At 45.0% G+C, this 144,179-nt stretch overlaps 1 protein-coding gene across 1 annotated transcript; it reads right to left on the bottom strand.

Annotated features, from left to right (window-relative positions):
- Positions 1-52,424: 52,424 nt before the first annotated feature.
- LOC115310917 (venom metalloproteinase antarease-like TfasMP_A) lies at positions 52,425-117,631 on the bottom strand. Its single transcript, XM_029969403.2, has 9 exons — positions 117,586-117,631; positions 109,728-109,802; positions 107,322-107,443; positions 99,584-99,658; positions 99,373-99,518; positions 92,069-92,157; positions 91,847-91,958; positions 63,162-63,332; positions 52,425-52,494 (listed from the first exon to the last, which is right to left on the bottom strand). Exons 1-9 carry the CDS (start codon positions 117,629-117,631, stop codon positions 52,425-52,427), a joined length of 906 nt encoding a protein of 301 aa, XP_029825263.2.
- Positions 117,632-144,179: the final 26,548 nt, after the last annotated feature.

Raw genomic sequence — 144,179 nt, 5'->3', positions numbered from 1 at the left:
TAACTGCCGTTTGCCTAACCACAGTTAAAACGGCCCGTATAACCAGGAGATGAGACGAGACGCGACGTCGATGGCTGGTTGCTTCAGGCATATCAGGTCTCAGTGCAATGAGGCTTCTTCTTGCCGCTGTTGATTGGCCACCCAGACTGCACCGCAGCGCGCAGCCAGTCCACCAGCGGTGACCAGGAGGCTGGGTTCGGTTCCTGGCATAGCCGAATTGTGTCGATTCGACCCTTGTTTTTAATTAGCACGGTATGAGGGAGCAATCTCGAGCGAGCTTCAGCAGGTCGAGTACGTCGCGGGGTACGTAGGGGGGATGGTGCACACTGTCTAAACGCTTGCAGTATCCACGACTGGTACCAGGAAAACAACGTCAACAGAGAAAGAGCTCGCGATTCAACATAATGCAGGGCCACGGGCCTGTGAATCTTCAGACCTTTGGAGGGGGGGGGGGGGGGGGGAGGGGGGGGGGTGATGGGTGGCGTGGCGGTATGAAGAGAATTAAAAAAAACGCATCACCCCCACACCAGTGTTCAGGAATAACACTGGTCACAAACGCCCAAGCCCCGCCGCTCCACTCGACACCAACCCGACATACGACAAACAGCATGAAACGCCGAAAAGTGAAGGCGTCTGCTCTTGTACTAGCGGAAGTGAAGTGCAGGGCGGATGTCCTTCGCAAGAATATAAAAAAAAAGCTTTCCGCTAGAATCATTTGCATTTATTTTTGAATACATGATGATAAAATCCCAAAAATTTGTTTTTCTATCTGATTCGAGCTAGTCGGACTGCTCATAACACTGGTCAAGCAGGAAAATAAAAAAAATGAACTTTTTCATGACCGGTTTAAGATTTATTGTTAATACATGATCATTTTCCGCAACGGACATACATTATCGATCTTTCGTCCATACTTTTTAAATGCAAACAGTTCTTACACACGGGTTTCCTTTGCGCCGTGTTTTGCGTCTTCTATAAATCTGTACCGGTCAGCGGACAATTAATGAGCTCACCTGCACATGTCAAGCTTATGTACGCCGCGGGGTGAAGAGGATATCAGTGAGTATATCGATTAGAACTTGTCGGGCGCAGTGTCGTTGTAGTGCTTGTGTGTATATATATGTTGGTGGCCACCGATCTCTATGACAATTGCTGCATGGTGCTTTCCCGATTGTTCGCTGCAGCGCGTGTGAAGCTACCGGGCGGCCATCTTGCTCGTACACGGTTTACGGTTTTGCTAGCGCTGCAGACGCTGGCGGCAGCGTGCTATAGACACGCTTTCTAATCGTTTGTCGCAATTCGCCGAAGACGGTTTTTAAGACCCTGTAAAACCGTTGAGAAATGCCGTTGTACACACGTGGAAAAGTTTACGGAAGAGTAGTGCCGCAGGAAAAAGGCACACCTCGTCGGAAGCAAGTTTGGCCGGTCTCGCGGCATGATGAAAGCTTCCTTGGCATGCCGAAGTGCTGCGTCTCTGTGCCTTCGCACGCTTGGATAAAGGTTCGTTTTGGCGCCGTGTGGATGTGTTTTACGGGTGCAATGCGTGAAGCCGTATGTACCTTTGGAGCAGCGTTTTACTTTTACTCTGACTACTGTATTTGTAACTTGTGGCACTCGCGCTTTATCAACGAGCTTGAACCGGTGTCCAGTGGCGACGATGGAGGGGGGGGGGGGGGGGGGAAGGAAGAGAAAGGGAACGGCATCAGCGGCGCGTTTTTTGTTTTGTTCACTAGACGCTTATGGAAATCAAATAAGTTTACAAAATCAGCAGTACACAACCTTACAGAGATCCAGTCCTTCGGCGTACCAAGGAAGCTTTGATCGCGCCGCGAGACCGGCGAATCTTGCTTTCAAGGAGTTGTGGATTTTTCCTGCTGCATTCCGCTTTAGTAATCATTTCTAAGTATTCTTAACGGCAATTCTGAACCCTGACATACTGTCTCAAAAATCTTTTTCGAAGAATGTTGACGAATGAGTAGAAAACATGTCTGCAGCACGCTGCCGCCAGCGTCTGTAACGATAGCAAGACAGCAAATCGTCTACGAGCAAAATGGCCGTCTGGCGGCTTCACTCGCGGCAGCGGGAAGTGCGATCCAGCGATTGTCAGTGAGATCAGTGGTCGGTGCTGTGTAATATGTGGTAGAAGGGTTTGGATTTGGGCTATCGGGGGGGGGGGGGGGGGCTATCTAACCCCTAAACAAGTAATATGTGGTGCTCGTGTTGTCGGCGATGCATGAAGGGTTGCCATCTACTCGTGGTCGTTCGGAGCGTACCGACAAAATCTATTTTTTTTTTTATTAGCTGCTAGCAATCGTATGAAGAGGTGCAAGTTACCGTCCGACTCCGAGTATTCTGCTCGAGTTATTCATCCATCTAAGTTCGGCATTCGTTTGTCTGTCTAGCAGTCCCGTTGTAGCCAGTCGCAGCAAATGTTGGTCGTTGTACCGACGCCGCCGATGCACGTACGTACTATACCTATGCACGTAGCTACGTCGGCGGGTCTAGTGCAGCGACGCAGTTTGTGTAGGCCCGATGCTAGCGCTTGAAGACGGTATTTGATGTGTATACAAGATATCGAACGAGAGCAAGTGCGTCCTGTGTGCTTTCATTTCGGCGGAAAGGCGCGCGGCTCGCTGGGCTCGTCTCGCCTGTTCTCGGCTGCTGGCCGCCATGTTTTATGAGGAACACGCTCAGTCGTGTTTCGCGGAAAGCAGACACGGTCTATCGTGTTAAAGGTTACACGGCATCTCATGTATAGAGAAATAACAGATACGCTTGGAAGACGAGCGTGTTGGTTCAAGTGATGGATGAAGTAAGAATAAACAATTAACACTGGGACAACACAACCACATCTTCCTCATGAACCACATCTTGAAAGATGTGGTTGTGTTGTCCCAGTGTTATTTGTTTATTATTTCTTCATCAAACACACATGGCTGCGTGGAAAACGAACGCGCGTTTTGACGTGTCTTTCATGGGACAACGGCTTACACGCCTGGGCGCGTTATTTTTCCTAACAGTGTAGATGAACAATTTAGCCAGTGCAGTACAACTGCTAGCCTGGTGTACTTAACGTGCATCACGCAGTAGTGATACACGACCGCACGCCGGTACGATGTTCATCCCGATCGAAACGGGCAAAGTTGGGGATAGAAGCCAGGACCCCTGGGCTCTGCAGCGCGAGCTTTCACTCTACGTGCTCCGAGCTGGTGTGGGCTAGCCAACTCGTTCACCGATCCCCCTAACACAGTAAAAGTATTATGCAAAATTATTACTAGTGGCCAGTTTGAACCATCCGGCGTTGCTGATCGAGGCGATGGCGGCAGGGTTGTGATTCCAGTAGGTCGAAGTCTTCGGGGGAAAGGAACCAAAGTTAAAATATATGCGGCTGCACGTCACGCGAAAATTAAACTGGTGGTCGATGCGAAATGAAATATACGATGGTCGAACAAAGCAACAGGCGCTAAGGGTCCAGTTGGCTTGGGCAAATCTAACGGAATAGCTAAGGGAAAGATATTTTATGGCGCAATGAAGGGTCAGGTATGTTCAGGTTAGAGTTTATCGAGCTAACACTGACTGTTTGAAAGTGGTTCGAAAAATACTGGTTCAGCAGATGTGGTGTGTTCCACAAGAAATAGCCCATGTAATCACTTCTGTTTCTTGTCTTATTAGTCTTGTTTGGTGCCGCACTGTATACAATTGTTTTTCCGATCCGGTGTGCTAATGTGAAGAGGGTATTCTCAATGTTCATAATAACCAATCAATGCACTAAAAGAGGAAAATACTACCTGAAATTTACTGACTTTGTCCAGTTAACTGGGGGAATTAATGTGCTTTTTGTAGAACAAGTAACTCACATTTCTTTCTTCACGTGTTCTCTGGGGTTGGGGGGGGGGGGCGTCAAGTGATCTTCGGGGGGGGGGGGGGTTACGTGACCTTGGTGGGGTCACATGACCCCCTACCCAAGGTCACGGGGAGGGGGTCACGTGACCCCCCAGAGAAATTTTTACGCTAGATTTAGGGAAATTTTTTCCGCTAGATTTAGCGGGGAAATTTTTTCCGCCAGATTTAGCGCGAAAATTTTCCCTCTAGATTTATCGGGGAAATTTTTCCGCTAGATTTAGCGGGAAAATTGTTCCGCTAGATTTAGCGGGGAAATTTTTCCGCTAGATTTAGCGGGAATATTTCTCCGCTAGATTTAGCGGGGAAATTTTTCCGATAGATTTAGCGGGGAAGTTAACCCATAGTGCACCGCGCGGTTACGCCGACGGCGACGCCGACGCCGCTCAAGCCGGAAACGGGCGCCTAAGAGCTGCGCTCTAAAATACAAACTGCAAATTTCATCAACGTTAAAATCCTTGTACTACCCCTAGAAACATTTTATTCGCGATGTGGACCGTACAGGTTGGACTCCATGAAGCGAATATTCGCGGCAAAATGCAAGCGACAGAAATCCACAACGACGCGCTTTCGCTATTCTTTCACCACTGAACTCCATGAGACGGGCAAGCTGCGAACGCCGTCGACGCGGACAGCGCGACTGTCAGTGCTGCCAAGGGGGAAAATAAAGGTACACAGACAGCAACCGTTTATAAAGCTTCGTTTAAACACGTCACATTCGTAAAAGGCGCAAAACAGCTCCCCATTGGAAAGACCAGTTTAAAATCATTATGGTCAGACTGGTATTTGGACTGGTCAAACTGGTATTTGGACTGGTCAGACTGGTCTAACAGGAAATCAAACTGGCGCAACTGGTAGCCAGACCGATCTAACTGGTAACCTATTGATCTAACTAGTCACCAGAGTGCCTTCTGGTTGGTCACCAGATTGGCCTGATATGTCACCATATTGGCCTAACTGGTCACCAGATTGGCCGAGCTAGTCACCAGATTGGCCGGACTGATCACCAGATTGGGCGAACTGGTCAGCACACGCCGAACCGGTCACCAGACTGCCGAACTGGTCCAACTGGTAACCAGATTGACGAAACTGGTCACCAGATTGGCCTACCTGGTCCAACTAACTACCAGTTTGACCCCTCTTTCTCACTTTATTTATTGGCTTTCTAACCTTGATTTATTGGCTTTCAAATATTGACGGTATGATCGACCGTTTACTTTTTACTAAGAAATTCGTCTCCTGAGCCGTTCAAGATACTCACAGAGGTATGAGATTGCTGGAAAAAAATCAGCGTGCTGGAAATATTTTTATTGGATAGGCGGTCACCGAGAACTTCCGTACGTTCAAAACGACCAGTATAAAAGACGAAAACGCCTTGCTCGTAAGTAGTGATCGGGTTAGTATACCGTTGTATTGATGTTTGTATGTGCCGTGTATTTGCATGCGTTAAATGTATGTTCAGCTGATGCTTCTGGTAGGCGTACTGTGTCGACATTTGTGTATAATAAAGATTCCCGAAGCGCAGTGGTGGCGTAAACAAAGGAAAATATTTTTCTCGAACTAGCGTGACAAGTCAACCCGTTTGACCAGTTCAACCACCATGACCAGTTAACCAGTGTGACCAGTTCGAACCACCTTGAGCAGTTCAACCATTATGAAACTGGTCAAACTGAAGCAATAACCAAGTTTGAAACTGGTACCAGTTTGAACTGGTTTTTCTAATTAGCCCAGAGAGCGAACACAAGCGTCGTCGCTGCGGTCGCCGCGCCCTGACTGGGTGAGGTGTGCCGCGACGTCAGGGGAAGGGCTCTGCCTTGCGATCTCGCATCCGGCTCGCTTCCCTGCCATGGATTCCTGGCTTGGGCTTTGCGTGCCGCAAGTACTTCGAGGAGCGGGACCTTGTTTACTCGGTATACAAGACGCTGGGGTAGGCCGATACCGACGTCATTTCGTACCTTCTATAGGCGTGCTTGTCATTTTGACCTTTATAATTGGGTTAAAAATCCCGAAAGCTATCGGCGGAGGCAGTTTCACTGGTGAATCTCCCTGTCGGTCCCCACGGCACAAGGCAATCGTACTAGGGGTCGGTGATGCGGCGGCGTAAGTGTTTGAGACGCCTGAATTATATTCCTTGCATTTCCATGATTTAGGAGGATATTACATCCTGCTTTGCAGGCCCTGGAAAAGGCATTTATATCAAAGGTTCTTCTGCGTTTGGCAAATTAGCTCGCGACAGCGACTGTGCGCGCGCCACTCTGCGTGTAGTGGTTCGCAGATGTCTTAAAGGCCATCGGTCTGAAGAACCTTGAAGTGCTCGTAGAACAGGGTTGTTTTACTGCAATGTAGCTTCTTTGTGAATTATGATATAGTTCGTACACGTATGCAGGCGTCTTTGGTTTTTAGAACACGCACAATTACTGGAAATGAGTGTGTATGGTAGCAGGAAAAACGCCCGAATAGCCCCCAGTTGCCTGTAGGATATGTATTGAGCTGCCCAAAATATGCGCAGAATAGTACCGTACTTTGGAACGTTTATACCTTTTCTAACATTCTTCCTGTATTCCAGCCTCGTGTACTAGAAAAAAAAACACCGTTTAGTATGAATTCTCATTTCCAATTAAAAGAGATTGCTGCAGGTGCCCAAAAGCTTCTTCAGCCTCCAAACTCCCTGCAGCTGAACTCTCTGACAACAGAGGAAAACAGGAGGAGCATCGACCATTCGAACGGCTGTCCAGTGGTAGATGCTGCACTAATAGCAGAAAATGCGGAATCTGTGAAGAATGAAAGTTTCCGTGATTAAAGCTTCTGGTATTTTAGCTTCAGGACAATTCAGTTTAGCTTAAATGTGAATTTTAGAGCCTAAAAAACTAATGTCGGGCTAGACACCTTCACTTACGTTTGCTGTACACTACTTGACTGACATTATTCAGAAGTCCACAGATAGCGCTAGTCGAGTCCACTGAATTACTATCGGAATCCAGCAAAGGCCAAATTCGAGCAGTATAAACCGATATAAACAAATAACTGTATATGCCTGTCTTCGATCTTGTTTTACTTTGCCCCTGTACTTCGGCTGCTTCACTTGTGATTCTCTCTCCATGGCCCAGACTGCATTTAACATGTTGCGCGAGCAGCACACAACTTTTCTGCTTCAGCGTTTTAGAGCGCAGCTCTTAGGGGCCCGTTCCCGGCTTGAGCGGCGTCGGCGTCGCCGTCGGCGTAACCAAGGTCACCCCAAGGTCACGCGACCCCCACGGTCATCCCAAGGTCACCGCAAGGTCACGTGACCCCCAAGGTGTGACCCCCGAGGTCACGTGACCCCCCCTGAAGTCACGTGACACGCCCCCTCGAGGTCACGTGACCACCCCCAGGGTCACGTGACCCCCCGCCGAGGTCACGTGACCTCCCCGATGACGTCATCGTCACTGATGACGTCACCGGCATCCGCACTGTTATCGTCATCATCACTGATGACGTCATCAGTGACGTCACTGATTACCTCACCGGCATCCGCATCGTCATCGTCATCATCGCTGATGACGTCATCAGTGACGTCACTGATGACGTCACCGGCATCCGCATCGTCATCATCACGAATGACGTCATCGGTGACGTCACTGATGACGTCACCGGCATCCGCATCGTCATCATAACGAATGACGTCATCAGTGACGTCACTGATGACGTCACCGGCATCCGCATCGTCATCGTCGTTGATGACGTCATCGGAGTCCGCATCGCCATCGTCACTGATGATGTCATCAGTGACGTCACTGATGACATCATCGGCATCGGCACGTGACCCCCCCAGGTCACTTTACCCCCCCCCAGTACCCTTCCCTCCTCCTCCTCCTCAAGAGCTGCGCTCTAATTCGGTGTTACAGGGAGTTGTAAACGGCTTTCACATTTTTGTTTAAAAACCGAGAAAAAACACAAACTAGTAAACATAACCTACCAATTCATTCAGACAATCAGTAGCATTGAGTGTGTAAGATGCAAATCTATAGTGAACCTCCTGCGATTGTGTCCATATTTCCTCATTTTCATATACCAGCTGCAATTCATGCGTTGCCTGCCCTGTCAACCATACAGCTAGAGGCCATACCTGAATAAAGCCACGTATAAAAATTTACACTTCCTACACAAAATGCGCACAAAAAGCATTAAATAGAAGCGAGCGCACCGAAAGGTAACGTCGTCACAGCCTCCACGGGCGAGCGGAGCGAGTCAGGCAAAAATTCTGTCCTCGCCGTGACGTCACCCCGGTTCGCCGTAAGGGGATGCCACGCAAACTTCTCGGGGCTCATAAGGAGGTTCGACGAAACGAGCATAATCTATTACAATGTACGTTTGAGTCTTTATAGGCTTTGAAGTGCTTGTTGGGAAAGAGCTTGCCCAGACGCGGCGGAGAGCATGCTTGGTCTGTAACACTGTATTGTTGCCAAGAGGAAGCACAGTGCACTGTACGCCAAACCGCGTGCTACGTCCTGATTAGCCCGTGTCCTTCGCTACACGTCGGCCGCTTCCGGAAGCGGCGTTCACCGGGCAAACAATATCTATAATTCGTGTTACTAGTTGTGTGCGGTGTAGTCGAAGAAAACGCCGGGCGAGGAGAAAAAGAGTGAGCACAAGGAAGGCGGGATGGGGAAGGAGGGCAATGGAGGGCGAGGGAAGAACAGGAAAGCACTTGGAACGTAAGAGAGAGATTTCTCTCCTCCTGGCAAGCCTTCTTAGCGCTTTCCTTTTCTCACCTCACCTGGCGTTGGCTTCGCCTGTACTGCACACAACTGGAGACGCGTACTATAGAAATGCGGCGGACAGCCAGCATTTTAACGCCGCGGCAAGAGCGATTGCCACCGGGAGAAGTTCGTCGGTGATTCGCCGCATATTCGTTCCATGGAGTTAAGCCTTAACAACCGACTTTTCAATTTTGTATATTTTAATAAGCGTAGCACCATTCTCTATGAGTACGAAAAATAATAAAATCATCTCCTTGGCCAAATTAAATAAACGAAAACTGTGTAATTAAATAATGAAATTGAATGCTGAAAAGTGACCGCCGATTCCAAAATATAAATTCTGAAAACATCAACGAGGCAGCTGCAATGGGTACGTTATGCACCGGAAAGGAGTTCAGCTCAATAGACCCCTTTCGAAATACTGCCCTCTGTTGACAGCTGTGGAATCCCTGCAAAATGGCGGACTAAAGCCGCAACGTCACGGCACACTTTATGCGCTTGGTTGAAGCATAAGAAAAAACAGACCCCCATAAAAGGCGAAGAGCGCAGTGACGTTGCACTTTCGACGCTATTTGACTGGCTCGTCGACTCCTAGCATGTACTGCGCTCTGACGTTCGCTATCTTATGGAATGACTTGCACGTGTCACGATGTGTGTGGTTCCGCCATTGTGCAGGGGTTCCGACCTTCTTATAGTCGCCACGGGAATTTCGGAAGGGGTCTATAGAAGAAATATTCTCTCTCCTGAACATTCCTTGCATGTCGCCGACAGCATTGAGAAAATATGAAGAGAGCGTAAGGCTGAAGTGAGAAGACATTTCGCTTTCTGAAATGGTCATGGCTGGAAAAGAAGAGCACAGAATGGTGTGGGAATCTGGAGGCAACACTGAGGATGGATTGCCGTACATAACTCTCGTCGTCGATGCTGGATAGGCCCACCGCAGTTAGGGCCACCGATACACGTTAAGCTCAGGTGTTGCTGTCATCATTGGCTCACAAACAAATACTATCCTCTACCTTTTTGTTTGTAACAAGTATTGCAGTACTTGCAATTTTTACATGAGCAAGAACGAGACTCCACGCAATCATGCCTGCCTCAAAAGGGGCACGGGCCTTCAACCGCAGCAGAGTCTGATATCAGCGCCGAAGAATTTTCAGAAAGCAGCGAGGTGCATGGCCTAAATACAGAAGAGTTGTGGGGATGAATATTCCAATGTCGAAAAGGCCCTCAAAACCAGTGCTGATGATGAAAGGATGATAACAAAGGTGGCTTGCATTAACCACGTCATCAAGAACACAGCAAGTCACACTATGGCATTAGGAGCTTCGGAGGAAGTCACGCAAAGCATTTGACAAATATTAAAATATAAAGATTGACAGCCGCAGCAAAGGGAGCTATCTCTGCAACCCATACGCTCAAGCAGACAACTCCAGAGCTCGCAAGCAATCTGCGAAATGGACCAAGATATATATTTGGAATGCATGACAAAACTGGCTCCCCTTAATACTGTCAACAGCATCAGCAGCAAGCATCACCCACATTTGAAGATTTACCATACACGCTACAAAAGGCCTGATGAGGACTGCAAATCATCTCGCCGACAAAGCTTCTTCGCTTACTGAGATCTCTACAACTAATTTGACGGGAAACTACGCGTCTGTAGTCTCCAAATTTTCTGGCGGAAAAGTAGGTGCTGCGTTCTCGTAGTATCACATCAGGTGACACCCGTATAGAAGTTGTCCAGCGTGATGAGAAATTGTGGAATTAACACATGATTTTACGCCCGTTGCGGCTTCCATTTCTAATGGAAAAGCTACAGATGCACTGCGGAACGTACGGGCGTATGCGCCCGCCTCCACATGACACATAGAGTATACCTTTGCCGAGGACAAATTACCTAATACACTAATCAGACATCCAAAAATTCAAGAAGTTATTCCAAACTCTGGGTCCAATTACCATGTATAACTATTTATTCAAAAAGTACCTTCTACTATGCGCAACGAAATACATATTTAAACATATATGTGTAATAAGTTAAACCACTTTTTTGAATGCCTGTTATAATCCTATTGTTTATAAATGCCTTCACTTTCTCTTTGCCATATTCAACTACCTCAACGATGTTGTAACTACTGTATAAAGATTGTGTACTTCTTTCCTGTTCACTGTTTATTGTTGGTAATTTGTGTGCGTGTTTTTTTTTTTGTTTGTTATAGGCTGAGCTTATAACAAAAATGAGCATTGTCAACCGGCTACGGGGCCACGTTGGGCAGAGTAGAGCATATCTGCCTTTTGCCCGCCCTGTTATCGGAGACTGTAAAGTCTGAATAAATAAATACACAAACAAACATGCAGCGTCACGCTTTTTGTTCTGATATCGTTAGCCCCCGCTCCTCGCAAGCCTTCAGGCATCTGACACCCAGACCTTGGGGGTTATTTTGGTCCTACATGTAGCGCTCCAAACGGTGCACGTCGACAAACACGATTAAAACCATTCCTGATCAGCTTGCGCCATCTGTGTTTGTTATCACGAAACTGTGGCTTGTCGAAACTGAATGGGAAAAGTTATAATGAAGTAAGCGTGCAACCTATCGATATGTAAATTTCATCCAATGCAATTATCAGGCAACGCTTCGCACTTTAATGTCTCAAAATTTGCTTTTGTTCACACACATACGTTTTTATAACGCAGAAAAGTAATGCTATTTTAAACTTTATTTTTTTTTATTATGAAACCTGAAGTGTTTATTTAGTTGAATATATAATTTTTGTGATTATAATTTTCGATAGGCTAGACATATAACGTTTCATATGAATTGGATACCTGTAGCTCAAGAAAATAAATGTTACATTTTGAAAGTGAGGTCCACTAAAATATAAATGGAAAAAAAGGCTGCTAAAGATAACCCTTTTTTCGAGACATTGAATAGTTAATGAATGGGAGCTCTTTAATTTGGTATAAGGGATATAATTTGCGTAGCATACATGAAAGGTTTAAGGCCCTCAAACATAAGCATATTTCCTTGATCGGTATGGGGTTGCACCTTAACGCCTTGTCAATGTCTATTTGCAGCATATAGCGACTTGATCTATGCCGTTGTCGCATGCCTCCAAAACACTACGTGCAACGTGAACATTTGTTGCTCTTGACCGCCCTTAAATCCCACGAGTCTGGTGCTTGCCTATGATCTGGCAGGCGATACTCTGAAAACGGCGCGCCAAAAGTTTTGCGAAAACTTTATAATCGTCTTTGCACAGCGTTATCGGTCGATAACCTGTGACTTTTCTAAGCTTGTCAACATCGTCGCTTTTGGGGTTTAAAACAGTATACGTTCGGGCAAACGACGGTGGCAACCCCTTACGCTTGTACGCTTCGGAGATTACACACAGCAAAACACTAGCCACCAAGTTTTTAAACTTTTTGTAAGACTCTCCCCCCAGCCCGAGTGGCCCGGCGTTTTTGCGCTCGGCAAGTTGCCAATCGCCCTCTCCACCTCCTGCAGCGTAATAGGCTGTTCGAGCCTTTCCTGCTCCTCTGCTTCTAATTGAGGTAGGGCCTTAAGAAGGCCCGAAAACCCTAGGGTCTCTCCTCCTGTAGGCTTGGCTCTCAAAAAGATTCCTATAATGGTCCACATAAGCCTTCCGAATATGGTCTGGGCCCGTGCTACTTACTCCATCTCGCCGATTTCATTGCGGAGTGAATAGCGTTTTTCCTCCGCTAAGGCTATTTTTGTAGGTTGCTCTCCCATTGCGTATTTTTGTGACAGAGCACGAACTATGGCACCCCGGTACCGCTCGCTATGTAACTCGTCTATTTGTGCTCTAACGCTTTCTATGTCTTTAAGACCTACGCCCGGCCCTTCACACTCCGCACTCAAAAGCGTTAGAAAATTTCCGCGCATCTCACGCTCACTGCTGCGCGCCGCCAACGCCAAAACGGCAGCTCTCTCGATAGCGATCATCTTAATTTCCTGCCTGGCGAATTCCCACGCCTCAAAAATGTCGCTCTCCCTTCCTTAGAAAACGTTTCTGAAAGTTTTCCCTGCTGCTTTAATTAAAAAAATGCATTATCCTTTGAGGAGGTTTATATTCAACTTCCAAAGCCTCCAGTTGAACTTAGTCTTCGGTTGCGCTCTTTCACCGATTGTTGTCGAAATTAGACAATGATAAAAAAAAAAAAAAAAAAAAACACAGGGGTGACGTTGTACTTTGTTAACAACGTTGCCATAGAGGCTGAAACATACACTCTATCCAACGTTAATAGAACCACTCAGTTGGGAAACTGCCACAGACACTGCTTTCAAAAAGTGGCCCCGATTTGTCCACCAGAACCGAACTAATGGCGAACACAACTCCGCCATTTCTCCCGCAGCGGCAACTTGAGGAACTGCACTACTTCTATTTTGGCTTTAATCGGCCATTTCGGCGCCGAAACAGATACAGCGGAAGAGGTTACAGGGTTGCCTTCCCCGTCTCCCCGGCGTACGGACCGCGAATATCTACCGAAGTGAAAGTGCACCTAGGTCGGGACGCGCTACCTGAAAGGACCGCTGAGGCATGGTTGTATAAAAACTATATGAATTGTTTTCTGCAAAACCTTGCAAACTAAAGATTATAAAAACATCACGCGCCCTTCATTTTGTACTAAACTCCAAACAATTTCATACAAAAAGAGTCTTTTCCTTTTGTTTTTACGCAAAAACATGCTTTCTAAAAGCTCAAGGTGACCACAGTACAGACAAATGATAAAGAGTGGCGCTGTTGTCGCTTTTAGCTCGGTCTCGGTAGACGCCAGCGGCTCAGGTTTCGACGGCGAGTTTCCCAACTGAGTGTTCAAGTAACGTTTAATCATGTCATATTACTGCTGAGACTGTGGTGGAAGAAATCGGAAGAACTTTCAGTAGAAGGAGCTGAGTTTGAGACGTTTTCTGTGTCTGTTCCTTCTACTGAAAGTTCTTCCGATTTCTTCCACCACAGTCTCAGGTGTAATACGACATGATTAGCTACCACCAGCTCGCCTGCACTCTCACCGTCTTTTCACTAAAAGTAACGTTTACTCTGTCCAACGGAGCTTCAGATGAAGCTTGAAAGTGGGTGAAGCGCATCTCGCACGTGTCGTTTTTAACGGTACCAGCGTCTATCAGACCATAATCTTCGAGCGATTCCGCCAGAACTGCCGCACTTCTATGAGCGCGATGTCGAGACGGCGTTCTGTCTGCGGCTCTGACAACGCAGTTAAAATCACCTAACAGAACAACCGTCTTATCACAATCTACAAAACGGCATAAATCAGAAAAAAACGAAATCCGGTCTTTCACCGTACTGGGGGCATATATGGAAATAAGCCGGCCAGTGAACAGCTGAAGAAGAAACATCACAGACAATAAAATGTCCTTCCGTGTCGGTAGTGACGTCCAACTCCCCCCCCCCCCCCCCAAAAAAAAAAAAAAAAAAAAAAAAAAAAGAAGAAAAAAAAAGAAAAAGAAAAGATCACCGACAGTTATCATATTACTACACCGTACTTTAAGATGTCAATATCCCAACTGGCTTAACTCACCACATTACTACGGATGATTTACCCTGCTACTTTAATAACTTGCCACCTACTCTTGTTGACTTTGTTGAATTGTCCACAACAATATCTAGGGTAGTGCGGTAGTGAGCTGAGTATAGTTGGTAACTGGTCTGCATCATTAGGAGAAAGCAGCTCTTTAAGACAAGAACGAGGAAAAGAAACATACATGACGGGAGAGGCGCCGACTACAAGTATATGATTTACTAGAAGAAAACCAAGAAAAAATTACAGACGCTTACGCTTCTCTATAACGCGAAATTAGAGCGCAGCTTGTGAGGTACGTTGATTTTATGATATACAAATGTAGACCATTTGAGAGAAAGAGAAATATATATTGTGAGGGTGTTTAATGAGATTACTACAATGGTAATGAATGGCCAAAAGGGAACTGTTCCGCCGGTTGAGTGTAGTCCAAATTTCCCTCGGTCGACCAGGCGCGAGCCCCGCGCCCGTGCCCGACACTTCTCCTTTATCTTCCTCACAATACCCCCGGGGGGCTGGAGTGCCGGTCATCCGGCACGTTGGTGTTGGTTGTTGGGTTTAGGTTTGGCGGTGGTAGCGCTTCATACGGGCCACATGGACAATGTTCGTGAACCTGGAGCGATGGTCGCGGGGAGGCTGGACTGGGACGACCTCGTAGTTGGTTGCAGAAAGGCGGCGGACTACCCGATATGGTCCGACAAACTTACGCATTAGTTTCGCCGATCGGCCCAGTTGGCGGAGAGGGGTTGCCAGTAAAATCTCGTCACCGATGTTGTACGAGACGTTAGGATGGCTCTCTGCATGACGGAGTTGATGGTGGTGCTGTGATCTTAGAGTCTGGAAGTGGGCGATTCGACGGGCATCTTCAGCTCGACCACTGACATCTGAAGTGTAGGCATGCTGGGAAAGGTCGGGTGCAGACGGCAAAATTGTGTCCAAAGTTGTCAAGGGATCACGGGCGTACAAAAGGTAATATGGTGAGAATCCTGTGGTAGCCTGGCGTGCGGTATTGTACGCGTAAGTGACGAATGGTAAGACCGTGTCCCAGTTGGTGTGGCTCTCGGCAACGTACATTGAAAGCATGGTAGCTAATGTGTGGTTTAGACGCTCCGTCAGTCCGTTAGATTGAGGATGGTAGGCGCTCGTTATGTTGTGAATAGTGGTAGCCAGGTGAAGAACCTCCGCGAGAACCTTGGAAAGGAACGGGGTGCCCCGGTCACTGACGATAGTCTGTGGAGCGCCATGGCGTAGAACAATAAAGTGGAGAAAGAAGTCGGCCACTTCTTGTGCACTTGCGGTGGGCACAGCTTTCGTTTCTGCATAACGAGTGAGATGATCGATGGCCACAATTATCCAGCGGTTTTTCGTGGCGGAGGCAGGAAAAGGTCCCAAAAGGTCAATTCCGATCCGTTGAAAAGGGGTTTCGGGTGGCGGTATGGGTCGTAGAGGGCCGGGTGGTGCGGTGGTAGGGCTTTTGCTCATCTGGCAGAGGTGGCATGCACGTACGTATTTGCTGATGGATCGAAGCATCCCATTCCAAAAGAAACGGTCGCGAACTCTAAAGTAAGTCTTCGAAAAGCCAAGGTGGCCAGCAGTAGGGTCATCATGGTTGGCCCTCAGCACGTCTTGTTGTAGATTGCGAGGAACAACGAGAAGCCATGGGCGTCCATAAGGTTCGTAATTACGTCGATATAGGATTCCGTTAAGGAGAGTGAAAAGGCGTGCGCGCTGTTCCACCCGTCGAGCAGGGTGAGGGAGCGTACCTTTTAAGTAGCGGATGATGGGCTCTAATGTCGGATCGGACTCTTGAGCCTTGGCGATGTCGACCTGGTCGAGGGTGGCTGTGGTGTTTAGGTGGTGTATGGGATGCTCAAGGGCAGACACAGAGGGGAGGGGACATCGTGAGAGCCCATCTGCGTCTAGGTGTCGCTTGCCCGATTTATCCGCCTTTTCATTTCAGTAGTTGCCTGACCGGCGGGTAGAGGGCGCTGGCGCACTCGGCGCCATTAGGTTGCTTCAATTTGGTCGGTTTTGGTTTCAACGTACACGCGATTGTGATGCTGTTTCATGCCACTTTCGATTAATGTTTGCGATATTAATTTCTTTCTAGTAGCACAAAGCGCATGAAACAATAGTATTGAGCCACTTGGCAAACCACGAAGTGGTTTCGAGCCTAAATTGCGATCTTTTTTTACTAACACTATATGCGTTTGATTCCGTCCATCGTTAATTTCGGCCAGGTTCGGCGGGGAAACAAACTGCGCTGATGCACAGGAAGGATTACCATTGTCCACGGCCGTACCTGCGGACACTAATTTTCAGAAGAAAAAAAAATAAAGAGCAGGACAAGCTCCGCCTGCAGCGTGCGCTCGTTGCCTGCCGCCGTGCTTTGGCTGTCCGTGCACCGAGCGGTACGGAAGTAGATAGCTCGCACTCAAGTCAGGTATTGAACTGATCTTCTTATATTGCAACAGACTATATGGCATGAGTGCTTAGTGAAAATTTTAGGTCGACAACATGATTAACAATCTGCTGAATCACCAAGAACAGATGAACTGACAAGTTTACCGTTCGATGTTTGGGCGTTCACCAATCTTTTCTAACTCCGAGACTGGAAACGTCTTTTATAATGACTAGAAAAGTTTAATATAATCACGTAGATAATATAAAAAAGTGATATTGTCTCGGCCAATTTTATTTAAAGAAATTAAGCGCTCGACAAATATTTTGATAGACCAGCCTAGGCTGACTAGAAAATGTCGTTACCTTAAGTACTCATTTACAGCATTTCAAATATTGGCGTTATGAAATAAACCTTTTGTTATACGGACATTTTCTTACGACGTTCCCCGGGTAACAGAATGGTGAGATAACTGAATGCCAGACTTCAAATAAAGTCTGATATTCATCTCCCGTAAAATTTGCCGAATGAAATTGAAAAGCGCAAAAGAATTGATTTCCGATAAGTTTCCGATAAGATAAGACACAGGTCCATTGGGTGGCGCCAGGCGCCACCCAATGGACCTGTGTAGAAAGCTGTTCACTGATTTGAAACGATGCGCTTTGCACATTTTGACGTCGCCATCTACTGAAAGTAACTCCCTATTCGAAGTCGACAACCGGCTGCACTCGGGTGATTTTGATGCAGAGGGATTCTTTTCGGCGTCACATTTTGTGAATCATAGGCACTATCAAGTTGTCTGTGGCAGTTTCTTACGCGGGAGTTCAAATATCTGTGTTGAAATTAATTAATTGAAACTGCATAATTATATTTAAAAAAATGACTTAAGCAACTGAAAGACTATGGACATGGGACCAAGCACGATATACAATTTCGAGGAATTCATAAATAAACCGATAAAGCGAATGCTTATATCACACACGCGATTAAGAAAGTAAAACAGATATAGGCGGTGATATTGCGAACAAACAAGTTGCCTAATGTTAAGGTGCCATTATTTCTAGCATAAAAAAAATTCAAACTAAATGTTTGTTCCCGCGCCTTGTCCACTAGTTCCCTAGTGTAATCAAAAGAAACTGTTTTCGATCTGTTGGAATTTCAAAACACCATGTTCTCAGGAAAAACACGTGGCTAATAACGCTAAGTGATTTTGTTTCCTCCCTTGACACCAATGCGCACTCATATATATAATAACATTGGGCTTCCTAATGCAAATGTTCCGCCCTTATTACTAACCGAACCTCAGTTCTCGTAAGTTATTGGTATTTTAACCCTCGAGGCTCTCTTCAAGTAATATATGTATTCAATGTGCGCAAGTGCTAACGCTGATTCCTGTTCCTATAAAACCTTTTCACACGTATCCCGCACGCCGACGGTAAAACATATTCCAAACATGTTACAAAATTAACTACAGAAGTTGCGCGCATAATGATGTAATGCAATTGCATGGTAAGTATAAGTATCGCACGACACTTTGCGAAGTAAGGCAAGAGACACGGTGAAACGGGACGAAAAACACGAATTCAACGCATCCGCCAAGGCGCGGACGGGAGAGCGGAGCAACAAGTTGAAGCAACCTAATGGCGGCCGCATCACGTGATTCCAAGATGGCAGCGCCCATGCGGCGGAGGGTGAAAAGGTCTATAGATGACAGTAAAGTCGTGGTCCTGTAGCTTTAACGACCAACGTCCGAGACGGCCAGATGGATCTTTAAGCGTAGTAAGTAATGGTCAGTGACAATGCGGAAGTGGATACCATATAGGTAGGGGCGAAATTTGGCTATCGCCCACACGACCGCAAGGCATTCACGTTCTGTGATAGTATAGTTGCGTTCCGCTTTTGTAAGGGTACGGCTTGCGTAAGCGACGGCGTGTTCTTTACCGTGGACGTTTTGTGCAAGAACTGCGCCAAGGCCGTGCCCACTTGCATCTGTGCGTAACTCGGTGCTGGCACCCTGGACGAAGTTGCCAAGGACAGGAACAGACGTCAGCGCAGACTTAAGAGAGTGAAAGGCTCTGGCTTGGGAAGGGCTCCATTCAAACTCAGCATTGCTGCGAAGCAGCATGTTGAGAGGTTCGGCAATATGTGAAAATCCCGGAATGAATCGTCGAAAATAGGTACAAAGTCCGAGAAAAGCACGAACCTGTTTAAGTCCCTTCGGTTCGGGAAAGTCAGAAACAGCCTGGATCTTGCTAGGGTCTGGACGTATTCCATCGGAACTAACGAGGTGGCCAAGAATTTTGATTTGCTTCGCTCCAAATACGCACTTGCTTGAATTTAGTTGCAAAGTAGCTCTGGTGAAGCAGTCCAAAACCTGTCGTAGCCGATGCAAGTGTTCGTCGAATGTCGTCGAAAATACAACAACGTCGCCAAGATAGCATAAGCACACATTCCAAGTGAGACCACGAAGGAGGGTGTCCATCATTCTTTTGAACGTTGCTGGGGCATTGCAAAGTCCGAAGGGCATAACATTGAAGTGATAGAGGCCACTAGGGGTTATGAATGCGGTTTTAGGTTTGTCGGCGTTGGATACAGGTATTTGCCAGTAGCCACTTCTGAGGTCCATGGAAGAAAAGAAGGAGGATCCTTGAAGAGCATCAAGCATGTCGTCGATTCGGGGCAGGGGATATGCGTCCTTTCGTGTTACAGTGTTAAGGCGTCGATAGTTTACACAGAATCGCCGTGATCCGTCTTGTTTCTTGACCAGGACCACAGGGGAGGACCATGGGCTAGACGAATGTTCGATGACCTTCTTTTGAAGCATATCTGTGACGTGTTGTTGTATGACGGCACGCTCTGCAGGGGAATCCCTGTAGGGTCGACTTTTTACAGGAGGGGCGTCAGCTGTGTCAATAGTGTGATGTACGAAGGAGGTTGTCGGAAGGGTATGGTTCTCGAAGTCAAACAAAGTTTCGTATGTTCCTAGTAGGTGGGTCAGCGCTTTCAGTTGCTCGTCTGGGAGGTCCGGGTCGATCATGCTTCTAATGTCGTGAGAAGGATCTTGATTGGAAGGAAGGCAGGATGGGCTATGAGAAACACCGTCAGACAATGAAGCTATGTTGTCTTCCTGATACATCCTTAACGTAGCAATATGGCTTCCTAGTGGAATAATCTGTTGTTGGCGAGAAGCATTTGTAATGTAGAGATGAACTTTGTCTTGTTTTATGGTGACAATAGAGAAGGGCACAGCAATCCCCTTTTTGGTGAAGAGGGATAAGGATGGTTCGAGAAGGCCGGAGGTTCATGGAAATGGTTGGTCAGTCGTAAGTGCTGCGAAAATGACAGATAACGGAGGCAGGAACACATCCTGGACTGCGCGCAAGTTAACGGCGGGATGCTCTGCTAACTCGACAGAAGGGTCAAAAGAATTAAGGTGTAATTCACGGCTGACGCAATCGATTAGGGCGTCTGTTGACGCCAGGAAGTCCGATCCTAAAATGACATCGGCTGCGCAGTCCGGAAGTACGGTAAATAAAATAACATAGCGAGTTCCAGCGATGAGGACTGACAGGGTTGCACATCCCAGTGACTGGCAAATAGCTCCATTTCCTAGACGCAAGAAAGGCGCACGTGCTGGAGTTAAGACGGCATGTAAGCGTCGGCGGATGCCTTCGGAAATACAGGATGTAGCGGCCCCAGTGTCCACCAAAGCAGAGAATGTTTCGCCGGCAATTTCAACGTTGACGGTCGTAGGTCCAAGAGCTGGAGGATTTACTGCAAAATGCGACTGTGCAGCCTGACCTCCGGTTTGACCGCAGGCTGCCTCGTTTAGTTTGACGTCAGGGTGGGAGCGGTAGCTTTGTTGAACGGCGAAACTGAACGGCGGCGGGCGGGATAGGGGGAAGGCGATCTGCTGCGGCGGTTTCCAGCTGTTGGAAGCGGACTTCTATCGCGGCGGTCGTTGGAAGTGTGGGTGTCGTTGCAGTAGTAAGATGGCGTTCCACGCTGAAAAGTTTCTTGGCTAATCCTGCGGCGACAATAGCGGGTGACATGTCCGGGAGCACGGCAGTAGAAACATATTGGCCGGTTGTCATCTGTTCGCCAGAGGTCAGCTCGGCGCTGCGGTCCGTAGGAGCGTGAAGGGGGTCTCTCGTGCGTGTGGAAAGGGGCGGTGTAGCGATGCTGCATCGGCTGGATAGAGCAGAGAGGGGAGAACGCTGGAGTGGCAGGTGAAGCAGGTGCGTAGGCGCACGAAACCGAGGTGGGCGGCTGCAAAGCTGCACGGAGTTCTTTTTGCACCACTTTTTGAATGGTTTCTGGCTCGATGGCACATCCAGAGGCGTCGTCAGTCAAGCTTGATGGGTTAAAATATCTCCGCAGTTCGTCGCGGATGATGGTCCGGATGAGTTGCGGGAGGTTCAGGTTGGAAACGGGGCTAAGGGAAACTTCAGGAAGGCGTTCGAAAGGCGCCTTGTTGATCCGGGAGCTCTGCATTTCTTCATGCGTTTTACATTCTGATATGAGTCGCTGTACGGTCGCGGGTGTTTTCGGGGCTACAACAGAGAAGAGTTCCTGGGACAGACCTTTAAATAGGTGTCGGATCTTATCCTCCTCGGACATTTGCTCATCCACTCGTTGGCAGAGACGAAGGACGTCTTCGATGTAACTTGTGGAAGTCTCGGTTGCAGCTTGGAAGCGGTGTGATAGCTTTTCTTTTGCCTGTTGTTTGCGGCTCTCCGGCTTGCGGAACGCTTCTGAAAACGATATTTTGAAGCCATCCCACGAGTTGATGTCGTCTTCGTGGTTGTCAAACCACTGAAAAGCTGTGTCTTTTAGAAAGAACACTACGTTCGCCAGCTTATGGGAGTCATTCCAACGGTTATGAGCGCTTACGCGGTCGTAGTGTTTCAGCCAGTCATCGACGTCGCTTGGGGGGGAGCCGCTGAAGGTTGGAGGGTCCCGCTGGCGGTTTTTCACGTAGTTGGGAGGTGGCCGTGAGGGTTCACTTGGTGCAGTTTGTTGTTCGTCTGGCATGGCGACGGTAGTGGTGCGCCCGCTTCGAAGCTCCAGAGCACACCTTGGGGTGGCCGACCACGAAGAGGTAGGGAAACTTAAGCACCTCCACCACTTGTGAGGGTGTTTAATGAGATTACTACAATGGTAATGAATGGCCAAAAGGGAACTGTTCCGCCGGTTGAGTGTAGTCCAAATTTCCCTCGGTCGACCAGGCGCGAGCCCCGCTACTGTTAGGGTGATGCTGTCGGCAGCAGAAGGGACAGGACAGTACACGATGATAGAACACACATACGATTTATGGAGGCCGAGCCGGGCCGTGGGGCCTGGCGCGAGATAATCGTGCGCGCCACTGCCCCCCTTCGTCGTCTTCACCTTCCTAACAATATATATATATATATATATATATATATATATCAGGGTGTCGAACCGGAACCGAACCGAAAACCGGAACCGAACCGGTATTTTTTCCGGAACTGAACCCGAACCGTTATATTGTTATCGCGATGAGCCCGAACAGGAACTGAACCGGAAAAAAAATAACGGTTACCGGCTCATGTGAAAACGGTTCGGCCACGCGCTGTTGACAATGAATGTGCTATCAATGCCATTTGTTTTTTAAGTGCCGTCAACTGACACACACCTCGCTTACATATTTTTCTTCTCCACCCAGTCTTAGGAATATAAAAGCTGCATCCATGAAACTTGACATAGGAACCAGTATTGCGCTGGTCGCGGCTTGCACGGAAGAAAGAGAATTGGAAGGCTGTGCAAAAAAAAATCGCGTCACGGGATTTAATTTTTCTACAATCTCGTAAATCCTAAATGCTGCTGTGTGCTCATTTCATAACACGTCTCTAGAACGCGCGAGTTCTTGAAGCTTGCTTCCATCGGAATGAGAAAAGAAAAGTCTGTGGAGTTTGATAATAATGCATCCGGTTTCGTATAGGCACTTAGAAGCTAACATATTTGTGAAACAGCGAACTCTTCTATTTTAATATTTATCCTATTATGTCCTTCTGGCGTTGCGTTCGGTGAAGTGTTTTACATATTCCGTATCTTGTTTAATGAAAACTTCGTTGAGGGTCTCATTTGAGTTTCCGAAGGCTAGTTCAAATAAAGAAAGCTGTATTTTCTCCCCACTGTTCCTTCAATTGCTTACACGCCGAGGTGGCGGGATAGTTAGTGAGTTTTACTTGTAAGTGGGTTTCTAAGGAGGTCGCGGATTTTACAGCTACTGCGTCGGACCCAATTAGATGAAGTCCGAATGCGTAAACGTCGGTGAGGTAACCTTTGAGTGCACATAAAGAAACCATTCCTGGTAGAAATCCCTGAGCCTTACACTACGATGTATCCCGTTTCGTATGTGCTGATTTCAGATGTTTTATTTGTAATTTATTTTGATGTTGCAATTTGTCACTTATAAATTCCGAACCGGTTCGCGGATCGAATTAATCGAACCGGAACTGAACCGGAACAAAATAAATTTACCTGAACCTGAACCGTAACCGAACCCGTATTTTTTTCGGTTCGACACATTGATATATATATATAGTTTTTGTTTATTCTTTCAGATTTGTTTAAGAAAATCCGTGTAAGCTACACTTATGCGGTTTGGGCAGGTGAAGTTTACGGCCAGGGGAACATAGTATAGGGAGATGGTCGCAACCATCAGTCGGCTAATTCAGTCAAATTTATTCATTACCCTACTGAAAAAAAAAAAAAAAAAAAAAAAAACATTTGAAATTCAAGCGGGTGGCAAACTGGTAAATCAAACGGGCGCAAACGTGTCGACCCGTTTGGATCAAACGTGATTATGGGATACGGGTAGCCGTTTGAAACGGTACCCGCTCGAAACGGTTCCCATTTGATACGGGTGCCCGTTTGATACGGGTGCCCGTTCGACCTTGCACGTGACCACACGTTTGAACGTGCCATTCGAATCGGGAAATTACGCGCTAGCCCTAAACGGGGATCGTCTGGTAGGTTGGTTATCTTAAACTTATTTAAGACGTTCCGAAATTCATAAACCTATTTATAACATGGAGGAAACATGTACAAAAAATGTGCTCACGTAGGTGCTTGCTGATGGACAGGAAAACAGACACAAAAGATTGTTTTCAATTCTCCTGAAAGTTTATTACGCCTATTGTAGACAAGTACAAACGTGCAAGCGATCTGTGAAATGTGAGAGGCACTCTAAGCTTTTATACAACTCAGAAGATAGCAAACCAAACAAGAACCGAGGAAATTCTAGACTATGAAGGTAGACTTTCAGGAAATTATTCGCCCGGCTGCCGCGAGAATAGTGGCTGCATAATTATATAGATAATCTGGAAAACTACGAGTAGAAGAACGGTCAATCGTTGCCAAGAAGTAGGTTGCAGTGCACTTACCATAAGAATAGCGGACTTCAAAGATGTAATCCGTGATATTTGTCGACACGGTCAAAGCAGGACAACCACACAAACACAAATGAGAGGGAACGGCTTCTTGGAAGTTTCAACACGATGTGGCGCACAAGTTGTCAGTTGCCGAACCGAACCAAACCGCAAGAACTCCGGACTTCTTTGAAGAATCGCTTGTTGCCGATATAGACGTAGGACTTTTCGAACACTGATAGCTTTGGTGCACATCCAATACGTTGTCGAGAGACATCCTAATAAGACCGCAGGGTTAGGCAACAGATCGAAGCAGGTGGACGCGCGAAGTTCGAGCTGGAACTGACAACAAGCAGAAAAAGAAAAAAGCGGCTGCTAGGCGCACCCTTCCGGATCTCGATGCGTATCAGCGTGTAGCTCGCGCGTGGCTGCGAGTCACGTGACGGGTGACAAGAGAGGAGGGAGGGGGCGAGGACCAAAGGGACAGTCCCTCTCCTTCTCCCGAGGCATTCCAGTGAGATGTGTTTTTGTAGCCTCGAAAAAAAAAAAAAAAAGAACACGCGCGCGCGCATTTTAGCACCCGGGTGATTTCAGATGAGATCGAACAGGGGGTGGCTGGTCGGCCTTTTTAATTTGCTTCATACTTTTATATGTTGTTTCGTAATGTCCAAAATAAACAAAATCAGAATTATTTTCACCAAGAAAAAAAAATTGTCGGACGCAAAAAATCGTACATCACGAAGACGTGGAAAGTCGCATTTGCTTGACTAGCCGGAGGGGGCAACTTTGGTGATTAATAACTAAAGTTATACTTCTTAGGTGAGTTTAATAATGTTTTAGTACAATCTATATGTACTTATCAATACGAAAAAAAATATTGTTATTCTTTAGTATGTTTAAAAAAATAAAAAAAACATCAATTTCGGCTCCTTGACCGTTTTTTCCCCAAGTTTGCAGGCCTGTATCTTAAAAAATAATTTAGTCAGAAACGTCATATTTTAAGTAAATACACTGCTTATAAATTTAAGTAAATTCACTAAAATTCAAATTTGTTTAAGCGCGGGTTGGGGAGATATTGGCAAGCAAACACGAGACAAGCACCAAAATAAAAATATGTTAAGGGCGATTTAAAAAAAAATCTCGTTCTCGATTTTTTTTCAAACTCTGGCCAGTCATTCTATTCTATTTGGGGGTTACTATAGATTAAAAAAAAATGTTGCATTATTTTGATGGTGTAATAGATATAGCACCTCTACTGAGCCCCTTCTGCGAAGCTCGGCACGGTGTGCGCCCCCGTGGTGCGACGCAGTTATTGCGACTTCTTACTTTGAGAGAAAAGTTTTTTTGTTTTGTTTTTTTGTTATTTGAGTATAGCAAGTAATAGTTTTTCACATCTTTTGCACGTTATAATAAATTGCGCATTATATAGAATAAATTACACAACAGATACAGTGTGATTTCAGATACGATCGAAAAGAGGGTGGCTGGTCGACCTTTTTAATTTGCTTCATAATTGTATGTTATTTAACGATGTCCGAAATAAAAAAATAAAAAATATTGATTATTTTCATGCAGAAAAAAAAATCGTCAGGCGCAAAATGTCGCACATTACGTAGAAGTGGAAAGTCGCATTTGCTTGCATAGCCAGAGGGGTGAAATTTGGTGAATAATAACGGAAATTATACTTCTTAGGCTGAGTTTCACAGTTTTTAGGCACAATCTATGTGTACATGTCCCTACAAAAGAAATATTGTTATTGTTTATCATGTTTAAAAAAATTATAAAAAAAACATAAATTTCGGCTGCTTGACTGTTTTCCCCCAACTTTGCCGGCCTGCATCTTAGAAAATACTTTAGTCAGAAGAGTCATATTTTAATTCAATACGCTACTTATGAATGGAAGTAAATTAACTGAAGTTCAAATCTGTATATGCCTGGGTTGGGGAGATTTTGGCAAGCAAACATGAGACAAGCACCAAAATAAAAATATTTTAAGTGCGACATAAAAAAAAACCGTTCTTTATTTTTTTTAAACTCTGCCCAGTCATTCAATTCTATCTAGCGGTTAATATCCATTAAAAACATGTTCCATCATACCGATGGTGCAATGGATATAGCTCCTCTAGCAAGCCCCTTATCCGAGGCTCGGCACGGGGTGTCCCTGTGTTGCGACGGAATGATTGCAACTTGTTATTTTGCGAAAAGAGAAAAAAAAAAAATATATATATATATATGTATGAAAACGTGGCATCGGGGTCGTCGGAGCAAAAGTGCTCCACATGCACCGAGTGGGCGGACACAACATTCGCCGCGCCTTTGCGACCACAGCCTCTCCCCGAGAATGCTGTCAATTGCTGACCCTCTTGCCATCAACCTTGACAAGAAATGAAGTCTAGGAAATCATCCCAGAGGCATCGATCTACATCATTAATAGGTCCCGGAAGCTGAGGGAGGACCACAGCGTGCGGTATGTGCTCGATCCCTATACAAGGTGTAAGGTGAGCCTTGAAAACATATCTGCAGCGGTTGAGTACTACATGAAAGACGAGTTAGAGTGTTCTAGGCAGAGTCCCAATCAGAAGGACGTCATTTCCGTTGTGCTCGATGGCCAGAAAACGCTGAAGCCGAAACGTTTTATGACACAGTCAATCAAAGAAGCGTTTCGTGCATATAAAAGTGACCATCCCGCCTCCGGCATTGGATTGACGAAGTTTTACTCCCTGCGACCCCGATGGGTTAAATGCAATCCCCAGCAAGCAGCGTGCGTTTGTGTGTACTGCGCAAACTATAACCTCTCTGTCGCCTCTCTACAAAACGCTGCTGGCTCGTAACTTGACGCCGCCGAATTGAACTCGGCATTCATCTGAAACCCGCCATCGCGTCAGTGCCTTTTAGGCGAATGTGACCATTGTCCCAAAGGCCAGTCACTTACACTCGAAAAACTCATCATTTCCGAGGATGAAGAGATAGTTTTGGCAGCATGGGAGTCAGGCGAGCTCGTCAAAAAGACTTTAGATCCGGTCACTTTTCTGGAAGAGCTTCGTGTGTCGGTCTCAAGGTGGATCGTTCACAACCATATCAGACAGACGCAAGGCAAAGTCATCTATGATGAAAAGCAGTGCGAGCAGCGTGGTAGCATTGTCTTCCACTTCGACTTTGCTGAAAACTGGACTGTTATCCTTCCTGACGAGATTCAAGCGTACCACTGGGAAACAAAACAGGTCTCAATATTTACGTGTGGGGTGACGACTAGAAAGTCGACATACACTTTTGCCGTCATCAGTGACGACTTGCATCGTGACTCCGCTCACACCTGTCTGGCTGTACAAAAAGTGAGAGAGTGGGTCAATGAAAACCTTGCTGTGTACTCTCAATCGACTTATGTAAGTGACGGTGCCGCCAGTCACTTCAAGAATCGCTTCCAACTTCATGAATTCCAAAACAATGTTTTTCCCAAGGCCCAATGGCCACTGGGCACGGCAAAAACGCGTGTGACGGAGTTGGAGGACTCGTCAAACACCAAGCAATGCTTCACAACTTGAGACAGCTCCCAGGAAAGGCCATCCAGACTGCGAAATGCATAGTGAACAGTCTTTCCCAAAAACTAAAAATAGTGAATTTCACAATTTTGGACGAAGACGAGGTTGTTAAATTCCGTGAACGCAAAAATGAAGGGTGGGTGGGAGTGCGCGCCTTTCCTGGTATTCAGTCGTGGCATGTGTGGCTATGCAAAACATCAGAAGCTTCGACCTGTGACTTGGAAGTGGCACGGACTGTCGGGTCCCCTTGGAAGAAACTCTAAGTGCACACCGTCAGAAAATGTTTGCGTCAAAATCTGTCAATTTTGAAACCTACGAAGGCAGAACTGTGTTGTATATGATCTGTAATTTATTATATTTATTGCTCAATTTATTATAACGTGCCAAAGATGTGACAAATTATTACTTGCTATACTCGAATGAATAAAAAAAAATACTTTTCTCTCAAAATAAGAAGTCGCAATAACTGCGTCGCACCACAAACGAAGGCCGGAGTCCGGCCTTCGTCTTCCTGACGAAGGCCGGACTCCGGCCGAAACATCGAAGATTAAATCGTCCGTTGTTGCTGTTTTTCACTAAGGGTTTTTTTCTTCTCAGTTTTATATTTATATATATATATATATATATATATATATATATATATATATATATATATATAACAGAGAAAGCGATTGCGTCCGCGCTCCGTCTGTCTATCTATAGGCGTTTCTGGATGGCTGTCGTCGAGTATGCGATTGAGTGTGATGCGGATTTGGAAATAATGTGTGTATATTTAAGTGACAATTATGCGATTAAAAGAAAACTAATTGAGAGTAAATCACCTGTCCTGTAGTGTCGCTATCTTTAGTGTGTCCTTTTTGTTTGCGCTTTTAACCTTTAATTCACTTATTAGAGGGTGTTCCTGGGGAAATACAACCGTGTTATTGGCTCGGGTAGGTAAACTACGCGTCGCAGAACGCTCGAACTTCGTGAAATTGTGATACTAGCCGTTAAGATAGAACGCGGAAGTTTGAGAAGATGACGTTACATGGATTAAAAGGTAAATGCGAAAAACGAAATTCTTCTACGAGCCGACGTCCACCTATGCCTAACATAGTCAAAACAAGAAATGGGACTATGGCACCTGTAGCATCTATCATAGTGATAAATAAACTTTTCAGTAAGAAATAAAACATTTTCTTTCTTGCTGACATGCGCGGTTCACTGATATAAATTTCGCATGCGTTCAAAGTTTCAGTTTTATTTTTACATTGTTAGGCTTAGGTGGAAGCAGACTTGTGCTCGTTACTTGAAATATTTAATGGATTACAATTACAAATTGCCGAGCCTCAAATGTAATGGATTACCGTTAAAAATTACTTTCGCTGAAGAGTAACGGACTACTTTACTCGTTACTTTATCAATTGCTTTCACGTTACTTTTTCCGTACACTTATCCAGAAAACAATAGAAACCATTTTGATTGCTTCTTTCAGAAATGTTCTGCGGCACCATTTTTTTTTAATTTTTCATACGCCCGTAATAGTAGTCCATGCAACAATAAAACATTGTATTTAAAAGAAAGAGTCTAGGTGCACTCCGTTCACTGACAAGGCACCAAAAGCTGTAACCACACCCGCCATCCCGCTGGCTTTCCACATCCGGAAATGATACCTTGAATTGTGCAGACAAAGATAGCGGCGCTCACGCTCAGTAGCAGCGTCTGCCTGGGCTACGGGATTCGGAGCTAAAGAAGCGATCTACGAAATCTGCCTTTTCAATCGGCTGTTTCGCCTGTTATTCGCAAGGAAATGAAAAGTTAGTTCTAACGTTACAATGCAGGGGCCCGAAACTCGTCAAACACAAAGTTGGAGCCGAAAGTCCGCGGAGCGCGACAATTGGACGCCGGTGAAAAAAGCGCAAAGTCATCGTCGTGATAGTCCAATCGGTGCGCCTTGTGAAGTTCGGCCAAAACTTTGTGTTTGGCGAGTTTAGAGCTCCAGGGACCGTTTGCTCGAAGCTGGTTAACTCTAACCGTGGTTAAAAGTTAACCGCGTTTCCCCACCTAGGTACCTCCGAGTACCTAGCCGCGTTCGACAAAAACTAGATGCAGAATTTCTCCGTGTTTTATTATTATGCGGTAGCTCCCGCCGCCTACCGGTCGAAGCAAACAAATAGCCTTTTAAGCAACTCTTTCGCTAGTTTTGTCTTTATTAAAAAAAATGAAACCGACATATTATCGCAGTGATTCTTTTATGCATAATATATATATATATATATATATATATATATATATATATATATATATATATATATATACTTTAAAAAATAATAAATATTTTGATGCATCTCTTGTTTCGCCAAACACAGCATAAGTTTACAGCGTTGATTTCGGATCTGGCAACGGTCTTTATAGATTTGTTGTCTTGTTCTCGTATCTTGCAACGCACGTTTTCCGCGCTTTAGTTATCAGCTGATTTTCACTGTTTGTCTTTTCCTGCCGTTTGCCCAACCGACCCGCCGACTCGCCCGCCGACTGACTGACAACTGATTTGCGGACGGATTGGCGAAGATAAGGGACGCAATGTCGACTGTGACGCGACGCCGACATCGAAGAGAGCGCGTGTTCGCCCAATACGCTGTTGTGATGAGGGGACGGCAGCTTGTGTTCCGTGACCGCTTGAACCCTTTGGAGGGGTTCGACGAGGACGAACTGCAGGAGCGCTTTCGATTCGGTCGCGCGGGTATTGTGTTCCTCGCCGACCCACTGCGCCCGGACTTGGAGCGGCCGACGCCTCGCAGCCGCGCCCTCTCTGCAGCAGGTCGTTGTCGCCCTGTAGTTCTACGCCACGGAGAACTTCCTCATCACCGCAGGGGACTACATCCTCGTGCATGTCTCCACTGCTTCGCGGACTGTGAGGCGGTGACTCTGGCCTTGTCACGTCGTGCCCGAGACTTCATAGGGTAAGTGGTTTGGAGCATCTCCTGGCGTGTCCCCATACTAGGCGCATGTGCATGCCAGTTTTCCAAGAAGGAAGCCTGGGCCTAGATTGCTCGATGAGCAATCACCATTATTGCAGAAACCGTTTGTATAGAAATTATGGTGCGTGAATACCTGAGTTCGTTGAAAGTGGTATTCTCAGCACACCTATTCTGCAATTTATTTACGGCGCACCACCTGTGCAATGACCCTTCAGTTTTTGTTTCTTAAGCTGTACACTTGCTAGCTTGAATATCTGCCAGCGTATCGATCCCCACGTATACTGGTACCTCCCTAAAGGAACATTAATAGTGTTGCTTCAGCACTCGATATTTGTTTTTTGGTTATGAGCGTGACATGCAGACCAGTGAACTGAGCAGTAAAATTACACGAACCAACTGGAGTGTACAAAATGACTCCCTTAGTACCTATTATTGGTGCAGGTGCAAATGCAACGAAACTACAAATAAATTAGGAGTGCAGGTATAAACAGCCTGGTTTCTACACTCCCAACTATGCACTTGGTGCTGCTGAGCTAGTCTTGCGGCTACTGAGTACTGTCATTGTGCGGACAAGGGTTTTATTGCTCGCTATTGATGAAGATGAATGATAGCTGTGTTATTTTTAAGCATGTGATCGTAACAACAAAACCATCGCTGTTAATGTCATAGTGCTACAGACTGACTCAAATTCCTCTACAATGCAGGTGGCCAGGTGATGCTTAGGGTCATGCCTTGCAACAGGCCTTCTTTGAGGTCGGTGGGTTTCCTTCGCTCGCGGGTGCTGTTGATGCCTAGAAGCACCCACAACTCTAGGATATTCACAGAGGGCTCGGTGTCAGGCAAGCTGGCCGATGGCGTTTACGATGGTCTACTGCTTGGAGATAGCGGCTACACCTGGCAAGCCATGGCTGATGACGCACTTCTCTCCGTCATCAGCAGCGGAGATCGCCTACAATGCGTCGCATAGCACAACGAGGAGCATCGTGGAACGGTAAAGCCTGGCTATGCGTCCTTGTTCGACGCTTCAGAGTTTCGGCACTTTCAGGCACCTAAACTTTTTCATATGGTTGTGCCTGCGCTTTAAATTTGTTACCATTTTTTATGTTCTTGCATAGAAGGCTACGGCTGCTCAGAAGCAAGGAAAGGAAGGCGTATCTTGCCATAGCCTGTATTGTTTATTCTAAGGTTCAACCATTTGTCAGCTAACTCTATATGTCACATTAATTATTCTATTTCATTCGCTCTTTTCTGTTTGAACTCCAGAATAGAAGTTAGAACTTCTCTGAAACATATCCTTCCTGTTGGTGCTGTATGACTGGGTTTATTGACCTACAAGTTTTTACTAGGAGTTCATACTTTTCAAAAAATAGCAGTTGTTAGAAATGCCTAAATGGAAAGCAATTCTTAGAAGAAAAATCAATGCTTGCGATGGTGAAAAAAAATACACATTGGCTTATGCAGGTCTTGTTTTTGTACAGTTTGAGTACAGACATATTCAAACATATCCTCTTAAATACTCCTTATCTCAAACTGAATTTTCCTTGCGGGTTTTTGCGAAGAACATTTTCATTATATCAGTGATGCGATTGCTGCGCCATTTGCCCCAAACTGATTACCCTGCTACCTTCTGCTACATTTAACCAAAATGTGAGGAATTTGCTCCAACATACTGCCAAAACTTAATGTCACTTTAATAATACGGAAAATATAATAGCTCGGGCCTCGCTGCCCGGCCTGACCGTTATGATACGCTTACGCAAGTGTTCAGGTTTTCAAAACTTTTGATTATCGTCTCAAATACCATACTATTCAATCACAGTTTGTATGAATGACAGGCAGTATCTGGAAGTTTCGTAATAATTTTCATTTTAGTCGTCTGTTTATTCTGGAGGGTTAACTAGTGTCGTTGAGTGCGCTTTTCACCGCGCTCTGGTGTACTGCAGAGAAGCAAACACCACGGAGTAAAGCATCGCGATTTTGCATGTCCTGCTTCGCCGCAGCGCACCTCCGTGTTAAGCGGAAAGCACTCCCCCAAAGCGAGACGCAACACAATTCCTGAATACAACTTCAGCTCGTAAATATGATAGATTGTGAGATCCTAGCGGTACCTTTTTCGAATTCAAGATTTAGTAAGGGTACTTCAGTATTGCAAGAACATTTATATGTGCTCTTTTGTATGTTTATTTATTTATGCCAACTCATTTGTTTAGCTATCAATTTTTTATAGGTGTGAGTAGATTAGAACTAAATTGACAGGAGCAGTGGATGGAATCTCGGGAAGAACCTGAATGAGTTCGGCGGGATTGTTTTTAAGTTTCGTTCATGTGCCATTTTTGCTATGAAGTTCTACAGATAAAATGTAATTTATGTTGATAATCAAATGACAAGTGCTTTGCTTTTTATCTGAATTATAAATTGCAGTTTTATTACAACCTACATACCCTTGCAGCATGCCAAGGACTGTCCTCCCCGAAGAGGTTCCCATCGAGCCCATGGCAGCGGGTCGTGACGAAAGCAATGGGGCTTGGTACGCCATCATTAGCCAGTTCATCGGTTGAGCGTAAGTATACTAATATATTGCGCATGCTGCTTCGCATGGTCTTGCGTGCCAGCGCACTGTGCTGGCAAGGTACTCCCAATGATGTAAAGTCTTCAAACATACCTTTTAGAACTTATCCTCTGTGATACAATGTTGATATATAACATTTTTAATACACTGTACATGCTTTAGTTATATTTCATCTCACCCGACGAAGGACTAGGGCCCATAGCAAATATACCACATGGTTTCAAACAGGCTCGTGATTGGACCCGGCGGCCTGTAGCATTGGGCTTTTTAGTCCATCGTAGGACGAGACGGAGTATAGCAGATCTGAATCCAGAAATCTATTGACAGTTGCAAGTAAACTGAATTTCATTTCTCAGCAGCTGTGTTGGCTTTGTCATATGTAAACAAATATATTCAAATTGCAAATTAAAAACAGCATAATATGTCAACGTTTACTCTTCTCCTAATTGTTTTTTTTTTAACAATTTGATTTGCAATTCTGCACGCTGTGCTTCCAGTCCAATTAAAGATTTTTTAAGTGTTTTTGGTCCTCTAGTAATTTTTTTACTAATGGTAGAACTACTCTGCAGCAGTTGCTGCTGCGATCGTTGCCGTGGCAGCTTGCTATTGTGAAAGGCTACGACACACCTCTACCACGTTTACGAGAGCGGCGCGTGCCCTGGCTCACGTGGACCAAAGCACGCTCTCGCACCGACCGGCGGCTCGTGCGGGAGCTTTGGAGAACTCGGCTCTCGAGGCAACCTTTGTACAAGCTGGGCATCCGTGTCTGCGTGTGCCTGTGGATGACTCTTCAGCGAGCGAGCCACCACGCCGAGAGACCCGCCACGAACTTCTTTGGCATTGGCTGGCCGTTGGCACACAAACTTCTTCGGCATTGGCTGGCCGCTGGCACACGAACTTCTTCCGCATTGGCTGCCGAGGACCACGTAGGCCCCTGCGATTGGACAAGCCAGTGGACGGCGAGATGGCGAGGCGGATATATAAAGAAAGGACACCCGCGAACTTGTTGTGGTACGAACATTGAAACGTTGTTGTATTTAATGTAAATATAGAGTGTTCTATTTTGCTGAGCTCGTCGCCTCCCGGCTCCTCGATCCTGTCTCCTACCCGGCACAAGGTAGTGTCGCCGGGCTGGGAGCTTTCGTCGGAACCCTCAATCACGACATTGCTTAACCCTTTCTGTGCACTCCTCTCCAGCAGGAGATTCGCTCCATCCAGCTGCTGCTGGCTCTCTGTCTCCTGCAGGAACCGCTGTGAAACCTCCCGGCACCAACGCCAGCTGTACGGCACATTCGTTGGAGCCCGCTGCACCGCCTCCTGTGGCAGACTCTCGTGCAGCACTTCCGCTCTTAGAGGGACCAGGCTGTGGACCTATTCCCCTGGAGCTGCGACAAATGCATGTGTGAAAAGTGGTCAGGTTTTGTTCTTGTCAGTACGGGCAGTGTGCATAGTTTGTAACCCTGATCAAGATGTCGATGCTGTGCCAAAATTCATTCATACCTGTTGGTGCAGAGGACAAAGTTTGCTCGATAAGTTGGTTTATATACTGACATGCAGGCTTGAGGTCGGCGCACAGTGTCGTTACTTCTTGCACAATCGCCCAATGCATGGTGTGGAAAATGTGCATTTCTTTGTGAAGAGCATTTGCAGGCATGTGTTCATAGACTTTCGCTGCTAAAGGTTCGAATGCAGCTGTGTAGTTATGTGATTAACAGTTCATTAAATTAGTGGTCACATTTCCAGTCAAATCTCGTTGCACTGTGCACATTGATAGGACAACTTCAAACATTACAGCACATAGTTTCACTGGCATTGATTTTACTCGCACAGGTTACCATCATGGGAGTCGTTAACTTCCCAACTTGGATGAAGGTAGTATTTGAGCCAATTTTCTTAAGTTGGTAAAACTAGCAACAGGATGGTTGTGCTGTGTGTGATCTTTTAATTTACATATTGAAAACCTGTTACAGTTAGCATAAAAAAGAAATTGCCACTTTGTTGCATTTTTCCCCGCAGGGGGCACCTGTGAAAGCAGGTGTTTGGCGAGTGGCGTCACCACGGACCCCGAGCCATGCGGGTTCGCCCGCCCACGTTTGGCTGTGCGTGGCTTTCCCGTGTCCGAGGAAAAGGGCATCCTGGTGGTTGAGCCGAGCCCGGGGTAGGTTTGGACCCTTCGGGGCCCCCTGGGTGAGGCAATACACCACTTCGGCCCCCGCTTCTCGTAGACGGGAGTCCTGGTAAGGCGGGGCCAGGATGATTCAGTCAAGTCGCCTTTTCTTCTACTATCCCCTCCAATCTTTCACCTTTACCTTTCCTGTTTCTTTTACTTCTCTCTCATTTCTCTTACTCCTTTTTCATCCCTTTTTGGCGGCAAGGTCTAACCTTGGGTGGCAATAGACCTCTGTCTTGACCCACACTTGGGTATAGTTTCCCGGCAGCACTGTTAGTGTAACGTCTCCAGCCAAGCTCATCTTGTTATGGTGCGTTACCTAACCCCTTGTTGGGCTCGGTGGTGGGCGGTGCACCGCAGATTCCGAACCCTCTTTGCCCTTCTATGGCGCCCCACCCCTCTAAACCCCGTTCAGGGCACGCCCTTAAAAGGCGTTGCCTTGAACACAAAACCATTGACAAAGATCCCGAGGTAGAATCCTTCACAAAGTTTTTTGTTGTTCACTCTCTTGATGAACACAAGACAGTTGCAAAGATGTCACCCTTCATTGTAGCCAAAGTTCTAGAGCACCTTGTAGGGTTTTCCTACAAGGCAAAAAAACTGTACTCTGGAGACCTCCTTGTGGAGGTAAACACAAAAAAAAACAAAGCGAAGCACTCCTCAACCTGACCACCATTGTTGACGTAAAGGTGCCGGTGAGTCCTCACCGCATACTTAACACCATCCGTGGAGTCCTCTCTGAAGACGACTTTCTGACACACGCGAAGAAGAACTCCTTGAGGGACTGAAAATTTCTGGCGTTGTCGCTGTTAAACGCATAATGTTTTGGAAAAATGGTGAACAGGTTCCTTCTAAACATGTTATTCTTACTTTTGAAAAGCACACACTCCCAGAGACCGTCAAGGCAGGATACCTGAAGTGCCGCATTCGCCCTTACGTCCCCAACCCCCAGCGGTGCTTCCGTTGCCAACGTTTTGGTTACGGAGCACGCAGCTGCCGAGGGAAGGAGACATGTGCAAAGTGTGGCAGTCAGGGCCATGTTTCTGACATTTGTGAGGAGGCTGTGGCCCACTGTGTTAATTGCGGTGGACCACACCCCGCTTACTATCGTACCTATCCCTCGTGGAAACAAGAGAAAGACACCCTTACCATTAAAGTGAAGGAGAACATTTCGTATTCGGAAGCGAAAAAACGATTCTCGTTTGTGTCAAAGGGGAGTTTTGCCGACGTGGTGCGCAGGGGCCCTGCACCACGCTCGGAGTCGAAAGCCACGGAGGTCTCTCCCGAGACCTTGGCGGCCGACCTCAGAGCCCCAGCTCCCCGACAGGGGCAGCAGCAGCTTCCCCCAGTCCCTGTTGATAGCACGCGTGCTGCCCCTCCATCCAAGGACAGGCCGGCAGCAGAAGCTCGCTCCTAGAGAGGAGCGAGCTTCTCGCTCCAGCTCAGTGGAGAGGGTCCCCCTACTGAAGGAGCAGCATGGTACCCATGCAGCTCCTGTGAAAGGAGGTGTCAAGACGAGCTTGGGTGACCCCTCGCCCAGTTCGTCCGCCACTCCTCCATCCGGTCGTGGCCGGGGTTTTCCCCCGCGCGTGCCAGGCCGGACCAGCTCCGTCATACTCCATCCATCGGACACTTCCCAGGACATGGAGATACCAACTGATGCTGACAGTCAGTCTACTCCTGGGTCTGACCAGGATGGTATGGAATGGGAGACAGCTTCTCGTAAATCTAAAAAGAAGCAACCTGTAGTAGCGCCCAAGTGATGACCCCAATAACTGCCGTATTGTGGTCACATATTCCACCTAGCTCGAGTTGGCTCTCCATAGCTTTATTTATTTTTCTAGGTTTTATCTTATATTTACATATTTACACACTTTTTTAATAGATGACGAAGTTACATTTTATGCAATGGAACTGTCACGGTATTTTAAGAAATATTGATGATGTCAATCATTTCATGGATGAGCTTCGACCCATCGCTCTTGCCTTGCAAGAAACCCATCTTCACTCTAATTCTTTTAACATTTTAAGGCGCCATCAGGTTTTCAGGAAAGACCGTCCCGCTTGCACTCCTTCAGGTGGCATTGCAGTAGTTGTGCAGAGTGGAGTCGCTTGCTCTCAAGTCCCACTCCGCACACCTCTGGAGGCAGTTGCAGTGCGTCTCCTCTTGGACCGCCTTGTAACGCTTGTTTCTTTATACTTACCACCAAATGTTCCTTTAAATCTTCAAGAGCTGCAGGGACTTATTGGACAGCTTCCTCAACCTTTTTTTTTAATTTTAGGTGATTTTAACGCTCATCATCCCATGTGGGGTAGTACCCGTCAGGACTCCCGTGGTGGTGTAATTGAACGTCTTTTATTGTCTTCTGGGCTGTGCCTTCTTAACGGGAGAGAGCCAACTTTTTTTTAGTGCGGCACACAACACATTCACATCCATTGACCTTTCAATTGCTTCACCTTCATTACTTCCTTGCTTCTCCTGGAAGGTTCTTCATAACCCTTTTGGAAGTGATCATTATCCAGTTGTTTTAGAAAGTACCGTTCCATTGCCTAATCTTTTAGAGCGGGTTCCTAGGTGGAAGTTAGACAAGGCAGACTGGGCACTTTTTAATCTTCACTCCACTTTAGATCCTTCGCTTCTTTCTTCTCTGTCCCCCGAGAACGCTACACTTTAGGTTACTGAGCAGATACTAAAGGCTGCTCAGCAGTCCATTCCCCAAACATCTGGTAATATACCCAAAAAATGTAAACCTTGGTGGAATAAGGAGTGTGCCACAACCCGGGCGGACCAAAATAGGGCGTGGGGCAGATTTCGCAGATACCCCACTTCAAGCAACCTTGTTGAGTTCAAGCGACGAAAAGCCAAGGCTCGTTGGACTAGGAAGCAGGCAAAGCGGAAGTCGTGGATGAAGTATCTCTCTTCTTTAACCAGCTTTGTCCCAGCCAAGGAGGCCTGGGACAGATACAGGAAAGTAAATGGGGATTACAGGTGCTTTGCCATTCCAAAAGCCTCTAAAAGATATTGGTAACATACTCGGGGAACATTTTTATAATTCATCTAGTTCGGCCAACTACAGTGTTACCTTCGGACAGTTAAAAGCTCGTGCGGAACGACAAAAGCTTGTCATGTCAGGAGGAAACTCGGCATCGTATAACCAACCATTTACGCGATGCGAGCTTGAGATGGCTCTTAATGTGACAAAGCTCTCTGCCCCTGGTCCTGATGGAATTCATTATGAAATGCTGCGCCACCTTTCTCCAGAATCCCTTGAAAACCTTCTCCTGTTTTTTAATCTTTTGTGGGAAAAGGCATGTTTCCCTCAGGCTTGGAAACACGCACATATCATCCCTCTCCTAAAGCCTAACAAAGACCCCTCACAACCATCAAGCTATCGCCCAATTGCTTATAAACAGGCGACTGGTCTACATGTTAGAAAGCCAGAGGGTCTTTGATAACAATCAATGTGGATTTCGCCAAGGTCAATCTACCCTTGACCACTTAGTTCGCCTGGAGACTGTGATACGTGAGGCATTTGTAAACAGGCAGCACTGTGTTGCGGTTTTTTTCGACTTAGAAAGGGCATATGACAGCGTGGAGGTATGGGATTCTCCGAAACCTGTATACCTGTAATATCCGGGGCCGTATGTTGTGAAGCATAAAGGAATATCTGACAGACAGGACTTTCCAAGTTCGTCTCGGCTCAGCCCTATCTGATTCCTTTGTTCAAGAAAATGGAGTCCCTCAAGGGGATGTTTTAAGTGTGACTTTGTTTTTGCTAACAATGAATTCACTCGCACAACTGCTGCCACAAACTATTTCGTATTCTCTTTATGCTGATGATATACGGATTTCATCATCGTCCTGTAACCTTTCTAGTTGTGAACGCCAGTTGCAGTTAGCCATAAACAAATTGTCCAAGTGGGCCGACGAAAATGGGTTCAAGTTCTCTGCTTCAAAAACGGTCTGTGTTCCTTTTTCTTTGCGACGCGGGCTGTCTTTGGATCCCTCCCTGAAATTAAATGGAACACCTATTCCAGTTAGAAAGGAGCACCAATTTCTTGGTGTAATATTTGATAAAAAGCTTAACTTTATTTCCCACCTTAAAGCTCTGAAGCAAAAATGCCTTCAGTCCACAAACCTTTTGAAAGTTTTATCTCACAAGTCTTGGGGGTCTGATAGAAAATGTATCCTGCAGTTATACAACGCCCTTGTACGATCCCGTCTTGACTACGGTGCAGTAGTGTATGGATCGACTCGGCCCTCTGCCCTTAAAATGTTGGACCCAGTTCACCATCTCGGCTTGCGACTGGCAACAGGAGCCTTCCGGACGTCTCCCGTCCTCAGTTTGTATGCAGAATCCAATGAGCTGTCCCTGAACAAACGACGTACAACATATCTTAGTCTAACATATGCTTATAAGATTCTGGCCGACCCCCAGCATCCGACATACTCTTCACTTACAAGGTCAAGGTTCTTTCGCCTTTTTGAAAATAAACCAAGCATTGTGACTCCGTTAAGCTTCCGTATTGAACATCTTCGCACTTATCTGCACCTTCCTCTGGGCAAGGTCGGCCTCGTTAGGAAAGTCAACGGTATTCCACCTTGGAAAGCACAGCGAGTTGAATCTGACTGGTCTTTTGCGAAGTTCAACAAGCACGGCATTTCCCATGCTGTAATTATGCAAGAGTTTGGAGAACTGCAAACTAAGTATGACGGATATCTTCATGTTTATACAGATGGTGCCAAGACTTCTTCTTTTGTCGGTTGCGCTGTGTATTCAGAACGCCTCTCCAAGGTTCAACGACTCGATTGTGTCGCCAGCATTTTTACGGCGGAACTCTATGCGGTATCAATGGCGATTGAATGCATTATCAATAGGAAAATACTGAGGGAGGTCCTGTTTGTTGACTCTCAAAGTGTGATTCTTGCAGTTTGCTCTCTTAAAGATACTAAAAATATGCTTGTACAACAGATTCAATATAAACTTAACACTGCTTTGCATGGAGGTCAAAATATAAAATTTTGTTTGGTACCGAGTCACATTGGCATACAAGGCAATGAAGAAGCCGACAAGCTTGCAGGGTCTGCCGGTAACCTTCCACAATCTCTGTCCTGTTTACCCTATCAAGATATTAAGCCCTTGGTGAAGTCCTCGATTCTTAATTCTTGGCAATTGGAATGGGACATGGAGTGCGGTAACAAGCTTCATGTTACCAAACCGGCTTTGCGAGTTTGGGAAAGCTCTTCATGCAAGAGCCGACTTCATGAAACGTTGTTGTGCCGTCTGAGAATCGAACACTCTTTTGTAACCCATAGGCATCTGCTTTCGGGAGAAGATCCACCAGTCTGCGATCAGTGTGGTGATAGGCTCACTGTTTTGCATATCTTGTGGTTGTGCCCTGGTCTTGAGCCCAAGCGCCGCATTCATTTCCCTGAATTTTTTCAACATCATATCCCATTTCATCCTGCTCTCCTTCTGGGAGAGAATCCTCTGGTCTCTTTTGAACGAGTAATAGAATTTCTTGGTAGTATTGGCCTTTTACACCGATTATAGCTTTTTGGTTACCCGTTTTGTAAAACCTGTTTTAGAGTACAAACCTTCAATTAGTTTGGCGCAGATGGCCTCGTAGCTATTGCGCCATAAACCCCCCCAAATCTCTCTCTCTTCTTGTTGCATTTAATTTTTATTAGATTATGGTAATCAGCTTTACCTCCTGATTTTTCATTGCGTGCCGTCCTATTTCCAAAAATTTGTATCTTCGGTAAAACTCTTTCAGCCTCGCTAAAAATAATGAGAAATGTGGGAGCGCTTTGTCTTGTAAAATCTTTAAGTGCACTCTGGAAGACGGTTTCGTGACTTATATTTCGACCCCCCTTTGAGCTTTTGTGGTTGAAATAAAACTGAAGCCAGATTCCCGAAACTTTCTTACGACAAAATAGCTTGTAAATTTATCTTACGACAAAGTTACAAACTTTTGAGTATTCCCGAAGCAAATGTTCGCACGTTTTGCGCAAGTTACAGATTTCGTCAAAATGTGCGCAAAACTTAAAAACATTTTGCTTCGGGAATACTCAAAAGTTTGTAACTTTGTCGCAAGATAAATTTATTAACTTTTTTTGCCGTAAGAATGTTTCGGGAATCTAGCCTCTGGTCTTTATATAAAAGTACTCGGCAGTAATGCTATTCAAAAGGCAGCATGTCCATCTTGTTATCAACATTTGTCCTCGTCTTTTAGAGCTTGGTCTGGAGCGACAGTTCTGCTTTACTATGACCGGTTCCTTAGCACCATTTAATCGTCACACAATCGGGTCTAGAAACCAGTCACCTACTCTCCCGTGTCACCTGTCGTGGCAACCAAACCCGCACAGATTGGGAAAGTCCTCGCCGATCGTCTCGAGGACGGCTTCGACGAGTGGCGTCAAGACATGGGGGTTTGGCCCAGCACCTATGAATTAAGGCATAGTAATTTCGTCTCGTCTACTACTTACTCGAGACATCAGCAAAAACAAAGAAGGTGGGGTTCACTGTTCAACCAAGTATCTAAATGAAACTTTCATGGGAAAATCAAAATAAACAAATAGTGCATGAGGCCATTCTTTTAAACATTCAGTAACTGTGACCTAACATTGCTGAAACTGTTGACTATGCAATCATGCAATTTTTACTTTCTGGGTCATTCCACGTGAAACGTCCTAGACGTTGCGCTCGACCACCGCCGATTTCTAAAAAAAAAATTCATGGGCTTCGGCCACAATGTCCGTAGCCCTACCCTAAAATAGTTTTGACGGAAAAACAATGTGTGATGACGTGAGCGCGATTTTAATTTTTGAAAACAGCGTGAAACTAGGCATTACTCAATAATTTAAGAAAAATCAGCTTTTTTATGAAACACCCAACAAATTTTCTTTCTTAAATTTGCACGTTTGTCGGCTTATAATGTGGTTGAGTTTGTGCAGTTTTGTTTAATTTAAATATTTTTAAAAATACATAATTTTATTCAAAAATAATCATTTTTGTCATTTCACTAAAAATATATAATTGCTCCCGGGACCTAATATAACTTTTTCCTGGTTGCCCTCTAGGGGTATAACCTATAAAAATATTTTAAACCGCTCAAATAAACATCTTGCAGTAAAAACAAAATCCTGAAGTTGCCAGAAAGCGCGTTTTGACGCATAAACAGCCGTTTATTCCACCCTGAGGTGGTCCAAGTAAAAATACAAAATATGGTGGGTTTGCAAGAACAATGGATCGTCTTTTGATTCTGATAGTGTAATCAGAGTAATATTTGTTTAAAGCGAGAAAACAATTTTTGAAGTTGAACTCTCTCACCACTACCCGGCGTCGCTTCTTAACGCCTTCTTAGGTCCAAAGAAACAACGGAGTTTGCTGCCCGCTTCCCCTCGTCCCTCTTTTCTGGCTGTAAGGGAAGAAACGGCGGCTATCGTGTACTAATGGAGGGTGCCGCCAGTGCGTCGCCGTGGCCGGCCCGTTGTGCCCTTTGTGCCCAAGGGCGGCTCACTCCTAAACGCGATGCCTAATTGACGGGTGGCATCAGCTGACGTGGACTTCTTCATGTCAAGCCAAAGGTCCCACGGCGACCTCTGATTCCTAAAATAAAATAAATGGTTCTTCACCATAATGTTTGTGGTGCTTCTCTAAAATATTTTTGACGAGAAACAAATTTCATAGGGTGATGGCGGTTTGAACTCGTAAAAAAGAAGTGAAACTATGAGTCATTTATTAATTGATGAAAATTAAGATATTTTTATAGAACAGTGGACTATTTGTTCCTAAAAAACACATGGTATTTTGATTGTTGTGTAATAAGGATCATGATTATTCGCTTGAAGCAATTTAAAGAAAAAAGTAATATATGAGAATTTTAGCCTTTTTGATAGTTTGGTTACAAACTATCTCGTTGCTGCAGGTGATTAAAAATTCTTATTGGAAACCCTGTGAATATACTGCACAAAAAAAGTTTCGGGCCGTACAACTAAATATCTTGCAGAAAAAACAACTTAATTTGTGCAAAATTTCGTGCTGCCGTTTAAAGAGCCGTCAATGCTGCCTTGAGGTGGTCGAAAGAAAAATCAGAAACATGGTGACTTTTACAGAAGAGCTTATTGCCTTTTGTTCTTAAAAGTTTAAAATAATTTTGTTCTAAATACAAAAAAAAAAAAGAAAAAGCTTTTATGTCGCAACCTGGTGTCGTTTCTTGTGCCTCTTCTCTGCACAGCATGGCACCGTCGAGCCTGGCGAAGCGTGCGACTGTGTAACGGGGGGCCCAAGCAGGTAGGAAGCAGGACCTTGAGCTGTCGGGTACATCTCGGTGAAAAGGGGCTGTTTTTCACTCTTGTTGCTTTATGGCTTTTCCCATTTCGACCGTTTCACGCGGCGATGTCCTCCTGTGATCTTCCAGTGTCTTGATGTCAGGAGATGCTTAGCGCTACCGGTTCAGAGCATCCATTAGTAAGCTAGCTGTTTCCTACATACACAACCCGATCGCTCTCTCTTGTTAACGTCAGGACAGATGTAAACAGCAGCTTAAAAGACCCGTGAACGGGCAATCTCGAACGACGAGGTGATGTGGTGTTGACGAATGCGCGCCGTTGAAGGCTTACGCGTCGTTTGTGTTCAAGTCGGCTTTGGAATGACAAATTCTGGCTTTGCTGAATAGGACGTAAGTCCAGCCCTTAGCGTAGATGGTGACGCAGGCTTAAAGTGATAACTTCTTGTTCCTTTGACGGGGACTGCTGAGCTAAATCTTGGAGTGAGTTGAGCTCGTTTTTCTTCAACCATTTCTTTCGGCACCCAAAGTATTGTTATGCCCCCGATGTTATTTTTGGCCCATGTAAACAACTGCTGGGGGTCATGATTCGGTTCTCAAAGGGACCTAGAAGACTGGCCCTTGCTGCCACACGCTTTACTGTACCCCCGACTCCGTCACAAGCACTCTTAACGTGGGACGTTGCAAAAGAATTCCATTCAGCGGAAATGCCGAAATCATTTTCGTGCTGACAGAGGTGTGCAAAGTTTTTCTTTATTCTTGTACTGAAAGGAAGCACCATCTGAAAAGTAGTGAATTTTTCTAATTTGCGGAAGGTCTCGCTTCAATATCTTAATTACTTCACTCTGAAATACAGAAATAGCCACCGTGTCGTGTCCTAGGCGGTCAGAAATAAAACTGAACGATTTTATAGAAATCTTTTGTGTGGTAGCTTCTTGTTTGCGAAAGTAAATAACAAGAGGGTGTACTGATGCCTGAGTATTCACCCAGTGATAGGATTGCGGGGCGTCCTACACGATGAAACTATAATTTTCGGCGAAGTCCATGAGTACTATTGCCTCGTGTTTGCCTATGTTTGCTTTGCGCTCCCGCAAGTATCGTGCCTGTTGTTTACTCACAAAGTGGTGAGCCTTCAGTGCCTTCAGCATATCTAAGTATTTTTCGCGAACTCGTCTGGTGTCAGAACAATGGTTTTCAGTTGGCAACGCACCCCGCATACCCACTGTTGCACATGGACGTAATCCGTTTCTTCCGAGTCAAGAAGTGGAATACTGCGGAGCAAAGTATCAGCAAAATCAGAACTTGGGCATTTGGCACACCTATCAAGCATGCACTCTTCATTGTGTAGATCACATACTCTAGTGGATAGAAGTTCTTCGGTGCTTTCGTCTAATCCTGTAGCGTGAAGCATGAGCTTAAGATTTTGGTGTTGCACGCACACGAAAACTGTGTGAGTGCCGCTCCCCCCTGCTAGGACACAATGTGAAGGCCGCACACTTCCGAATGTTGAAAAACCGCACCTGAAATTGCAGCTTTTTTCCATTCCTCGTGCATTTCTTTCAAGTTGAGCAACAACAGACGCTTTTTGGCGACCACGTAGCACGTCCTTTTTTCCCGGTAGGCAGTACGAGACAGCGTCGTCCTGATAGAACTGTCATGATGGAGGCCTTAAGTTCTTCGCTGACCGAGCGGCCTCTTCTTTTTGGCACGGTGCCCAATATTCCTGATTTCCAGGTCAAACTTGTTTTTTACATCTTGCATGAGTGACACGTAGTCACTCAAAACAAAATCTTCATCCTGGTTCGGCTAAGAAGTTCGTTTCTGCGGTACACCCAAAGATGTATAAATTCTTCTTTCGGCAGAGATTTTAAGTTGTCTAACCTTTTTTGGGGTGTATGTCTCGCGGCTTGTTCGCCCTCGTTTTCGTTGGAGAGTGCTCTCTCCAACGGCTGCGAGGGCCTCGTTCACGCTCTCAAGTGCTACCTTGGGGTCATCATGCTCAGAAGGGGCATCACGAGCCAGAGGTGGTGCTGGTGCTTGAAAAGTAGGTCTCTTCTTCAATTCAAAACAATTTCGGCATCCTTTTTAAAGTCGGTTTCCAGGAATAAGGTTTAAATTGGGGTGCGCATGTGCCAAGGCTATTATAATTACAGCTGATCCACGGCGGTTTTTGGCGTGTTCATAGGAAAGGGTTAGAACACCACTTAGATGCAATCAGTGATGTGTACTTTTTAAGGTATACTTGATAATGATGTGAACACACTGTACGGATGTCACCTTGTGGGCGCCCGGAACGGAACGAAAGGAGCCGCCGATCCGTGTGCGTCAGGTGTTGAGCGTTGATGAGGGATCGCGTCTTGGTCTGTGTGGTCACATGACAACCCCTTGCACCCAGGGAGCACGGAGGAAGTTCGGCTTCTGCAAGGAAAAAGAAGTTTAAATGCAACATGACTGCTCCTTCATTCATGTGAGCCATACCTGCGTGCTGCACATAAATGACATGTCGGGCACATATGCGCCTTACCTGCAGAAGCTAGCCTTGTACGCAAAACGCCATTCGGCTATGAACTTTTATCACGCTAATTGGTTTGTGACAGGTATAAGGCGAACCATATGTATTTAATATAAGCCAACGCATCCTCCCCTAAAGCTTGGGCTTATACAACTCTAACGTAACACATACTACATATACGACAAACGGCCAGCTTTAAAAAAAATAGCTCGTCCATCTGGTTTGAAAAAGTCATGAATTGAGCGGCCGCAACTATACAGATACTGTGACAGGGTAGGCACGAGTAAACACGAAACAACTATCATTGTATTGTAGAAAATAAAGCCGGCTTTCCTACGTACCCTGATCAGCATCCACAAGAACCGTAGATTGACTTTTTTATCCAGAGGGACCAGCTTCATCCATCGTTACACCACCGTACAACGTACTTGACGAAAAATGAAGTTCTTCCTTCGACAGATTTCCTATCTCAAATGGTCGTTCAAAAGCCAACTTCTCGCTTGTCAGCCCTTTCTTAGCTTACTAGCGCAGAAGCGGGTTCCTCAAAAGGCAAGGAATGAGACTCGATACCCAGTGTCAATAGTGGGGACACGTGCCTTTATTTATTCATCATTCCCAATGGGTCACGTAAAGATTCCCGCACTGACAATATGGACCGAAAATAATGCTAAAGGCGCACTCTTGGCTTGTGACGATGCTTCAAGCGTCCGAGTTAACATACTGAATCAGCGCGTTTCAGACTTTGATCACGCGCCTGTAGCCTTCACTGCGCTCCAACTAAGCACGAACCGGATCATAGTTCCGCTTTTCACCGCAGCATGCGTGACGGCTAGATTTTGCGGCGATATTACCGCGTTTCAGACGTCCACGTCAGCTGATGCCGCCCGTCGATTAGGCATCGGGTTTCGGAGTGTGAGGAGCCGCCCTCGGGTACAAAGGGCACAGCCGCCCTGCTATGGCGACGCACTGGCGGCACCCCCGATTAGTACACGATACCCGCCGTTTCTTCCCTTGCAGCCAGAAAATAGGTACGAGGGAAAGCGGGCAGCAAACTCCGTTGTTTCTTTGGACCTAATCGCTTCGGCTATCGTCGCAGGTGGCGACCTGTGCGACGAAGAGGCGTTAAGAAGCGACGCCGGGTAGTGGTGCGAGAGCTCAACTTCAAAAATTGTTTTCTCGCTTTAAACAAAAATTACTGTGATTAAACTTTCAGAATCAAAAGACGATCAATCGATCTTCCAAACCCACCATATTTTGCATTTTTACTTGGACCACCTCAGGGTGGAATAAACGGCTGTTTATGCGTCAAAACGCACTTTTTTGCAACTTCAGGTGTTTTTTTTTACTGCAAGATGTTTAATTGAGCGGTTTAAAATATTTTTATAGGTTATATACCTAATGGGCAGCCAGGAAAAGTTATATTGGGTACCGGGAGCAATTTTATATTTTTTTAATAAAATAACAAAAATGTTTATTTTTGAATAAAATTATGTATGTAAAAATATTTAAATTAAACAAAACTGCACAAACTCAACCACATTATAAGCCGACAACCATGCAAATTTAATAAAAAAATATAGTTGGGTGTTTCAGAAAAAAGCTGATTTTTCGTAAATTATTGAGTGATGCCTAGTTTCACGGTGTTTTCAAAAATTAAAATCGCGCTCACGTCATCACAATCTTTTTTTCGTCAAAACTATATTAGGGTATGGCTACGGACATTGTGGCCGAAGCCCATGAATTTTTTTTTAGAAATCGGCGGTGGTCGAGCGCAACGTCTGGGAGGTTTCACACGGAATGACTGTCGGCCTCGGTTGGCCTGGACCATTGTGCTCTAAAAATGTGTGTTAATATTGTGTCCAAAGTTTTGGGTCCTCCACTAGAACGGGTTTACGAGTTCCAGACAGCCTGTGCAGAACTTGTACATAAACTGCAATAAATGGTCTTCTGATGCTGTAACACTGCTTTTACTGCTGTTCTTAGAAGATGACAAGTCGACTCCCAGCAGAGGGCAAAGGTGCACGAATATACAAATGTTCACATGCACGTTTCTAGGTCTGATTGTCATTATATTATCACTAAAGTAATGCAATATTTTGTTTTTAACTTAAGAACACAATGAACTTACCCGTGCGCTGTTCGTGCTTCTTGTATAAGCTGTACAGGAATCTGGTTTTCTTTAAAGGTTTCTTCGAACACTGCTGTAATTGGTCTGGCGTGCGCAAACAGCCCATGCCTGTATTTCTGTTTGGGTCGTGACCGCAGCACTGAACTTCCCCATATTTTGATATTTTCGCTTTCCCACTACCCGAATTAGTTGTAATTGTTCATCCCATGTCTAATTCCTCTGCCGTTTCATGCTGATGCTTGATGTCCCCCGACTCATTTTCGATTTCAGATTGGTTGTGATCGTCTGCTACGTAATTATGCCTCTGCTTATCATCCTAACAAAACATTAGTTATTCCAAAACAAAATAAATTTACGAAAGACAAGCGCAAGAGAAAACATGGACACTTTTTTCATGATAGAAGCTTCGTTTATTTCCCAGTTGCACAAGTCCGGCATCGGTGCCGGCAGTTTATATTGAGGTAACGGATGTTTGCTTCCGAGGAAGGTTTTTAGTCTACATCTTGCCTTCGTTGAACCGTCTTCCGCTGCGAGGGGGTCGTCGGTGTTGTGGATGCGCTGCAAATACAGTACACGGCGAACTGTACTATAAACCAGACTCCGCGATTGGAGGCAGTTTTTCGGAGAGATTTGTTTCACTACCATGCGATTGTGGCTCAAGGTAAGTTTCATAAGTGAAAAAAAGAAAGCTGGACGTTGATTACAACGCAGGATCTGCTGACATGACATTTTGATAGCGGTACGATCTCATAACTTTCTCGTGCAACATCGCGGCACTCACCTAGGTAATATATTTTGAAGGTCCCGCTGACTGTAGCATTCGTTGAAACAAGTCCACCTCAGAGGGCGATGCGTGAACTCAAACCTCACGTGACCATTCAAGCGTAGGCCTGGTCCCACAGCACGTCTGGCGGTGGCCGAGCTGTCGTCGACTCCGACTGTAGACTCTGTGTTCGAATGTTCCTTTCGTGGCACGAGGAGGACGCATCTTCGTAAAAATAAATGTTCCCAAGCGTGACGAGCAGCCGTAGCAGTCATATTGCCTGATGCTAAGTACTATTTGACTCCGGCGTTCCTACTCTGCAGGTCACGTGACCTAAAATTCCCCCTCGTAGAGCCTACTCGGCGTTGCCTTACTTGATCTTTGGCTTTCGTATATTTGTACATGCCTTGCCCGTTTTTTTCGTGGTTCTAGTGTCCGGTCATACAAACAAAATTGTGTTTTCTTTTCGGCCATTCTCCCCTTCCTGACGTTCTCTATTTTGTTGAACTTGATCTCTTTATGCTGCTGAATGTTCTGCTCGTATTGCTCCAGTTACTGTATTATACTTATATTCTGAAGAAGTAATGAGTAAATAATGTAATCCTTTACCAATATTTTGTAAAAAAAATTCCAGTACAAATTGCTTTAAAAAAAAAGTAACATGATAATTACAAAATTACTCAAAAAGTAACGAATAGCAAGTAAACCGTTACTTGTAACGGATTACTTCCCAAGTTTGGGTGGAAGTCGGATAGTAGAAAAATTTAATATTTCTAAATTTTTTTTTAAATACCGCTAACATTACCTGGTATCGTCTCATTATCCCGAAGTTATTTACGCGGGCCTAAAATATGGTTCTCTTTTCTCAAGAAAGCCCGGTACATCGCCTGGCTTTATTGAAGGGGCAAACAGCAAAACAACATTTTATGACTCGTCGAATGCACCCACTCGGCACCCGCCTTGTTGGAGAACTTATTGAGGCTTAAGTGTCCCCTTTTCTTCCGGAATAAGTTTCGTAAACACAACGCACTCGGTAATATTAGTAGACTCGCAAAATACCTAGGTTGTAGTTGTCGGCAGTTAAATTAGACACATGCCTCCTTGGTGAAACTTGAGTATGGGCTACAAGGTATATTCATAATATCCTAAATATCTCGCCGCTGTTGTAACGATGAGACTTAAGCGCGTGCCCACGGATTTACGGAGGACGACGAAAATGCGCGCGAGGGCGGCTCATCCCCCGGTAGAGTGTACTAGAAAGAACGAGTGGGGCCACCGGGGTGCTATTTTGGTGCCTCCGCATATGGAAAAAAAGGGATAATTCAAGCCACTTCTCTCGTAGAGCCCAAGAGGACGCTACGAGCGAAGTTAGCCGTTTTTTAGGAAAAACGCGTTTCGTTCCAACGCCAATCTCGACCGACACACTGGTCAAGGTCATAAAACCGATAGAACGCCGGACTATATTTTTTATACAACCTAGACGTCAAGCGTCACGTACATAAAGTCACCGCGACCTGACTTGTCGTCAGAACGTCATGCGACATCAAAACGACGCCTTGATGTCAACGTCTTCATCAACGTTGATACCGTGAGTTACACGACATCAAGACTGCGTTACGATGTCATATTGCGTTGACAACGGCGATGATGTCAAGGTAGACATTGACGGCGACGATGACAACGTCACGGGACGTCAAGATGACGGCGCCCGTGTCAATGCAACGTCATAAGGAAGCTTGGTATCAGTTTGTCGACGTCGTTGTCGACATGATGCAACTCGACGTTACGAAGACGTCCCGACAGTTTCACGACATCGACGTCATCGTTGACGACGCTACACGACGTCAAGACTTCGTCGTGACTGCGCGTCAACGTTGAGGCTGGCGAAGGCGACGACGGTACACGCCGTCAATGCTTCGTCGTGACGTTGACGTTCACGATGACGTAGGGGCGACGTTAACGTGACGTCATAGCGATGTTTGACGTTGCATGGGGCGTCGGCGTCAACGTCGGCATCGATGACCACGTCTACGTCGTCCTCGATCTGGCACGCGACGTCATGACCGCGTTACAACGGTGACTTCTTGTCGTGTAACAAAGTTGTCCTCAACGGGACGGGATGTCACGTCCGCGTCATGACGGCGACTTGATGTCGCGTAACGGCGTCGTCCTTAACGCGACGTCACGACCGCGCTAGACTTAATGTCGTTAAACGGCGCCGTGCTCGACGCGACACAACGTCACGACGGCCTTACGACAGCATCTTGGCGTCGCGTAACGTCGTCGAAGATGGCGTCGCCGTGTCGGGGTGCTTTGACGTTACCTCTCACGTCAAAATCACAAGAAATACAATATAGCCCCTCAGGGGCTATATTGCCCATATGACCTTGACCCGTGTCGTTGCTCGATCGCACGCAGCGAAGGTGGCGTAGTGATTGAAGTGGCTTGGTTTCACCTCTAGTTTCACCTGACCGCTTTCTACATTTTGACGTGGAATTGAAAGCATGGGCGGAGCCTGTAGCTCGTCCCCACTCGTACCTTCTAGTACACTCTACTCCCGGCACTTCTAATCTGTTCAAATACATTCATGGATGTAACCTATCCCATAAAATCTGCTACAATATTACCCTGAATCTCCACTAAACAAGCCACTAAAGTGGCTGTGATTAGTTCTTTACCGTGCGCTCAGTGTGCAGCTTCTGCTAAACCCTTTTGGGGAGAAACGTCGACATTTTCGTGCAGCCTGCACCTCTAGATTTGTGCCGTCCGATTTGAGAAATTTAATTCCTTTGTGTGTGCGAATATAAGTGGCCGTGCCACAGCGGCTCCAGAGTGGGGTCTATACCAAAAGAATAGGCTCGGGCGTGGCTGTCGCCGTTCCCGAGCCCCAAATTTCCGTCTTGCTGTAGATAGAAAAAAAATATATATATAATTTTTCGAATTTATGCACAGTATCAGAAAGAAAAATACGCTCTCTGACTGCTGGACAATGACTGTCTGTACACAAAAATCTAGAAAATTGAGTGGGTCATGTTTTAACGAGAAAGAAATGTCAGTGAGTTGAACTCTGAAAAGTTTACGAAATTTAATAATCCCTTCACAGCTAGGACAGGTGGTTTCAACATGTGTGCGAAAATTATCCTAATATCGACAGATCATATTGACTTTTAGTTTGATTCTATATTTTCAACACGTCGAGGCTTATTACAACAATCGATAGGTGCTCAAATCCTTGCAAGATTAATTTCAACATTCTATTAAAAATGACCAACATACCATCGAACTTGTATTTTATTCTGTGATATGATTGAGAGTGAGTTTGCATTTAAATAGCTCCAAGTTTTATGAATATTTAAATTTAAAAATCAATCAGAGTAATTCGGAAAGGTAAGAACACCTGTTTGACTGTTAGCTTTTTGGGGCTACAAAATGCCAACTTTCTGTTAGTTTTTCTTTTTTTTTTATAATGTCTTCGTTAGTGTGCTTTCTTGCAAATATTATTCCAGGATTTCGCTGTCCAACGATTCGTTGCGTGGGGTACGGTCGTAACATCCGGGTCCGCGTTGCCTGTAATAAACGGATGGAGTTACGTCTATAGGAATCATGCTTATTTATTAAGGTGTGCTCGTTTGTTAGAACTTTCCAGAGTTGCGTCGGCTTTGTTTTTTTTTTTTAGCTTTCTTTGTGGGTGTCGGGGTTTTGAAGGGAGCATTTGCGTGGGCAGAGCGGCCGAGAGGTGTGAGCGGTTCTCTCGCGGTCGTTAAGAAACGTCTCGGGTTTCGGGAGTCTGCTCAGACAGATCCCTGGGACAGCCCGTTCTTGCAGCTGCTCGTGGCTTTTAGCCGAATTTGCCCGTATATAGAGGGTTTTGCCGCTTGGTGTAAAATTGTCGCTTTTTGCCCGATGCAATAGCTTAGCGGTTGGCGCCAGTCAGACTGGGAAAATTGCAGGGAACAACTCTACAAGCAATTTGGGTTTGGCGGTTGGAGCGCCAGGATGACAGCTCGCCAACCGTTGGAGAACACTGTACCACGTGTGAGTGGTGGAATTTGAAGAGATTGGTCGGTTCCTGAGGGGAAAGGAGGTCCCTACGTCCCTAGAAAAAGACTGCGGAGACGATTTTGAGGGATTCGAACTTGGGATTTGATTGAGAGAAATTAGGGACGGGGGTCGAGACTTTAGAAGAGGCAGGATGGTCTCCCAAAGGACTTGTAACTAGAGTGTAAATAAATGCACATAGTTCTCTACAAGCCGTGAGTCGACCCGTCACTCATTGACGTTCGTGCCACCACGCTTCAGACCATCGGAGCGGAAGCCGCCTCCCACATTACCGGGAGGACCAACAACAAACTTTAACTGATGGCTTTATTTCAAATTGAACGCGTGTATGGGGATAGGTATTTTGAGTTGCTTCAAAAATATATATATAATGGCCACACTTAAGTAATAAAGAAAACTGCTCCTTACAAGTTTACGTATATAAAATTAATTTTTTCCGCTGAAATTTTTAAGCACAGTATTAGGGGAAGGCAACATTTTTTGCTGCTTATTTCGGAACCCAGTTTTTTTAGTTCTTGTTATAGATAGGTAATATAAAAAGAAAAAAAAAATAGATCGGAATAATTCTTTTCTAATAAACGTAAAATGCACGGTCGTTTCGTTCTTGTCTGAAGTAATCATTTTGGGAATTTTATTGCCAGAAATAAAAAATAACAATCATCGTACCTTTGACGCTTTGGTGACATATTTAGAAGTTTGTATCTTTGGAATAATAAAATATATTGCTTACTAAATAGTCCACACGTACACTCCTATACAGGTGAGATGGACTGGTACCAGTTTCGTTTAATTTGAGTTGTTTTCACGATATATTTACAAAAAAATTAATTTCTCATTTTCATAAAAAATTAAATTTACCCAGTTTTTGAGCAAGGTTAATTAAAACGGAACATTTTCATTTCTTCGTATTTTTTCTTATTTCAATGATGTTAACTTTCTATTAACTTAATCAAGCTTTCACCTTGTTATATTTTCGGTAGCTTTACGTTGTTTTTCGTATCGACATACCATCGTCTTGTCGATTCGGGTGCATTGTTTGACCTCTTGATCAAACATCAAAGGGATACTTCAACGAAATTTTAAATATTCCCGTCGTGTTCAAAAATAGGTTGAATATGATCCACAATATCCGTAAATGACAATCGCGCGTTTGTATTTTGATCCTGGTGGCTGTATTTTTCGTTATAAACGGCCCCCTCTGGCAAGCGCTCGGAGAAGGCCCAACGGAGACCACGTGACATCCAAAGCAATCGGGACGTAGGTCGTCTCGAAACGAGCAAAGCTACGGCGAGGCTGACGTCGAGAGGTTGGCCTAGTCGTTCCAGCCACCGCAGCGGCTGCTTTTGTACGAGTTTTGAGTGACGGGTTAGTCTTCTATAATCTTGTAGGGGGACAATAGTGACTTCTGCGACACACAAAAGGCATTCTCAGAAAGAGGGGACTTCCTCCTTCCCTTCTTCTTTCGTCGTGGCTGGAGGCGAGACAACCTCCGTCACTAGCTGTCAAGGTTCCTAAACGGGCATTACAAGCGAGGCGTTAGCGACATCCACCAGGTGCTCTTTGCTAATCGTTTAATTTGTTTTAAAATTCTTTTTCGGGAATTGTTTTAAACAAGATATTGGTATGTTCGATGTGATACTGCTCTTCTGAACACATATAGACCAAAAAATGAGCGCCGAAATTTCGTTGTAGTGTCCCTCTAAACCCCAATAATAGAAAAAAAGATTTCGCGCGAGTTGGCTTTAATGTAAAACATTTTAGTCTTGAAGTGCTACGGGCAATGTCGTTGCAAGCGTCCGGCTTGGGAAGGGAAGGGGCGGTGGGAGCTGGCTTCGATAGGAGGCAGGAAGGGGAGTGGGTGGTGCAAACGTGGCGACATTAGAAAAATGTCTGCCCCCAGCCTTCCTCTGTTTTTTTCACCATGAATAAGCGTGCTTTTGTTTTTCTTTAATTTCAATGAATGCACTTAAGTCAGGGTGCATATTGTCGTTTATCTCACTTTAGTGTATAGAGTATTTTTAAGGCTTTACATAATTGTTTAAAAAATAGCTTTCAGCCTTTCCATTTTGGTGAAAAAGGAAGACCTGCAAAGCTGTACTGTGGTGGGAATGAAGTAATAGTCGGCCACAAGTAAAAGTAATAAAGTAAATATATGCGCCGCAAAAACCCCTGGATGACACGCGAAATAATTCATCTAGTACGGAAAGTAAAAAGAAACCGTAGAAGTCCAGTTCACAGTTCCTCCATCCCCTGCCTAAAGCGAGCACTAGCAGCTAAAATTCACACAAGTAAACAAATCTATCATTCCAATACACTCACACGATTCCTTAAGACAGATCCCGCGAAGTTCTGGCGACACCTCAGATCAAATAAAAAAACTGTCGATTATGTCGAAATTCGGGAAATGTTGATTCACGACAAACTACAAATAGCTACGGAGTTTAATCTTTCCTTTCAGTCAGTGTTCTCGAAGTCTTACACTAGACAGGCCTCCTTTAACGAAGAAACTGAAATAAGCTGAGAGTTCATCACGTTTGAACGTATCTTTTCTATGCTACTTAACCTCAAACCTAAATCGTCAAATGGTCCTGATGATATACCAAATGCATTTCTTCGTCGTTACGCTGAGTGGATTTCTAAATTCCTTGTTGTTATCTTCCAGACGCTATTTTCATGTGGCGTTGTTCCCTCAGATTGGCGAATTGCTCGGGTTTTACCCGTTTTTAAAAAAGGAAACCGTACAATGTTAACGAATTATTGCCCAATTTCACTCACCAGCTCTTCGTGTAAACTACTGGAACATATAATTTCTAATTACATCAATTATATCCTCGATAAACATGAAATAATCTCGCCTTTTCAGCATGGGTTCCGAAAGGGACTTTCTACTACTACTCAGCTCATTTAAACTATTCATTCTTTTGCTTCTATAGTAGATAGGCCCGGTCAAGTCGACGTCATCTTCCTTGAGTTTAGCAAAGCCTTCGACAGAGTTCCTCATTCCGGTCTTATATACAAACTAAATGAGACTGGCGTTCTCAGCACAGTTGTTCAATGGATTTCAGCTTATCTTCAAATGCGAAAACAATTCGTCAATGTAAACGGTCACCATTCTGATCCTCTTCTTGTAATTTCGGGTGTTCCGCAAGCAAGTGTCCTTGGCCCTCTTCTTTTTTCAATTTTTATTAATGACCTCACTTTTTGTATAGATAAAAGCGTGAGTATTCGTTTATTTGCGGACGACTGTCTATTGTTCAAGGATATTAACTCTACTAGGGACCAAGTTGTTCTGAACGAATGTCTTAATGCAGTTTCTAGCTGGTGCGATCGTTGGAAGATGAAGCTTAACCAAGAAAAGTCCTTGTACGTGCGCATCACTAACAAAAAGTCCTCTCGTCAGTATGAATACTTTATTGGTGATAACTACATCTCTCGGACGATGAGCTTTAAATATCTTGTATAACAATTTCTAGCAACTTATCTTGGTCCTCACACATTGAACACGTTTGTGCAGCTGCCCGTCGAAAACTAGGCATGATGAGGCACAACCTTAAGCACGTGCCTTCTCATGTGAAACTTTTAGCCTATAACACATTGATAAGAACGAAGTTAGAATACGCCTGTACAGTCTAGGATCCATTCACAAAAAAAGATATCAAGATACTGGAAGATGTTCCGAAGCAAGCAGCTCGTTTTATATTTAATCGCTACCACCCGCATGACTCACCTGCTGCCTTAATTCTGAGTAACAACATCATCTCTCTTGAATTACGAAGGAAGTTAGCTAGACTAAAATTTCTTTATCAACTCTGGTTTAAAAAACTCCGGCTTGAATCGTCGTCCTTTCTTCACCCATCCTCGACTAGGCGCACAAGGCATGACCATCCGCATAAAATAAATCCATTATTCGCTCGAACAAATGCATTTAAATACTCCTTCTTTCCCAGAACCATAACGGAATGGAACAACCTACCTCATCACATATTTATATCTGACAATGTTTCGGAGTCGATTGAGCGTTTGTTTGATGTGTAACTCTTTGCATTGTGTTTTATTTTCCTGTTCTCCACTACCGCCACTCCTCCCAACTTTGTTGTGAGCTGTTACATGTGCGTTACTACAATTTTTGCATAATTTTTTCCTGTTCCGCTCTCCCATTTTACAGATTACCTGGTGTTGCGTTTTGTTTTTACTCCACTTTTGTAATCCCCAATCCTGCTTGGGCCGCAATTGACCTGCAGTATTCCTAAATAAAAAATAAAAAAACGCCAGGTTGAAAAGGCTGGGAAGGTTGCGCCATCTATGAGCGACGGCGGCAAGCGGACAACCGGTAAACCCAACAAACGCTACCAGAGTTTTGTGTCGACATTTGTTTGCGGAGGACACGATCCTGGGGAAACTAGCCCTTAACAGCTCCGCTGTAAAAAGCCGAGAATGGTACTCTAATATGTGTCTTACGGATGAGTTATACGCGAAGGGGGACATAATAGAAGAGGATAATCGTCACAATAACTGGGATAAATATACCAATAATTTGTTAAATCACTGGTTTTAATTACTGAAGATAAAGATACGGTTCCATTTAAACCCTTCCCAAGCGTAATCAGAAATAACTAAGTAAATAAATTTGAGAAAGATCTGGGGAGGGTGAGACGCGCGGTGGTGCGCCGAAGTTCCCGCTCGTGAAACTGCGCAATGCTAGTGGTACGAATACTCTCATGCGTGGTATTTCCGTCTATCATCCGCATTTTTTCACCACCAGCATTGCGCCCGTTGCAAAACTGATAACTTTAGTGCACCAGAGCGCTTTCAACGTGCCCAACGTCTTTTTAAGATCTTTTTATATCGTTGTTTTTGAGGACGCTCAGCAAGTTTCTATTTGAAACCACAGTTTTATTTTAATTAATTAAAAAAAGTTAGTAGGCTTCTTTTAAAACTCCATCAAGGAACAGACTGATGGTCGCCATTTCCTGGGCATAAACACGCGATTGGATCCGGGTAGTCGCCGAACGCCGACGCAACCCTCGTGTCCAAGACATTCTCACAGTGTCTGATCAAGCAATGGCGGACAAGCGATGGCGCGGACGTTTCACTGTGAAGCTGTTTATGGCTAGGGTTCCGTAGATTTTTCGTGTGTCCTGACTAAAAACCCTACGCTAGCAACGCGGGATGCGCCGCACGCGCACGCCTTCTCCGTAAAAACGATTCGAAGTAAATAACCAAAATAAAGCGTTGATGAACGCGCCTGCAAGGTGTCATTTGTTTTAGGCTTTTGCTTTAGAACAGTTACTGCTGCGAACGCCGGCACGTGCCGCGCGTGGAACACCATTCCCTGCTTTCTTTTTGATGATTGGATAATTTAACAATGGGTCTATTCCGTAGATTAGTTATCAATAGGCACCATGTTCAACATGAGTCCCATGCAAAAACGTCCTATGGTCGGCTATAGAAAATTCTTTGTATGGTCGGCTTTAGCTTTTTGGCCCAATTAGCTAAGGAATTTTCTATGGCTGTCTTTAGCATTTTTATTGTCGCCTTTGTGGGCGTCTTTAGCTTTGTCTATGGCCCTATCGCTGTCCAGCCATAGCGCTCTTTAGCTTGTCAAACGGTTGGCTAAAGACTTCTCTATGGCTTAGCCTAAGGCTCTCTTTAGCTAGCAAACTCTACAAAAACTTTTACTTCAAGTTCCCCCGACTTGTGAATGCTACGTAGTAGATACACATTCATCTCTGAACACACAGAACACAAGCAGAACACTACCTCACACTACACAGCGACAACGGACCCCTCTCTACATATGCCATGTTCGCACTAGCTGTATACATGGCAAACTAATTTTTGAATCCGACTTTGCCGGCGACCCATGATTTGTAGCAAAAACACGGAGAGGCGGAGCAAATATTACTCGCACTTGATACATTATTTGAATTGTCTCTTGGAATAGCCCCCATCTCATAATTCAACACCCTGAAAAAAGCAAATAAAGATAATTAGGCTAATAAACTAAAATTTATTATTTATATTTTAATAAGTTTGATAAATCAAGTTGACAATGCAGTGATGACATACAGTACACTGGAGCTGAAGATGGCAATCAAGCTATTGCTTGATTGCAGTGTTCGGCGCCAGTGTAATTTATTTTCACTTTTGGGGAGTAATAACTAATTTTAATTGTTGCACAAGTATTTTAATGGATTTTTCAAACAAACAATATTACTGGTTTTCACAACTCGTTGCAACAGCAGAGAACATATTTCGGGTCATGGTTTGTCACCGGCATTACAGAAATTTAGTATTGATTTATTTTTTAACGTGGAGTGTTTTTATTAAAAAAGTAAGCGCCGGTAGTGATTTTCTACAGGCGTGGAAAGAAAATTTATTGTTTGTTAGTCAAGTAAGCGCCGGTAGTGATTTTCTATAGGCGTGGAAAGAAAATTAATTGGTTCTTAGTCTTTAGACTCGGGGCCATAAATTTGTCTATAGACGGGTAAAGACAACTTATTAATTTCCACTCGGGGCCAAAGAATTTTCTAGAGGCGGGTGAAGAACATTTATTGGTTCGCTCTCTTTAGACATGTGGCCCTACAATTTTTATAGGCGTCTAAAAAAATTTTATTGGTTCCCAGCCTTTAGACTCAGGGCCATAATATTTTCTACAGACAGTTGAAGACAATTTATTGTTTCCGAAATTTGAGACTTGTGACCATAGAATTTTCTATAGGCGGGTAAAGAAAATGTATTGGTTCCCAGTCCTTAGACCCAGCGCCATAGATTTTTCTATAGCTGACTGTAGCTGTCCTTATGGATTTCTATGGCCAACCGTGGAAAGCCATAGGGGGTTATAGCCTGCCATATAATTTTCCATAGACGACCATAGACCCTTTTTGTATGGGGTGGACTCTCAGGTAGATAATAAAGGTTTCGCAAAGATTTGCCGCTGTGCGACCCGCGGCCGGCCATGACAAAGCTCGCACTGCCCTCTCCTTGTCGTCGTTCCAAGTGCTTGTGGGCCTAGTTTCCTTTCCTTCCGCTTTCCCGGGGGTGGCGGTCCTATCGCGAGTGTCTACTTTCAGTCGGGTGGCGGCCCCGTCACGCGTGTCTAGTTCCCTCCAGCTCCTGGGGGCGGGTTCGTGTCGTGTGATAAGCAGCTTGTCTGGTCATTCACCTTCACTGAGTGGAATGGCTCATAATTTTAAAGGGTCTATTATCTAATCTTAGTCCTAAAAATCTTCGGTAGGGGGAAAAAAAACGAATTGAAAACATAGAAAATAAGTGATACGCGAATATCATGTAAACTAAAGTGAAATAACGCACACTATTCAGACGACTCAAGTCTCCCGATTCAAATTAAAGGGAAAAAAGCAAGCGTAGCCAGTGGATGTAGTCGAAATTGTGGAGGGGTGGGGTCAGACATTAATATTTGATGGTGGTATGTTCACAAAACCCTTTCCCCTTCCTAGCGCCTCCAAGGCCAGCTCCCGTTGCCCCGTCACCTCATTAAAGCTTGACACGCCACTGCCCTTGGAATTGAAAGCCTAAAATGCCTTGCATAAAGTAAAGTCAACCAGCGAAACTACTGTTTCGTCGATTCGGGTCTATTGTCCATTGTCCACTTCTACAAAAATACAAGAAAATACATATTTGATTAAGGCAGTAGAAAGTTAACATAATTTGAAATAGTAAAAAATACTAAATACATAAAACATGATTTTTTTAAACACAGGTTCAAAGACAGCAAAACTTATTTTTATATAAAAATGCTTTCGTGAAAATAAATTTATATAAGTTAGGGCCGGTATATAGCACTTGTATAAGACTGAAGCTTTACAGTATTTTGTAAGCCAGATTTGTGATTACTCCTAGGATACAAGATTACAAATATGTCACTAAAACCACAAAAAGGCGATGTTTGTCATTGCCAGAGATCTCGTACACGTTACTAAAAGAAAAGTAGTCACTTCCAATATAAATTACTGTTCGTTAAAAATATTCAAGTAGAATACTTGATTATCCAATAAGAAAAGTACTTTTGCCGTTTATTTAAATTGTAACCCTTACTTTTACGATTACTTCAGTTTTTCAAAGAGAACGATTTTTCTGCTGCTTTGAGAACGTGCCTTTCGTACCATATATTTTTTTATAAGAATCACCAAAGTATGAATTACTTATCTTTTTATTCCTCCAATTTCGGTAAACCATTCTCCTGTCGAGACATGGTTCGGGGCAAAATTACTCCACATGGTAATCGATTACAAGTAATTTCATTACTTGTAATAAGTTCCGTACGAGGCTGAGTAGCTTTGACATTTGACCCGGGGGGGGGGGGGGGCTGCCCGATTGGATTTTTTCACACCCCTTTTAGAAATTCCTTTCAGGACCCATGGGACAAGCCCCCTTAAAACATTAGAACATATATTGGCCCCCAATTCCACAGTATGGTTTCATTATGTGCTGCCTGTGGTGGAGGAACAGAGGGATATAGTGAGAGTACAACGCGGATGGCGTTGTCATGTGCGTGCCGATGTTCTGTAACTAAGCTAAAATATTATTTAAGTAATTATAAAATTATCAGTGGTCTCTTAATATTATTGCTCAAGTCTGAACATTATTTCTTATAGTTATTTTGAAACAGCATTACTTTATTACGTAAAGGGGCCCTGCAAGGACTTTTTTTGCTTGTTTTTAGTTTGCATCGAACCTGAGCGGACTGAACGTGGTAATTTAATGAAACTTTTTTTTCTCAAACTTCGCTTTTTTTAGAAGTTATAAGAAAATTAAATTTACAAAAACGAGCAAAAATGACCTCCTTCTTGACGTCTTTGGTCGCTTGAGTGGCCGTGAACTGGAGGAGGGGTAGTGAGCTCTGCGAGAGCGCTCACGGGTGCCGCACTCCGTGTCGACAATTCGAGAGGGCGTCACTAAAGCATGTTCTGAATAGGCTGTATGAAGCGGGCAGCCAGGGCAGCTCGCATTGCATTTGCTGCACGATTAAATACTAATTCGGCATGACACTTCATTGGCCACAAACGACAGCGAACACGGGGGAAAGGTCAGTTCAGAACGGGAGCCACTCCACGCTGCCATAACGACAAACCGCAAGCCAAACCTGCTCCGAAGGCCTTCAAAACGCTTGGAACCGGTCGGATCCTCGACCGTAGCGCCGCCGCGTACATCCGGGACCTTTCCGCGTTGGCGCCTCATCTCACTACCCCTTTCTAGTATGGACCGCCTTTTCCACCGCTTGGTGGGGGGCATGTCGACGGGTCATTTCTTGTTTCCGTACTTTATAAACTCCATTGTTACTTTTCTGATCTAAAATAGTGGAAACAAAAAAGTGGAAGCCGTTTACAACTCCCTGTAACGCCAAATTAGAGCGCAGCTCTTGAGGAGGAGTAGGGAAGGGTACTGAGGGGGGGGGGGGGGGGTCACGTGACCTCGGGGGAGGGGGGTGTCACGTGACCTTGAGGGGGGGGGGGGTCACGTGACTCCCCAGAGAAATTTTTCTGCTAGATCTGGCGGGGAAACTTTTCCGCTAGATTTAGTGGGGAAATTTTTCCGCTAGATTTAGGGGTGGAAATTTTTACGCTAAGTTAGCGGGGAAGTTTTTTCGTTACATTGAGCGGGGAGATTTTTCCGCTAAATTTAACGGGGAAATGTTTCCGCTAAATTTAGCGGGGAAATTTACCCATAATGCACCGCGCGGTTACGCCGACGCCGCTCAAGCCTGAAGCCGGCGCCAAAGAGCTGCGCTCTAAAAACTACTTTCATACATAATTAATACAATTCCCGCCACTTATATTTTGTATTTCGACTAAAAAGAACCATTCAGGGGCTCCGACCAGCAGTAAGGCCAAGACCAAAGACGTCACATTTCGCGCGCTTTCGGCACCGCAGTTCGCCCCCGTAGGTGGAGAAGGTTACCGCGTCGTCCGGTTAAAATATGACGCACTGATGTTTAGTTATTCCCTTCGTGCCCGCTGGCTTGCCCGAACTCCGAGAGATGTGGAAACCGCAAAAAGGTAGACGCTTAAATATGATTGCAGGGCCCCTTTAATAGCTCTATCTGCACTGAGTTGTTTTTGTTCACCTAAGTTCGACACACTAGCATCATACAAACTCCAAAGATGTACTAGGGATTGGGGACGATGTAAATCAATAAGCTCAGGTGCACGTACCTTATACCCAGTATGTACGAGGACGCACTGCATCTGGAGAGAGTTTCGCTGTTTCTTCCATTCGGCTTTCCCATAAGATAGCCGTCATCGTAGTCACACCATGATGCCCCATCGCTTCCTTGAACATAATCCCAACCAGGAGGGCCTTGACCGTCTTCCACGGCCCCCATACTAGAAGGACGACAATATAAATGTTGGCATGAAGTCCGGGCACTGATGCAAATAAGAAACACATTATGAACTACGCCGACTTCCAAGCACAACAATCACAATGTTCAGTATATATATTTCACCAAGCTTTTTTTAATTGCAGTTATGAACGCGATGATAGCGTAAAATAAATTATAAGTGTATTTGTTTCAGCTATTGAACCGAAGAGAACTATGTAACGGCCAGGCAGAAATAACACGAAAGGAGTAGGTGGTGAGTGTCGGGGCGTAGTCCGTCGGCAGGTAAGGGGTAACGCCTTTCGGACCACCGGCAGCGACGAAGTGACAAGCCGGAAAGACGGGAACAGACGAAAGCTTTACTTTGAAAAGTATTCATTATACTCAAGGTTTCCGACACAGTGTTATCAACCTGGGTTCGGCACTAGCACCCACTACATCTTCTTCCTGAGATCCTGATACTGTTGGAAAGACAGAGCGACACTCTAAAGTGAGCAAAACAAGACATAACACATTTTAGCTGAATATCACAAGTTGTCTTTAGGGAGAAATCACATGTCTCCCGGAACGAGTGGTTTACCTGAGGCCCGTGTCGACTCCAATAGCTCTTGGTGATGCCCTCGATGGCAGCGACGGCACAGACGGTGAAGGAACTGCACGAAAGGGCGAGACAGCAGGACCAACGGTGTCCGAACCACCATGGGATGTTGAAGCTTGACCGACCGGTCAGCCGGAGCCGGCATGGTCTGCAGCGGTGAACTTTCGCGTTGGCGATACGGCACCAAACTTCTCCGGTTGTGCTGAAGAACCGCTTCAGTGTGCACCTTAACCACGTAGGACGTTGGACACTCTGCCGGACTTAGAACAGTTGCCTACTGTCGATCCGGCTGCACCCAGACACGGGTGTCCACCTGAAGCTTTGGAAGTTCTCGGGCCCGGTGAGGTTATCGAAGCTGACAGCCTGCTTTTTGCGGTAACTGGCATCCCTGGCAGCCACGATGTCTCTCTTTGGGCAAAGGGGCTGCAGCCGCTCCTCCGTCTTCGGTAGCCGCGTTCTGATTTGGCATTCATGAGCAGTTGCTCAGGGCTTGTGACACCGGGCGTGTTCCGGTAGGTTAGGAGTGCCAAGTAAAGTTTTTCCTCTTGCGGAAGAGGTTCTTGCTGGTACAAATCATCTCTTCTACCTCTCCATTCGACTGGGAAACTTTGGGCTGCTTGTTACGTGAGCCAAGTCTTACGAATTCGCGAATCTTGCAAACTACTGACAAAAACGCAGGGTGGTTCGCGGATCGCACGGCCTTGGAGATTCCGTGGCCAACAAACATGCTTTTGAGAACGTTGATTACTTTCCCAACAGTGATGCTTCCCAGCGTACCCAACTCTTGGTAGCCGGAGTAGTAGTTGACCGGCAGGACGAAGATTTGGCCGTCTAAGTGAAAGAGGTCAACGCAAAGGACTTCCCATGGATTGCCCGGAAAGCTTGTGCTAAGAGGTTTCGTCAGGTTGACTCGGCACGACGCACACCTCTCCCAGTTCGCCCATAAGTGAGTTAATACTGGCATTTGTCAGGGGCCGGAGTCCACCTCAGTGCCGGAGCCTACCTTGAATGCTTCAGTCTAATTGTCGACCCTCACCTCAACGTGCTTGGCCTTTCCAGGCTTCAGGACTGCGTGAAGCTGTAGGGTCGCCACCTTGCTCTGCTTCCACTTGCGAGCGGAACAGACGTCCGCGGAGTGGTCTTTCTTCCTGTCCAGCTTCGAACGCGCGTGAACAGCTTGGGCGCAGTAATCGCAGAGTCAGCGGTGTTATCTCCACGGATTGCAAACGCTGCCACATCTCCCGAAAGCTTCGTTCTCTTGCACTGGTGCGGCGGGCCACAGCGAGACTTTGCTGCTTGAACGTTTATATCTGCGGCGTGCTCTTGACTTTCGAGAGCTTTTTTGTCTCGGCCTCTTCGGCCTGCCATTCCTGCACCCACGCTTCTTTGAGGCTGCGTTTCGTGTTTCGGCAGAACTGGTCAAAAAACCGCGCCTTTCCAAGACAAACAACGAATATGTCGCGGAAAAGGCGCTCTTCGACGTCAGGCGACGGATGGTTGCGTCGTTTGAGAAGCCAACACAGCTCAGCGTAGTAGCTGTCTATGCTTTCTCCAGTCTGTTGGACCTTGTGAAATCTAGACGATCCGTAAACGCCATTGATGCCTAACGCGTTGATCGGAGCACGAAGTGCTCCAATGAACGCGTGACAACAACGTTGCAGTTTATCAGCGCCGCGTCGTCCAGGCAGAGCCTGCTGAGGAGGGGTCGAGCCTCTGTTCCCATGAAATAAAGAAGAGTCCGCACCTGTACCTCACGTGGTGCTAGGTGAAGACGCGAAGCGTAGGCAGAGTTCACGAAAAGCTGAGCCGAATGGGCCAGGAAGCTGTGTACTGGGCTTGTGAGCTTGTCAGACTCGAGCAGTCGGTTTGTAAACGGTCGGGCTGTCGGCGAGGTGGCCCACCCATATAGTGACGTAGACAGGAATATATTTGCGGGGGGGGGGGGGGGGGGGAGGGGCTGAGGTGGCTGGGATGTCCATGACTTGGTGGCGGAGGGTGGGGGAGGGGGGTTCCAAATGCATGTGCATTATAGGGTCGGCTGACTTAAGAGCGGGGGAAAGGGGCTGAGGGGCCCCATACAATGTCAAGAAAAAAGGGTGTAAAAGGGTGTATCCTTACACCCTTTGTTCCATATAATACACCCCAAAACTTCAATTCGACGTACAGCGCCCTACAGTCGAACAGACGGCCCGAAATTTTACGATGGTCTTGATAGCCGTGTGGTACAACTTTTTAAATAGCTAAAGTACGTATCAAAGACCACATAAAAAAACACCGAGTTTTTATAGTAGGGCCAAGACAACCCCAATATTTTTTGTTGTTGTCAGTAAAACGTACATTAGCCATTTTAATAAGTTGTACCACAAGGCTATCAAGCCCCTTGTAAAATTTCGGGCCGTCTGTTCGACTGTAGGGCGCTGTAAGACGAATTGAAGTTTTGGGGTGTATTATATGGGACAAGGGGTGTAACGATACGATACACCATTTTACACCCTTTTTTCGTGAGAGCGTAAGCCTACCCCCCGGCTACACCACTGCACCCACGTCGATGTTGAGGCGGTCGAAGTGCCCGAAGCTTTCTTGCTGTAGGTCACGACCACGTCGAAATGAAGGCTTAGTTACTGCCGAATACTTCTGACAGAGTCCGTCCGCAGATAAGGCGTGACGTCTTTCCGAACGAATGCAGCGGCAAAGTGGCCAGCCAGAAAGACGGTAACAGAAGGCAGCGTCACTTTCGAAATTATTTGAAATATACAGGGTCTCCGACAGAGCATTATCAACCTGCGTGCGGCACTAGCGCACTCTACAGTAAGGACAAAATCAAGATCCCAAAAACGTTCCAAAGACTAGTTAAATTTAAATGCAAAGCGTGAGTCAAAGGAATCGTTTTTTTGAAGGGACCGCATATACCAGTTTTTGAGCACATTGAGCTAAGATTTTGTACAGAGGTGGCGAAATAATGTGCATTAAGGCCGCGGTCCCACTGAATGTGGCAGTTTAGGTACTTTTTGGCAGATCAATACTCATCTTTTTCTGAACACTGTTCTCTGGGATTGATGTTGTTCAAAAGGCACTGCAATCCTTTATTTGATATTATGCATGTATTGGTTTATATTGTTCATCCGCATTTGTAGCGTTGAGAATATGATGGCGCGGAGCCTCATTTTCTCCGCTAGTTCATATTTTATCAACGATCTGCGAAAAATAACACGGTTCCAATGGAGCAGTTTTGCTAAGATGATGTCGGAGCAGAATGTAACGATATACTTTTAGGGGCGAAGCTCCTTAAGGCCCTGTCACATTGAGGAAACACGGCGGAAACATGAACAAAACATGTTTCTCAACAGTGGGGAAACATGTCGGCTGTCGGCTCTGTTGCCCGACAACCCTGTCACATTGAGGAAACAGCAACACAACATGGACGACAGCGACAATGTTGTCTCGGTGTGACAGCTTTTGGCAACGGAAACCTCGACAACTTGTGTCGGACGACACGTGTTGCCCATTTCGGTGGCTCAGCGAATTGTTTTTCCAGCAACACGGGAACATCTAAATTTTTCTGTACAGATAGTCGCACGAGAATACTTCAATAATAACGTCAAGCGTGAAGGGCAATTTCGAACGCGGCTTCTTGCGCGGCGGCAGCTGATCGTCAAAATCATCTGAATCGATGGCACAAAGAAGCACCCTGTCACACTGCGGAAACAGTCGGAGAACTTTGTCCTTCAACATGAGGAAAACATGTTTTCGGGGACCCTGTCACATTGCGGAAACAGCAACAGTCCGGAAACATGTTGCTGAAGTCCGAAAACCATGTTTCCCAACTTGTTCTCCGACACTCGGGGAACATCCTGTCACACCGAGAAAGCGTGTTGGAAGAACACAAATTGCCTCCTCTCCTGCGCGCTGCCTCCCTCTCTCTCTCGCCCTCGTCTGCCCGGCCGACTCGGCTAAGCTACAAGCGCGAGCTCCGGGCTTTCAGCATCCCTGCCAAGCACGCGCGCTCGTGCAGTGCAAGCACTGTTCTGGGCCATATGCTCGCGCGGCTGCGTCTGGACCGAAGCTGAAACGAAGTATAGGCGGCCAGGCTCAGATCCGCTGGCTCCGCTCGCCCCTTGAATCGTTGCCATTTTGGATCGCCGTCTCATCGCCGTCGCTCTACCGTAGTCGGTTCATCAGCCGCGCGAACCATCTCGTGTTCTCTGGATTTGGCGGTTGCGTTCTGCTACAGGGCTAGACCCTTGCAGGACGGCATACGCGCCGGCCACAGCAGCAGCTTCTGCTTTGGTGCTTCTTTGTGCCATCGATTCAGATGATTCTGACGATCAGCTGCCGCCGCGCTAGAAGCCGCGTTCAAAATGGCCCTTCACGCTTGACGTCAATTATTGAAGTATTCTCGTGCGACTATCTGTACAGAAAAATATAGATGTTGCAGTGTTGCTGGAAAAAATTCGCTCAGCCACCGAAATGGGCAACACGTGTCGTGCGACACAAGTTGTCCAGGTTTCCGTTGCCAAAAGCTGTCACACCGAGACAACATTGTCGCTGTCGTCCATGTTGTGTTGCTGTTTCCTCAATGTGACAGGGTTGTCGGGCAACAGAGCCGACAGCCGACATGTTCCCCGACTGTTGAGAAACATGTTTTGTTCATGTTTCCGCCGTGTTTCCTCAATATGAAAGGGCCTCAAAGCAGAAGCTGCTGCTGTGGCCGGCGCGTATGCCATCGTGCAAGGGTCTAGCCCTGTAGCAGAACGCAACCGCCAAATCCAGAGAACACGAGATGGTTCGCGCGGCTGATGAACCGACTACGGTAGAGCGACGTCGATGAGACGGCGATCCAAAATGGCAAAGATTCAAGGGGCGAGCGGAGCCAGCGGATCTGAGCCTAGCCGCCTATACTTCGTTTCAGCTTCGGTCCAGACGCAGCCGATGCTACAAGCCCGAGCATCTGGCCCAGAACAGTGCTTGCACTGCACGGGCGCGCGTGCTTGGCAGGGATGCTGAAAGCCCGGAGCTCGCGCTTGTAGCTTAGCCGAGCCAGAGAGCCGAGCCGGCCGGGCAGACGAGGGCGAGAGAGAGAGGGATGCAGCGCGCAGGAGAGGAGGCGATTTGTGTTCTTCCAACACGCTTTCTCGGTGTGACAGGATGTTCCCCGAGTGTCGGAGAACAAGTTGGGAAAAATGGTTTTTGGACGACAGCAACATGTTTCCGGACTGTTGCTGTTTCCGCAATGTGACAGGGTCCCCGAAAACATGTTTTCCTCGTGCTGAAGGACAAAGTTGTCCGACTGTTTCCGCAGTGTGACAGGGCCTTTAGGGGCTAGCCATGTCCGTATGTCCGCCCGCCGTCCGGCGTGCCCCTGCTCGTGAGCTCACAAGCAGGAGCTCACGAGCTTCTGCTCGTGAGTTCAGCAGCGAGAGCAAAAAAAAAAAAAAAAAAAAGATGAAAAGAAAAAGAAAAAAAAATAGGGGGCTCTGAGATGCCATCATATCTGTCTTTTTAAAAAAGAAAAAGAAGAAAACCACACATCCCTCTACTGACATGAATGAAAACGGCACCACCAGCATTGCCTATGTTCAAAATCAGTATCAAGAAAAAGAAGAAAAAAAAAAAGACTAGGGGGTTCTGAGTTGCCATCCCATCTGTCTTCTTACAAAAAGAAAAAAGAAGAAAACCACACATTCTTCTACTGACATGAATGAAAACGGCGCCATAAGCTCTACCTATGACCAAAATCAGTATCACGAAAAAGAAAAAAAAAAAAAAAAAGAATAGCGGGTTCTAAGTTGCCATCCCATCTGTCTTCTTAAAGAAAGAAAAAGAAGAAAACCACACATTCTCCTACTGCCATGAATAAAAACGGAATCATCAGCACTACCTATGACCAAAATCAGTATAATCAGCAGCACCCGAGCTTTGCCCCAATCAACATCATTAACAACGTGGCAATGCGGTAATTTTTTGGTATTTGCATTACTTTGTTTTGTTCATCTCTCCAAATATTTCCCTAAAATTGTAACATTTCTGCACAAATATGTTTTTAGTGACATGCGCTAGGGCAATGAAATTATCTACAAATTTAGTGCTTATAATTGGTAATATCGAAAGAAAGATTAAATGTTCTGTAATTTTTTTTTTCTTTAGATATTTTATACCAAACATAGCAATTTTTGTGTCTTGAGTCACGCTGCTTCAAATGCCAATGAGGAAATAATTAAACTGTGATAAAATATATTATAACCCTTAAAACTAGAATGGTTGGCCAAGATGTTTACGCTGGCTTATTTTCATTCTCAATGTCGCAACGCTCCAGGAACCCTTCAAACGGACATGTTTTGGACGCATTTTTTTATTGACATCAAACAGATTTATTGGCCTCTAATAACATTTATGTTATGGACAATCTAATACATTGGGATGTATTAGATTTCCACAACAATCTTTATTCGTTTTTTTTATAGGTGTAGAGCTTAGCTAATTATGAAAACAATAAAAACTGTTTGAGTATATTGTTGCGCCACCTGCCGGATGGCAGACGAAATTGCTGATTTTTAATGTTACGGAAATCGTCGAGGGCGGCGTTGGCACCTGTATCATCATCAATGTCCATGTCTTTTCACCTTCACATTTAGAAAATATATCGGAAGATTTACTATCGACAAATGAATGGTTTAAGTACTGGGTCAGGTTAATAAATATAAGATAAATGATTACACAAGCGTAGTGTGATATAGTCTGTTCATTTTTCGCTATGATTGAAATTAATAAACAATAAAGACGAAAAGGGAAAGAACAAACCCGAGTTCACTTCATGCCTAGAGCCACTAAATGAGCTGCGCTTAGAGTATCGGCAGGGGGGTAAAGGTGGGTGAGGAGGAGTGGCGAATCCCGCGCGCCGACATCCTGGGTCCCGAGTGAAAGATCGTGAAAGAGAGCGACAGAACACGATAGAAAGAAACCAATGTTGCCAGCTGAAGGACGACAGTCGCAATGGTAGTCGCGAAGACTGAAAACTCTCAGCAATATAAACAGTGATCATTTAACGTTGCAAACTAAATTCTGAGCTATTCTAAGGTTTAAAAAAAGCAGCATACTCATTACGCTGCATTAACTTCCCTTCTGTCGAAATCTCGAAAATCTGGTAGTTGCGCGGTTTCGTATTTCCCGGCGCGGCCAGCCGCACCCGGAAATACGAAACTAAACCAGATAGCCGAAGCGGGTTATCTGGTTTTGCTTAGTGTTGACGGGAGGCCGTACATCTGCGTGCTATGCAAAAAGAAAGCTTCGAAAGGAACGCGAATATCTTTCCACCGGTAAGTTCGTGGATTGTTGAAGTTCATGACACTGCTCTGATGATATATTTGTGAAATCGAAGGCAGTTGGTAACCATGTTTGACCCCGAGGGTCTGCCTGCAGACTCCGCCGCTTGCGGCAGCCAGAATGCATGGGAAAATGGCGGACCTTTTCCTCTAGAGTTAGTATGTATGATCTTTATGGTATCGGCACTCCGTCCCTTGACGTTGTTGTGGGCGCCGACATTTTGGGTCTTGTGCAGAGTAGACGCAACTGCCGGTCGTCATGATTCAAAAGTGCGACTTCCTCAGCATTAGATCGGAGGAAGCTGATGCAATATTGCTTTGCTCTGTCGCGGACAGTTTAAGCATTTGTAGAGGACGGAAAAGCGTTTCCTGTGAGATCAGATGAAGCTTCGGATAACAGGCAACCATGATTTTAAGCCACAATACGGCCAAGTGTGGTTACTCTGAAGTGTAGCTCATCTAATGACACTATTCATGCCCTTGTTCAAGGAGCTTGTAATACCTGAAGGGGCAATGACGGAAGCCCCGTGGGTTCCACAAGCCACAACCTTTTGACGCCTGCCTGTTCTTCCTTTTTCCCTCTAGTGCCACTAAATTAGCTACACTTCAGATTTACGACACTTCGTCATATTGTCGCTCAAAATCATGGTTTCCAGTAATCTGAAGATTTAACTGAGATCACAGGAAACGCAATTCAGTCCTCCACAAATGTTTAAACAGTTCGCGACAAAGCAAAGCAATATTACATGAGCTTCCTAACACCGAATTAAATGCTGAGGAAGTCGCACTTTTGAATCATTACGATCGGCAGTTGCGTCTGCTCTGCACAAGCACCAAAATGGCGGCGCCCACAACAACCTCGGGAACGGAGTGCCGATACCCCAAGCGCAACTCATATAATGGTTCTCGTTCCCGCGAACCTGCTTTACCCTGACTGAAACTGAAACTAAATATAAATATTACACCATTATTATAGCTTATTTAGTTATAACCAACTGCATAATCAGAGGAGGAAGCGGCCGGGTAATAGATATGTGTGCGACCGTTCTAACTGTCTCAGAAGAGAGAACGCGTGAGCGTGCGCTAGTTCAAGAAAAACGATCCAAAGAAAAGATGCGGCTGGTTGTGTTTTTTGTGATTGTGCGTCTAATTTATATACAGGTATATTTAAACATCGAAGATGGACGTAGATATTCGCGAGGTAATGTAACGTAATAACATTATATAAATAATAAACACACTGAAGGACTGAACGACTCAATTTTTCAACTCTTGAATTGCAGTATGGCGGAAGCCTATTGTACTTAGTGTTGATGAAGAGCAACTTGAGAAGACAAGGTAAAGATTAAGTAATGAGGCTCTATAAGGACGACGACATTAGTGGGTGTCAAACCACAACGTACAGTGCCAGACTTGATTCAAGTATCGTGTACCCAAAGACTTTCCTCACCCGCAACAGAATACGGTAGAATCAATGAGGATGCTGCTTTACAACTGTACGTGGAACAGGAAAACTGCACGGTGCAGAAGTGAGGCTTATTCGTTAATAGGAGGGACGGATTTCTAGCAGCCTTCCCTAATTGACTACTTTGAACAAATGGCCTCGTTGACGTAAAATGTCCCCGTTCTAAAAAATTATGAAACCGTAAAAGTGTATGAGGAAAAAAATAAGAAGAAGGAGCCTGGTGTGGAAAGTCTAAGTCACCACCGGAGCTTCTACTACCAAAAGCAAGGGCAGATACATACACCATACACAATGAGCGTTTTGTGATTTAGTTATATTGAAAATCAAGGGCATTGCTATCCAACGTATTCACAGGAATGACACCTTCTGGTCAACCAACATGGAGCCTTTATGCTCAAGTTTTTCATGGAAGGCCGGACTTCCGCTGAAATTCCTCACGTAGATGAGTTGTTTAATTGAGTAAGCTTCCATTACTTCTTATCTAGGAATCTCTCAATCTTCGATAGTGTCATGAAATTGTGGAATGTGGCTCTTCGTTAGCCGAACATTGCTTCGTCGGGTGCTTTCTCCGTAGAGGATGAGACCGTCGTGTGCTGCCGGAACAGGAACCTGGTGATTCTTCATTGAACGGCTTCTTCCGTGAGCTTCAAAAGGGCTTTCGTCGTTTCGCACACCATCTGTTCTGCTAGCTCGTTAGATGCAGGATGGTATGGTGCACTAATGTGGTGCCAAATGCTGTTTTTGTTTCTTTTTTTTAATTTTGTTTATTTTATTTGAAACAATATTCGACGCATTATCAGAGAAAAGTATTTCCTGTGGGGTCAAAGTAGCGAAAGGAGAGTTTAGAACAAAAATGTCGCGTTTGGACGTCGTGGCACGCATCGTGCGAACTGCCAACCACTTAGAACACGCATTGACCATGACTCCGCAGATGCGGATACGTCTCGCCACCCACCGACTAAATAGTGGATCGTTTTCAGTTACTGTTCATGATGGCACTGGACACGAGGAAGACTTCGAGTATTTCCGCAAAGTTAGCCCAGGTGCCAACACTTTTGTCGAAAACGGTAATTGTACGAAACGTCGACAATGTCGGTAGCGACGTGCTGTGCTTGACACTGGACGCTTACTATTCGTTGAGAAGAAACTCTCTTGTTCGTCTGCCACGAGTCGTCCGATATCAGGTCATCACCGCAACTCCGTCTCCCCACAAAACAGGTCTTCATTGTCCGCATGTCCATAGTTAGCAATCACGTGAACTTATAAATTCCCGAACGCTCATTGCTTGCCGTTGCTAAACGCCGCTCATTCATAGCATATTCATTGCAAATAAATGTCTTCCTATTTATTTTGATGCTTATCATCCTATTCCTCCTAAGCTGTACTTACAAAATTATGTCTGTCGGTACTTCCGAAAATATTGCTATGGCATCATCACGAACCAGCGCAAGTAGACAGTTATTCAAAATCCAAACACACAAAAAAAATACACTTACACAGCGCTGAACTATCAACTGAATTGTATTTCAAACTTCCTCTTCTTCGACCCCAAGGAATAGGTTGCCAAGGAAGAAAAGGGGAAAGACAAGGCAAAGGGGGGAAGGCGAAAAACTTCTTCTTCTTCTTCTTCTTTTTCTTTTTCTTTCGCCTTCCCCCATTTGCCTTTTCTTTCCTCTTTTCTTCCTTGGCAACCTATTCCTTGGGGTCGAAGAAGAGGAAGTTTGAAATACAATTCAGTTGATAGTTCAGCGCTGCGTGAGTGTATTTTTTTTGTGTGTTTGGATTTTGAATAACTGTCTACTTGCGCTGGTTCGTGATGATGCCTTACCAACTCGCCCAATCTGCAGTATTAAAATTGCTATGGCGCCTGTTTTCTGGGAACCTATAATGTAACAACCTTTACAACATCTTCCCGGTTCCGTGAAACACAACATTTCGTGACGTCACTTTTCAGTCTTCATTATAATGGTGAGGTTAGTAGCGTAAATCGCGAAGACACTAGACGTCCGCTTGCACTGGTGTCTTGGAATAGTGAGTCTACCGAGCGTGCATTCCTGCAGAAAAAATTTTCATTTAAAAAATATTGACACGTCAATCAACAATTGATTCTCTCTTGGTAAGATTTATTGCGAAAGCTCGTGGCAGCGGCCGAACCGCATGCCCCTATATCAGAGAACAATTATTGCCCAGTCTAACATTCTCGCATAGAGGAGTTTGCTGAGCCACGCTATAGTGTCAGCTGAGCGCAGCTGGCAGCGGCGCGAGCAAGGCCACGATAGGAACGGGATGGTGCTCGAGCCATCCCACCGTGAACCAATATTTCGGCCACCACACGGGTGCGTGTCGCCATCTATTGATTGAACTAACGCCTGGTTCAAGATGGCTGCCGTGGGGCCGTTATGCTTATCAAAATTTCACTGAACAAGGTTATCTGAGTAAAATGTAAAAAAATTGAGAATCTGAAATCCCTATCTACGGACTCATTCCACACTACTAGAGGCGTGGCAATTTATTAGGGTATGAAATATGTACGAAACAAGTAATTTGGGTAAAAAAGCCTGTTAAAGGTTCCCTCAAAAGAAACAAATGCTTTTTTTTTTATTTATATATATACACCCTGGACACAACACGCGTGTCAAAAAAAAAAAAAAAAATAAATAAAAAATAATACGCGAAAAGAAAATTTTCGGAGCAATATTGACGGCGAGAGATTTAATTAAAATTCTGCCCCCAAAGTGCTTGACGGCACGGAATAGCCATTCGCGCTTTCCACCGCAACGTGAAGGCGAGGCCGATCCAGCTCTCCTTCAGGCGCCCGAAATGCCCAGAGAGAAAACAAGTGGAAAGGAGGGGACTACCGACTAAATCCAACGCCCCCTAGAAATTAGGCCGTAGCGCTCCGAGTGGGCACGTCACAATGTCGGAGGAAGGAAGGCCATGGCGCAACCGCGTGAGAAAACTCTGCTGTCGATGCGTATCGACGTGCAAACAAATGTTTTTCTCGAGCGGCGCGGTAATGTTCCTGCGCGTTTATTCGACATTAATACACGTTTTAAAAGCGCAGTCTTGTACAATTTATCATACATATAATATAAACGTAATATACAACGCTTTACCAAGGTTGAAAGTACCAAATTTATATTTATGATTATCCCCGCGACCGCGGGACTACGCGCTTTCTCGCAGCTCCCCACACTTTTCGAATGCACCGGCTCCGAATTTCCGGTGCGACATATTATTCCCTCGTACGGGCTCTGATCCTGGTAAATTCACGTTGCGTGTGAGGTGCTGACTGTCTGCAAAGGCACGCCGAGACAATTCAGAAGGGAAAGGAACCGAAAAAAAAAAAAAAAAATCCAGTCATCACCACAGGGCGCACACGAGCTAGAGATGGGTCGACAATTTAAGCCTCTCGTCCCACACTGCTGCTGCCGCTCTCACGTGTGTTTGTGTGTGGTTCTTTTGAACCTCCTACCCGTCGTTTTTTTGTCGTCACCGCAGACTCGAATATTTTTTTCTTTCTTTTGTGTGTGTGTGTTCGCTTCATACTACGGCATTTACGTGGATTCGCGAAACAAGTCCTGCTACGGTTTGAGTGACGTGTGTGGCAACTAGTCAACGATGACACTGGCCGATGACCTCACTCTCAATAGAGAGAGACTTCTAGAAGTTCGTGTTCAAATGATTTCGTGATGGATCGTGTGGAACGTATGGATACGATCGACAGGCGAGGAACAACTTATTTACGGGCTTTCTTGGTCATGTACGACGCAAGTAAAGTGCTGCAGTTGATTTTTTATTTTTTTTTTAAATTTCGTGATAGAAGGGAATTTTGTTTTTCGTCGTTATCCGTTTGCTACTGCGTCATCATTTGTAAATATGCGTGGTAATATTCTAGTTGTTACTGGAAGGTAGATAACAAGTTTGTGTGATTAGTGAAAGTGTGTTGTTTGTGGCTATGTGTTTATTTATAATAATGTTAGTTTGTTGCCTTTACAGCGTTTATACGAGAATCTTAACTGGATTAAGGTAATAGTATTATTGTATACAAAGTAGGTTATATTTTGTTCTTAGGCAGCTCGAGCGCATAGGGAGAAGTAGATTAGTTGACTGTAAACCATAAGTTAAGTACCCCTGCCACATGGAAAAGTTAATATATTTTGATTAAATAATACGAGATTTAATCAGCTCGCTGTTTTGAGTGATTATATGAGCGTCGCAAGCTGATTTGTCGGCCCCATATTGTCATTAGATCGAAATTACATTAATTTTAATTCAGTGGCTGCACGCGATAACATTGCTTACATGATCCTAAGTGACACTTGTCGAGCCGTGTCCGCGTTGGCTATGTGTACCTGATACTGCGTGTCTCGCCATTTTGTCGAAATATTTCTGTATAAAATATGCATTCCTACAGCAATAATTGCGTGACTCAATATTTTCTACTTAAAACAATCACATTTTTTTTTCTATAGACGTCTTCTACGCACACCTCGTGCCACTTCGCATCGATTATTTAGCGGTGTAATGTTTTGCCCGTGTAATAAAGTGTTTCTTAGACCCCTTGCAATGTGCAGCTTTCATTTTAGCGAATAAGACACGCTTATGTGACGAAAAGCGCGTTACGACGGTCGATCCACGCGCGTTGCCTTCGCTTCGACACGCGGCCCCGATGACCTTCATTTGCGACGTCAAAAGAAGAGCGCCACGGCCTTATTTCTAGGAGGTGGTGCTAAATCGCATCTCGCGCCGTCACTATTGTCCTAAATTTTTTTTTTTCGTTTGAAATTACTTGTTTATTCGCGTTTTTTAACCAGACTGTTTAAAACAAAATTCTCTTCAGGTCCTCTTTAAATAAAGCACATATGTAAAGTAGAAACAAAAGAAAAGGGACTCAACAGCCTGAATGGGAAGAAATGTCTTAAACCAAATTGATAACGAAAAACGATTTGGAACTATATTTATGGCGCAAAAGGAATTTGTAGTTCGGGCCCGAGGGAGCTACCACTATTTACGTAGTAGACTTGTGTGCCACCGCACTCCGCCGCCGCAAGTTACGCCGGAGCAGTTCAGCGCCGGCCCTGAAGTAACCAGATCCTCCACTCCGCTGCCGCGTGCTGAGCGTGGCGCGCCGCCGGCTGAACGCGTTTCTCTACGCCGCCGCCGTCAATTTCAGACTGGTGCACTGGTCTAACACCTGGTGCTTGCGCTTTCTCGGGGGCTTCCTATGGGCACTAAAAGTTACTAATCTTCCTTTTCTGTGCACTTAAAACGAAGAATAATAAATAACTTGTAGAGCCCAAACGAAGCTCCCAAAAGGACGCAAGCACCACGTGACTATAGCGGCCAGTCACGTCACTATTGGACAGGAGGTCCAAGAATAGGGGGCGCTTTATCGAGCTTGTTGCCCCCACAGCCCGGTGTTTACTAATGGTGAATTCCACTCGTAGATCTGGAGCGCTTTCCCAAATCCGCGAGGGAGGCAAAATTCCGCTCCGTGGGACCCGCTCCGAATCGACGAGGGAAAGATAAACTTGCATTTTTGGAGCGACCTCCCCCACGCCACTCCTCACCCCTTCTCCCTCCGCCGCACAAAATGGCCGCTGCTCGAACTTGACCAGCCCACCAACGCCTCAGCCGGCTGATCTTTCCGACGACCAGTGACGACGCCTGCTTAGCTGCAGAAGTAACACGCGACACAGGCCGGGCGAAATTATACGTAACACGGCGCCCATGTCACAAATAACGAAGACGTCCGCGTTCGGCACAGTCACATAACTTTCGGCCGCCTCGAAGCGGCGGGGCACGGACAGCGATTGCTAGCGGTGGAGTTCAGATTTGTAGTACGACTTTAATAAACCCAGAGGTAACAAACCATCACTTGCGCGGTCGCTGCCTAAACTACTTCTTTATTTATTTCACGGGAAAACGCCGACGGAATGCAGTGTAAAAAGGCAAACAATCACTAGCTGCGGAATGAATAGACTTAACCTTGCGTCTGCCTCCGGTTTTTCTGTCGTTCTTTTTCTCGTTCTTCCTCACACTGTCAGAGATGTCAGCGCTTACGATTTGCCAAACTCCACATTCCTGGCGTTTTATTCCTGATCTACGCGAGGTAGAAGCGTTCGAGCCGTCACAATCCAGAGTAAACAACCGACGCACCCGAACAGAACCAACTCCACGACCCGGCCGTAGCCCGACCGGCCCGCCGATCTCTCCAACCTCGCCGCGCATGCGCAACGCCGATTTAAACGGAAATCACGTGGGCCGCTCTGTCAACTTCCGGAGAGATCTGTGAAATCCCGCAGAGCAAGTTCGGCGGAGTTTGGGGCGCTCCGTGGAGCGGGTACTGCCAGAGCTCTAAGAGCGGAAGATGACCAACTTGAGCCAGATCTGCGAGCGGAATATGCGCGCTCAAAATGGAGCGCTTCTGGAGCGCTCGAGATCTGCGGGCGGAATTCACCATAACACAACGTAAAAAAATTAATGGAACCTCGCCTAGTACGGTCTGGCCACGAGCGCTTTGCTTTGACCAGTGTTTCCGTCGCACAAGGAGCGGCCTTCGAATTGTCTCATTTTCAATTTCTCGGATCAAGAATAAACAAGAAAATTCGGCTTGTTCTCCTCCTAGCTGAAGGGTACCGCTATAGGCATGACTGTTCGATCTCCCCTCCCAATAGCGGCCACTTTTCCACGGGCTCGCGCAGGCGCTAACTACAAATTCGTTTTACGCCGTGTATATAGCTATATTTCTTTTTTGGATGCGGAGCACCTCTTGCTCATATCTATGTCCCGCGGCGTCGTAGTCCGTACTCACACAACGCATGCGCAACTCTTCTCCTTCCCTCTCTCCAACAGCTGCGCGTTACTCTCTCCGCTCTCTCTCTCTACCAGCTGCGTGCACTTCGCGTGCGTTCGCTTCTACTCACACCGCGCGTGCATGCGCAACTCTCCTCCTCTAGTCTCTTCTTCTTCAAGTGTGAATATAAGCAGCGGTAGCGCGCTGCGCGCATTCAAGGGGAGGAAGTCTCCGTGTGGGGTAACGCGTCTCAGCTCGGAGCGTGGAGCGAAAGCGTGCGCTGGGAACCTCCTGGGTTCGAGTCCCCGCCGCCCCCGCCCGTTTCGATCTGGATGAGTTCCGTACCGGCACGCGTTCGTGTGATCACTACTGCGTGATGCACGTTAAAAATCCCAGCTTAGCGGTTGTACTGCACTGGCTAAATTTCTCATCTACAGCTAAGAGACCGATTTTACCCGTTGAGGCGCATCTCCATCAAGGCTGTATAAATATAAAAAGCAAACCAATTTCTGCGCGCGTTCAGTTCACCGCTGTTCACTTCACTTCGTCCTTCCGATGAAGTGTGATGGAACGATGCTCCGCATCACCCATGGTTCCCCTCGGGAAGATGGTGTAATTTTTTGTTGTTGTTGTAAATTTATTGTATGACATTCTTTATCCATCCTGGCTGTTAAAAAAAAAGAAGTATTTTCCCTTTCTTTCTATCCTAAAATCTTTTTTTTTCTTAAAAAATGCATTTTATTTTTTGGTTCCATATTATGTTTTCAATTTCCAGAATTTGCATGAAACCCACGTAGTTTAAAAAAATGCATTGGGAAAAAACGGTTGCTTACAACAAACATTTAGTTAGCCATCATACTACTACTACTACGAGGCATCATACTTTTACACAAAAAAATAAAAAATTAATTCGCCATTTTGAGACTATTTAGGAGATTCAAAAAGTAGTCTTTATGATTTTTTTTTTAGTCAACGTGGAGTTGGGTGTTAGATACAATATTATTTTCTTTTCGTTTAGAAAGAAAGACGCAATAGAATATATTAGAGGCCCAAGTACGTTGTTTTTCTCTGTGGATTTTGCTTTGAAAATGTCTACTCAATCATGCCGCGTGCGGTTATCCAACAAGTTTAATCTCTGCAAATGACAAAGCTGGGCGAGCATTCCGGTACTTCTGTACAGACGCAGTGAGCATATTGACACGGGTGGTGACCAAACAAAAAACAGGAAATAAACAGAAAGAAATAAACGTTTAATGTGGCGAACTTGTGCCAAAAAAAATAAAGAAGGAAACAGAAGAAAGCAGAGCGTCGCAGGCGTCGAAGTCGGCGTGTCAGCAGAATCGAGCGCTGGGGCGAGACTGACTCGACAAGGTCGCGGGCGGCCTCTTATCTAGAGTGCTCCGCTATCTCGAAGATTCGGCGAAAGCGGTTCGAGCGTCGCGTGATCGGGGCGAGAATGAACACGCACTTTCTAGAAAACAAAAGCAGGGATAAATGATAGAAGTTACGTGCGGTACATGAATAAACGGGAACTTTCTGGAGGACCGTGACCGAGCGTTGCTTTCTCAGCCTTGCGCGCGGCATTACTCCCCCCTTTGAAAGTGCATCGCCCCGATGCAGTGTAAAACAAATCAAAATAAAAAAGAACGATAAACTAAAGAGTCTTTTGGAGCACAAAAGGTCCACAGTCCTATCGAGCGTAGTACGGCTTCAGGCGCACGACGTGGACGACCTCAGGTCGTGGTGGGCGGCGTGACGATGTTCGTGTTCCGTCGGGCATCACCTCGTAGTTCAGATCCCCGAGTCGACGAAGCACTTTGTAGGGTCCAAAGTATCGTTTCAGCAATTTCTCACTGAGGCCGCGGCGACGGATGGGCGTCCATACCCACACCCTATCTCCGGGCTGGAAGTGGACGTCCCTGCGACGAAGGTTGTAGCGGCCGGCGTCGACGCGTTGCTGGTCTTGAATTAGGAGTCGAGCGAGCTGGCGAACTTCTTCGGCGCGTTGAGCAACCGCCTGGGCGTCGTCGCTCTCGTTGTCAGATGGCTCATGGGGCAGCATGGCGTCCAGCATGGTCGTTACCTTCCGACCATGTACCAGCTGGAAAGGGGTGAATCCAGTGGTCTCTTGAACCGCCGTATTGTAGGCGAACGTGACGTAGGGCAGCACCTCGTCCCACGTCTTGTGCTCTACGTCGACGTACATAGAGATGATATCGGCGATTGTCTTGTTGAGTCGCTCGGTCAGTCCGTTGGTCTGCGGGTGGTATGCAGTGGTTCGACGATGGCCGGTGCCACTGAGACGAAGGATCTCTTGCGTCAGCTGGGCCATGAACGAAGATCCGCGATCTGTAATCAGAACCTCGGGAGCGCCGTGCCGGAGGACGATGGACTCGATGAAAAACTTGGCGACTTCCACAGCAGTCCCTGAAGGAAGAGCTTTCGTTTCGGCGTACCGCGTGAGATAATCTGTGGCGACGATGATCCAGCGGTTCCCCGACGTCGAAGGCGGAAAAGGACCAAGTAGATCCATTCCGATCTGCTGGAAGGGTGTAGTTGGAGGAGAAATGGGCTGCAGAAGTCCGGCCGGCCTCGTGGGCGGTTTCTTGCGTCGCTGGCACTCGTGGCATGATCGTGTGTATAGGTGGACGGTCTTGGGGAGCTTCGGCCAGTAATACTTTTCACGAATACGGGCCAGTGTCCGGCTGTAACCAAGGTGTCCGGATGTCGGGTCGTCGTGGCAGGCTTGGAAGATCTCCTCTCGAAGGTCACTCGGGATTACCAGCAACCAAGGTGTGTTGTTGTTGCCGAAGTTCTCTTTGTAGAGTACACCTTGTCGGATGGCGAAGGTCGGCAGTACTCGTGAGAAGACACGTGGCACGGTACTCCTGCCCCCTTCCAGGTGCTCGATTAATGCGCGCAGCTCAGGATCGTCCCGTTGACGTCGTGCCATATCGTCGGTGTTCACTGCTCCTAGAAAGCACTCGTCGTCATTGTCGTCGCTGCAGCCGGAAGGGGTTTCGACGGGGGCTCTGGACAGGCAGTCGGCGTCGCTGTGCTTGCGGCCTGACTTATAAACCACTGTCATGTTGAACTCTTGTAGTCGAAGACTCCATCGAGCGAGGCGTCCTGACGGGTCCTTCAGCTTCGCAAGCCAGCAGAGCGAGTGGTGGTCCGTGACTACACGGAACGGGCTGCCGTACAAGTACGGACGAAACTTCGTTATTGCCCAGACGACCGCAAGGCATTCTTTCTCAGTTGTGGAGTAATTTTTCTCCGCCTTGGACAATGTCCGACTTGCGTAGGCGATGACTCGCTCGATGCCTTCTTGCACTTGGACTAGTACTGCGCCCAGCCCCGCGTTACTTGCGTCCGTGTGAATTTCTGTTTCCGCATCCTGGTCGAAATGTCCAAGCACAGGAGGAGTCTGGAGTCGTCGTTTCAGTTCGTCGAATGCCTGCTGTTGCTCCTCGGCCCATTCGAACTTCTTGGCGTCCTTCGTGAGATTCGTAAGTGGTGCGGAAATCCTTGCGAAATCCCGAACGAAGCGTCGATAATAGGCACAAAGTCCAAGGAATCTTCGCACGGCCTTCTTATCTGTCGGCGCTGGAAATGCCGCGACGGCGCGAGTCTTCTCGGGGTCTGGGCGGACGCCTTCGTTACTAACCACGTGGCCAAGGAACTTCAGTTCGTCATAGGCGAACCGGCACTTTGACGGCTTGAGTGTGAGTCCGGCGGTCTGAATGGCTTGAAGAACAGCTCGGAGTCGTCTCAAGTGCTCGTCGAAGTCAGCTGAAAATACTACGACGTCGTCAAGGTAGACGAGACAACTCTGCCACTTCAGCCCTGCCAGTACGGTGTCCATGACACGCTGGAAAGTTGCTGGCGCTGTGCATAGTCCGAAGGGCATCACCTTGAACTCGTACAGTCCATCCGGCGTGACGAAGGCTGTCTTCTCTCGGTCCCGTTCGTCGACCTCGATTTGCCAGTAGCCGCTCTTCAGGTCCATCGATGAAAAGTATCGAGAGTGGCGCAGCCGGTCTAGAGTGTCGTCGATGCGGGGGAGTGGGTAGACGTCTTTCTTCGTAACCGTGTTTAGCTGCCGGTAGTCCACGCAGAACCGAAGAGTTCCGTCCTTCTTCTTAACCAGCACGACTGGAGAGGCCCATGGACTGCTTGAAGGTTGGATTATGTCGTCATTCAGCATCTCTTGAACTTGCTGATGGATCACCTCCCTTTCCTTAGCGGAGACTCTGTACGGCGATCGATACACAGGGCGCGCGTCGTCCTCAGTAACAATGCGGTGCTTGGCAACCGCGGTCTGGCGTACCTTCGACGACGTCGCAAAGCAGTCGCGGTATTCGGCGAGGAGGTTAACCAGCTGACGCCGTTCAGGGTCCGGAAGCTTAGGGTCAATGTCGAGCTGCGCTGGCGACGTACTGTCTTGCTGGGGCGGCGAGGATTTGTCAGTGATCGCAGTGATTTCGGCGGGGTTTCGGAGTTTCTCGACGTGGCCCACGGCTGCACCTTTCGTGAGGTGTTGCGTTTCGTTTCGGAAGTTCGTCACGAGGGCCACAGTCCGCCCATCCTGAAGTTCAGCTACTCCCCTTGCGACGCCTATGCCTCTTCCCAGGAGCAATTGGAGGCTTCCCTCGAGAAGAACTTCGCCACAGGAAGCTTCATCGATCCCGACAAGTACGAAAACACTCGACCGCGGTGGTAGGTTTACGTGGTTTGCGAGGACTCGGACCGTGGGTGACGTCGCTTCGGGTTCCTCCGCTGGTGGAGCAGGTTTTCGTAGCGTCAGCCGGTTTGTTCCGAGGTCGATGACGGCGCCATACTCGCAGAGAAAGTCCATTCCGAGGATAACGTCCCTCGAACAGTCTTGCAGAACGACGAACTTGACAGGGCACGTTTCACCGTGGATCTCGACGCGAGCAGTGCATCTCCCGACTGGTGTGATGAGATGACCTCCGGCGGTTCGTATTTGGGGTCCTTCCCACGGCGTCATGACTTTTCGAAGGCGGCGGGAGAGCCTCCCACTCAAGACTGAGTAGTCTGCTCCGGTGTCCACGAGTGCCGATGCGTCGTGACCGTCGATGACGACGTTTAGGTTGTTGGACACCGTTGCAGGGGCGTCGTAGCGATGCGTGGCGTCGGGAGAGTGGGAGCGCTCCGGCGTTCTTGGAGGCTCTTTACGTCGGTCGTCTTCGGCAACTCCACCTCCAGGGGTTGCCGCGCCTAGTTTCCCCGGCGAGGAGCGAGGGGCGACAGGCTTTCACGTCGGGGTCGGTGCATCGGCGAAGCTGGACGTCGTGGCGATGGCGACCGGAACTCTCGGCGGGACGCAGGCTCGGGGGACTGAGGTCGTCGCAGGTACTCGTCGATCTCGATAGGGCGTTCACCATGACGGGGGCGCGGGTCGTTCGGGTGGAACCCGCGTAGCCCGAGTCGTCGGTATGGGCATCGGCGGTAGGTGTGGTCCGCTTCCCCGCAATGAAAGCACAGAGGGCGTCGGTCGGGCGTTCGCCACACGTCGGTCTTGCGGGGTGCGCGAGGCTCCGGGCAGGCGTACTGGACCTGGTCGTTGTGGCGTCGGTCGTGCTGCGGCGCAGGAGACTGACGTCGGGGCGGCGTGACATAGGTGCGACGAGGAGGCGGTGGCCGTCGGGCCACTGCGGCGTAACTCAACGTCGGTGGTTCCGGAGCGGTGCTGACGACAACCTCAGGCTGCAGCGCTTGCTGGACTTCTTCCCTGACAATCTCAGCGATTGAGGGCGAGGCTGGGCTTGCGGCGGCAGGTAGAAGTTTCTTGATCTCTTCCCGGACGACGTCTCGGATCATCTCGCGGATGTCCGCGGTGTTGCAGCCGGAAGGCGAAAAGGAACCGACGCCGGGAACTCGGTGATAGTGGGTGGCTCGTGCTAGAAGGGCACGTTCGATGTTGGTGGCCTCCGTCATGAAGCCTTCGACGGTGGTAGGCGGGCTCCGCACAAGACCACCGAAAATGCTTTCCTTGACGCCACGCATCAAGACTCTGAGCTTCTTTGCTTCGGATGCTTTGGGATCGGCGCGGTTGCTCAGTCGCAGGACATCTTCCACGAAGCTAACGATGCTCTCGTTAGGGCCTTGAATCCTCGCTTGAAGAAGCTCTTCCGCGCGTTCTCTTCGGTGTTCGCTCATGAACGTTCTTCGCAACTCAGCCTTGAGTTGCTCCCAGGAAGTGATCGAAGCTTCGTGGTTCTCGAACCAGTTCCGGGCGGTGGCTTCCAAGGCGAAGTAAGCGTTTTGCAGACACTGTTCCGGTGTCCATCCGTTATGACGGGCCACTCGTTCGTACTGTTGTACCCAGTCGTCGATGTCTTCGTGGCTTTCGCCGTGGAATGGAGCCGGTGTCCGAGGAGCGACGGGTAGGTAGACGACGGCAGGAGCGGTGGGGGCCTGCGACTGGTTGTCCATCGTCGTCTTCTTCGGCTTGGGTTTGTCCAGCAGCAAACCGTACTCCGGATCCTCTCCCTTGGTGCGGCGGCTGGTCCGAGTTTCAGGTTCCGCGCTGAGTGGTCTTCTCAGCGAGCTTGGAGTCGGGCTTGCACTGCGGGTCCTGGGAGGGAAACGCTGCAAGGGCATGCGGTACCCCGCACCTCCACCAAATGACACGGGTGGTGACCAAACAAAAAACAGGAAATAAACAGAAAGAAATAAACGTTTAATGTGGCGAACTTGTGCCAAAAAAAATAAAGAAGGAAACAGAAGAAAGCAGAGCGTCGCAGGCGTCGAAGTCGGCGTGTCAGCAGAATCGAGCGCTGGGGCGAGACTGACTCGACAAGGTCGCGGGCGGCCTCTTATCTAGAGTGCTCCGCTATCTCGAAGATTCGGCGAAAGCGGTTCGAGCGTCGCGTGATCGGGGCGAGAATGAACACGCACTTTCTAGAAAACAAAAGCAGGGATAAATGATAGAAGTTACGTGCGGTACATGAATAAACGGGAACTTTCTGGAGGACCGTGACCGAGCGTTGCTTTCTCAGCCTTGCGCGCGGCAATATCTTTAAACGTAGTTACGTAGCCCCTGACACCTTAAAAAACGCAGGCCTTATCACTACGCAGTCCATGGGATTGCTGAATCAGCCGATCAATGCGCCCCAAGAACGAATCAGAACGCAAAAAGTGTGAAAATATTAGGCCAAGCCATGCATTTTTTTAACCCGTTGGAGACTATGCGGCGTGCAAGATCGTCTGCTCCTTGCGCACCTCGCGCGTTTGCTCACCTCCCAGACGCGCCCAGGTGCTTTTGTTTTCAACCAACCTCAATCCAGTGTTGGGTAAAGTACATCTAAAAGTACTTCAAGTAAAGTGCAAAGTAGTGATGGGCCGAACTTTTACGGAATCGGAAGTTTGGTGCCGAATCTTGGGATTCGGCAAAACCGAACTTTTGCCGAACTTTTCTAAAGATTCGGCAAAAATTCGGCAAAAATACATTATTACCAGACTCGTTGATATTTTGTTTTTTTCTCTGTCCAAAAAAAAGTTTTATGTTCCTTTTTTCTTAACTTAAATGCAACATGTTTACTATATAAGGTGATATTCTGCATCATAATTTTTTCGGTGTCGTTTTTGTGTGTTTACTGGCAATTTTAGTGACTCATTGCAGAAGTGGCGTGATAACGAGGTTGGGTAGAAGCCAGCGTGGCGCAGTCACGAATCACGCTATGAGAGTTTCGGTTTTGAGGCATTATCAGCGCAAGCCTCCATCTGTGCGTACTATGCTAAAATGAAGGCAATAACGCTGCGTTCTTGCTTTTTCTGGAAGTCACCGTTTTGTGCGCAAAAACGAATTCAACGGTTACTGCGCCTTCACCAGAAAAGAGAATAATAATATTGTAAATAAGAATGTTCTTCGATTTCAGTCACTTGACGTCAGCTTTGCATGAAACTGTACGTCCCATATTGGCAACGTCTCGTTTTTAACCTTTAAAATGCCCCTTTCTGGTGTTATACACACAGGAACTTTTCGGAAGATAGGGAGAGTGAATGTCGGATGTGCAGCGTCGAGCATTATAGTTCTGTTTCTGTGTTCAGTTTTCTGCAGATACATGAAAATCGCGGAATAACGCTAATTGAAAAATCAATATCATTTTGTTTTGGAACACACTACTCCTGAGCCGAAAACAGAATTGTTATAATTGCGAGGAGTGCTTTAATCTAATTGTCGGCCAATGTCACAGAATGCACCGCATCATTTGTCACTTGCGCAGTGGACCGCGTAAATTACCGGTCGATCTTCTAATCTTGAGGCCGAAAATATTAAAGGGAACCACACTCGCTCACAAACGCACAGTTACCATGTTGCCTACCCCACACCGCGCCGTAACCGCTGGTTGTACTACACTGCACGATGGTAACCGCACGACTGCACAACGTCAATTTGCAATCCAAAGCTCCCTCGCGTTCTGGCATGTGCGCAGACATTTGCCGAATTTTCGCCGAATCTTTGCCGAACTTTCCTGCAAAAGTTCGTCATTTGCCAAACTTTGCCGCATCTCAAGTACGCATATTCGGTCCATCACTAGTACAAAGTAAATGAGACGTGGTGTATATTAAGTAAAGTATTAAGTACACTGGGTGCAAAGTACTTGAAGTCAAATACTATGAATACAATGTACTTTCATATTAAAATACACGTATTTTAACACAATCTTTCATGATGCCCTTTCATTTCCCTATATATAGTGATTTTTTAACTGATATGCATTGCCCAGGGTTCAGAGGTAATCAGGAGTGCATGGCCAGTTTTCAAAAACCACGGCGAACATTTTATAAAGTCAAGTGGCCACAGAGTAGTTATTTTCTGGAATGGAGCCAAATTCAGAAGTACATCTTCTGAATTTCGCGCCCCTTGCACTGGATTCTTGCACTCAAGAGGCTAAATGTAACAGGAGAGTGCATAACGTCAGCCCCATAGGCTCCGCAAGCAATCCTTTCAAAGAGAAGTGTCCTCTCCTTCATGCAAAACACAGTGAGTGTGCAAGCGCGCAGGTGATAATTAATCATAATGTGAAACCTGAGATTGGAGCGCGAAAAAATTAAGGAACTTTCAAATAGAGGGAAAAGACAAAACAGAATTTCTCAGAGGATTCTGACGTTCTCCTCTGTTGTCTTTTACTTCGACTTGAAAATTCAATTGTTCCGCACCACAGTCTCAAGTGCTACATCACGATTAAGTTTGCTCTCCTAATTTTTTAAACCTACTCGCTTGCGCTGATCGACCGAGAGGTAGCGAGAGTTCAAAAAGCTACGGAAAAGCCGCTACCAGAACCAATGGAGCGATGCGTCGTCAGTTCAAGTTTCTGGCAAGAGTAGAATATCCCACCCAGTTTTTCTTCGGAGTTGACAAAACATCACTTCGTGATACAAATATAACAATACCAAATTTGGGGAATGTACTTTGAAGTCGGCAATTGTACTTTTCTTGGAAAGTACCAGAAAAAAAATACTTTAAGTGAAGTACAAGTACATACTTGGAGAATGTACTTCAAGTAAAGTACAAGTTTCCTAAACCTACTTGAAGCAGTACTTTAAGTACAATGTACTTAAAATTCTTCACAACACTGCCTCAATTAATGATGGCACACACTTGGCTGTCTCGTCATCTCGCGTTCCCTGCGCCTTCTCTGTGTTGCCCTTTGATTGGCGTGCGCCTGCTTGCGTTCCGATGTGCCGAAGACGCATTTTGGGACATTCGCCGGCACCGGTTGTGTTGTCACGCGAAAGCATTATATGCCCCATTACGCGAAAATTCGGCGTCGCCTGCCGCTTGACCGAGCGATTGTACCAAAAATGACCGACGGCGCGAAGAGTAAAAACAAGTCAAAAGCGCTCGGATTTACGTCGAATGCCTCAGGGAGGTTCCTGTAAAGAAGGTAAATTAATGTCTTTGAAAAAGAAAAATTGATACATTTCGGTCTGGGTGGGAATCGCACGCGGGCCCCCGGCGTGCAAGACGAAAACGCTTCCCCAACGCCACAATGGCTTGTTTTTTTTTGTTTTTTTTTCAACAAAATTTAAGTGCATTCAGATATCGCAGTTACACGTAGCATGCGTGGACACTTTTATAAGTTGAGTCAGTCCATTGTGAGCACAAGGGGACACAAAGAGCACAAAACGTCAGTCCCGGTTAACCGCCTGGAGTCAGAAAACCGTTCTTGCGCTTGCCCTCACAAGTCCCGTTGCCCAACCGCAATCAGCCCCTAGCGGTCTAGAAAGCTTGGGAGCCCTAGTTAGCGTCGCTCCTGACCCTCCGTTGCCGGACGCGCTGGCGTCTGAGCTGTTTCGCCGCCAGTCTACTTTTATGTGCTGTCATTCTCTTCCTTCGTGGTATTCCTCTCCCGCGGCAATCGAGAGGAGCCACCTCAGCCTTGACGTGAAGGAGTCCCATGTCGGCTTGGCTTCGGTGTGACACTACACCATCGCAGTGCGCACCAACCAAATGGGGTTCTGGCTGACTAAAGATGCGCTTAGAGCCTGCGTCATTGCAAAAGTCACGTCGCAGCCATCTTTAAACATCACGTCGCAACCGAAGTTCATCGTTCTGCAGCGAAATGGACCGATTGCTTCTGGTCTGTGGCCAACGGATAAGCAAACACACAGACCCAATCACCGAATAACTCAGTCAATCACCGAATCATATCACCAAAGTGACTATACTACTTTCGCATTCCCATACGTAAACAGTCTTAAGTGTCTGTGCCGAATTTTTTAGGTAGAAACGTTTCGTAAGTTGCGTCATAGCTAGGCTCTCGGCGTAGACTGTTGTGAGCGGCTATTTAAATATGAGGGGAATTCAAGCTCGAAGGCCTCATAATTCATTTATAAAAAGGCGACATCAACACAAAGCAGACACTGTGTCACTTTTCTACAGAGTGCCCTCTTTTTCAATACTCTTTTTGCAACATGGACGCCACTACTCCATTTGCGCTCGAAAAAAAAAATATTTCGGGGTCTTTAAGAACCAGTGGAATTCGCAAAAGCCAATACTAATGCAACAAAAAAAAAAAAAAGAAAAGAAGAAAAAAAAAAAAACATTCGACAGCGGCGAGATATCCTTCATAATTGAGGAGAAGGAAAATATGCTGAGGACAATTTCGGGGGAGTAGGGGGCATGAGGGATCAGTTGAAAGTAGTTCCTGCGAGGAATATGTCCTCAGACATCGCTGGTCAGTCGGAGCATGCACTGTCGTGATGAAAGTTCGCAACTGCGGCCTTTTTCTAGGCGCTTTTCATCTGATACAGAAATAAACTCATTAAACGCATGAAATGATTTTTAACAAAACTCCCCCTCACCCACTTTCAAAATTTAGTCTATCCGACCTTCTGCGCATTTTCCGCTAAATATAGCGAGCAAATTTATGTCACGTGAACAATACGCTCATTCAGTTTCGCCACTAAATTTAGAAGGAACATTAACGTCACGTGATCTATGCACCAATTCAATTTATCCGATAAATTGGGCGGAAAAATTGATGTTATGTGACATATGCACCGATTCAGTTTCCCGCTAAATTCATAAAATATAAGTCGTTCAGCGCTCCTCAAAGCGGCTGTGTAACGCATTCTAAACAAATTTAAACGATTGCTCATTAAATGGGGCATTCCATGGCTTGCATTACTTTGGAGTTAAATATTACAACCAATGGGTATCTATTGACGTCTCTGTAGGACGTATCCGTCGCCTTTGTACCCTTCGGAATACAGTGAGTGAGGATAATGCCTTGACTGTTTCAAACCAAGGACACCGTCATCTTCTCTGCACCGGCGGTAACACAACATGTCTTTGTTGACGGGGAGTCGCATTGTTTCCATTACTGCGACAGGCGTTTGGGTTCAGGGTTGATACCAGCATTCTTACCTATTATATTGTAACAATTGATGCAAGAAAACCATCACTCATGCCGTCATCACGCAATAAACGCGCCTAATCGGTGTAGATATCACATAAGTTTATTCTGTTTTTCAATATGACAGTCACCATTTTTAGTGTCTGAAACTTTTAATTGGACCTTGTAGTGCAAAGAGTTTTCGATGACACTCATAGCGTCGCTCTGTCTCACACTCATACACCTTAAAATATCTGAAGTGCTTGTCATCCCGCAATTTCCTCACTTTTCAGGGCAAACAATTATGGGACATTACAACTTGAATGCCCTAGTACTAGATGGGAAGAGCAGACGTACGTCTTGAGCGTTCGTCTTATGCCATAAACAAGAACACTCTAGACACTCGCCTGTTATACATTCAAGGGCATCTAAAACGTGCAGTTTATGTACAAAGCATGCTGACTTACAGATGTGACAGCTGGCGCGCAGCCCTTTTAACACCACGGAATTTACCGTCATCCGTCACGGCTGCGACAAAATGTTCTTTCACACAAATACCTCCGATTCGTCCTACAATGCCTGAGAAATTTAAATAGAAACATAAGTTATTTAAGTGGTACATCTAGGTCACAAAATAAATCAATTTGGAGATTTACATCAGTTGTAGAACGTAACATTTGTCTACACACCGGTCAGAATGTCGCGCCGTTTGCTGGTCACGTCATTGTTGTTGATTGTATTTTCAAACTCACTCATGGATACATTTCTAATGCCTGACCTGCAAAACATATAAAGACGAAAAACTAATACATTTTTGACGATGCCAAACGTTTTTAACGGTTTATCGAGCTTTGTTTTTTTACAACTTATTAATTGCACGTCAATAGTATTACACATATGAAAAAATGATACGCTGTGTACACACTAAAATGAGGCTATATAACCGCAAGTAAAAACAAAAATACCCTGAGACAATTTTTCCAACTTTAATATCAAGCGTATAGTATTAAAAAAGCATGAATCCCCTAAGATCCGCCAAATTCGGATGAGTTCAAAATGGTGACAGGGGAGGGCGGTAGATTACTCCAGTCACTGACGGCTCGTGGAAGAATATGATAACTTCAAAATGTTTGATTGGTTTTTATAAAAAATAAAATGCATACAAGATAAAAATAATAATTCAAATGTTTTATCAAAAATATAAAGATATAAAAAGACTTCATTGTTTACGACTTTTTGTATATAAAACAAAGATTTAAGATTATCACACAAGACATCTACCAAACAGTGTTGCGGAGCTGCTACTTCGGAGTAGGAATGATTTCGGAATAATTCCGGACTTGCGCGACCCCGGATTGGAATGGGAATGGAATGGTGGCAACGCTAAGGGGAATGAAGGGGGATTAGATCCCTTTCGCCCTGAACGGAGTAGCAATGGAACGGGCTCGGTTCTTATGCGAGCTGTGTCGATTTTCTTCTACGGCCTACGGGCCGATGGCTCAATTCGCTATCGCGTGATAAGTGGCTCTTGATACAGCATCGTTGCACTAGAGGTACTGAAGGATTCATTGCTTCACTGGCTTATGCTCTTTCGACGATGAAAATGGCGCGCTTCGGTGAAGCATGCAACCAAACTGGAGACAGACAAGGTGTGGTTCCTAATGGCACAAGACGCGACAAAGCGGTTGTTGTAGTCACGCGCAATTAGCATGCAGCTTTCATCCAGGGTGTCGAACCGGACCCGAACGGAGCACCGGAGCAAATTTCATTTCTACCTGAACCAGAACATAACAGTAAGCGAAATCAAACATGATTGAACCCGAGCAGGAACAGAACCGTAATCTCGTGTGGCGGTTAGCAGTTCATTGGAAACGGTAACGCGTAATAAAATGTGAGCCGCACTTCCTTGCACGTGGCTGCGCGAAGTCGAATAAATATTGGCACCGGTGGCGTCAGCGGCTCAGTTTTGACTAAACAAACGGCTGCGACGACTAATTTGTTTTTGTGGGTATCTTGCTGTGCGTGCTATTGTCACGGTGTCACTGTACGTGCCGTCTGACTGACTGATTGACTGACTGATCGCGTGTGATTGACTTAATGTGCGAGTATTGTACTTTAGTACTGTCTCCAATCGCCTGCATAACAACGTAATTTTTATAGAACGGTGTTTGGGTTAAGAATGCCAGATGACAAATCAAAATTAAGCACATATTTGTTTTGCTTTCCTTGTTTTCGGAGCACGGCTTCTGACGACCTAACTTTTTTTTAATGAAGGTGACGTCGTGTTAATCTCACCTTTTTACTTAACGACTGGGAGCTGTGGACTTTTCTTTCAAGAGCCACTTTTTACTGCTTCGCGCTTTGTTGAATTGGTAACCGAACCGTTATTTCAAAAGCGTCCCTAAACCAGAACCGAACCGGAACCAAATGCGAAGCAACTTGAACCCGAACCGAACCCGAATAATGACCGGTTCGACTCCCTGATTTTCACCCAGCCGATCGTCTAGTGTTTGTGTGGAACACAAATAAAAAAATGAATATAGAGCAAACCTACAACTTCACGTTTTAAGTTAGGTTCTATAATGTGGTGGTAGAGACTTCTGTGCTTGCGCCGTATAATGCTTGTACTTTGTCAGTGTTTCTTTCTTTTTTTCTTTTCTTTTTTCTTGCCGCAGTCCGTGGAGATATGGGGCAGGTGTACGGCGGCATGGCTTCGAACAGCGCACTATCGGTGCTGTTGTGCAAGTGCATTCGAAACAGAGATCAAGTTAGTTTCTTCTTGCTCCACGCTCGAACTAGACATTTTTAAGGCCTCATCAAACAAACGACACGCTAACCATGTACCTGTGGAGGGTATACCTGGTCTGTCTGCAAAGAAAATAGATGTTTAAATACTGTGGCGTCTGTTTGTACTCTCAAGCCTTTTACGCTTGAGCGCGCGATGAATGTCTGCAGTGTCAAGTGGTTGCCACGAAGCGGATTGTGCGACCTCCCTTTGGCTTAACAGAATTAGTACTTTGAGGATGCTAGTGCATAATTTTGCAGCCGTCTCCTCGTTTGATAATATTAGCAGCTTTATGCTGTTGTTTTTTTCTTCTGTAACACAATGTGACTCCCACTGGCCACTTTTTCACCTTTAGGAACTGGAGGAATGGAATAGTGAAGTTCAGCCAATCCAGGAGTGGGAATGGGCACAGTGTCTCCATCCCGAGGAGTTGAAAGGAATGGAAGTTTCAGAAACTCTAATTCCCCGGAATGGAGTGGAATTGGAATGGAATGGAGTGTCCATTACGCAACACTGCTACGAAACAGATGATAATATTGTCACGCATATAAAAATCACGTATATTGGATGGTGACTATAAAAGAAACTAAATTAGTTAAGTTTATTATTACCAATCTTTGTTAAAACAGTTGAAATTAAATTAACTAACCAACGCGGTGCTTATATAGTGGCCAACTGCCAGTGCCTCACAGTTTTTTTTTTTTTCTCTAGCCTTAAATCGACGTCTTCCTGGCTTCGTTACAAAATTTTTGGCATGGTGGCACAAATATGCGTTGAGCTCATTTCTTTGATTTCTGAAAACTATATATTTAATGCGAATGTATTAACTGCCCATGTAGCAAAGCCGGCTTTGTCTGTAAACGTCTGCTACAGAAAAACGGCACCTAAATTTCCATTCCCAATAAAACACGCACGAAAAAAAGACACAGCAATGCCTCGACACGGAAGCGGGCGAGTGCGCTCAAAGTCAACGTGGACGCGCTTCAAAAATAAAACACAAAGAAAAGCATAGCAACGAATGCTTCGTCAGGGAAGCCGTCGTGAAGCAGACAGGGATCGCAGCGCCTGCGCAGTGGGCAACATTATTAGATAACCTCAGTTACGGAACTGCTCATAGACGCCGCATGCACGAACAGTACCCCCCCTCACTCCCCACGACTCGCCAAGCGTCGCTCGACGCGCCGCCAGATGGCTGCTTTGGTAACTGAATCAGGATACGTACGTTTCAACGTTACTAAAAAACTAAAAACCAACGAAAAAAAAAAACTCTTTTTGTCGTAACTTTTATTGGAGTTTAGTACAAAATGGGGGGCGCGTTATGTTTTCTCAGATCTTTAGTTTGCTAGGTTTTGCGGCTCAAAATTATATTTTTCATACAACCATGCCTCAGTGGCAGACTTGTACCGTACGCATTACAAGTAATCAAATTACTTGTAATCGATTACTTTTTGAAGTAATCTTGTAATCAGTTGATTCCTTTTATTAGGCAGTAATCACAAGAGTAACCTGATTAATTTTTGAAGTAATAAAAATTACTTCTAACCGTTACTATTTTTTCACGGGACCACCCCCTCCCCCCCCCCCCCCCCCCCCCCCTTTGCACACAGCTTTTTTTTTCTGAAATGACAAAAATAAAATATTGCTTTGTTTTCCGAGCCGAAAAAAAATTAATTTTTTTGCGGAGCAGTGAGAAACGAGGTCAACCCCTTTGCATGTACAGTTTCTGTAAAATGTCCGGTTTTTTATTGTTTGTTTTTTCCCCGAGCTGGGATTAGGGTGCATGACTAAGGCCATTCAGGGCGAAGTTTGAGGGAGCAAAATGTAACTTTGTAAGTCCTTCGTTCAAACTAGCCCCCTCATTCACACACACACAGAAATAATAATAATAAAAAAAACAATCCTGCTTACGGCACCTACTCGCAGCCAGTAGGAGAACCAGAACCGAAGAATATCTAAAGCGGATGCAAAATATAACAAAGCCAGTTCAAATATTTCCTTATGTACTCTACGTGGTTTTTGTGACAAGCGAGGTTTCGAGTTGAGAAGTGGTTGGGGCGATCTCTTCCGCTAATGTATACTACACATGATCCGTTTCAAATCCTGGAGCTGCTGCTCTTTTGTATAACATATGAGTTCATTCACATGTGAATAATAAAATGAGCGACGCAAACTTTGAGCGACAACCCTTAGAACTCCCTCCTCTCCCACTCACCCCCCCCCCCCCTTTCCACTGGCGAACGCCCAAATCATTAAACTTCTCTAAACGAATTCTATGCTTGTGTTCTGCATTGTGAAGGTCCAACGACGATGAAGAGGAAACCCGCTTTTTCTTCTTCAATACTTGTGAAAATGTTAAATTTAGGTTGGAAGTAGTTCATTGTTATGGAGCGCTAAAGATGTAAGACTTCACACAACAAAGTAATCGGAAATGTAACGGTTACTTCTTAAAGTAATGTTCAATTACTTTTGCTGTCGATTAATCAAGTTATTTAATCGAATACTTTTTAGCCAAGAGTATTAGTAATTCTAATCGATTACTTTTCTTTAGTAACGTGTACAAGACTGCTCAGCCGTAATTTCAGGTAGCGCGTCCCGACCAGCGGCGCGTCCGCTGGGGAGACGGAGGTGGCATCCCTCAGAGGCGTATATTGGGAGAGTTTGGCCAGTGGGTGTGGCGACAAAGGCGCCGGAGAGGAGAAAAGTATATGAAAGGGAGGAGAGCACCGAAGGAGCGAGAGAGAAAGAAGGGAGCAGAGAGGAGACGACCGCCATTTTTTAGCAACGCTGTCGGAGACTGGTCGGAGAAGAGCACTGCTGAGGCTACGCGTCGTCTGCTACGGGCCGACTTCTTTTTCGCCTGAATAAAAGTTTGTGGCCATACGCCGAAAAATCTTCATTTGTTAGATTTTTAACCCAACGAGGAAAAACAGAATATCATCTTCTTGCCAGAGCCAGCGATATAAAAGGCAATAATCGAGATTTAGATGCCGATCCCACGCATTCCGCCGGGAGAATGATCGAAGATGGCGGCCCACCCCACTCAGGTGGGAGCAGCCGAAAGTTCACGCGCATGCGCTCTTGCCTCTCGCTCTGCGCCGCGTGCTGATTGGCTCACTCGGAAGGAGAGCGTTGCGGCGGCGAGATCATAGACTGACCAAAGTCTCCCTATATACGGCTCTGGCATCCCTGTAACCCTTTCCACTGTATCTGCTGTGTTTACTGCTGTATTTACTCCCGCTGCAGGGTAAATGGGGGCGTTGTGATCGCCATTTGGCGCTTCACCTGGGCTCTTTGAAACGCATAGTTATGACACGAAAATATAGATGGCGCTTCGAACGACGCTTGGCGGGTTGAATTGAGTGAGGCGGGTACCCCCCTCCGCGGGAGTTCCACAACTGAGGTAATCTAATAGCGTTGGCAATGGGGAAGCATGACATCACCGCTGGAGCGCCGTGTCTTAAAGGAAGACGTAGCGAGCTGCTTGTATGAACACGCTGCGTGTAGGAATGCTTCCGCATTCCTACACGTAAGCAGTCTTAAGCGCCCCTGCCGAAGTTTTTGTTGCTTGTTATGTACACGTATGTCTGAGTTTTGCACTGATGTGACCTCCTGCATAACTCTTAACTGGTCCGCAAGTATAGATATAAATAAAAAAATGAATAAATATATGCTAAAATAAACAAAATTAGTTGTGTCAAGCTAAAGAGGTATATTTCTGTATAAAATGGGCAGTTATCATTTTAATATTAAAATAAAGGTCACGAGCTAACCTGTTTTGATTCTTATATTTCATTTAGAGCGCCTCTCTTAGGCGCTCGTTTACGACTTGAGCGGCGTCGCCATCGCCGTCTCCGTCGGCTTAACCACGCGTTGAATTATAAGAAACGTCCCATAATGCAAAGCCCGGGTCTCATTTGTGACCCGCGCGTTGCATTATAGGACGTTTCCAATAATTATGCCACTTGTGGCGTCACGTGTGACATCACGAGGGTCACGAGTGACATCACAGGGATCCCACGCGTTGCATTATGGGGACCGCCCCATGATGCAACGCGCGGGTCACGAGTGAGACCCGCGCGTTGCATCATAGTACGTTTGCCATAACGCAACGCGCAGGTCTCACTAGTGACCCGAGTGTTGCATCATGGGACGTTTCCGATAATTACGTCACACGTGACGTCCCAAGGGTGATGGGGGTCCCGCGCGTTGCATCATGGGACGTTTCCCATAATGATGCCACACGTGAGTTCACGGGGTTCACGAGTGAAGTCATGAGGGTCACAAGTGACGTCATGAGGGTCACAAGTGACGTCACGAGGGTAACAAGTGACGTCGTGACAGTCACGAGGGTTACGGGTTACGTCAACAGTGTCGTCACCAGTGGCGTCACCAAAGACACTCGTGAAGGTCACGACGAAGGTCACGACCACTGATCTCTGTCTATTTGCTGGATCGCGTTTGACCAGCTTCGCCTATGGACGGGAATGCGGCCACGGTCAGCCATCTTTTTGGTAGAGTTATATTATCTCTAGCCACCATAGTAATATGGCGGACAGCGCAATGACGGCAGGCTGCCATAAACACTGTACCGTGGGTGATATTTTGTGCTTGATTGAAGTTTTTCGACGAAGCAGATTCTTGAAACCTGCTAATTTCTACTTTGTTAAGATTTCTTATAAGGTACAAACCATTAAAGTGATGACACGCGTATCTAATATACTTGCAATTTACAGGGTGATCGAGCACACTGTCGAGCGCTTTGTTCAAGCCAAAATAGACGATGATAGTCTGGGGTGGTTTGCCAAAAAGGAGCCAACGCTGTGTTTGGAGATTTGTGTTTCTCTTTTAGCCCTCTTGTTCCCCTTCTCCAGGGATTATTTTCGTCATTCTTGTCCAGCTCGCTTGCACCTTTGCATTTAATTGCATTATAATGGTGACTGAGATGCACTACAGATTTAATTTTCATTGACTTAAAAAGTACACGTTTAACTTGCCACACCTTCATATGGAGGAATTTGAGGAGCTCATTTAACTCCCAAAATGTTTTGACAATGATAGCACGAAAGCATTTGGGCAGAACTTTGGCTTTGACAGAGAATACCATCTAATGCAGTACATAACTAAAACGTGCAATTGTTTATTTTACTGTGTTGTAGTATTACTGCATCGCCTTCTTTGGCTGCCAGTTAAAAAAAAATCACAACTCACCTGGTAAGAAACAACACAGCATCTATATTCCTGTACTTTTCCTTGTGCAGCCGTGTCGCAAGCCTGTTCCCGTACACCTCAAGTATCGCAATCAAAAGTTCGGCATCTAGGGCTTTTCTGTCTGCAGTGAGAGCTCTGTAACTCTCCTGCAAAAGCAAGATATTAAGAACAGTTTCTGCATTAAAGAACAATTATAGAAAACGTAACTTACATTCCATTGACTGGCTCCCAGAAGACTAAACTGCACAGTTAGTGTTGGTTCCGCAGTTTTCAGAATTTTGTTTACCTGGAAACATAACAAGCCAACAAGAGTTATGACGTGACTCAAACATTTTGTTGGAGTCAAAACAATGCATGAATGAATAATTGAAAATTTCAGAGTCTTCACTTATTTATTAATGTATTATCTTTATTTCGGGAACAAACTATCAGCCACGGCGAACATCCGGGATTGCGCAAAACGTACTAATCAGGCAAGAAATTATAAAAAAAAACGCTACAAATTAACTTTTAGTTAGTGAAATATACATCAGGTCCCAATAAAGACCTGTTAAGCGTTGTTGAAAATGTCCAAATCAGTTGATTTTAGGAATGATTAAACCACGTGCGAAGCGTGGGAGTTTAGCGCAGTCCCGCACTTATGCTGTAGGCACAAGGCTGGGGACGCGAGAACGAGGATGATAAAAGTATCATCCAGATTTTGGCATCCCCAGCTTTGTGCCTGCTGCTCCAGTAAAAACTGTAGCGCACCCCCAAGCCCCCCCCCCCTTCTTCATACGTACTTAAACCTTCCTAAATTGACACACTTAGGTGTTTTTGATGACGGTTAAAGGGGCACTGACACATCAAAATCATTTTTTTTTTCATTATCCGCAACGATTGAAAACGATGCCGGGACATTACCCTCAAAATTTGAAATTTGGGAATTCAGTATTTGTGAAGTAAAAAAACAATTTCCAAATGCCGAATTCGAAGTTCCCGCGCGATCGGCGCCGGTGCCGTGACGTCAAATATTGCGGAGTCCTGAGAGTCCACTTTCTTTCACCACTCCCTGCTGTTGCCATGGCGACCCAAAGCGAGGAGGAAAGGAGCGAGCGCCGGCGTTGCGGCGGACCGGTTTTGAGCGGTGTCGCCTGTTTTCCGTTGGAGGATACAAGTCCAGGAGACGGCACCACAACGAACTCCCGATTTTTGGTATTTTACAAAGAAGGGCCGTAGTGCGTTCGCAATTGCGTTAAAAAGCATGTTTTAGGATTGCCGTCATTAAATGTTATAAATATGCCGCCTACAAGGCTTCTAAATATCATGATTCTTGACGTCATGAATCAAAAGAAGCGAGGAGGCGAGAGGCGGGAGAATCAATCGCCAAAAATAAAAAGGCGCGCGCGCTCTGGGAAAATATTTTTTCGCGATGCGTTTTTTTTGCGTGTCTATATGACTGCAACTTGCATCGTTTTAGACAATAAAAATAAATATGACCTTTGGGGTGTCAGTGCCCCTTTAAGGAAGTTTCAAACTGAAACCATATATTGATTTTGACTAATTGAAAGGTAATAAATAAACTTCAGGAAAATATTACACTAATTAGCAGGTTTGTTGCAACCTTGATGCCCACCATGACAGGAAGTTTCTTATCGAAAATTTTTTTCTCAACCATTCTATTAGTAGGAATTTGTTTTTAAATATTCGCTGAAACACCCGGTAAAATTGTGTACTTAAGAGCACTGTAACACTGGGTCTGAACGGTTCAAGCTAAAACTACGACAAAAGTATAATAACCAACGAATACGACGCATAAGCTGTTTTCATCGTAGTCCTTAATAAATAAAATGGCACGCCAAAATAGGATGATGCTGTGTCTAGGCTTATTTAGTAATACGAAAAAAATATAAAACAGGTCGAAATGTTAGTCGCCAAGTTGGGGGCGTAGAGGTTGGCGGTGGAAATGCTTAAGTGGAAGTTGAAAAACAAGCGGAAAAAAAAGTGTACACTGTTTCGTCGGCAAGACATAATAGGTGTATATTTTATACAAGCTCTGAATAGACAAGGAAAGGACAACCCTTGCAAAAAGTTTCTGTTGCATTTTGCAGGGCGTGCGGAGGTAAACAAAAACAACATGACAGACCTTCCGGGAAGAGTATGTTACTCTCGGTTGTCTATGATGTTCGCTTGTTTTTGACGACTCGCACTGAGTAGAGCAAGCTACAAAAGTCTCGCCTCTGAGCACTAACTTAAGTACCTCCTGAAATTCATTTATACGGGACCGACATGCCTTCCCGATCTCTTGGGTGATTAAACGCTTTCAACTACTTCTTGAACGGGAAGGCATCGGCGTGGGCATCTATGTCAACCAGGTGCCGAAGATATGTGCCGAGCTTCCCCGCGGGGGTCGCCGACCTTTGTCTTCGTTTTAGCAGACATTCTTCCGAAAGTTTGTATTACGCTGCCTTCAGCACGACGCGAGTCTCTGCAATGCCCAATTATCTCGTGTTTTGTCCAGGTTGCTTTGATGTTCAAGATTTCTTTCCCAGAGCACCGTGTGAGCTTCTATTTATACTTGCCGTAATGGCCCGGTTGGCACCTATCGTTGTACGGAGATGGTTGGTCGAGGCGCCGCCGCGCCCCTGGTACTACATGGTTGAGTTTATCTCGTTGAGCCATCTGTCGACAGTACATCGAAGTAGACTAGCACCGTCTGCTTAGCTGCGATCACCGAGGCTCAGAAGTGTCGGCGGCCTCCCTCGTGACGAGATAATTAAGTAACTAATGAACCATAACTGATGAACCAAGAGTCGTCCCGCACCAACCCAAACACAAGGTAAACATAGGAAAACGAGAAGTATCTCTTTCCTCTTGTCATGGCGGTCGGAGGTGGCGCCAACACCCTGAATTTAAGTGAATGCGAAATTAAACACACTCAGAAAAGACAAACAAGACGAAGCATTCGTGGCTATATTTTCTTCAACTAATTACACTTAAAAACACAAGTTAATTACCTACTTATTTATAAAAGCCGCCAATCTTGCGAGGAGCTTTTAGCAGGCAGTCAACTGCTTATTCCAGCGCATGCGGTTTGTTATACGTAGTTCTACATACCCCTACTCTAACATTTCTGAAAGGATCTGATTTTTAAGAATATATTCAATATAAAGCAGCTTCATTTTGTGAGTTAGAGACACATAAATACTTTTTTATTGGTAATGCACATGTGCTACACTGTCGCAATGCCTTCATTAATCTTTAAAAAAAATCAGATCTTCATTACAGTGGTGCTAATTGCTAAAATCCTTCGCGATTCAATAGGATATGCAGCCATCGGCACACAGCCTTGTTTTTGCAGAAACTTTGGGAATAATTTCGTTAATGAAGAGCAAAAATAAAGCGGTTCCAGAGCCATTCATTGCGGTACCCGAAAATCAAAAATATATTATCAGTTCAAGCACCGCAAAAATCCATATTACCTTCTAGAAAGGTATTTAACGATGCATTTCACGCGTGGCAGCCATAATTTCTTTTTTTTTTTGCCTTTAGTTTTCAATATTGTTTATCGCGTTGTTTATTTCTTGTGGACTGTCATTGTTGGAATACTCGACCTTACACAATACTATTGCTTCAATTTCGGCTTTCAGAGGAGAAAATACTAAGAATTCATTAATGTAATCAAAGGCACTTTCATTCACCTCGTATAGATGGATAGCAAACGTTTCTCAAATAAAAAGACCTCGCCCTAAAGTGCGTTTTGGGATAAATGTTTGTTATTAATTCATATCCTAAATATACACTTAACGATTTTATGACATGTTTCCAGCAATATTTCGATTAAACTTCCATTTTTACCCAAAGTAACGAGGTTTATCACTGAATCCATCCCGAGCAGATAAAATACCAGGCATCATTGTTCGCTTCGCTCATCAGACAATCAGAGATGAATGGCTCAGTAAACGGCAGATTCTAAGGAAATCAAAAGACGATGCTTACATTCAAGAAAATCTAACCAAAGGAGACCGAGCCTTTCTTCGGGAAACAAAAGAATGGGCCAAAACAACGAATTATCGGTACGTATGGTACAAAAACGGCCACGTCCTTGTGCACAAGGAGGATCGCGAGCAAGTGCACGTGATCAGGTCTGTGGATGAATTAGAGAAGCTAGTGTGATGCCTCATGTGACACGCACTCAATTTTAAGATGTTAGTCTTTTTTCTTTTAAATGGATGGCACGGATAGTTTATTGAATAAACGGAACTTTATAACTTTATGTCCAGTGACTATTTTCTTCCTTCGAATGTGAAATATTTTTTAGGAAACGAGTATATCGATGCTCTTAAATGATTTCAACTGAACGCTCTATCAGCGCGAAATAAAACAGACGAGCTTGAATTATTTTTTTATCAGTTGGAAATTTCGTTTGATATATTTATGCTTTCAGAGACGTGGTTTACGGATAATACAAACGTTTTAAATTTACCAATGTACAACAGTTACATTTTAAACCGCACAGAATATCGCGGCGGGGGCGTTGGCCTGATAGTAAAGGATGACATTTCCTGTGAAATGCTATTTGTTTATTGCTGCGTTCACAAAGACTACGAGATGCTGTCTTTACTGATGGGAGAGAGCATTATAGCTGTCTGTTATCGCCCGCCAAGCGGGAACTTGTCTTCCTTTTTTGCTTACTTGGAGTCTTTTCTTGAGTTCGCGAATGAAAATAAGTACAATGTAATCTTGGGAAGCGATTTTAATGTTAATATGCTACTTGACATGGACATGTAAATTACAATTCGATGCGTTAATTAAATCAAACGGATGTGAAAATATGATAAATACTGCTACAAGAATTACAATGCAATCATCGACATTATTAGATCTATTTATTACAAGCTACGATACATCATATATCAAATCTGGCGTAGTGATAGCTGATATAAGCGATCACTTGGGTATATTTTTGTGTATAAAGAAAAATCAAACTATAAACATAAAATATAATGAAGAGTTAGCTATACAGTTTCAGAATATAACGGCTGATAACATGAACGAATTCAAACAAAAACTATCTTGTATGGATTGGGACGATGTCCTTCATGAAACGAACGCAGATAGAGCATATAACTTGTTTTTGAACAAATTCAAACAACTATATGAAAGCTGCTTTCCGTATAAAAAATTAAGCTCTCATAGTAAATGTCGTAAACCGTGGATTACAAAACAATTGCTCAAAAGAATTCGTACTAGAAATGCGTGATACCAAAAATTTGTAAAAACAAAATCACTCCAACAGCTAACAGTATTTAAACGCTATCAAAACCAATTAAACAAAGAACTCCAAAATGCTAAGAAAATTTATTTTTATTACTTTTTTCTTTCTTGTAATAACAGAGTCGACGTTGTGTGGAAAAACTGAACTCTTTATTGGGTCGTTTGTGCGCCACAAAACAAGTTTTAAAGATTAGCCACAATGATCAAGAACTGTCAGGACAAGCTTTGTCAAATGCGTTGAATGACTTTATGTAAGTCTGGTTAAAGAACGTCTAGAGTCAGATGCTTGCAAATACATAAATGCTCGAAATAATGAATCCATGGTTCTTATGCCTGCTACGGCTTCAGAGGTAATATTTGTCTTTAATGTACTAAAAAAATAGCCTAAGTTGCGACTCCGATGGATTGCAGATCAAACCAGTTAAATGTGCAATTGATCTTATTTCTCTTCCCTTAGCACACATATACATTCTCTGTTTCATAAACGGTGTGTTTCCTTGTCAAATCCAGCTAGCGAAGGTAACAGTCTTATATTAAAAAAGGAAATAAAAAAGAACTGGGCAATTATCGACCCGTTTAAATTCTTCCTGTTTTCTCTAAGGGTTTAGAAAAAGTTATACTGCTACTTCGAATGACAACATTTGCTGATAATCATGACTTGATTAGCTCGTCGCAGTTTGGTTTTCAAAAACATCGATCCACAGAACTAGCTCTCCTTGCGCAAAAAGAACATTTACTTGGAAATTTTGAAAGAAAGAAACTCACTCTCGGCTTATTTGTAGACTTTACAAAAGCGTTCGACTATCTAGATCATAATTTGCTACTAAAGAAGTTAGATATGTATGGATTTCGTGGTCATGTATCAAAACTTTTACGTTCATATTTATCTTCCCGGAGACAGTATGTTCATACAAACGGCCACCCATCTGAAATAAAACCAATTGAACCAGGGGTTCCCCAGGGAAGAATTCTCGGGCCATTCGTATTCAATGTATATATAAATGATATCGTAAATATTAGTCACTCAACTCATTTTTTTATTTACTCAGATGATGCAAGCTTATTGTTTGATGGTGATGATGCGTCGGAGCTTATTGAGTACGCGAACGAAACACTAGAAAAGCTTAGTAGATGAAGTAGACATTATGCATTAAAAATAAACGCCGTTAAGACAAAAGCAGTTATATTCCGACCTAAAAATAAACATATTAATATTACCAAGGATATTTTTATAAATTCTTCTCGGATAGAAATTGTTCCCGCGTTTAAAACTTTGGGCGTTATTTTTCAAGAAAACTTGTCATGGGACGACCATATTAATCATATCGTATCAAAATTATCGAGCATCGTCGGTATTCTCTATCGTCATAAACAATCTCTACCACTTAGAGCAAAGTTAATATTATATAATTCATAATTTTATTCACATTTAAATTATGGTCAGCTTATATTGGGCACTACTACCTGTACCAACCTCCACAAAATCTTTATGTTACAAGAAAAGATATTAAGAAGTATCTCTAAAGTGCCACTAGAACATCCAACCGATGATGTCTTTAGTAAAATTGGTGCATGAACATTTTTGATTCATATAAATATCGTTTCTGTGCAAGGTATAAAATAGAAACAAATATATCCCAATATCACATTAAAAACTTAGCGAAGCTAACAGATAAAATTTATAGATACCCAACACGAATTTAGGAACCTTGGGAAGTACCCTTTTTTAGAACAAACTACGGTCAGCAGAGTTTAAAATATACTTTGCCGACTACCCCTAACCAGCTTAGTAGGCAGGGTATTGAGCTTAGCAATATATCGGTGAGCATCTTACGGGAAATGTTTATTTCAAATGTTTATTTTGAGCCACATTGTTCGCAATAAGCGCTAAAAAACTCTTGCATCGATGTTTTTTTTTCGCGTTTATTTCAGTGATGTCCTAACGTTCTGCGCATGTTTTCACTATTGTGTAAATTGTATCAATATGCTAGTTATCCTGTATAGCGTCAGCTCTTTTTTTGTGAAGTTTGTCAAACATGTAATACAGATGTCATGTATTAATTTTGTATAAATCTTTGGCGCCTGCATCGCGACTGCTGGTATAGGTGGCTCGGGGCACGTCATGCTGTGTTTACAGTTTTTTTCCCGCGTCACCTTTTCAACATTGTATTTTGTTGCAAAAATAAAGGTATTATTATTATTATTATTATTATTATTAAAATCTATTGATGCGTGATTTAATTGCAACTTCAGTTTTTCCCGATTCTTCGCTAGTTATGAAATTCGCAATGCTTAATTCGTCATCGAAATAGTTATTTGGCACACATAGCTACTCTGGTGAGCGAGCGTTTCTCACAAGAAAGATGTAGAGCATACCTCAAGGCCAGCGTGCCATAATGAATAAGCTCAGAAGCGAAGCTTCTAAAAAAGTACGAAAATATTTTACGTATGAACCGTAACAATATTTACATTTTTTTATTTAATTTTGCAGGAAAAGTCGACTGAAATCTTATGGCAGAAAAAATCAAAGTGTAGTAAGGTGTTGGATGCCTGTAGCCGAAAATATGAAAATTCCGCAGGTCTTTTTAAGTTGTATTACTGTTCCACATGCGGCCTTGTTCAGTTAGCCATGCCACAACAATATCTCGAAAGTTACTCTTAAACCTTGTGCAAGGGTACGTAAATTTACTTACCTTTTCTAAAAACAGTTTCAAATATTCCAACACCTTTTGTTTATCACCAACACGTTTTTTTATGTGTTTACTATAATATATGTAAAGTTCCAGATACGCTGAACCTCCACGATAGAGTGTATCTGGAAAATAATGATAAGTTTGAAATAGACTTAAGGACAACAACCAGCTCGTGAACGTTTATATTTAATAAATACCTGAACAACCGGTAAGCGCCAGATTTTGTTTAAACTTCATTACTAAGAAGTCATAATGCAATCTTCAAATACACACGACTAAACTATAAATGTCCGAAAATAAACGCCCAAATCGCAACATACATTTCAGTAAACTAGTGGTTTAGAATAGCTCTGTATTATTGAATACGCCCAAAACGTTTCGCGGCCACTAGTTCAGGGAAGAGATAGAAAAAATTATATTTACCTTCGGCGTAAATAAATATGTTTATGTCCTTTGTATTATCTAGATAGCCCTAATATGCAAACTCGCGTTGCACACCCTAACACAAGGTTGAGAAAAATATACACACCTTTTAATAGAGTAAATAAAAATGTATAGCATTTACATCATATCATCCCAAGAATGGTGCTTTGTCGCCAGTCTAGGCCGCTTTAAACATAGCACATTGATTCATCAACCTGCTTGATCTCTAAAAACAGTGTGGAAAAAGCCTCCACCATAAATTCAAATATGTCAGAAAGTACAGTTTAATCAAGATAATTTCATTCGTTATCTAAAGCCGCACATTATTGTTGTAACAAAAAGCCAATTTAGGTTTTTAGTTAGCAAGAAAATTTGATTCGCTGCAATGCCCCTAAATCAAACGTCAGTCGCCATGTAATTTACAAACATGGAAACCTCATGAAAACAGTATTCGCACATTTTTTATTCTGCTCTCCTAAAGGTCCCAGCCGATTTCTTTTTTCTCAACTTCGTTGAAACGGTGCCACTGTTTCCAACACCTCTGCGGCCAGCTGCATATGGAATATAAAGGGTATCGAGGCCATTCATATCTGCTTTGAACTTTTAGCGCCAAATGAAAAAAAAATGTCCTCAATAATGTTCAATTGTGCCCTTTGAACCCAAGCTCAGTTTTCGATCCACCTATCAAGAATTTTAGAAGCGCTCAAGGCTTCGGAATGGTCTCAAAATAAAGACGGAAAGTTCTAAAGACAAAACGGATGAAATCCCTACATGTTCATCTCTCTCTGTTGGCCTCTAACTCTCTATGTAGGTCTAAGTGAGTGTGCAGGGACGCATAATTATCTTTATCTGACCAACGAAATAGTAGGTAGAGGGTTGAACGCCCGAATTTTCTCATAACAAGTACAGACGTGCGAAATTATTTTAGTCGCGCGAAGTGCACGGTGGAGAACGCGACCATGAAAATACCCTTTTTTTATTGGGAAAGTCATGTCTGATCTAATAGGCGTCAACCACCTTAAAGTACAATGGTTGTGAGGTTGAACTAACTAAGGAGCATACTTCTGCAAAAGGTAGATATATCGTTTTTTGTTCTCCGCATCAATCTCCTCCTATACGGCAAAAACTGCAGGATAGCTGCATTCTGTTGATGTGTTGTTCCGGGTGGTTATTCCACCGCTCCTGCCCCCGCCGGTAGAACAAATTACGCATGGTCATCACGTATCTTGACTTTTACCAGTGAGTGTTTCGATCTCCACTATGTGCTTTTAATGCGAAAGCTTTAACTGGGGGGTCCCATATAGTTAAAAGGCGTTATCAGCTTTTGAAGCCGCACCAAACGGCACCTAAACTGCCCTGTCGCAATGCAGCGAAGCCTATCGTCTGTAGCAGCGATTTGATAGATAGGCCTCCATTGGCTGTCGCGCGTCATAGTTTCAAGGAACGAGGCTCCCATTGGCTGCCGCGCGGCGTAGTTACAAGGAACGCCACCTCACAGAGAAGCCCTCTCCAGGGCGGCGCAGCTGCCCGGCCGCCGGTAAGAGGGGGCGGCTGGTCGCAGAGCCAGCAGAGCCCGCCCCGGCAGACTACGGAAATGCTGCGCGGCCAAACTCAGCGCGGAGAGGCCACTTCACGAGAGCACGTGATCGGTCGCCGGCCGCAACCTCGGTAGTTGACGTAAACGTTGCCGTTTACGCCAATATGCATGCTGCTGGCAAACTATGGGAGCGAAGACCGACATTCATGCATTCGCATTCACAACTGATAAAAAGCGCTTAGATGTCCTCGGAATTTATTGCCCAAAATTCATGTTGTAAGACAAGGAGACTTGAAAAACATATTCTCAGGTTTTCTTATTACCCGCATACCACTATCTTCCTATATTTCGTAAAAGGTCAACTTAACATTAGTTAAAAAATTATTACCCATGTCACTAAATATCAGTGGCCAATAGACCAATCGACGTTTCAAATAAATGCATACCTGAAATACGCGCCATAACTGCGCTTCCATCCGGGCTTTTTGAGTCCACTTCGAAACGTCCATTCAGCGACGTAGCTGAAAAAAGATCAGGGTATCTCAGTAAACGTTCCCTTGGTGCCAATCATTATAAGCAAGAAACAAACAATATTAAATATAAAACACAAACTTGAACAACGAAACATCTTCTAATTGCACCAGAGAAATCTGTGCATTTCTTTTTTGTTATTTCTTTGACATTAATAACGGGGAAAGTAAAATCGATGTTTAGTTTTTATGGGCCAGTTTTAGCGAAACGTGAGAAAATATTTCGATTTAATATCCCATCTATCTTTTTTATTAAGACAATGCGCGATATACAACACAACATATTGGGGACGCCGTGCTTTGGAAGAGTACACCGTTTATTGACCGTGACAGCTTAAACGAATACTACAACGAAATTTCGGCGCTTAGTTTTTGGTCTATGAGTGTTCAAAGGAGCAGTATCCATCGGACACACCAAAATGTTGTTAAAAAAGACCCGAAAAGAAATTTGAAAACAAATTAACCGGTTAGCAAAGAGCACCTGGTGGATGTCGCTAAAGCCACGTTCGAAATGCCAGTCTAGGAACCTTGACAGGTAGTGACGACAACTGTCTCGTCTAGAGCTATACATGCTTTGAACCTGACGTCCTCCCGACAGCTCTACGGCCAGCAGAAGAGAACAGAGGAGGGAAGATCTCCCCACTAAACGGCACTTTCTTTTGGGTGTCCCAGATATCTCTATTTTCTTTATACAAGATTATAGAAGATTAACCCTTCACTCAAAATTCACACAAAAGCAGCTTTGCGGTTAGTTACGGTGGCCCGATCGCTGGCGTGCTTCGACCGCTTCAGGGGCTGGAACAGCTAGGGCAGTGGTTCTCAAAACGGGGGTCCGCGAAGGCATTCTAGGGGTCCACGAAGCCCAACCTCATCAGACAAGCCCGGCAATAAAAGTTGTCTTTTCTTAGATTGAGAAGGAACGTTGCAATTTTCGGGTGAGTTTTCTCGTGTATATGTCAATAAGAGATGTCTACTTCACACTGCCACTTAGTTATATTCATTTATTAAATCACTATCATAGTTAACCTATACTTTCCCTTCCTCTGACCACAAACGAGGTCCTCCGTCATCTACGCCGATCCACAAGGGGTCCGCGAAATGTCAGTGGCTGTGAACCATTAGGCCAGGGTATCCTACCGAAGTCAGCCCCGTCTCGGCTTTGCTCATCCCAAGACCAACTACGTCACAATTGTGCCAGATGTGACGTGCTCTCCGCTGGCTGTTCTCCTAGCGCTTGCCAGAGTGGGCCGTTCATAACGAAAAATACAGCCATCACCCTCAACTTACGGACTTGCGATTGTCAGCTACAGATATCGTGGATCATTATCAGCCTATTTCTGAACACGACGGGTATATTTCAAATTTTGTCGAAGTATCCCTTCAAGACGACCATTTGTCATTCTTGGTAGGCTCACGCGAGAGGATAAAACATATCAGTTTTATATTCTGATCGACTATACGCTTTCTAAATATCCCGTCAACCCGAATTATTTATAGACAAGCATGTCAACATAATTTGCGGAGTACCATTTTCTTCAAGCCTCGGGGGTTAGGAAGGGAAGGGAAAGTGCGGACTTGCTGGCTATCGTCCTGTGTTCGGGCGACAACTAGCTGACCCTGGAGCTCCAAGAGGAAAGCTCAGCCAGCTTGACAGTCGGAGTGCTGCAGGTGCAGCCATCTCACGGCACTTATCTTCGTTCAATATCGCGGCGTCGAGTCGACACATATGACAGAAATTCGGGAGTAGGCAACGGATCGTCCCGACTTTTCCCTGAGAAAGGTAGTCTGCGGGAATAATCCCAAATTGAACGGCCACAAGTAAGGGAGCTGCAAGCGGAAGATATTATATTTTCTACCAGTGCAACTGGATGCCCAGTTATGAGATCTCGAGTGCGATGGCTCGTTTCCCCGTCGAAAGAAGGCTTACAAAACTGTAAGCACTTGCGGTCGGGGATTACTAAAATACCTTGTCTCCAATCGACGAAGGCGGGTGTTGTGTCCTACTGTGCTTATCTTTCACCTCTTCTTCTTTGTGTTGTCCGGTCTATCGCGCTATTCTTCGATACATCTTCTTTTTTTTCCTCTTTTGTGTTCGGTCTGAATAAATCAGTTACTCACGAGACTCTGCCCGCGATGGTCGTGCTCTGATAGCCGTCCACGAACCGCCCAACGCTACAGCGGGGAAGCTGACGACGTGCCTTTCTGAGATTTTTTGTCCCTCTGCGGGCGTGCATGTGTGCAGCTGTGAAAGGCTACTAGGCGGAGCCTAAACGTTTTTGAAACTGCAAATCTGCAAGCATTGGTCGCCCACATTGACGGACGATATTTTCACATAGGGACATAGGGAAATGTGAACCTTTAAAAAGAGCACACTTACTGGGGCGTGTGTGCTCTGAAACCTAATTTCGTCCAAGTGAATATTGTATAAATAGGCCCTTTGCCCTAGGTTCCCAACGGCCTGCCGCATTCCTGTCCTTTGCCTGGCCCAAGTCGCCCCTTTAGAACCAGGGACACCCGCTCGGTTCGAAAACAACGGCAGTTCATAAAAGAGCACAAAACAGGCGGACGGCGGCTTTTCCATCTGAAGTGGTAGTGAATACTATTGGCAAGTAATATTTTCTTCGTTTTCTAAAAATAGCTACGACGTGCTTTCCAAGTGGCTGCATTTTTTATTAGCTATTCTGCACTTCTTTATTCCTTATTTCATTCGTTCAGTACGGTTCATTCATTTGCATATTTAGATTATTCTAAGTGGGAATCTACATTTAAGAACAATACAATGCATATTTTCAGCCGGCCAATTCGTCTGGCCAAAGGGCCAAGTGTTGTAGAATTGACTCATTCTTCGAACCACTGAGGAAAGAAGGCTCAACATCTAACGCGGACGCATCGCCAAGAGCATCTGGTTCATCTTCGACGAGGGACCTACTCTTGCCCTTCGTATCCTAATGTTCGTTGGATTTTCGTCGGCCCATGCTACTGGCTCCTTGCAAAAGGATTCTTCCGCGCTACGCCACTCAGCATAGCTCTCCGTTTGCACGTAAAACTCACGTTAAAGGTATAAAGTACGAGCACATCCTCCTACATCGCAGAAGTAAATCGTAATTTGAAGATAGCTTAATGTAGCTTCATTTATACGATTGCAGCAATTTACTAAGATAAATTGGCGCGATATCAGTCATGTGCACGGCTGTCTTCAATGAAGCCATGGGCGCTGGAAACGTTTTTCTTCAAAACATTTCACAACACCCGCTAGATCGCATGACACAATCTATTAGGGACATTTGTTTTTAGTACATAAGGAAGCATAGCCTTCCCACATGTGTCTAGAAATTTTCAAATTGAAATTTATAAATGTCTGGAATAATTTTTGCATATTTTGGATGTCAATTTACCTCTACATAGTGCAGCTACTGGAGCGAAGAATTTGGAAAATAAAACGGCTACTCCAGTCTTGTCAGCCTTATTTGTTCTCCTTGTGAATAGGCACTCACGGTTGGGTCAGCACCAACATGTATCTCGGAAATATGCCTCAGTTTTATGTTCCTAATTCACAAAAATTACCTCCAGACTTTTGTATTTCTAAGCATAATTTGGGTGACGCTTCGAAATGTTACGGGTGCCCGGCTGCTGTGTCGTCATTGCTCCGTTTTTACCCTCCTCCTCTTCGCGCTTTACTGCGCCACTGCGCTCTCCTCGCCAAAGCGAGGTAGAGGAAACAACGCGTCCAACGCTCCGTGATGTTCGTTGTCCTTTAAACTGTCCGTCGATGCATTATTTTTTTCGCTTCTAATATAAGCAATGAATCACCAACTAGACATACTTTAAGCGCTAAACGCGTCACGTGATTGCATACCGCTAACGTAAGGGCACCAGGCCGTTTGCGAAACTAAAATACGGTAGGCGTAATTTTAAGCCTCTATGAGCGATTTTGAAAATAAGTTCTCTTCATTTTGCGTGTGTGTTTCATACTTTGTTTGGAAAAGTTGCCTGTGCGCAAGATTTTGTTTGCATTTGTTGCACCCATTTTTTTATTTATTTATTTCATATACCCTCAAGTCCAAAGGCATTAGACAGGGGAGTGGGTACAATGTATAAGTATAAATAAAAACAATGCAGTGATCACTAGTACAGTAAATTGACTTCTTTTTATACGAATAATGAATTTATCAATAATTAATTCATTAATAAGATTTAATAATAAATAAATAATATCTATATATATATTTTTTCATTTATACATTAAATACCCTTGGGCCGACTGCATCAAAAAGGGGAGTTGGTATAGTACAGAAAAATTGAATGTTTACAAATCTCTGTAATGCGAAATTAGAGCGCAGCTCTTCAGGAGGAGGAGGTGAGGACATGCCCCTCCTCTTGTCCTCCTCTCCCCTCCTTCTCCCCTTCCCTCCAGATCCTCTCCCCTCCTCCTGCCGTCCTCGTCTCCTCTTCTGCGTACCCTCCCATCCTCTTCCTCCCTACCCTCCCCTTTCCTCCTTCATACCATCTCTTCCTCCCACAGTTTCCCCACTAAATTAAGCCACAGTCACAACATACATAGGGTATATTCACTGGACGCCATATTTGAGGGCATTATTTAGGGCGCATGCTCAGAACGAGCCGACATAAATAAGACCGATAATCTTGATGGTTAGGAATAGACGTTGGTATAAGAACAGCGGAAGCTGACCATCAGCACGCGCTCAGCAGTCGCGCACACAGCTATGGCCGCCAGCGAATACTGAATATAACTTGCAGGTGTCGCCATTGCTGAGTACTGATGCTTATTACTATTTATTGGTTCCCTCGAGCTTCTACTTCTACGGTGTAAAACTAACACTGGGAATGGAACGCTCAAGGCACATAAAGCAGCGGCATGGAGTGATGTTACAGGCAAGCCACGTATAGGCCACAGGGCGTACGGTCTGTGGCCGTACGCCCTGTGGCCTACAAGGCGAGATTGTCATGCGCTGACACCACCAAGGAGTACTGCTCGTAACCACAGTACCCTTGGCCATGCAGAGGCCATTGACGTCTCAAGTGCGATGCGCATTGGGCTTGTTGCTGGCTGATTTTGAAGTGAGAGGTACAATTATCGCGGTCACGTCATTTCGTTTCTCAACTCCTTTAGAAATAACACTAAAAATAAATCGCGTGAACTGCCCATGCCGCAGAGGACGCGAGCTGGGCCGCTGTCCAGAGCGGTGAGCGAAGAATGTGGAATCACGGCTGCCGGAGCGGCGTCTATCGTCGCTTCAATCAGACCGTAGCTCGTCGCTTTGAAGCAAGCAAACGTAGAGTACCTTCATACACACGCGCACTTTCGCTTGAGTGGTGACATCTCAGCAATTTTTCCGCCCAATCGTTTTTTTTTTACGCATCTTGAAGTGCGCGCAATCCGGTGTCATTCAGCTCGAGCGCGTAGCTTTGGCTAATGCATAGACGTCGTTTTACCGCCCAAGTGACGCACCGAGTGCGCCAAGAGCTTCACGCGCTGGCACATGCAGGGCAACATTGGATGTCTTCACCCTGATACAGACAGACATTTAGGCACCTTAAGCAAACGAGCAGGCCAGCAAATGAGAAAGAACGCTCGTGCGGACTGCGCGGGTCTCGACAGCAGGCGGCGACACTTTGTCCCTACCCTACCCCCTGCTTGTACTCTCACAACGCCTACACACACAAACAGCAGGCGGCGGTGGAATTCGGTCGGCGCTCCGGAGCTATCCACACTTTTGCCCCCTCCCCCCCCCCCCCCCCCCCAGTACATTCGTTTCAATTTTTAACGAAGTAAAAAAAAAGTTTAGCACTGAAATGGTTTCTGGCATGGGACAATGAGTATGAAACTTAGCATGCTCAGTCGCCTGTGACCTGTACTGGTACAAGACCGTACACTCTAAGGAAGGCCTGCTCGTCTAGTTACCTGCAAAACCCTCAGAGAGCCAAACATTGCTACCTAGGAAATCAGCTCAGCGAATGATGAGGCGGAACGTCCATTTAGACCTAAAAATAAAGTCTGCGCTGTGGCATAGCGCAATGCAAAGCGCCAAGCTTGCATTGCGTAATGCCACAGCGCATATTTAATTTTCAGGTCTAAAACAGATTTTCCGGTTTATCATTCGCTGAGCTGATTTACTAGATAGCAATGATTTGATCTTTGAGTGTTTTTGCGGGTAAGAAGACGTGCAGGTATTTCTTACAGTGTACCCAAGGGGGGCTATGCAAGACGGCGGCACTAGACGGGACGAAGAGACCGAGACGTCACCGCCTGCTGCGATTGGTCAGCGGGCCGCTGACCAATCGCAGCAGGAGACCACGTCCCGCCCCCGGTCCCTTCGCCCCGCCTCGTCCCGCCGTCATGCGTAAACCCGCTGGACGCCATAGAATCCAGTGGTTGGGCCGTAGCGTTGCCCGCGGGAGAACAAACTCGCTAACGTCTGGTTTTGGTTTTACAATCAACTATGCACGGTGTCTGATTTTTGTGCGAAGCGATTTATTTTTATATGAGTATATGGGTGAGAGTTAGAAGAGCGTCGGGTTTTCACCAAGTAGTTATAGGGCACGGCGGCGACTAGATGATGGAATAATCGTCACGATAAGGCTGATAATGAACTAGGATATGTTCATTAACTTTAATTCTTAGTTTTTGGGTGATATTGAGATTGCAGTATTGACTGCAATTAATATTAGATGCAAAACATATTGAAGAAATTTGCGCATATCTAATAATCTAAAATCAAAATTTTAATTGATAAGATATCACGTTTTTAGCCCGATATAAAAATGGCGCGCAAAAAAAGTGCCGGAAGTCCTGTCCACATTGAGAAGAGTTAAGTGGTCGCTTCAATCAAGAAAAATATCTAATCGTCGTGACAGCGTCCATGCATAGGTTCTAATTTGTCCAGCATTATGGCGATTTATACTTTTTACTTAATACTTTAATTAACGCGTAACGTTAAAAACAAGTAAAATTCTCCGGAATGCATTACAGAACGTTGTTTGCTCCCCAACAAAGCTTGCCCTCTAAGAACGCACATCCAAGAAGAGTCAAGTTTTAATTGCGGAAATATAAACAACATAATATACATGATTTCTTTATATTTCCTCATCATTCAATATTTTACCTTGCTATTAATAAAAATAAGGCTAACAAATTGACTTTTGGAGAAAATCGATTCGGAAATTGCTAGATTTTCGATGCATTTCTTGCTTAAAATGTAGGATATTATATTAATACAATATTGAATATAAAATATAGTATTTGTATTAATTTGCCAAAACTCGTCAGTGGAACACAGTTCGACATTATGAAAACGTTATTGGAACATATAAAATAGTTTTTTTTTCTGGTGTTTCTGAAGCATAATGTAAATTATTTCAGGAATGTCGGAAAAGAGTCCCAGTGCTTTATTTATTTTGAGAAGTTAGAAAATAGCGAGTGGTTTCTGCTCGTTTTTTTTTTTCAATTGTTAATAATTAAAAAAACAAAGCAATCCGCCAAGCTTGCCGTTCGCACTTTTTTTCCTTTCAAGCATGCTCTTAAAAATATATTCTTGGGGGAAAATAAATATTAAATATACTAACCGACCATGAATTGAGATGAAAACACCTTGTTATGGTTCTCAAGAAACAACAAGCTCTAGATACTGACTGTTGAAACCGGCGTACGCATCAGGTGACACACAAGGTTTCAGTTTCCTCCTTGGGAAACCGGAGTAAGAAACACGTAGAACAAAAAAAAAAGTTAATATTGTATCTCGGGCAAAAGACTTACCATACGCCACGAAGCAAAGCACGAGGAATACTTTCCGCAGAACCATGATCACTGTTCTCTTTCTCTCAACGTTATAACCAAGACCGTTTTCCTGGCCGTATATAGACTTATTTACTATTTGGCATCATTCGAATAAAACAAAACAAAAAGTTTCTCGTTCGTCACCTTTGATTTTTGACGAGGCCTCACGCACTTGAGGGCCATCTTTATATGGGTTTCTTCTTTTCTTCTTTTGGTGTGCCCTTTCCCTGACAAGGCGCTGCATGTTCTTCTGAGAGTCCGAGATGAGAAGATTGTTGTACAAATAACAGGCGGCTCGTCAAAGTACGGCAGAAAAATGTTGATAAAGGTAAAGAATGAAAAGGACAGGTCTTTCATCTAGAAATAATAATAGCAAGACATCTGAAAGCAGCAGGCACCGCGTGTCTTATACGTGTAACAACTTTGCTCCCACTTGTTTAGGCTTCAGAAGGTCATAATGGACGTGCAGTAGTTTACTTTTCATGTAGATATAAAACATAAATGCCAGAAATAGTCCAGTCTTCAAAGAAAACTAACTCGAAGATACATCAACTGTAAAGATTGAAATGTAAGTTTGAAATAAAACCGAAAATCGCGCGACATTTAGAACACAAAAAATAGTTCCCTGCCGTCAAGCAAACCAACTAGATGCATTTATTCCGAAAAAAAAAACAGATACTATTTGAAAAACAAAAAGGCTCATGGTCTTGTGAAATAAATTCCTTCAGTTTGTGAAACAAAATAGCTTGAAACAAATCTGACATGTTCGAGATTTTGCGCAATTTCGGTTGCTCATTTGCAAATGCACCTTAAAAGCTGAAACATGCACAAAACACGAATCCAGCCAAGCTTGTACCACGCTATATATGGCTTGGACGTGACGCTGTAATCGTTTACTCTTGTTATTTTCAATAAAAAGAATTTTGACGGTGCAAATTGCATGCTGGAGGAGGTACGCTCTCAGCATCGAAGACACACCAATTGCCGATATTGTGAACTCATTGCAAGTCATGAATTACTTATGTGAAAAGGGCATCCATCGCAAATAAATCGGAGAAATGTTTTCGTTCAAAGCATATTTAGAATTCCTGTTCCTTATATAGCCCCGCATGATACGAATAAAGCACAATCTGTCCATCTGAGAAAAGAACTCTTGCACGCAGAATGCAGTTAGGGTTTCGTGTTGTCGGAATACTTTTTCTTTTCCTTCAAATTCGGAGGTGCATTTTGTGGTATATTTTAACGCGATTAGCTCTGAAGGGCAGCTCCTGTCTATAGTTTTGACTTTGGGATTAAGACTGTTTTTAGCGCAATCAGCGTCCCTGAATCACAAGATGCTATTTTTTCTCGGCGGTATGAAGCAGTCGCGCGATGCGACTAGATCGTATCATGAAAAAAAAATGAGATGGTCACACTGAAGCTCGCGATGAGCAAGTTGCGCATGGTTACTTCTCGAAAACTCTCGCTCCAAACGCCGCTGATTGGCTCAGCCGCTTCGCGACTAGGTCGCATCACAGAAAGTCGGGTCAACTAGTGACCAGGGTTGTAAAGTATCTAGGTACAAGTAACTGGAAATCGGTATCTAGGAACTTTTGTTGGACCTGAGGTACAAACCTAGGTACTTTAATTTCTCGGTATCTGTATTTGTATCTTAGGTTCATTTTCCACTAACTTGTAACTAAGAGAAGCTACTTTTTACAGGTACTTTTCTATTCACTTCGTAAAAATGATAGAAACTATAAGTCTTGAAGTATTAACACACCACCATGTGCCGTGAATAACATGAGTTGGGTACAGCATTGGAGGCACTGACTTGATCGAACGACGTTTTAGCGAACGAAGCCCCGCCTTTGATGCTTCATCGAACGACACACTTTAGTGAATGTAGGTGTTCATTTGAGCGAGCGGTGAATTAGCGATGCCGTTCTAACGACACCAATTTGTTTAATCGCTTCCGAACTCCATCTACGGAAAATAGCGACCTGCTTCCTTCATCTCAAACTGAAATCGACTTCATTGCGTATTTGAAGTTCCTCTGACAGCTATACTTGAAAGGAGATAACTTGAACGATGTGGGAAGTTTCCGTTGCCCGTATCTTGTCCTGGTCGTGGCACTGTTCTGCCATAAATACAAAATATAGTTGTAAATAAATTATAATTGCAACCGTAAAGCAATGTAACATTGCGTATATAGTACAGTTTCCACTCAATAAATCGGACTCAAATTTTGCAGTTATCAAAACGGAGAAAGTTTCGAAAAAAAAAAAACTCATTTTTCTTCTACCGAAAGAAAAAAAAATAAAACGAGGAAGCTTAAAGCCTTTCGCTCGTCGTCGCGAAGGTTAGGTGCACATGCACTCGACTCATGCGTTTCTTCATGCGGCCAACGTCTTCCGGGCCCGTCGGCCCGGAAGACGTTGGCCGCAGTTGGCCGCGGTTTCGGTGTGACATGGTAAACAGTGTAAGCTGTGGCCTCGGGGAACAAATTGGAGCGTGGGGACAAAGCCCGTGAGGACTCCCTACCGATGTGGACATCGCATTGACACCAATAAAGCACATTTATCGAACTTGTTTTTAAGTGTATCCTTAGTATAATAAGCTCTACCTCTAATCAATGATATTGCAGTGAGTGCGCAGGGGAGCTGGTGGAAAGTAACCATTCTGATGTTAGCCTGAGACCGAGGAAGGTTTTCCTGCCTCAGTCTCAGGCTAACATCATAATGGCTACTTCTAATATATTTTTACTAATTTGGTGAAAATAAATTAAGACAGTATCTTTAAAGTAACTGTGCCTGAAAGTTTTTAAAAAAGTACCTAGGTTGTTACCTAAGTACCTTTTTGTATGAGTAACTGTAACTATATCTTAGGTACATTTTTAAGTAACTTTTACAACCCTGCTAGTGACTGCTCGAATCGCGTCGCTTTGTTCTCGCGATGGTCGCTTTTGCGATGAAAGTTATCACGCGACTACATCGCATCGCCGGTGTGAACGCGTATTTAAAGATCTAGACGCCTCAAAATTTTGTTTGGGGCGTGGTCGACAAAGCCTAAACTAGCCGCTCGAGGCGACGTCAACACTGGAAATCAGCCGCTAGGCGGACGCGACGTCATGATCGTTCTCGTCCTTACCTTGTTCCCCTGCAACGACTAATAAGCGGTCCAAGCGGCACCTACCTATGTTGCTCTAGCCATTTTTAGGCAGTCAATACTAGAAACGCGGTACCGGTAACTTGTCACTTTTTTCAGTAACTTGTCACTGTAACTCGTAACTGCTTAGTGAAAAGAACTTTTATCTGTGAGAGAGTCACTATTTTTGGAAGTAACTGTAAAAAGTCGTGTCGTTAGAGTTACTTCTTAGATTTATGGGCAAGAAATATTGCAAACATGGCCACCAAATCGTCTCGCAACACGTGAGAGTCCCAAATCTTGGTACGGGAAGTGCACAGCAAAAACTGCTGCAGAAAACGTCTGGGGCAGGAAGGAAAAAAATATAAATAAACAAAATTTTGGGTTACCCTGCTTGGCCAAGCTGGTACCGCCAACTGGGAAGATTGAGATGTTTGTGTCCGCGCCAGCCATATCTCGGATATCGCCCACAGCGCCCGCAGATGTAAGAAAACGCGGCATCTATAAAGCGTTTTTATATTCTTAACCCGGCGGAGGGCGCGAGGTCTTTTTGCAGAGGACAGCTTTTGGCGATTGTCGCCCCAAACTCTCGCAGGCCTACGACTCACAACCGATTGTCCGAACCTCGTCTTCTTCCCGCCAAGCATACGTTCCCTTCCTGTCTCATTTGAATCATCCAAATTCCAGAGGCACTCTTGTGGGGTGTCGACTTCAGGTCCATTTTCTCTCCCTTTTTTTTTTTTAAACCTGATTGCCGGCTTTGCAGTCCGTCACCCACTTGAGAAAGAGCGTTCCCTCGAAACGTTTGTGTCGTTCCGCTTGTTTTTGTGTTTTCTTGAAATTGAAAGACCGACCTTAGCCGGGACCAGGGGCACTTGGCATCAGTTGATTTCTAGATATTCCCGTCGTGTGATTTCCGGGTAGTTTCTTCGATTTCGGGTGGTGAGATGGAAGAGCACAAGCGTATTCAACCTTGTTAGGAAGTGGCGGAGAAAACATCGCTGCAGCCGTTGGGAATCCACACGCTGTGGTCGTTTGTTCCTCGATTGGCGCTTATTTTGTCGGAGGAATGTTGCGGCAATATTGCTTTCCAAGTGGTTCATGAAAGGTTGTGCACACGCAGTAGAAAACGACCCTACCGACGAGTGAACTGGAGTGGCATAAAAAAACACCTACTATGCGGATTGCAAGGTATGACTTGTATTATTATTGACTTCAGATTTGCACGATTTTTATTGCTTCCGTCCGATTTCGTCTCAACAAAGAAATTCAAAATTAGAATCGGCTGACTGTAGACTGGCACCATGATTGGATATATACGAGACCTGGACGCCTGCTGTTGTGTTCGGGGCTACCTCATGGTGGTCGCCCTTATTTTAAAGTTCTTCATGGACAAGGTATATGCTATGTTAAAAATGTGAAAACTAAAGTCGCATGTAATTTGCCAAAGAAGACACTCCAAATTTTTTATCACATAGTAGATTTAATCGGATACTGCCTTAAATGATAATCTTGTTCAAGGAACTATTCTGGTACAAATTAAAATAAGAAGAACCAAACATGTTAATGTTGATTATTAAGAAAATCTTAGTTTCTCAAATTAACCAGATTCACTACCGTGAACAACGCAATGTCTTATAAAAAATCTATGCTAATTGTATGGCATGTTGTCACGAATAACAAATGATGAGGCAAAGAATAACTAAAGAAACTAAACGTTTAATGAGGGCAACTTGTGCCCAAAACAAAATAAAAGAAAGGTAGCGTCGCAGGCGTCGTTGTCGGCGAAACAGCGGGATCAATCGCTGGAGCAAGACTGACTCCGCTCGCCTAGCGGAGTCCCTTATGTACCCGCGTGGATTTTTGGATCATTTCGCGTAGAACTTTCGGTGTTAAGAGTATTCGGAACTCGATCCCACGAGAATGTTCTCGAACTTACGAGAAGGCCAAATTGAAAGAATAAATAAAAGGACAGTCCGCTGACTGGAATCAATCCTACACCATCCGCGCGAAAGTAAAGCGCGTTAACTACTCGGCTACGCACGCGCTTCCGTTTTTTTTTTTTTTGTTGCATAAAGCAGAGAACACATGTCAAATAACAATAAAAATGCTCTGCAAAGCTTTTGCAGGGCATGTTAAAAAGCTTTCATTTCCACTAGCTCTTTGCAAAGGCCTTGCCATTCGGGCTTGGGCTCACGGAAGGAAACAAACACTTTCTATTTGTTTACCAAGGTCAAAGAAATAAAACCGAATATCTTTGATGTTGGGGACGGCGTGACGCACTGCCATGCGTGACCGCCATATACTGCACAGTCCTAAAATAATTTAAACGTAAACATTTTCGACAGAGGTCTGTCTGTTTAGGGAGAAATTGAAATTGCGGTTTGCGCAGGTGAGGTATACCGCAAGGGAACATAGTATAGTGAGATAGACGCAACTGTCAGTCGGCTAATTAAGTCAAATTTGTTCATTATCTTTTTAATTAGTAAAAATTGACATAATGTTCCAATAAGGAACTTGCTGAGCATAATCGAAAACCGTTAAATAAACTCTTTTTAGAAGGATACAACGTCGGGGCAGCGTTTTACGGCGTTCTGTAAAAACGCTCGATTTGGACGCGTTTCTAGATTTCGGTTTCTTATCAGAGCGCATCTACGCGCCCGCGGTCCTACTCCCCAGTGGATGAGACGCGCAACACACGTGCGCCCTACTTCCCTCCGTTCTACGAGGAAGGCGAGGGGATGGCTTTGCGCCGCGACCACCGGGAGCAGGACCGAGGGACGTCAGATTTGTCACTACATTTAGCGCGGAAACTGAATTTGCAGTCATGCATTATGGGACATCACGGACCTAGACACCAAATCAGTTCCTTCGCTAAATTTAGCGGGGAACTGAAACAATGTATATGCTTGTGACGTCCCATAATAAAACGTGCGCGGTTACGCCGACGGCGACAGCGACGCCGACGCCACTAAAAGCGGAAACAGTCGCCTAAGAGCTGCGCTCTGAAACCCAAAATCCTTCACACGTGCGATCGGCACACAGCCATGCGTGGGAACTACCATATCTTCAGCTGGAGAAGTGATTGTGTGAGCCATGCGCCAGTGGCATTATCAGAAAAAAGAGTTAAAAGTTCTAATAAGAACGCTGAAGGTTTCGCTCGTGAGACCGTGAAGTGGAGTACCCGCTATCATGGTGGCTCTGTGCTGAACACATGTGCGAAGAACTTTTTTTTTCTGTCTTTTTTGTTTTTGTCTTTTCTGTTTTTGTCTTTCTTTTTCTCTAGTAAACCATACAGTTGTGAGTCAGGGCCTGTCCTGTCGTGTATATATTTCTTCTCCTTGTCCTTGTCCTATAGCGCTGTCTTCCGTGAATCATGTAGTATATAGTCCGTCTTGCTGTCTCTACGTTTGCTTACAAATTGACACGCGTTAATTAGAATTATAATAAATTTCTATTTTTATTTTAATTCAAAAATTATGAGTGTTTATACAGAGGGAAGTTAGTCAGCCCCAAGTGGTGTCCGTTGTCTCCGCTTTAGGTGAGACATTACTGTCTCTTCAGTATTATTGATCGCCTGAGATCTTTCACGTGCGCCACGCAGTAGTGACACGCGAACGTAAGCCAGTACGATGCTGATCCCGTTAAAAGAACGAGGTGTGAGGACTGAACTCAGGAGCCCTGGATTCGGCAACGTGATCTTTTCCCCCGCCGGCTCCCAGCTGTGCCGCGCAAACACACTCGTCCACCAATGCCCTCAGTTCAAAAGGTCACCAATTCGCGTTTTAGCAGATGACAAACAACAATGGAAGCTGCAAGAAAATCTGTACACTGGCGATCGCTAGAAGGGTAGACAAAGGGTTAGAGAGAAGGAAAGCGTCACTCTTACACATCCAAAACATTGAGAAGTAAAGAGGACAAGCGAAAGGCCGAAGACCTGCCACTATTCTGTGTGTGTGACCTGAATTTCTCAAGCTCACGTTTAAAAAAGTTCATGTCGAAGCCCAGCCAAAGCTTATTTTTTTCGTAAAGATGGGGAAATTGTAAATGTTTTGAGAAGAGCGTTGTGCAATTTTTGCGCGTTCCAAATGTAATTTTGGAATGTTTATATCTCGACACAAGTTTATTGGAAGCAGTGTAGCATAACTATACTCAGACGCAACACCGCTTACAAAAGAAACTTCTTTTACAGTATAATTTTGCTAATAAAGGTGGAGCCGACGAAATTGCGGGTATTGCGTTGTTAACGTCATCGGAAGGGTAGCGAGCATTAGGGTAGTGGATCGTGCACAATCGGAGCAATGAGGGGTATAGCGGAACCTTAACAATATCCGAAGCTCAACCTTCGCTTCTGCATTGCCAACCCCAGCGTGTGATATATAACCGCCACAACATGGCGTGGCCGTTATTTGCCTGGGGCACTAAGTAGAACACTTGGCGAGAATGTCGGCGGTCCTGCCGACTTTCTTAATATGAAAGTATCTTGATGGTGCTTGCCTGGTCCGGGGACGGTGCTACCCCGGGGAGGGAGGAAGGGGAGAGGTGCATGTTGGTGCTTTGGGTATTGACTCTTGTAGCACTGTACCGTACAAATGTAACTGATAATTCAGTTTTATACATGTAAATATTTATTTTTATTTTTATATGTGTTCCTTTTTTAAATTTCTCATGTGGAGTTATCGGCGCTGGACCTGTTGCAACTAAAATCTTCAATTTGAACATATCTAAAGAGATATATGCGGCTTCGACTCAGGTCAAGATGTCTGTTAAATGTCTGTCATTTTGAGACAACAAAACACAACATAAAATATATTTCGAGTAAATCAACAAGGAATCTTGCAGTTCGTAAACGTTTATACAATGTTTCAAGAATTCGCCGGGAAAATAGGGTTTCTCTTTCTAATATTTATTATTCCCTACCAAATATTCTACACGTAGGTAAATCACTACTACAAACTAAACGTGAAAGTTTAGTAAAGAGTTACAGAGAAGTATTTTGCAAGCCTCAAAGCGGCGGCCGAAGACGTTAAAGAAACGTCTGTGAAATGATGCTGTTTTGGTACTTTTTTCGAGCTACGCTAGTACGCGATCTACACTACACAGCTTGTGCAGGTACAAATCTTGTTCCTCTCAATGCCCCAGTGCACTCAAACAACAGGGGTGAAAACTATTTCTATAAATCTGTGTCGAAGGCACGGGCAAACTTTCCCTAGAATAATCAAGGCCTGCGAACGGCCCACTCACCACTCCAAGGAACGTCAAGACAGTCGGATGGCGCCAACTCAGACACGAGCCCGATGCCAAGAGTCCTTCAACGCTCTGTATCGGGTTCAAACGCTTACGCAGAGCTAAGGTCACGTGTGACTCTTAACTGGATCTCACTTTGATGATGTTGAAATTCTAGTTGGCTTTGATTATTTTAGGTGGCGTTGAACGTGCACACTGCTCACCTAAGGTGAAGAGATACAAGTACCAAGACCCGTGAAGACAGTTATTTTTGTTACTTTTGTTTGTAGTTTTTAAGGACGTTGGGGCATAACTAGGGACGATATGAACAATAAAAGTTTGGATTTAATCGAATGAAAATGAAGCTTATTGTATTTAACCCTAACGATATTTCAGTGTGACAAATATTAAAAATCTGTTCCAGGAGCAAACTTTTGTCTAGAACATACGTCGGCACCAACAGATATAAAATGACGCCGCCTTCCTCCAAAATTTTCAATAACATTTTCATAAGCCTGCCCTTGAAGGCGAGGCGGAATCGTATTTTGTCTACATTTCGTTTCACACGAAGTCCGGGCGCAGCCGATGCTGCGATCCGAAGATGCGAATCAAGTAGCGACAAACGTGCAACCTCAAGGCGCGTTTGGCCAGACTGGCTAAACAAATCATGTAGAAAAATTCAAACACGTTTACAAATGTCTGTAACGCGATATTAGAGTGCATGCTCTTGAGGAGGCGGAGGAAAGGCTACGGAGAGGAGATTATGCCCCTCCTCCTCTTCCGTACCCTCCTCTTCTCCTCCCCTCTTCCCCCCCTCTCTGCTTCCCCTCCCTCTTTTTTCCTCCCCCTCTTTGCCTCCTTTTTATTCTTCCCTCCTTCTCCCCTTCTCCTCTTCTCTTCCTCCTCCCCTCCTCGTTCTCCCCTCCTCTTCCACCTCTTCCTCCGTACCCTCCCCTCCTCCCACAGTTTCGCCGCTAAAGTTAGCTGGAAAATTGACGCCACGTGACCGCAGCACAAATTCAGTTTTCCCGCCAAATTTAGCGGGGAAAATGACATCACATGACTTCGTGTCACGTCACCCATGAAGAAATTCCGTTTCTCCGCTAGATTTAGCGGGAAAATTGACGTCACGTGACCTCAACACTAATTCAAATTTCCCGCTAAGTTTAGCGGGGCCATTACGCCGACCGCGACGGCGACGACGACGCCGACGCCGCGAAACGTCGAAATGCGTGGTAAAGAGCTGCGGTCCAAAAAGCGTTGATCACGGCACATTCACTGTGTGCGTTTTGATTTAGCCGGTTATGGCAAACTTACAAGGACGACGAGGGCCGTGGAGAGGCACTTTTGTGTTGCTTGGTTGGCTGCATTAATTCGTAGCGTCGGTTGCACTCGGACTTAGTACGAAACGCAGTATAGCTCAAAATAACAGCGCAAGTATGGATTACATACCAACACGAGTCAGCACAGGTCAAAGAAACAATGAAACATAGTGACACAATCACATCAGACGAAATACTCACACAGCGCTGACTCACAACTCAAGCTACACGGTGCCTCAAATAGTGGGCAGGCTCTTTAGATCGACCGGAAAAATCGGCTTCTTTACTTATCGCGCTACGATATTGTGCAGTTTTGCCCACAGGTGGTGCATTTGTTTCTATGAAATTTTCAAAGAGCGAACTTACATGAGTAAAAAGTAAACAAAGAAAGAGTCTCACCTTTTATGGAAACGCAGCGAAGCCGCAGGTCTTTAAACAATAGTGCGCCGTTTGGCACGGGAGACAAAAGATGGCACAAGTGGTCGCGTCGCCGATTGCTGCCAACGAACGATCATATGGCGCCAAGAGCCGATGTCATTTGCAGACGATCTTTTCGACTCAAATGCTGCGCGCGTTGCGGAGGCGGCGACTGAGTTGGTGCATTTGTCACGTTACCTGAATTTTTCCGCTTAATTTAGCCAGGAAACTGAATTGGTGCATAGGTTTTTCCGCCAGATTTAGGAGGGAAACTTTACTTACGCTCGTGCCGTCATAAAACCAGAGGGGACGGACACGTAACAACTACCGCCGTAACAAAAACAAAAAAAGAAGAAAATTGAGAAAAGTATTAATTGTAGAGCTCAGATCGACTTATCATGCACTACAAAAGGCGTATCTATTGTTTTATATATTTTTTGTTGTTGCAGATACCGGTCGCTTACAGGTCTGTACATGTTTCCAGATTTCCAACACACTCCCCTGTAGTCGAATGCCCGTTTACCACCTGTGTGGCAGCCTCTCCAGGCCCTGTTGGATCCACTTTTTGAGAGTGCCTCACTCGCACACCTGGACACCTTTTTCGACCTCAATAATGACCATATACTGGTTTCCTTGCAGTGTTTTTTTCTTTTTTTTTATCGCACTTAACAGGTGATAATTACTGGAGGCCCGGTGAGTATGTCCGGGCCCCCAGGGATTACTTGGCCAAGTGTCTGGCAGGTCTTGCCACGTCTCAGGAAAACGGTCGAACCTGATTAGACTCGACAATTGTGGCCTCATGGGAATGCACACGACGCAGGGACTGACAGGCACCTGTTCGGGTTCGGCCGTCTTTCTGACACGTTGTGCGACCAGTTAGAAGCTTGTTTGTGCATGGTTATGGCCTGACCTCGTCCTCAGCATTTACCACCTTTTGGGAAAAAGAAAGAAAAAGAAACCCTGCGATGACGCCATTTTTTGGTTATCGATAAGCTAGAAGCCGCTGTCCAGGCCTGGGAGCGAGGTGGCCTTAAAAAGCGGTTCCAGTAAAGCATGGAGAGGCTGTCACACTGGTGATTCAAGGACATTCAGCTACAGTAGTAGGCTGTAGAAAAGGTGATCATATGTGCAGACCTCTAAGTGGCCGTAAGCTGCAGCAAACAAACAAAAATGTACATGGTTAGTCAATATAGCAGACCCCTCGTACATTACAAAGCACGAGGAATACATTCAGCAGAACCATGTGGCCCATGTTTGCTGCCCGTCAAGAACACAAGGACAACCGTTTTGGTTGATATAATATTTATATACTCTTTAAAACTTCAGCATTATTCAGATATTATCAAAACTATTTCCATTCTCGCTCGACATCTTTTCAAAGATTCAAGAGGTGCCCCACGCTCCTGAAGGTGATCGTTAGATAGAGGTCTCTATTGTTTCTTCAATTTCCTGACAATGTTGATTGATCTTAAAAAAATGTTAAACCGCATGCGTGCTAGACGAGTAATATTCGGATCATCTTGCTTACAAGCGGCAGGTCATTGTGACAGAACAATGAGAGGTGGTTCTCATACGCTAACTTGTTATTGCCCTGAATCCTTCGTTTTAGATGTCCTTTAATAGAACAGACTAAATTCACTTGTTTCACTGTTTCAAAATGTACCTCAATCGGCCACGTTGCGTTCTTTCATACAATATGTCCTTGTTATGAAGCTAAGTTTGGTTATTCATTGATATTCCACACAAAAATTAAATGTTATAATTCTAAAACTTTATTCTACTTAGAATAAAACAATGTCCACGTTTGTAAAGATGACAGAAAACCAGACTTCTTCATATAGGAGCAGCAGGCAATCAAGAATTGGCACCAACGTTTATCTCTGAAAGCCTACAATGAAAAAATATGTGAATATAGGAGCATCTGTCTTTATTTCTTTAAAATAGATCAAAGAGTCATTTCAGGGAGAGATTAAGAATGGGATATGTATTATTTGCTTTCATCTTCTACTGTAACACAACGATGCACTACGCAGAAATATCGGCACGTAGCACGTGGAACCTTAGCCGGTTCACGTAGGAAGACTCTCTTCTGGAGGAGTGTCCTAAAATTAACATAAAAAGCTTGTTCAGCTGGCTCAGAGGTAAATAATTGGAGCTGTGTTGAAAGTTTGGTTAGTTGGTAGCAGGTCATGATAAAATAGAACGTACGCAAAAAACAAGGACGAAAAATAGAGGACTCGTACAAAGCCCTTGTCTGTCGTACGTGTTCTCTCTTGTTCGCCCTTTTTTTTTTGCGCACTTTCTATTTTGTCATAAATCATAGGTCTGCGGATCAAGAGGTTCCTGAATAAATTCCTTGTGAGTAAAAAAATACACATAAGACTGCTTACGTGTAGGAATGTGAAAGCATTCCTGCACGGCAGCGCATTTCTATAAGCAGCGCGCAACGTCTTCCTCTTCCCCACGGCGCTCCGGTGGTGACATCGCGCTCACTCACTGCGCAGGTGCGGCAAACCCCGCCGGCCTCACCGGATTATCTGCATTGCTGTGCTTTTCTCTGTTCTATTTCTGAGGCGCGTCCGCTTTGACCTTGCGCAGCGCGTGCTGCGTGACTTATATTTATGGCCATCTTCCGGGCACAACGCCGATGCCTTTCTCGTCACGCCACATATGAGGTTTCCGCCTTAATAAGTAATAATTGCAGGCGACTTCAATGTTGGAGAGGTCAACTGGAATGCATCACTACCTGGAACTCGCGATGTTTTACTCTCTTCTGCATTGATAGACATGTCTTTTTCACATGGCCTGACGCAAGTCGTAAAAGAGTTCATCAGAATCCAAGGAAATAGCAAATCTATATTGGATTTGTTTTTCTTAAATGATAGTATGATGCTATATCCTTACGAATGTAGAGTCTTGCCAGGAATACCTGATCATCTTATGGTTGTTTTATCAATGTATTTAAATGATAACCCTTCAGCGCGCTACGAGGTTACTACTTATAAAGATTTCTGTCATGCAGATGACGTAGCCATTTTAGATATGTTAGATAGTTCATGTGACGCATTTCACCAGTCCAGTCTTGATCGTAAAGTAAACGTCAATCAACTCTAACAAACGTTGAAAGGAATGGCTACGCATTGCATTGCTCAACATATCCTGGAAAAGGTGAAAAGGAACCGCGCTACTAACCCGTGGATCACTAGAGACGTAATACATCAAAAACGTAAAGTTTGAAGGTATCGGTCGCAAGTGCGCAAATCGCAGGCAGATGTAGTGCGTGACAAGCTATGGTGCCTAAGCAAAGATATTAAAGCAATGATAAGGAAACCCAAGGATTATTATTTTAACGTAGCCATAACAGGCTTCCTGCGACACTCGCCTAAAAAGGTTTTGGAAGCATCTTCCACCTCGAAAACCTGACGTGACTAAACTTGTAACAGATGACCGGGTTGTTTCAGAAAAGACAGACAAAGCGAATGTTTTTGGAAGGTTTTTTCTACTCTTTTTTCTTGTGATGACGGCAGACTACCCGAGTGTGATGAATTTGTCAGTATACCAGCAATTCCTGATGTATTGTTATCTCAGGAGGGAATTTTTTCGTTGCTTCTCGATATAGACTCTTCGAAGGCAGGGGGACCGGACCAAATTCCAAATGCGTTTTTAAAAAGGTATGCCGAATGGTCGTCCAAATATTTATTGCTTATCTTTCAGAAATCGCTTGACAGTTCTTCGGTCCCAAACGACTGGAAGTTATGTAAAGTTACTCCGATATTTAAGGAGGGTAATTTATGTTCTCTGGCAAATTATCGCCCCATTTCCTTAACATCAACATGCTGTAAGATACTTGAGCACATCATCTCCAAGCATATTCATACGTTCCTGGCTGAGCACGGCTTACTAAACAGCTGTCAACATGGATTCCGAAAGGGGCTTTCTACTGTTACGCAACTGACGCAAATTATGCATTTCTTTTCGAAAACTTTAGATAGCAGAGGCCAGGTCGACGTTATTTTCTTGGATTTCAATAAGGCGTTCGATAAGGTGAACCACAGAAAATTAATGTGCAAGGTGAGACCTATGCTAAAGAACGAAACCTTGTCAGGATGGATAGCGTCATTTCTTTCCGATCGAAAGCAGTTTCTTAGCATTGAAGACAACTACTCGGATCTTTGTGCTGTTACTTCTGGTGTGCCACAAGGCTCAGTTCTGGGGCCGTTGCTTTTTCTTATCTTCATAGACGATCTGGTTAAGGATATGTCGGTGCACGCGAGACTTTTTGCAGATGACTGTATTTTGTACACTAAGGTAACAACTCTGTCTGACCAAAGAAATTTAAGCGCTAACCTGCATAGGGTTAAGGATTGGTGCACGAAGTGGCAAATGTAACGGAATATTAGAAAAACCGTTTGTATGTCCATCACACATAAATGAAATCCCCTAGCTTATCCGTACAGCACTGATGGCGTCCTCTTTGAAAAGTAGACAATTATAAGTACCTCGGTGTTGCTATATCGAGCGACCTTCGTTGGAACACGCGTGTGACAAACATTGTTAAAAAAGCTAATACGCGACTAGAATTTCTACGACGGTCCTTGGAACTAGCATCTACGGAGACTAGATTGCTCGCTTACAAAATGCTGGTTCGTCCCCTGCTTGAATACGCGTTGGAAGTATGGGACCCGCACATGAAAAGCCTAATCCTTGACCTAGAAAATGTACAGAGACTGGCCTTGCGTTTCATTTATTCTAGATATCGCAGATTAGATTCGCCGACAGAGCTGTATGCGCTCTGTAATCTTCCGTTGCTTCAGTCTAGACGGGAAAATAAACGCTTGAAGCTTTTTTTTCATGATACTTTCTGGTTCATTGCTCATTGACCAAACACGTTACCTAACCCTTCATCAATCCCGTATCACTCGTAACAAACATTCGCGTCACCTAGAAGAGTTTTCGTTCAATAAAGATTGTTTTAAGTATTCATGTTTTCCTCGTACGGTGCGGGACTGGAATCTGTTGCCAGAACATGTCGTTTCTTCCAATGATCTTGAGGTGTTCCTTTCCCAGTTGGACGCAATCTAACTATTGTTTATTCTTGATTTGCATTGTTTTTTGGTGTTCCCTGCGTTGTGCTTCGTTGCCGTATTATTTTACCAGTTGCTTTTACAAGTGTAACTCGTTGCCACTCTTGCCAAAGTCCTAATCATGACTGACAGTATGTCAAATAGATAAATAAATATAAATATATTAGGTAAATTTGCAGCAAGTACTCTTTGTCTTAAAAATAGTATTATTCTTTTGGGTCTTCTGCGGCGATCGTAGGTATCCAAGTCGGAGACGTCTCGGGATCCAGCAGGTCCTTCTTCACTCCGACCAAAAACCTCAATAAACTTTATTTGCTTTCATCGGAATAAAAATGCCATGCGAAGAAACCTTTAAGAAGTACTTACGACTTGAAAAATATCTACCAAATAAACATGGCACCTAATGTTTTGCTATAATAAAAAAAAACAAAAAAAAAAACAATAAAACTTTTTATATAAAATAAAAAAAAAGAAATGTAGTGTTTTAGGCAAAACCTGTTTTGAGGCATGGTTTTTGCGTGAAGTCAACATTTACCTGGTGTCATAATATGGTGATACTTTGCTAAAATATTCACTCATATAAAAAAAGAACAATGCGGTAGCGAATAGATCTATATTAAGTAGCAAGGAAAAACGACGGTAATGTTCCTTTAGAAATGTTAAGGGCCTTCGGTTCTAGGATATCAAATTAATTATTAATATTTATAATTTATAAATTGCAATAATAATTCAATCGGTTGTGCTGACATGCCCTGACATGATGAATGCGCTTCACCATGGACGGATTAATGGACAAATGTCTGGGTGTAAGGCGTTTATTGAAAAACATCCCTATTGGAAAAACCAGCATGAAAATTAAACTGGCCAAGCTGGTAACTAAGCTGGTCAATCTGGTCAATGTGGTAGTCAAACTGGTTTAACTCGCAATCAAGCTGGTTTAAGCTGGGCAAGCTAGAATTTCAGCTGGTCAGTCTGGTTTAAGTAAAAACCATCATGGTCTCACTAGAATCTGGTTTTAGATTCAATCTGGTGTAGCTGGGAGCCAGTCTGGTCTTAACCGGTCAAACTGGTTTTCCATGGAGCCAATGTGGTCAAGCTGGGAGACAAGCTGGTCATGCTGGGAGACAAGCTGGTGAATCTGGTCGGACTAATGATCGTGGTGGTCAAGCTGGTCATGCTGGGAGCGCGCACGCCAAGGTCGGCTAGAGATAGCCGAACTGGCATTGCTGGGAGCGCGCGCGCCAAGGTCGGCTTAGGCTGGAACGAGGCCACGTCATGTTCTTTGTCCTCTCGTTTTTGGTAGACGACCGGGCGCGTCAGGCGCGTTGCAAGCTACCTTTGTATGCGAAAAAAGAGAGAGAGAGAGAGTCGCAGGAACGGAGAATTTGCGACGCGTTTGGCTATCTTGGACAGATTTTCGAAGGGACGGCTGTGTGCGCGTTGTTTGGAGACTAGTTAAATGACGGTGCAAGCGAAGCGGATTTTGGGGGGACAGCGAGCGGCAGTCCGTTCAGTGCGGGAAGATGTCGGACGTCCCTACTGAGGCGTCGCGTCATGTCTTCGAACGTGTGTGTGATCAAGAATGACGGCGGTGCCGAGGAGTATCGTCAATGCCATCCAAGCCACACGGATTTCCTCGCCTCCGCCGACCACGCAAGTTGCCTCTTCGCTCCCATCACTGGCGGGACCCAGGTTCACTTCTGTCATCCGTGTAATATTTTCGTTTGCTATTGCCTGTTTTTGGCGTGTGTCTAGTATTTTTTGTGTTGAAGGATAAGCAATCTGGTTTTATTAACATTGTTGGCTTTGCACCGAGAACCACTGTCTGTGCGTCGGTTAGTACTGTGTCAGCGCCGAGGATGTGTAGCATCTGAGTTCATGTGAGGCGGCCGCAAGTACGAAAATAATAAATTGGATGCCGAGTTGGCTTTTCTGAAGAGCTTGGCTTGTTTATCCTGTGTATTCATTTAACCAGCATGAACAGGAACTGACCAGCATGCCAAACTGGGAATGCTTGGGCAATAACCCAGCTTGAAGCTGGGACCAGATCAACCACCATGACCAGCATGCCAAACTGGGCATGCTGGGGCAATAACCCAGCTTGAAGCTGGGACCAGATCAACCAGCATGACCAGCATGCCAAACTGGGCATGCTGGGGCAATAACCCAGCTTGAAGCTGGGACCAGATCAACCAGCATGACCAGTATGACCAGATCAACCAGCATGACCAGCATGCCAAGTTGGGCATGCTGGGGCAATAACCCAGCTTGAAGCTGGGACCAGCTTAAGCTGGTTTTTTCAATAGGGATTCTTCTCCTTAAAAACAACCGTGCAGCCGGGCGATGCGCAAAAGGGTAGATAAGGGGCGAAAGGAAAAAAAAAACCCAAAACAGGGAAGCTTTCTCAGGTAGCGATAAGAATATGGCGAGTAAGACAAGTGCAAAGCAAAAGTACCGCCAGTCCGCTGCCTGTGTAACATGATTTGGTCAATCTTGGTAAAAAAGTTTGTGGTAGAAGTTTAGTTGATGTTTATTTTTACTGCATAAGGTGACATCATTACAAAACACACAGAGGAGGGTGAACTACTGCTTTTGAGAAAACTGTTTCAGGGGGGAAATCCTCTCTTGCTACTCTCACGTTTTTTTTCCTTCATTTTTTTCTGTTTTATATAATGCCGCTCGCATTTTTTTATACAGCGTGCTGAATAGACCGATCTCACGAGGAGCAGCACGACGCCACCGCTGCCGCGGTGCATTCTGGTACCTGTAGTTCTCCCCAGTTTTCCGGCCGCGTCGACGCGCATTGTACGCCCGGCGTTTGGAAATTTTCGGGTTAGCACGATACTTTTAGCCAGGTGTTGACTCATGGCTTTCAATCGGCGGCTTCACATGTTGTATGCCACGGAGCTATAATAACAGCACCAGGCAAAAAGGCCTCGGATATTATGTCTTCCCGCAAGAAAGAAGCATGGCAAAGAAAGGTCCACAGAGCCAGACAGAGCGGCAGGAAAAATAGCGTTTTACAATATGTTTCGCGATTTGCTTCATACTTTATATCCAATTATTGCACGTCAGCTAAATTATGTAAGATTACAGGGCACGAGACATACAGCGTGCCGAAGTGTTCCATAAGCTGGAATTTCTGTGACCATTTGCTCCGTAGCGGCCTATTCGTTGGTCTATCTCAAATAGGACCTCCGCACTGCTTTGCGGAGGCCGTTTTTAATACACTTCTTAAGGGATGTCCAAACAGGACACTACAAAACCCGCGACTCCGACAAATCGTGAAAATTGAAGCGGACGCTTCTATTTTTACGGTCTGTCGGAGTCGTGAAAATGTTTGCAGGAGTCGTGAAAATTTTTACGATCACGACTGCTCTCCTCTTCAGATTGACGTCACACGCCACCTGCGTCTGTCTCACCTCGCAAACGCCCTCGCGTACCGCCGTCGCCTCGGCTCGAAGGCCAAGGAGGTCCGGCTTTGAGTGGATTTGGAACATTCCTGCGTCGAAGGGTGCGTTTCGCCTTCCTCGGATCTGCTTTCTTTGTCGAGATTCACTTTCGTCGTGATGGCGTCCGATGCGGTTCCGTATTGTGAGCGGAGGCCTTGAGCAATTGACCGACAGCCAACAGAGCGTGTGAGTGGCTCTCCGGACCCACGTGATGAGCAGAGCAAGGCCGCCGTGGAGAAAGCGAGAGGGAGATTTGACGGAGGGAAGTTTTTCCCCGGGAAGAATTGACGGAGGGAAATTTCCCTCCGACGGCCGGAAACGGATCGCGGCAGAGCGCGGCACGATTTGCCGGAGTCGCGGGTTTTGTAGTGTCCTGTTTGGACACCCCTTTACTCGGTGTATTTTGGTGGTTATAAATGGTATTGCGACGACATGTTTCAAGTACAACTGCGCTTCAAAAGATCAGGACAATCACTAAAAAAGAGCAGCGATTCCCGATATGCACCACTTGATATAAAACAACTTTTTTTTCGGAAGCAGCCTTCAGTTTTTTTTCCATACCTACGCGAAAAGATTACAAAATGCAATTTAGAAGTGCAACGCGTACTTACCGCCAAAAATGTAACAAAGGAACGTCATCCATTTTGTGGTGGTCTATTAGGCTAGTGTTACTGATCCATTCTGCATTACCACCAGTCGAGACCGCAGAAAAAAGCTTCCTCCGTCGGGCGACTGTTAGCGTTCGGATCTTGCGCAAACGAAATAAACCTGAATAGAAACTGTGCACAAAAAATCATCTCCACCCCAAGCTTTCAGGTCTCTGGCATGGTTGCTTCTTTTTGATAGATGCCAATTATTACGGCGCGTCAGGCATGGCATTTCTGTAGATCACTTCTTTGTGTGCAGGCTTCTCCCACTGTTCATCTGTACTCTGTCGCACAGGCTGTCAACCAGAATGAAACAATTTCTAGAAAACTATCACTGACCGAGAAAGTCTATTTAGCTCCTCTTACTTGATGGCTGATTAAACGTTATCCACAAGACTGAGCACCACTAAGCGCAGTTTTTCATCACATTTGATGCCGCTCCGTGGTGCTACACCGAGCCGATTGTCCCTCGAATTTTCTTGTTCTTTGCTATTGCACTAGATGTTCACTTGTTTGCAAGGTAATTGGGACGTACGAGAAGTCGAAATGCTCGAGTAGTGGCGCCGTTGTTTTTTTGTTTTGTTTTTCCGCGTCCGCAGTGGGATTACCCCGTGAAAGGCAGTTGGGCTCACGCGTTCACGAAGACGAAGAAGCAGACGACGACGAAGCAGACGACAAAGCGATTCTAAAGCGATAAGACGACTGAAACTGCTTTTCTGCATTTGCTGAGGAAAGTAAGGCATCACAAACAACACAATCTTATGAAGTAAAAACATGCAAGAAAATCAACGTGATACCGGGGCGTGCCGAATGATAATCTATGATGATGTACGTACGCGCAGCTGTATGTAGCCGGGAAGCCGGGAAGGGATGACTAAAAGTAGCATGGCGGCGGCACCACTTCCGGAATGCGCGCGCCTGCGCAGTTCGCTTGGTGACATCGATCTATTTGAACGAAAAGTAAAAACCTCCTCTGTTTTATAATTTATTTCTCAGTACTCGTACACGATCAAAATTTAAACTTTGCTTATTTGGAAGGCAATGAAAGGTTCTACACTTTGTATTATTTTGAAAGCAATGCTAAACACTGTTGACCCAACAAAAAAAAAAAAAAGTCCGCAATTTAGGTTACAGTTGTTCGCCGAGCCATGTTGGGATATATTCACAAAAATTGCAGCGATGAATAATAAATAGTGGAAATAATGTCGTTTTACCTACATGCACATATATCACACTAAAAAAATATAGACGCTCTCTTTTGAAAACTTTGAGATCGAGAGGGTTTCAAATAGGCCATACCCGACAATTGTCAAAACAACGTTGTTCTTTCCAGCTTCTTTGAGATTTCTTTTTCTCAGAAGCTAGACATGCCAGGACATTAAAATAAAAAGGATTGTTCTTCTTGTAACATGCGCCACGAAATATACAATTTTGAAGCAAAATAAAAATATGACTGGACCTCGTTGCTGGAATCCAAATAAAACCGCCCCTATATATATATTAAAAAGCTAAAACTTTTTTTTGAGGGGCTAAAAGAGATGACCATGAAACAAAAATTCTAAGATTGTAATGGAGAAGTTTGTACGGCCATTCCTGGTCAACGTAGGCATGACTATGACAGACAGGGTAGCGTATCGAAAGAAACTGCTTGAAGCCACTACATAGCAGAGCACTTAACGTCTAGTCTAAAACAAACTTTATTGCTTGGAATCTGTAAATATGCCAGGTTGGAAAACCGAATAAACCAGCTTGGAACAAGGTTGTAATTTATAAATTAACCAGAGTTCTTTTTCTTGAGACCCAATTGTCTGTTTGCATATAGATTAGGTTACATCACAAGGTGCATAATGGTACCGGGGTATGTGTTACAAGTGCCAAAAACCAGACGTTTACAAGATGACGCCCCATGTTTTGAATCAGTCCGTACTATTATCACAAAGTTTATAAAAGAAAAAAAAATGGCGAAATCATTGCGAGGTGGTCGTATCTCACCACCATAATTTTTTCCCTAAAGCCGGGGTCACACTGCTTAGACCATGATACAAAAGACGGTCTGCAGACAGATTCAAACGCGAGTCACCACGAGATCTGAGCTTCGAATGCCGCACGGCAGCGAGTTCAAGGAGACACTTGGCACGCGGCATTTGAACCACGGATATCGTGGTGACTGATATCTGCAGACTGTCTTGTGTATACTGTATAATGCATTATCAGTGTGACCCGGCTTATAGTTACTTCTAGTAGAATCAAACACAGCAATATGACCCGCAAAAGTTGTGTAATAAATAATAAAAAAAATATTAAAAGAAGGACATCACGAACTGTACTATATACGCTCCGTGCGGGAACTATAGGGGGCGCTTTCAAAAACGTGCGTAGCGCCACTAGCGGAGGGGCTGGCGTTCGACAGTGAGGCGCGCTCAGCAGCCTGCGGCGCCTTTTCGCGTGTGAAGGGGAAGCGCCCACGGACGGAACTTTCGCTTTTTGAGCCGATAAGTTGAGGGTGACATTGCATGAGTGCTAGGAGAGATTTAAGAAGGGCATTTGGCTGTTCTCCGCTTCTTATATATTGAGTTTGAGTCGTTATTAGGGATAATTTCTTTAGTTGCGGTCGAAAAAGGGGTTTGAGCAATTTTCCGAAAAGCAAGACGGCCGCCACCATAATTGCTCTCAGTGGGAAATTTGTTTCGCTCACTCGCTGTACACGTAGGACTGCTGGGACGAAGATATTTTGAGGCGAGTGAGATGTTCACTAAGTTTGTGCACTAAGTGGGCCAAGTTTTATTAAGACAGCCTGTGTAGAAGTTATGGTTCTAACGAATAAAGGAATAAAGCTGTTAGGAATATCCAATATTGGATCCAAAATGTTGTGTTATAACCGGGCTGTGCGAAGTGCAGATTTGGACATACAGATTCTTGGACATGACCGTAACTTGATACAATAGTTACAATACCAAAAATAGGTGACAGGAAAACCAAGCGGAAATTTGGTTTGGGCGGCCTAACTGAATGGGGAAACGGTTTTGACCGTGAAAGGGCTGTGAAGAGAATACCACTCGTTGTGGGAGATGGAGACTTTACAGGTAGGAAGGGGCTAGTGCGCTGTACTTCCAATTGAAACAACTTTAGGAAAGGTGGCTTCAAAGCCGAGAAAACCGAGTTGCCCGCCAACACACGGTTTGGCCGTCAAAGACTTTTGCGGTCAGCTGATGTGTAGTAATCTGGTTGTGCGAGGTGCTGATTTTCCGCACACAGGTACTTGGACAACCATAACTTGACAAAACACTTATTATACCTAAAAGAGGTGGCATAGTTTAGCCAGGCGGAAATATTTTTGGGCGGCGTAACTAAATGGGAACTGGTTTTGACCGTCAAAGGCTGTCAAGAGAATACCGCTCATCACGGCCGCGGGGTGCACACTTTACAGGTAGGAAGGGACAATGGACGGTACTTCTAGTTCAAAGAACTTTGCGATAGGTGGCTCTAAAGCCGAGAGAAAAAACAATTGCCCTCTACAACACTCGGGGTGTCAGCGTTTCCACATACAAACGGAGACTGATCAAAAAAGAAAGCACACCACATAAACTTCCATACCCAAACATTGATTTTCCATTGATTCCAAGTTTCATTGTAGTTTTCCTTAGATTCATATTTGTCACTTTTTGTACCGTCCGAATCTTTCTTCATGAGGTACAGACTGCGTGCCATACTGGACCGGAAATATCATCGACACGTACAATGGGGACGGAACTTCCTTGGTCCGGAAGTATCATCGACACGTACGATGGGAACGGAACTTCCTTGGGGGGCATTCCTTTAACGAAATTCGCACTGCATACCCGCGAGTGGGGGATGGCATTTCAGTTCAAGCGGAGATATGTAAGCGTTACTGGTACGAAAACAAACGCAGATCGCAAAGCGGCAGTGTAGAATATGTCAGCCGTGCCGACACAGTGGCAGACATGATCGGGTGACCAAATTTCCCGCGTCGTACGGCACGGGTCCATCGTTGTTGCTGTCCCACAGAACATCGGCGTGCTGAAAAGCTGTGAAGCTTCGTCCCCACGAGATACGACGCATAGCTATTGGAGCACTTAACGACGCAGCAGTTCATGCTGTCAACCCAGCGCAACCGCGCCACTCGGACTTCAATGCGTACCAATGTACGCGGCGTGGTTTCGTTTCGCTGGGGCTCTCACTGCCTACCTTTTGGTAACGGCCGCGCGGCGGCACGCCGGTCGCGTCGCACGGAGTGTGTAGTATCAAACCTCGTGCACAGGCTGAAAATGCTACGTCAAACAACGCGCGATGATAAAAAAAGGTGCATCATTATTTTTTTTTTTTTTATTTAGGGAAATCCGGATTTCTTATGTTCGGAGCCAATTTTTTTCTGGGATTTTATGTGCGCTAGAAATTGCAGTCAAATATATCAAAATGCGCGTTTGTAGCGCTAGGCGCCACATGCCCGGATGAATATCTAAAATTGAATAATCATCACAACTTGTCTAATACTTCCCCGACCGTCAGTTCTTGATTCCTCTCATTCCGTTCGCTTCACGTCATCATTGCCACAGCAGGACAGGTTATTGCCACTTTAGATGCTACTGTGTCCTTTTACCCAGCATAGGCCGTTGTGGAGGCTCGTCAACGTCTGCTTCAGTGGCTCGGCATCTCGGTCAGACAAGAGAAGGTCGGCTATGGCGGTTCAATCTGGCGCACGCTGAAAGCGTCTATACATGTATAAAAAAAGAGAGCGCGGCTGCGTCCGCGCTCCGTCTGTCGATCTAAGGCGTTTCTGGATGGCTGTCGTCGAGTATGCGATTGAGTGTGATGCGGATTTAGAAATAATGTGTGTATATTTAAGTGACAATTATGCGATTAAAAGAAAACTAATTGAGAGTAAATCACCTGTCCTGTAGTGTCGGTATCTTTACTGTGTCCGTTTTGTTTGCGCTTTTAACCTTTAATTCACTTATTAGAGGGTGTTCTTGGGGAAATACAACCGTTTTATTGGATCGGGTAGATAAACTACGCGTCGCAGAACGCTCGAACGTCGTGAGATTGTGATGCTAGCCGTTAGGATAGAACGCGGAAGTTTGACAACACCACATTGTAATGTTATGTTGTAATGTTTTATTTGCTCAGGAGAGCCGCGGCACCGCAAAAAGGCAAGAGCCCGTACCAAGGAGGCCCGCGGTGCCGTGTCTAGTGACGGTGATTATGTGATGGTGTAATGTACAGATGAAAGTTATGGTGTGGTAGGCCTAGCAGCAATCTTCGCGGTGATGGTCTTCGCGGTGCTGCCATGGGCTGCTTACTTCTGACAGGCCGGTCTCAAGCGCCTGGAGAGGGCTCTTCGCGTGCCATACTTGCACATGGATCAAAAGGTAATTGCTAAAGACGAAATTTTTCTACGAGCCGACGTCCGCCTATGCCTATTATCGTCAATACAAGAAATGACACTATGGGCACCTGTAACCTCTATTATAGTAATAAAGAAACTTTTCAGTAAGAAATAAAACATTTTCTTTCTTGCTGACAAGCGTGTTCAATGATGTAAATTTCGCATGCGTTCAAAGTGTCATTTCTTTTACACGACTAGGCTTAGGTGGAAGCAGACCTCTGCTCGTTACTTCAGAAATGTAATGGATTACAATTACAACTTATCGAGCCTCAAATGTAATGGATTACCTTCACAAATTACTTTCGTAAAACTTTACTCGTTATGTTATAAATTACTTTCACGTTACTTTTTCCATACACTTATCCACAAAACAATAGAAACAATTTTGATTGTTTTTTCTGAAATGTTTTGCAGCACCATTTTTTTTAATTTTTCATGCGCCCTTAAAGGTAGTCCTCGTAAAAATAAAATATTGTATTTAAGAGAAAGAGTCTAGGTGGACTCCATTCACCTGTAAGCCGACAAGGCACCAAAAGCTGTAGCCCCAGCCGCCATCCCGCTAGCTTACGATATCCGGAAATGATCCCTGGAATTGTGCAGACAAAGATAGCGGCGCTCACGCTCAGTAGCAGCGTCTGCCTTGGCTACGAGATTCGAAGCTAAAGAAGCGATCTGCGAAATCTGCCTTTTGACTCGGGTGTTTCGCCTGTTATTCGCAGGGAAATAAAAAGTTAGTTCTAACGTTACAATGCAGGGGCCCTAAACTCGTCAAACACAAAGTTGGAGCCGAAAGTTCGCGGAGCGCGCCGACTGGACGCCTGTGAAAAAAGCGCGAAGTCATCCTCATGATAGTCCCATCGGTGCGGTCTGTGAAGTTCGGCCCCAACTTTGTGTTTGACGAGTTTAGAGCTCCAGAACGCAGGTTTCCCAACTTACCTTGATGTGTTTCCGTAGATTAGAGTTTGTTGTTCTTGTTGATGAGAATGCGTGTCGTTCAGCAAGCAAAGTATGCACTGACACTCTAGGTTTCCGTTCTCTTTAATGCCCTGAATTTTGAACATCTGATTAAGAGAATGCCATGGAAATGACGGACACTTCATGACCGAAAACTCGAGGAGTCAGAGAAAAAGTGGTGGTTACGGATTATCGATCGTTCATCGGTTCTCACTTTCGTATCAATATTCGTGGAGGCCAGGAGAGGGGAGGGCATAGAGAGCGAGAGAAGTGGTGGCCATCGGTCTCACAAAATAATATAGGATCATAACACGTTTTCGCGTTCTCTCTCTCTCTCTCTGTCAGCATTCCCTGAATGGGCTAACCCCCCCCCCCCCCCCCGCCCCCCCCATGTTGACAGTTGGCTGTAAAGTAAGCGGTGGACTCGACCGCCATGCCCGGACAAGTATATCGTCCGTGGCCTCGAAAACGATGCTTTTAGCCTCGCGCCGGGAGCTTTTTAGCCGTTCCTCAATAGCGTGCTAGAATACAGTAGCGCACATCAAACACAAAGAGAATTCGACGTCCTGCGTGTGGCCACATTGTCTGTTACGCGAGTTGTGAACCAACGAATCGAGTGGGTACGGTCCCGCCTTTGATGTCGCTACAGGTGGCGGGAGACATCGAAGAAGTTGGAAAGGGTAAAACGGTGTAAAAGAAAAAAAAAAAAAAACGAATAAACGCGAAGAGCTGTTTCCTGCCCGGGAGACGAAGAAAAACGCGATCGAAGGCGACGGAGCGCCTACTCGGCGTTGCCTTACTTGATCTTTGGCTTTCGTATATTTGTACATGCCTTGCCCGTTTTTTTAGTTGTTCTGGTGTCCGTCCGGTCATACAAAAAAATCGTGTTTTCTTTTCGAGTATTCTCCTTTTCCTGAAGTTTTCTATTCTGTTGAACTTGA

Source organism: Ixodes scapularis, unplaced genomic scaffold, assembly GCF_016920785.2.
Source record: "Ixodes scapularis isolate PalLabHiFi unplaced genomic scaffold, ASM1692078v2 PGA_scaffold4__175_contigs__length_147842914, whole genome shotgun sequence".
Classification (NCBI taxonomy): Eukaryota; Metazoa; Arthropoda; class Arachnida; order Ixodida; family Ixodidae; genus Ixodes; species Ixodes scapularis.
Note: the sequence above shows the minus strand (reverse complement) of the source record. Positions and strands in the feature narration are given on the sequence as shown.

Excerpts from the sequence above, each read along its gene's own strand:
- LOC115310917 (XM_029969403.2), bottom strand. The coding sequence starts at position 117,631 with ATGGTTCTGCGGAAAGTATTCCTCGTGCTTTGCTTCGTGGCGTATG. Across the intron at positions 99,659-107,321 it reads TGAAACTGTTTTTAGAAAAG|GTAAACAAAATTCTGAAAAC; the intron begins GTAAGTAAATTT and ends TTATGTTTCCAG. Across the intron at positions 92,158-99,372 it reads GCTGTGTTGTTTCTTACCAG|GTCAGGCATTAGAAATGTAT; the intron begins GTGAGTTGTGAT and ends TATGTTTTGCAG.